The 144,179-nt window shown below is 43.2% G+C and overlaps 4 protein-coding genes across 5 annotated transcripts in view; 3 read left to right on the top strand and 1 right to left on the bottom strand.

The window, feature by feature from the left end:
* Positions 1-15,224, top strand: part of MAML2 (mastermind like transcriptional coactivator 2) — a 215,452-nt gene extending 200,228 nt beyond the window's left edge. Inside the window, exons 3-5 of the mRNA XM_087721120.1 lie at positions 5,785-5,961; positions 7,824-7,935; positions 13,982-15,224. Coding sequence (XP_087577246.1) covers positions 5,785-5,961; positions 7,824-7,935; positions 13,982-14,952 — 1,260 coding nt within the window. The 3' untranslated portion in view covers positions 14,953-15,224. The remainder of the gene's footprint in view (positions 1-5,784; positions 5,962-7,823; positions 7,936-13,981) is intronic.
* Positions 15,225-24,930: 9,706 nt separating this feature from the next.
* Positions 24,931-75,784, top strand: MTMR2 (myotubularin related protein 2). Its single transcript, XM_087721118.1, has 15 exons — positions 24,931-25,293; positions 36,729-36,834; positions 44,833-44,908; positions 47,779-47,873; positions 51,342-51,452; positions 52,499-52,600; positions 56,309-56,392; positions 57,184-57,333; positions 58,085-58,273; positions 61,428-61,613; positions 66,480-66,686; positions 68,481-68,573; positions 69,645-69,758; positions 73,067-73,243; positions 74,908-75,784. Exons 1-15 carry the CDS (start codon positions 25,208-25,210, stop codon positions 75,067-75,069), a joined length of 1,938 nt encoding a protein of 645 aa, XP_087577244.1. The 5' UTR covers positions 24,931-25,207; the 3' UTR covers positions 75,070-75,784.
* Positions 75,785-82,561: 6,777 nt separating this feature from the next.
* Positions 82,562-112,345, bottom strand: CEP57 (centrosomal protein 57). 2 transcript variants are annotated; one of them, XM_087721119.1, is made up of 11 exons: positions 112,256-112,345; positions 106,344-106,500; positions 103,323-103,502; positions 100,811-100,932; positions 100,211-100,327; positions 98,194-98,271; positions 95,921-96,037; positions 94,852-94,932; positions 91,951-92,177; positions 89,277-89,421; positions 82,562-83,784 (listed from the first exon to the last, which is right to left on the bottom strand). In XM_087721119.1, exons 1-11 carry the CDS (start codon positions 112,283-112,285, stop codon positions 83,587-83,589), a joined length of 1,452 nt encoding a protein of 483 aa, XP_087577245.1. In that variant the 5' UTR covers positions 112,286-112,345; the 3' UTR covers positions 82,562-83,586. The 2 variants fall into 2 exon arrangements, 1 of the variants encoding a protein (XP_087577245.1); XR_015697455.1 differs by having other exon boundaries at positions 83,643-83,784; positions 91,992-92,177.
* A 681-nt stretch (positions 112,346-113,026) lies between these two features.
* FAM76B (family with sequence similarity 76 member B) lies at positions 113,027-132,472 on the top strand. The gene is made up of 10 exons (XM_087721117.1): positions 113,027-113,379; positions 116,591-116,655; positions 117,799-117,853; positions 118,402-118,557; positions 120,789-121,000; positions 122,900-122,947; positions 123,960-124,040; positions 126,123-126,258; positions 127,985-128,086; positions 129,030-132,472. Exons 1-10 carry the CDS (start codon positions 113,242-113,244, stop codon positions 129,117-129,119), a joined length of 1,083 nt encoding a protein of 360 aa, XP_087577243.1. The 5' UTR covers positions 113,027-113,241; the 3' UTR covers positions 129,120-132,472.
* The last annotated feature ends 11,707 nt before the right edge of the window (positions 132,473-144,179 follow it).

Genomic DNA, 144,179 nt, shown 5'->3' with positions numbered 1-144,179 from the left:
TTACAAATAATATTAATCATCTGGTTGTTTAATCACATTCCAAAAGTTTACCAATCTGAGAGCTGACTACTATACTTTAGTTTCGTGATGGCGAACCTATGGCATGCGTGCCACAGGTGGCACGCGGAGCCATTTGTTAGGGCATGCGAGGCGTTGCCCTGTCAGCTCCAACGCGCATGCGTGCGCTCGCCAGCTGACTTCGGCCTTCGTTTTCAGCCGTTTTTCACCCTCCGGAGGCTTCCTTAAAGACTCCGGAGGGCAAAAAACAACCCAATGCGCAAACCAGTAGAATTGCCTGTAGAATTGTTTTTTGTCCTCCGAAGCCTTCCGGAACCTTCCCTGAAAGCTCCAGAGACTTTCTAGGCAAAAAACAATAGCAATAGCAATAGCAGTTAGACTTATATACCGCTTCATAGGGCTTTCAGCCCTCTCTAAGCGGTTTACAGAGTCAGCATATCGCCCCCAACAACAATCCGGGTCCTCATTTTACCCACCTCGGAAGGATGGAAGGCTGAGTCAACCCTGAGCCGGTGAGATTTGAACCGCTGAACTGCAGATCACAGTCAGCTGAAGTGGCCTGCAGTACTGCACTCTACCCACTGCCCCACCTCGGCTCTATCAGGTCCATCATGCACCAAAAGCAGACGGAGAGCGTGGGACACATGCACATGTGCAGGGAGTGTGTGTCGCATGTGCTTGCATCTGGGGCTTGCATCTGGGGGGGGGGGTGTTGCACGCATAGTATTATGGGTGTGGGCACACCCGTGCATGCCCCCCCCTGCTGCGCTCCCTCTGCTTTTGGCATGTAATGGGAAAAAGGTTAGCCACAACTGCTTTAGCTATTAGTCGGCCAAGATAACTGCCGGAACAGACAGGATTGTGAACATCACATAATGCTGCCTTCTAGGGATCACTTCACAATGAGGGTTAGGGTTAGAATTAGGTTGGCCTGTCGATCTGCTATAGACCGAAAGTGGTGTTAATGTCACTGGGGAAGACGGATGGATGGGTTAGAGTTAGGATGATATCTTCCTTTCACTTTATGGTCTCTTCCTTTCACTTTACATGCTCTGTCTTCAGGTGAGATAAATAATAAATGCAGACTTTCTTAACTATAATGGTGTGAATGTCCACCTAGTCCATATTTTGACATTGTTTAAGCCATGGGTGTCAAACCCGCCATATTGCCGTCACATGACGTATCACAACGTTTTCTCCCTTCACAGAGACGGGGTGGGCGTACCCTACATGTGACACATCCGGCCTGTGGGCCGCCAATTTGACACCCCTGGTTTAAGCAAACAGAGAAGATTGTTTTGAGTTTGGCTGATGTTAAAAAAGCTAAACAGGATTGTAAGTAGTTAGTATTTGATTAGAAATCCAACTAGGAAATCCCAGCACAATATACTAGACTGAAAAGTTTGGGGGGGGGGGATCCCAGGAGGTAGTGTCAAGCCATTTGTGTATTGTTGCCAAGAAAACTATGGTTAGTCCAGTGGTGCGATGCTGCTGGTTTAAGAACCAGTTACACGCACCTAAAGTGCTTACAGGCAGCGCTGAAAATGGAGCATTTAGAAGCTCAGCTGCTTACTTTCGAAGTCAGCAATGGTAAGTAGAACAGCAAGGGGGGGGAATCAGATGTGCCACACAATTGAGATGAGCTAGAAAGCAAGAAATAAAGGACAGGATAGGGCGGGGGTGAGTGGGCGTGGCCAGCTAATCATCAGACCTACCGGTTCACCCAAACCAGTCCGAGCTGTCTGAATACCACCTATGGTTATGTCCATGTAGTTGTCAAAGGTCAGGTTTGACTCAGAGGAGATGTCTGTGACAGTAGTGGGATTCTTTTCTTTTTTTACTACTGGTTCTGTGGGTGTGGCTTGGTGGGCATGGCAGGAGAAGAATACTGTAAAATCTCCATTCCCTCCCCTCTCCAGGGGAAGGATATTGCAAAATCTCCATTCCCTCCCCAATCAAGGGGAAGGATACTGTAAAATCCCCATTCCCTCCCTAATCCAGGGGAAGGATACTGCAAATCTCCATTCCCTCCCCTCTCCAGGGGAAGGATACTGTAAAATCTCCATTCCCTCCCCTCTCCAGGAGAAGGATACTGTAAAATCCCTATTCCCTCCCCTCTCCAGGGGAAGGATACTGTAAAATCCCTATTCCCTCCCCTCTCCAGGGGAAGGATACTGTAAAATCCCCATTCCCTCCCCTCTCCAGGGGAAGGATACTGTAAAATCCCCATTCCCACCCCACTCCAGTGGAAGGATACTGTAAAATCCTCATTCCCACCCCATTCCAGGGGAAGGATACTGCAAACCCCCATTCCCACCCCACTCCAGGGGAAGGATACTGCAAACCCCCATTCCCACCCCACTCCAGGGGAAGGATATTGCAAAATCCCCATTCCAGGGGAAGGATACTGCAAACCCCCATTCCCACCCCACTCCAGGGGAAGGATATTGCAAAATCCCCATTCCTTCCCCTCTCCAAGGGAAGGATACTGCAAAATCCCTATTTCCTCCCAATCAGCTGGGACACGGGAGGCAAAGAATAGATGGGGGCGAAGCCAGTCAGAGGTGGTATTTACCGCTTCTCTGAACTACTCAAAATTTCCGCTACCGGTTCTCCAGAACTGGTCAAAAGCTGCTGAATACCACCTCTGGTCTGTGGAGATTTTCAGTCGTCACAGTTGTCTTAAAGGTGCTTTTTTCAAAAGGCAACTGGACTTTCTTAGTGTTTTCTTTGAAAGTGAAAGAGACCGCCTCCTGCCGATTACCTCCCTCCGACCAATTAGATCGCACAGATTGGGCCTCCTCCGAATTCCATCCGCCAGTCAATGCCGACTGGCGACTACGCGGAGGAGAGCCTTTTCAGTAGCAGCTCCGACCCTGTGGAACGACCTCCCCGTTGAGATTCGCACCCTCACCACCGTCCAGACCTTCCGCACAGCCCTTAAGACCTGGCTATCCCGTCAGGCCTGGGGATAAGTTTCTAATTCACCCCGCCCGAGTGTTGAGTGTTGAGTGAAAGTTGTGATTTTACTGTTTATTTTATTCACATATTGTTTATGTCTTTATATTGCACCCTCCCTTTTCCTATGAATGTAAGCCGCCCTGAGTCCCCTCAGGGAAAAGGGCGGCCTATAAATCCCAAATAAATGAACAAAGGAAATGAAATGAAAGTCTTGTTGCCTTTTGGGGAAAAAACGAGCACTTTTGAGATTCAGAGGAGTCTTCACCTTACCTTCTTCAACTGCTCTTTGTGAAAAGGTTTTAAGCCCTCCGCTGCACTGTTTTATTGGTGATTTGTTCCCAGATTATATTGCTTTGTTTTACATTCTCATAAACTGCCCTAATGAGCCTTTTGACAGAAGAACTGAGCAATAATACTTACCCACACATAAAATAAATCATGAGTGACCGGAATTCAGAAAGAGCAATGGGCAGGAACTAAATTATAACTTCCTGGGTGAGCAGCTAGTTTAATCTGAAGCTCTGGTTTTGGCAGTTGCCTAGAATGTGATGGGAACATGAACATTCTTAGTCCTTAACCGGTTTACATCAGGTTAAAATACATCATTCAGTCCATGGTTTTGTTTCTTGGCCACAATAGTGTGTAGAAAGAAAAAAAAAGCCAACCATTCTGATTTCACACAGAGAGAGCCATATGTGCTTACAATTTCTGATCCTTTGTTCCAACTTTTATTATGCAAAGAAATAGAACCAAAGAGAAGACAGTGCACTGTGGGGGTAAGACATGCCTAACACAGTATGGTGTGTGTTCTGTTACAATACAGCCTGTTGTTCCTTAAAATGGCTTCTACTCTACTGTCGTTAAAAGGGCTTCTACTGTACAACGCAGTGGGGTTGCCATGGTAACGGCTTCACAGTACTCCACATGGGGGATCCCTCTGGTAAGGGGGAAAATCCAACATTAGAAATTACATTTGGTCTGGACATTTTACACATATAAATAAATACCCGGACAACGCTAGTACTCGATATAAAACAAAATTTGAAGAAGACATTGTATATCAGAGATGCACTGGCTCCCTTAACCTTCTTTTTTTACCTCTGTAAAATAAGAGATGGGCCATGAATTAGATTAAATGATTTATTGACAGGCCAGCTGACCGACCGACTGATTAGAGTTTTTTTTCTTCAACTTGAGCTTTTCAAAGCAGTATTTAATATAACAAAATGCAGCCGCGCGAGCGATCGTGGGTGCACCTCGATTCACCCACGTAACACCTATCCTCCGCGAGCTGCACTGGCTGCCTGTTGATCTCTGGGTGCACTTCAAGGTGCTACTTGTCACCTACAAAGCCCTTCATGGTATTGGATCTGGGTACTTGAGAGACCGCCTACTGCCAATTACCTCCACTCGACCGATAAGATCGCATAGATTAGGCCTCCTCCGAGTTCCATCAGCCAGCCAGTGTAGACTGGCAACTACCCGGAGGAGAGCCTTCTCGATGGCTGCTCCGACCCTCTGGAACGAACTCCCCGTGGAGATCCGGACCCTCACCACCCTCCAGACCTTCCGCGCCGCACTTAAAATCTGGCTATCCCGGCTGGCCTGGGGTTAAAGACTCTAACCCCTACTCGAATTGTATGACTGTTGAGTTCGTAAATGATGTAGTGCTTTTATGTTGTAAATTGTTTGTCCTTCCCCCCCCCCCTTTGAACTGTGAGCCCCCAGGGAAAAGGGCGGCATACAAATAAAGTGAAACTGTAAAAAAAACACTGTAAAATGTGTGATCAACAAACCTGCATGTGGGATAAAATATGTCCTGAGATCAAATAAGAAAGATATCTACCCTCTGATGGCATTGGCCATTAGACTCAGTTGCCTTCATATCCAAGATCAGATCTACTGTTTTGCTTGTTCCATCACCGTATAAAAATGTGGTAAATGTTTGTGGAGAGACAAAATATGGTGACCTATAGTGAGAGCAATAGCAATAGACTTATATACTGCTTCATAGTGCTTTTACGCTCTCTCTAAGCTGTTTAGAGTCAGTCTAATGCCCTCAACAATCTGGGTCCTCATTTTACCGACCTCGGAAGGATAGAAGGCTGAGTCAACCTTGAGCCTGGTGAGATTTGAACTGCTGAACTGCAGCTAGCAGTCAGCTGAAGTAGCCGGCAATACTGCTCTCTAACCACTGCGCCAACTCGGTTCTATCAAGTGAAAATGGGGTTAACTGATAGAAAAATAGTATGTCCCTCCCAGCCCAAAACAGTAGGATAAAGGGATAAAATATAACTGCATAATTATATCTGCAGATGTAGTTGGTATTCCGTGATCGTACTACTAGCTACTATGACCATGTAGTTCCTCATAGTTCCCAGGACAATTCAGTCGACTGCCAGCAGTTCGATCCTGACCATCTCAAGGTTGACTCAACCTTTCATCCCTCCGAGGTTGGTAAAATGAGGACGACCCCCCCCCTTTGTTGGTGGCAATAGGGTGACTCTGCAAACCACTTAGAGAGGGCTGTAAAGCAGTATGAAGCAATATATAAGTTTAAATGCTATTGCCATTTCTTTGAGCGTCAAGATTTTCATTTCACATGCAAAGGTAGCCACAATTTTATTTTCCAAACTATGCATTGGTCAAGTTCTCCCCGTAGTCACCACAGCTTATAACAGAAGGGTTTTTGTTCTCATCACCTTCCAAGAAGATAGGGAAGGTGATTCTCCCTTTTCCATTCTTGCTTGTCTGCACTTTTGTATCTCTTTTGACTCATCCCATCTTTCCTCCCCCCCACTCCAGAATCAACATACCGTCTTGAATCAAAGTGGAGGCACCAACCCGGGATCTTCCTCATGCCCTAATGCAAACACTGGAACTAACTACATCAACCCATCACCGCAAGCGTTGCTGAACCAGCAGCTGAAACAACAGTTCCTCCTGCAGCAGCAGCAGCAGCACCAAATACTAACAGAAGCAGTAAATATCCCAGTTTTCTTATTTTAATTCTATATACCCGTGGTGGGTTGCTGTGGGTACGGCCTGGAACGGCCATACCGGTAGTAGCTGGGAGCAGCTGAGAGTGTACCACTACAGGGGCTTGTTTGGCTCACCCGCCTGCCCGCTCTCTATAGGCTGTTTTTATGCCAAAAGGCACACTGCACACACGCGCCCAGCCGGCTGTGCCTGCGCGAGCCCCGACAAGCAGCTGGGTGTCACAGGGGCGGTGGATTGCGCAAATCACGTGCATGCACAGCGCATGTCAGCCTTGTGTATCGACAGGCTGCGATCAACTTACCGGTAGCAACGGTAAGAGCAACCCACCACTGCTGTATACCCATGTTTCTCCAAAAATAAGACCTGGTCATATTTTCTTTTGGGCCCCATATAAGCACCAGGTCTTATGGAGTACCTGGGTACCTGAGAGACCGCCTCCTGCCGATTACCTCCCAGAGACTGGTTAGATCTCACAGGTTAGGTCTCCTCCGGATTCCATCTGCCAGCCAATGCCGGCTGGCGACTCCCCGGGGGAGAGCCTTCTCTGTTGCAGCTCCAGCCCTCTGGAATGACCTCCCCGTGGAGATCCGGACCCTTACTACCCTCCCGGCCTTCCGCAAAGCCACCAAGTCCTGGCTGCTCCAGCAGGCCGGGGGGCTTGTGAAACATCCAGCCCCACGGAAATTGTGAATGTTGCGTCTTTTTTTTTTTAAATGTTGTCTTTGTCTATTTATCCCCCTTCCTTTGTCTGTTGTGAGCCGCCCGGAGTCCTCCGGGAGTGGGCGGCATACAAGACAAATAAAATGAAATGAAATGAAAATTTCTGAGGGTGTCTTACCCCGCTTCCCTTAGGATACTGCAGCCAGGCCTCTCACGCCCCAAAAAACCTGGGGCACTACTGCCCCATTTCTTCTGTGGCTCCTTGCGGCCAGACACCGCATAGTGCACCATGTCAGTGTGGTTGCTTGTGGCAGGATGCCACGTGGCGTGTTGTGCCATGGCGTGCGCAAGTAGCAGCACCGATGTGATGCACCACAAGTGGCGGCACCGGTAAGCAGGTGCAGGGCAGGTGGGGGAGCTCACTCTCCCTAGCTTGATTTTTATGCATGTGCCTCACCCCACCTCGTACAATCAGACAGTGGGACGAGTGGGCAAGTTCTCAACTAGGGCTTATATCAGGGATGGGGCTTATATTAGGCGCATGAAAAAAATCAAGCTAGGGCTTATTTTCAGGATATGTGTAATTTCCTCCAGGAAATAAGACCAATTTGCTTTCTGACCAGCTGTCTGCAAGGATTATAAATCCTTCCATTCCTCACATCCAGTCAGAGCTGAAGAAGCTCCTTGGATGAGAAGTGAAACAGCTTCAAAGTAAAACCAGTTGCCTTTTGAAAAAGCACCTTTTGGACAACCATGACCTGGATGTCTGAGAACCTCCCTAGATGCCAGATATGTCCCAGCAACAGTTCCTCTTAATATTGGTTCTCGTCTCAAACAATAGACAGGCATTTCATTGGATCTATGATGTCCCTATATTTCAAAATCTGAAATTACGGTTATTTCTACCAGCTTCCCCCAGCCTGTTGTCCTCCACTGTTGAGAATTTAATTTCCAAAATTAATTCCCACCTCTCTGAGGAACATCAAGCTGGAGACGTTTGTTCTAACAAATATCCCACAGCTTCCCCCCGCCCCCCACTCCTCCTCTGTGGCATCAATCGAGTAGGATTATCCTTTGAGAACGCATCTTTCTATGTATGCATTCGATGTCAGGTGATTCCGTTCAAATCTTCAGAATAATAAATAAATAGACAATGCTTTTTTTTCCCTCTCTTCCTCCTGCAGGAGAAAGCAACCCCTCAAGATCAACTGAATAGACACCTTACAAGACCACCACCAGATTATAAAGACCAAAGAAGGGGACAGGTCAACGTGCAGCAAACACACCAATATCCCGGTAAGCATGCCACATAAAATCAAACAAGCCACCTTCAGACAAAGATTTGACACATTTGCGTGTGGGACATGCTCCTCCTGAGCAGTGCGTTAGCTCTCCCTTCTCTCTAAGTTTGATGTGAGAGTTTCTCCTGTTTTCTTCCTATTTTCTCGTCCCCCTGGTCTCTCAAACTTCCTTCCTCCTAAACTTTCCTTTGCTTTCATCCATTCGGCACACAAAAGTCTCCTTGTCCCTTACTTCTTTCCCCGAGGCCTTCTCCCTACCCCAAACAAACCAGCATTCAGTTTCCTTCACAGAAGCTACATTGATTTTCGGGAGCCCTCCACTGACCTTTCCCCTCCACTGTTGCGGTGTCCGTGATCATTGTACGGCATTGGTGCAGTTGCACCAACAGCTTAAAAGTCAATTCACGATTCTGAGCCCACCACGTCTGCTATCTGTTTAATCGGAGGACGTCTAAAGATGCCTATCTAACTCTGTTGGAATTTGCCTGGTGGCTGGATAAATCAAGGGCTTCGGCTTCCCCCCCCCCAAAAAAAATGAAGAGCAGTTCTAACATGTGATGAGTTGTCTGATGATTCAAACATTCTTCATGCATCCTCAACTTTCAAACATTTAAATTTTACTTGGTGAAGATCTAAAGTGAGTCTCATGTTTCTTGGGTCTCTGAATAGGTTAAAGAAGGCTGAATTGGCTAACAGAGCCTGACTGTCTCATGTTCTATTTTCAGGCATTGCATTTTAGGCATAAGCCTTGATGCAAGCATAAATGAATCAGAAGCATCTTCATAAACTCAAATTCATTGGTGTCTATCCACCTAGAAGAAAGGACACCTAAAACAGATAGATAGACTTTGTGTTAGGGTTCCACATAGCATCCAAAAGTAAATTGGAGTCCAAGGCAAAGTACTGTTCAAAGTTCCAATTTATTAAGAGAGCCATGTTGACACATCTGGGAAAACCCGAATCTGAAAGCTTCCCGGTTTTCCCCACCTAGTTGAAAGTTCAAGATCTTGCCCCCACATCCACCAGTCCATCACATTGTCCAATCTTCCACTCCCATACTGACAGTTCCACCCATCAAATTCCGGTCAGGTGCAGAGGTGCAAAAACAAAGGATGACCATGGCTTTCTAGGAAGAATTTTGTTGTGGCTACATCGCATCTAATGCTGTACAATCACCCCCTCCCATTTTCCCACAATAGAAAATGCATAGTAGAATAATAGAAAGTGTGGCAGACCAAAAATCCAAAAGAAAAGATGGCTGCATTTTCTTCATGAAAGAGAATTACCCAACTGGTCAAAATTGACTTTCAGAGAGCAGACACCTCTCTCTTCATGATGGACTGTCAGTCCTGGCCATTAATCAAAATTGATACAACCCTGGCCGTTAATCATAAATTGACACAATCCTGGCTGTTAATTAGAAATTGACACAACCCTGGCCGTTAATCAGAAATTGACACAACCCTGGCCATTAATCAGAAATTGACACAACCCTGGCCGTTAATCAGAAATTGACACAACCCTGGCCGTTAATCAGAAATTGACACAACCCTGGCCATTAATCAGAAATTGACATAACCCTGGCCATTAATCAGAAATTGACATAACCCTGGCCATTAATCAGAAATTGACATAACCCTGGTCATTAATCAGAAATTGACATAACCCTGGCCATTAATCAGAAATTGACATAACCCTGGCCATTAATCAGAAATTGACATAACCCTGGCCATTAATCAGAAATTGACATAACCCTGGCCATTAATCAGAAACTGACACAACCCTGGCCATTAATCAAAAATTGACACAACCCTGGCCATTAATCAGAAATTGACATAACCCTGGCCATTAATCAGAAATTGACATAATCCTGGCCATTAATCAGAAACTGACACAACCCTGGGCATTAATCAGAAATTGACACAACCCTGGGCATTAATCAGAAATTGGCAGCACCACTCAGGGTTTTTTTTGGTATCTGAGGTCTGGTTATGTTCTCCATTGAACACTAATTGGAATGAAATTTCTGTCCATCTGGTATAAATTAGACCAGCACAAAAAGAAAGAAGGAGGGGAGAGAATGAAGAAGCTAAAAATAGTGAGCACTTCAGAGAAAAAGGGAAACTTTGTCTTGGGACTAAGAGAGAGAACCATTGTCCCCAACCACTGCACCCTCTGAAGCAATTTCGGCTGTTACAAAAGAATATAGTATATTGGCCATCTGTGTCTGAATCAACATGGTTCATCTTGGCTAATCTAGAAAATGCCTCAGTTGCCTTGAGTCTTTTTGTTGCAACAGATAAATGTTGTGTGTCCTGAACATCTGCTTCGTTTCAATGATCTTTGGTGTACAAATTCAGCACCGGTTGCATGACTTAATTGCTAATGACATGTGTAATCCAGGCGATAAGAAACTCCATAGTTTCTTTCACATTGTCCCAAAGGTGCTTTTTCAGGAGGCAACTGGACTTTCTTTTTTTTTAAAGTGTTTTTTTTTTATTTGACATTTTCTAAACATTAAAATCACAATTATACTTTTACAGCTTTCTATTATTGGTATTTCTTTTTTCTCATTTTGGGTTTTCCATTTTCCATTCTATTATCTTACACATATTCCTATTTGTTTCATGCTTTCTCATTTTTACAATATATACATCTACATACATTTCCCTCTCTATTGCTTTCTAAGTATATGCCATCTCTTTTCATTGTGTTTACTATGTGTTCCTTATGCATTGATTTTGCATCTCTTTTCGAGCTAGTTATACCAACTGTTCCATATCTTATAGTACTCTGTTTCCTCTCTATCTCTTAGATCCACCGTTAGTTTGTTAATTTCCTGGCATTCTAGCACCTTTTTTACGATTTCTGCATTTGAGGGAATGCTTCCCCCCCCCCCCAGCTTTGGGCAAATGAGATTCTGGCAGCAGTAATTATATGAAGCATTATATATTGGATATCAACTGGACTTTCTTGTTCGCTTCTCATCCAAGAAGCTTCTTCAGCTCTGACTGGATGGTGGGGAACGGAAGCATTTATATTCCTTGCAGGCAGCTGGTCATTTGCATCCTTTTTAGAGGGTCCTTGAAGCACTTGGAGGTTTATCTGTGTCCTCAGGGCCACCTGAGTGATGCTCCTGGTTCCTGCAGTCTGCCATTTTTTCTCTGGAAATCCATTCCTACACCATTCAAAGGGAATTCATCCCAATCTGTATAGCTAAAAATCTGTAGAGATTCTCAGTCATCCTCAGTCATCATCCATGATAGGTCACTTTATCAAAATTCAGACACTTGGCATTTCGCATGCATTTATGTCAGTTGCAGTGTCCTGGGGTCATGTGACCCCCTTTTGCGACCTTCTGACAAGCAAAGTCAATGGGGATGCCAGATTCACTTAACAACCGGGTTACTAACTTAACAACTGCAGTGATTCACCTAACAACTCAGGAAAGAAAGCTTGTAAAATGGGGCAAAATCCATTTAACAACTGTCTCACTTAGCCACAGAGGTGTTGGGCTCAAATGTGGTTGTAAGTCAAAGACTACCTGTAGAATGACTGTGGTCAAAGTAAGGACAGAGGGTACCAATAATGAAGGGCGCCTTGGGTGCAATCCCAAAACATCTGGAGTGCCATTTAATAGCATTGCGCCTTTAACAGCTGGACCAAACTGGCTCCAGCAGGAAAGGATGAGGACTTAGCAGTTCAAAAGAGGGAGGCTGTGTCACTTTTCTGCAAAAGTCATAAAAGTACAACTCACTTAACAACTGTCTCACTTAGCAAAATAAATTTGGAGTTAAGTGGTGGGTGTAAGTCAAGGACAGCCATAAATCCCAACTCTTCAGATGTTGTGGCCCTGGCCCTGGCAGCAGATTCGGACAGTGAGGAGGTTGGGGAGGAACATGGGGAAGGTTCTGATGAGGGCTCTGTGTCAGAGGCAGAGAGGGGGCCAGAGCCGTATGCCAGTTATCAGCTGCCTTCAGAGTCAGACATTAGTGAGGCAGAAGAACAGCTGGAGCCTGTTCCCACTGTACACATGCGCAGAGTTGCCAGACAAAGGGAACAGCTAAAGAACAGGGGTCGACTTGGGAGTAAGACCAAAGGTGGACGATGAATGGCCCCTCCCAGAGGAAATAAAAGAGGAGCAAAAGGGGAGTGGAGTTTACAGGAGACAATTAGTTCGCTTAATTGGTTCGTGACTCTCCGAGGCTCCTTGCCAAGTTTTGCAGATATCGGCCTGTCAGCTCTCCAAGCCAGATAAGATCTGTGACTGTAAATCCTTCCTTGAAAGATTTTGCTGGATATGAATGAGCAGAATTCACAGTAAATTAATAAAAGGAGTTTTTATTGGGACAAGGAGTTTGTTTCATGCTCTTGGGAAGCCTCAGTCAGAACACCAGATATCTAATCCCATAAATGAGAACTTGTTAATGACTAAAAGTCACAGTCATATCATAAATAAGTTGCTCTATGACAAACAAGCCAGAAGCCAGCTTTATGCAGCTTGGCTTACTGTAGAATGCAGAGATCATAATTCCTCCTACATATCAGAGTCAAAGGAAATGCTTATTTACTTACAGGTTGTGTTTAACCAAAGAACAACTGTTTCCTCTTCTTGCTCATTTTCACCTTTCACATAAGGCTGGCTGCCAGTCATTGTCCAAAATAGCAAGCTCTATGAACTAATTATCTTTCAATCATAATATTGTATCACATTCAGAGTGCCGTCCCTTTAAAATTCAACACATTAGAATATAGAAGTAGACTATAGAATAACAGAGTTGGAAGGGACCTTGGGGGTCTTCTAGTCCAACCCTCTCCTTAGGCAGGAAACCCTACACCACTTCAGACAAATGGTTATCCAACCTCTTCTTAGAAACTTCCAGTGTTGGAGAATTCACAACTTCTGGAGGCAAGTTGTTCCACTGATTAATTGTTCTAACTGTCAGGAAATTTCTCTTCGGTTCTAGGTTGCTTCTCTCCTGGATTAGTTTCCACCCATTGCTTCTTGTTCTACCCTCAGGTGTTTCGGAGAATAGTTTGACTCCCTCTTCTTTGTGGCAACCCCTGAGATATTGGAACACTGCTATCATGTCTCCCCAATCCTTCTTTTCATTAAACTAGACATACCCAGTTCCAGCAACTGTTCTTTATGTTTTAGTTAAACATATAAACAATTAAAATGTGTGCCTCCATAAATCAACCAGGAGAAGTTTAACAGTTTGGCCACTTAACTAAGACTGGATTGTAATCAAGCTTGGTGTCAGTTTACTAAGGGTCAGGGAACAATAGAAGATTCACTGTCATTTCTTTGACTCATCAGCCTGATTCATTTGCTGCACTCCTTCCTAAATATAAGTTAATAAATGTTGACATAATATGCTATTCCGCAGTAAACCAAATCATGGTTTAATATAATGGCTGAGTTCATACAACCTGCTGGGTTTTCAAAAATTCTGAAACATAAACTATCCAACCCCACTTTAACTTAGTCTATCGGACTAAGGGACGCAGGGTAGCTCTCGAGGCTCAGTGGCTAAGACGCTGAGCTTGTCCATCAGAAAGGTCAGCAGTTCAGCAGTTCGAATCCCTAGCGCTGCATAATGGAGTGAGCTCCTGTTACTTGTCCCAGCTTCTGCCAACCTAGCAGTTCGAAAGCATGTAAAAATGCAAGTAGAAAAATAGGGACCACCTTTGGTGGGAAGGTAACAGCACTCCTTGTGCCTTTGGCATTTAGTCATGGGGGCCACATGACCACAGAGACGTTTTCAGATAGTGTTGGCTCTTCGGCTTTGACACAGAAATGAGCACTGCCTCCTAGAGTCGGGAACGACTAGCACATACAGTATGTGGGCGGGCCCACCTGAAGATCGGAATGAACCGGTTTGCTCTCAGCTGATCTTCGGAGCTACCGGTTCCCCCAAACCGGGCTGAACTGGTAGAATCCCACCCCTGTAACTGATCCGATTGGGTACTTTGGTTTCAGAGTCTTGTTTAGGCCTGCAGATGGATGATGGGTTTTTATATCTTTGTTCTTCTCCTAGGTGGATCACCAGCTGTGAGCATCAACTCCAACCTTTGTTTCTCCAGTCCCATTTCCACGCCTAACATTTTGCCGCAGCAACCCAATCTCTTGTCCACGACTCATGGAACCAGAATGTCTTCTCTCCCAGCAGGCCACCATGTCAGCTGCTACATTCCCTGCAGCCAAGCAAACGCTTATAATGTGGCCCCGTCAGGAGTAAGCCAGGTTGCCCAGCATAGAAATCTAAACCCAATTGTTACCGGTCAAAACAATCCCGCGGCGTCTCGGCCAGCACCACCTGGGCAAGGCAACAACATGACAACCTTTGACAATGGCTTGGGAGTTAACTCCCAGCAAGGGAAGCTCAGCTTAAACCAGGGGACTTCGACACAAAGGCCTTCAAACGTGATGGTCAGTTCAAACGCTGCAGCTCAGAACTGGGTTTCTTCAGAAGCAGGATCGAAGCAACAGGAAACACAGAGGGCTTCGGGGTCCCCATTCTCCACCGGAAGCTCCTACACCAACCAGCCGCTACAGCGCACCACTGCCCTTCAGCAGTTCCCTCAACGGGCCATGGTGCCACCTAACCAGCTGGGCGCCCTCCAGATGAGAACCCCCACGAGCCAAATGAACCCAAGTCTAAATGGACAAGGGGGTGGGCCACCCAAACCCCAGAGCGCAATGCCTACTCAGTTGCAGGCGGAGGTTGTGGCCCACTTAAATCCACCCAGGGTGGGGATGACACAACCCCACCCTTTGTCATCCAACCAGTTCTCATCGAGCGCTACCCAAATGCCCACCAGGGCTTTTCAAGGGACAGATCACTCCAGCGACCTGGCGTTTGATTTTCTGAACCAGCAAGCGGATAACATTGGGCCCGCGCTCAACAGCGACCCGGACTTCATTGATTCTTTGTTGAAAACAGAGCCTAATAATGATGATTGGATGAAAGACATCAACCTTGATGAGATATTAGGAGGCCATTCCTGAGCCAGCTAGCAGTGATGAACTCCCGGTGTTTGTTTTAAGACTGAAAAGTCAGGATATCAGTCTTCGGTTTGTAGAAGACAAAAGTTAGGGGAGGGGGAGCAAAACAGTGGGCTGCTGGATCCAACCTTAAAAATATATATTAATGCAACCATGCTTAAACATAGCTTGCCCCATTTATCAAGTATGCTAAAAATGGTTAAGTATGGATCTGTAGCTTCCAAACACAATGGTTCTGATTGAGAAGGGAAGTCGGAGAAATGGCTGCTCATCATCTAGACCAGTGTTTCCCAACCTTGTCAACTTGAAGATGTCCGGACTTCAACTCCCAGAATTCCCCAGCCAGCGAATGCTGGCTGGGGAATTCTGGGAGTTGAAGTCCAGACATCTTCAAGTTGACAAGGTTGGGAAACACTGATCTAGACAAATCCTAAATATGTAAGCTAATATTTGCATCTATTACACAAAGGAGCGAACCAGGAATATGCACTGCATCGAAAATATACCGCTGGCATCCACTAATGATTTCTCATGTGTATCCGTGTGTATGTGTGTACAAATAGAAATCTGGCTGGGAAAAATAAACAGTAAACAAAAAACGACAACAACAACACCCAACTCATCTTAGCAAAAGTCTTCCCTAATCTTGGAGGTTCTAGTAGCTTTGATTAGAATCCCTATCGCTTTCATTCAGTGGCAATGAAACATTGCATCGTGAGAACTGTCAGTCAGGACATCCGGAGTACATCAAAATTATGGATGCAGATGAACACTTTGTAGAGGGAATCCGTGTGGCAAGAAATATAAGTTTATTGATAGAACCCATATATGCGTATCAAACATCCCAGGTTCCACCTTGTTTCCCTGAAAATAAGGCCTCCCCATATAATAAGTCCAATCGGGCTTTTGAGCGCATGTGCTAAAATAAGCCCTCCCCGAAAATATTGCAACACAGCAGCAGGCGTGAGGTGGCCACGCTCGCCGCCTCCTGCACCTCAAAAATAATAAGACCTCCCTGAAAATAAGGCCAAGTATTTATATCAAGGATCTAAAGAAAATAAGACCCCGAGGTGGCGCAGTGGTTAGGGTGCAGTACTGCAGGCCACTTCAGCTGACTGTTATCTGCAGTTCAGCGGCTCAAATCTCACCAGCTCAAGGTTGACTCAGCCTTCCATCCTTCCGAGGTGGGTGAAATGAGGACCCAGACTGTGGGGGCGATATGCTGACTCTGTAAACCGCTTAGAGAGGGCTGAAAGCCCTATGAAGCGGTATATAAGTCTAACTTCTATTGCTAACTGCTATGTCTTATTTTCAGGGAAACACAGCATTTAGTGTGGGATGAAAAAGAGTGATCCCACAATCTGAAAGTCCTTGGCACACATGGCAGCTTCCTAAATCTCTAGAGTTCCTAGTACTTCTTAAAATGGCGGCTTTCTGTCCATTTTCTTGGAAATAAATCTATAGAATTAGGTGGAATAAACAAGGCAGTATGCAGATAGTTTGCCCCATAAGTGGCTTCCTACCCACTTTCTTCCTAATATCCCTCCTTATGGGAGAATCTACAGAATATGGAGTACCAAACTCAAGAAAAGTAGAAACTTTCAATTCAGGATCTGTTTTGAATAGAAATAACCAGCATGTCCAGCCTCTTACAATTTCATAAGCTTCCTTCTCCTCTCTATAGCTTTCAGTTCTGCTACCCTGTTTCTCTGAAAATAAGACCTCCCTGGATAAGAAGCCCGATCAGGCTTTTGAGCGCATGTGCTAAAATAAGCCCTCCCCCAGAAATAAGCCCCGTGCCCAGAATGCAGATTATAGCATTCAAAACAATGTAAAAACAATCCAGTTTTATTTTACGCATCAGTAACATATTATGAATAAGGATGAGGATCCATGAGGCAGGGACCTCTGCAGAAATTACCTACATAGGCTCAAAGGATATCTAACGGTAGATCCATCAAATATGGTGGTTTAATTATTTGAGCACACACTACAATCAGCCAATCACCGCTTTTAAGATAGCTATTTAAACAGTTCATTGTTCAAATTCAAGGTTTGTTTTTGTTTTTTTTAAATAGCTATTACTTTTCATTTATAAACAGCACAATATTAAGTGAGATCTAAGCTCTTCCCCTGACAATGGCAAGCAGGGATTGTACATTCTGGAATACTTTGTCATCTTGGATTCTCTACGTTACCCTGCTCAGGATACTCTTGAGAATCTACAGGCATCCTGATCTTATACTCTCCAGGTGGATTGAGTCTACGACACTTTCTAGCCAGCATATTTGCAATGACAATTTTGCAAATTTCAGTCCTAATACATCTGAAGCATACCACTGTGGGGAAACTGAAATCACGAGCAGCTTGCAGTTCTGATGAGGTTGGTCATCTAAGGATTTCAGATGCTGTTCCTGGTCATTAGAATATAGAAGTAGACTACAGAATAACAGAGTTGGAAGGGACCTTGGAGGTCTTCTAGTCCAACCCCCTGCTTAGGCAGAACACCCTATACCATTTCAGACAAAATGGTTATCCAGTCTCTTCTTAAAAACTTCCAGTGTTGAAGCGTTTATAACTTCTGGAGGCAAGCTGTTCCGCTGATTAATTGTTCTGTCAGGAAATTTCTCCTTAGTTCTAAGTTGCTGCTCTCGTCGATTAGTTTCCACCCATTATTGGATTTATAAAATCTTACAATTCCCGATCCGCAGTTCCATAAACCAAAGTTGTAAAAGAGACCAATCGTTGTACAACCTCTGTTTATTTTAAAATCCCATGCCTTTGAACAGTTAACTCTAGGTTGCACCTTTGTGACCCAACGCTGGAGAAAAAAAGCTGGGAATATTTTGATTTTAAAACAAGAAGAAGAAAAAAATAAACCCTGCATCTTGTTATAACCATGTATCTTCTTTTTACCATTACAGTTAAATGTACTACGCTTATCTTTTCAATTATTGGATCAGGAGTTCCTTTCAATATTGGGCTGTAAATATAGAGAAAAGTTTTTTGTAAACTTTTGTACAAAAAAAATGTAATATTTTGGTAGGAATACTAAAATCATATTCTTTGGGTTATATTTATACACATGTGGAATAAAAATGTATTGTCCAAACTTTGTATTTTATACTGCAAAGGAGATTTTAAAAAAAATTCCTTTCGTATTTGAATATACAATGTATGGGGCGAGGGGAATTGTACGATACGATTTACATTTTTCCATCCCGAGATATATGCAGAAGCTTATATAAGGAGACAGGAAGAGAAGTTTAAATAAAAGAATTGAGGACCCTACATGTATGGCTTTGTCCTAAAATCTCAAATCTGATTTCATATAATTCATTACGTCATGTTAACTAAGGATATTGCTGAATTCCATCTCCAGGTTGAAGACAGCTTTTTAGAAGAAACATCAGCTCTCTTAAATCTAAAAAAGGCATCGTTCCAAATGCGTTTTGCACCAGTGGTGGGATTCAATTTTTTTTACTACCACTTTTGTGGGTGTGGCTTGGTGGGCATAGCAGGGGAAGGATACTGTAAAATCTCCATTCCCTCCCCACTCCAGGGGAAGGTTACTGCAAAATCCCCATTTCCTCCCGATCAGCTGGGACTCGGGAGGCAGAGAATAGATGGGGATGGGGCCAGTCAGAGGTGGTATTTACCTGTTCTCTGAACTACTCAAAATTTCCGCTACCGGTTCTTTAGAACTGGTCAGAACAGCCAGTTATTCATTACAGATGATGTCAACCACAATAGCAATAGTACTTAGACTTACATGCCGCTTTACAGTGCTTTACAGCCTTCTCTAAGCGGTTTACAGAGTCCTCATGTTGCCCCCAACAATCTGGGTCCTCACTTTACCCATCTCGGAAGGATGGAAGGCTGAGTTAACCTTGAGCCTGGTGAGATTTGAACTGCCAAATTGCAGGCAGTCAGCAGAAAGAGCCTGCAGTACTGCACTCTAACCACTGCGCCACTGTGGTGATGATGATAATGATCCACGTTACTATATTTTATTGCTAGAAAATCAGAAAAGATAAGATGTTCAGGAGAATTTGTATTACAGTACTCCAAACTTTAGTCTACATAGCAAGAATAGCACTTATATAGACTGCTAAATAGACTGGCAGCTAAAGTTGGACTTGGTTAGCACTTGGATAGAAAACTGCTAAGCAACCACAGGACTGTAAATAATATCAAGAAATCGAAAAATTATCCCAGAAAAAAGCAAGGGAAAATCGTTTCTGTATTTTTGCCAAGAAGCCCCACATCTTTACGAAGGAGTTAGCTAAGCCTGGCTAAAAGGAGATACTACTTTATTTAGAATAATTTGTCCACCCTGACTTTGACAGGACTGATTTTCTATCTCTGGCAGCAAAATGTCTTGATACCAAACAGGGAGAAAGAAGGCTGGAGTGCACAATTCTTGTTGAGATGAACACCCCAATCTGACATCTAAGAAAGCTTCCTATTTAATAATCTGGCCAATAAAGAGAAGATTGCTGATTTGATTTGTAATCGATATAGGTCAACGCTTTTGTTGGAGTCTAAAAATTTTAGAAAACATTTGTATTCTAATTTGGATGAATGGATACATTTTTTTCTTCTGTACAATTGTGTTCGATTCTTGGAGATTGCCTAGACAAGTCCTTGCATTTTTCTTGGCAAGATTTTTAGAAGTGGTTTGCCGTTGCCCCTTTCCTACAGTTGAGAGACAGTGAATGGACAAGGCAGTGGTGAAATTCAATTTTTTTTACTACCAGTTCTGTGGGCGTGGCGTGGTGGGCGTGGCAAGGGAAGGATACTGCAAAATCTCCATTCCTACCCCACTGTGGGGCCAGCCAGAGGTGGCATTTGCCAGTTCTCCAAACTACACAAAATTTCCGCTACCGGTTCTCCAGAACCTGCTGGATTTCACCCCTGGTCCAAGGTCACTCAGCTGGCTTTGTACCCAAGACCAGACTAAAACTCATGTTCTCTCAGTTTCTGGCTTGATGCCTTCCTTCAGCACTGCATAAATTCTGGCTTCAGCATACTCTCTTCGACTTTGATGTGAAATCTATATCCCTCTAAATCTGGCTATTTCCACATCCCTAGAATAGATCCACTTACATAGTATTTTTTTTCCTGGTGAGAATAAGAAAGAGAACAATAAAAGCTATTGCACAGTGGATCAAAGCCAGGGATGGTATTCACTTACTTTCCCTACTGGTTTGCAAATGTGAGCGCGCACATCCACACATGCTCTCTGCCTTCCATGCATGCGCTTTGATCACACGTACAGCTTGCATCCATGCGCGGCTTGAAAACGTCCGTAAATAGGATGGCATAGAGCCGGGATGGGTTGGCAGGCTCACCCGTAATGTCCACTACCAGTTGGGGTGAACTGGTCCAAACCGGCTGAATACCACCTTTGATCAAGGTCCATGATTCTGACATGAAATATTTCTTTCCCCCAAAAAATATTTGGAAAATGGAAGGAACCAGGAAACAGAAAGAGGTGGAGGGCGAACAGCAAGGGCACCTTGATTCTGACCTTCTATTAAAATGCTCCATAAAATATTTCCGATGAAGAAAGATGAGCAGCTACAGGAGGAAATCCAGAGGTGGGTTGCTACCGATTCAGACTGATTCAACCGAACCGGTTGTAACTTGGCGGTCTGGATCGCTAGAACTGGCAGCGACCCAGGCCTGCCACGCCCTCGAACCAGTTCTCCCCGAGTGGCACCATCTTGATTTTCGGTTCTGCGTATGCGCAGAACACTTTTCACTGCAGAAATGTATTTTTTCCCCTTTTCTAACATTTTGCACATGCACAAATCTTTTTAGATGCAAATGCGCATGTGAACAAGTGAAGCATGCCTGCAGGCGCAAAATGTTTTGCATGCTGAAACGGCATTATTGCCGGCAGCAACCCACTCATGAGGAAATGGATATTGTGCTGCCTGTAAATACACAGCAGCAAAGGTTTGTATTATATCTATATAATGTTCGGTTCGTTCCCAAAGATTCCATAAACAGTGGAATGATCTATGTTGTCTCCAAAAGTCACATTGTTTGCCCCTAATTGTAGGCCGTGAAGGAGGCCTGGATTCCACAATTTCTTCCAGTATGCTCCATCTTCCTTTTATGTTCTCCAATTTCAAAGAGCCCACATTAGGGAATTATCCCAGAACAGATTTTATTTATTAATTCATTTGCATCCTGTTTTTATTAATTTTATAAATACTCAGGTCAACCAATATATATACCTTCCTCCTCCTTCTCCCCCCCCCTCCCACAATAACAATCGTGTGAGGTGGGTTGGTTTTGTAGGAGGTTACCACTCGCCCCTCTCCTAGAAGAATTAAATATTAAAAAGGCAGTATATTTCCCCTAAAAAGAGAAGTAGAAACTCAAGAGAGGCAGAAACTCAGCTGCCCCCACCTTTGTCAATGGGGGCCATTGGGGGCTTGGGCTGGTCTACTCTACATAACAAAGGTGGGATTCGCCTTCCACCCATCTGACCACAGAGGTCTTGGGAAGAAGCGATGCTCAATCAAACTTGGACTCAAAGAACAGCCTACAGAGCTGCTCCTGCATGGCCCCATGGGAGTCTGACAATCAATCAGAATTCAAGATCAAGATCAAAGGCCAGACAGGGCATAAAACCAGGAACTCTCAGCACCTCAGCCCTTTTTTCCCTCACGCAACATCTGGAAGCATGTGATCACCTTTTTTTCTCAGGACCTCAAGCCACGTGGTCCTGTCCACCATTAAACCATCTTTCCAAGGAGCCTCCATGTTTCCAGTGTCTTTTCCCCCACTTGGAACTGAACCCAGAAGGACATTCCTTCCAACGGTTTCAGAGGGAGTGACTGGCCCTAGCTGGTTTCATGACTAAATTGGGACTTGAACTCAGAGCCTCCCACTTTCTAGCCCTGGTGCCTTAACCACTCTAAGCCTAACAGCTTCTGTAAATAAATGAAACATTACTTTTCTAGTTTTGTTCATAATGGTACATGTTTTAATGGTTGTTTTTTTCCCGGTGTTGCTTTTAAAAAAAATAAACTTGGGGGAAAGTGGGATTCAAAAACAAACCCCAGCATTTTCAAGGCTATGATCAATTTAGAATTTCTTGTCCTATAAGATCCTCTTTTTCCTGTTCCACAATACAGAGGATTCTGCCGATTACCTCATGGCCGCGCGCTGCGCGCATGCACAGTGCAATAAAAATTGCTCTGCACATGTGCGGAAGCAAAAAAACAAGATGGCGGTGTTTGTGGCGCTGTCCAGAATACCAGTTCGGCAGCGTGGTAGGCATGGGTCCCTGCCGGTTCCAGTGACCCAGGCCGCCAAACCACTACTGGTTCGGCCAAATCAGTCCGAACCAATAGGAACCCACCACTGCAGCGGATTAATACCAGGAAACAGGAAACTCTCTCTGATTGGTCACATGAACAGCATTCTCAAAATTACCTTGAGTTAGATAACAGCTTTCCAAGGCCTAGCCATGTTAATAATCAGTTCTGGCAAAATTGCATCCATTTTTTTCTCTTTTTTTTGCATCACAATTTTACCATCTTCTACTTGATTAGTAAAATTCACTTTATCAGTTGCATTAAAAAAAAAATCCAGAACAAAATGTGTTTGTTCTTAAGGAGCTGTCAACCTTCGTTATTAGAATATTGTGGCAACATGTGAATAATTTATTGATTTATTGATTTGATTTCTAACAAAACCCATCTCGGAAAAATGGCCCTGCGATTAATAATTGAACAATTGAAATTGTTTCGGCTGCAAGAGTGGTTACAACTCTGCAGGTTCGCATTCTGATACAGACATTTTCCAAACTTAGCAAGGAGAAGCGAAAAGCAATACAATCGTGCTATTGTAATTTATGTGAAGATTTGTTGGAAGAAATGTCCATCTGAGTTCAGCTCCAAGTGGGGGAAAAGACATTGGAAAAAAAGATGGCTGCTTGGGAAAATGGTTTAAAGATGGACAGGATCACATGGCTTGAGTTCCTGAACAGAAAAGGGGGAATCACATCAGTGGTGGGTTGCAGGTGGTACGCCCCGCTACGGACGTACCAGTGCCTGCCTGGAGCACCGGGTACTATTTTCATTAGGTTTTCATAAAATCACCATTACTGTGGAACCGGTGGGCGGTTAGAAAATTTTATTACTAACAGAGATACAAAAGTGGACGGTAGGTATAAAAAGGTTGACTACCCCTGATCTAGTCTAAGCCTTGTCTGCTTTAAAAAAAACAAATCTGGAGAAGATTCTATGCATTCATATAAGATTTTGCCAATTTGAAATTTTATATATACTGTATTTTTCGGAGTATAAGACGCACTGGAGTATAAGACGCACCAAAGTTTTGAAGAAGGAAATTTTTTTTAAAAAAAGTTTTTGCACTATGCAGACCTCCCCAAAACAACCTGTTTTTCGCAAAAACGGGCCCTTCCCCCCCCCCAAAAGGGCATGAATAGCCTTTAGGAGGCTTGGAGAGTGCTCCTGGGGGGGGGGTGGGAGAGCCCAAAAATGAGCAAAAAACAGCCCATTTTTTGCAAAAACGGGCCTGTTTTTTTTAAACAATGGCATGCATAGTCTTTAAGAGGCTTATAGAATGCTCCTGGGGGCTAGTGGAGCAAAATTGAGCAAAAAAGGGCCTATTTTTGCTCATTTCTGCTCTTCCCAGCTGCCAAGGACACTGTGAAAGCCTCCTAGAGGTTATGCACAGCCATTTTGGTGAAGGGGGCAGGGTTTCGGGAGGCCAAAAATGCTGTTTTCAGTGTATAAGACGCACCCAGATTTTCAGCCTCTTTTTTGAGGGGAAAAGGTGCGTCTTATACTCTGAAAAATACAATAATTAAAATTTGTCATTCTCTTTTTCAGATAGATGTAGAGATAGATAGATAGATAGATAGATAGATAGATAGATAGATAGATAGATAGATAGATAGATAGATAGATAGATAGACAGACAGACAAATAGATAGTCAGACAGACGAGAGAGAGGAGAGAGAGAGACGGTAGATAGCTATAGATACAGATGACACAGAGATAGATAGATAAAGAGATAGAAGGTAGGTAGGTAGGTAGGTAGGTAGGTAGGTAGGTAGGTAGGTACGTAGGTACGTAGATAGATGATTGATAGATAGATAGATAGATAGATAGATAGATAGATAGATAGATAGATATGATAGATAGATAGATGATAGATAGATAGATAGATAGATAGATAGATAGATAGATAGATAGATAGATAGATAGATAGATTAGATAGATAGATAGATAGATAGATAGATAGATAGATAGATAGATAGATAGATAGAGATGATAGATAGATAGATAGATGATAGATAGATAGATAGATAGATAGATAGATAGATAGATAGATAGATAGATATGATAGATAGATGAGAGAGAGAGAGAGAGAGAGAGAGAGAGAGAGAGAGGATAGGATAGGATAGATAGGATAGATAGAGATACACAGAGAGAAATACAGTAGATAGATATAGATACAGATGACACACAGAAAGAGAGAGAGTAGGTAGGTAGGTAGGTAGGTAGGTAGGTAGGTAGGTAGGTAGGTAGGTAGGTAGGTAGATGATAGATAGATAGATAGATAGATAGATAGATAGATAGATAGATAGATAGATAGATAGATAGATAGATAGATAGATAGATAGATAGATAGATAGATAGATAGATAGATAGACAGGCCAAGACAGAGATATAGATTGATAGATGATAGTTAGTATATATTCTACCTACCTGCCTATTACCGCTCTCAATCTCTAGCTCTATAAATATTGATCAGTTGATGCTAGGACAGGGCAAAGGGAATCCAACACGACCGACCCATTCCCAGCCCCTCGCCCAGCCCCCCGCCCGTCCGAGGCGTGTCGCGCGCAGCCCGGCAGCTCCTTAAGAGCGAGAAGAAGCGGAGAGGCGGGCGCGCGCGCTCCCAAGCCCTCCAGGCGGCGCGCTCCCGACGAGCATCCCGCCGCAGCCTCCGGCGCTTGGCCTTCTCCCGGCGATCTGGTGGTGGAGATGCGGTGGCGGGCAGCCGCCTCCCGAAGGCTTGGAGGAGGGACCGTCGGGCGCGTCGCTGCCTCCCGTCCCTGCGCGCTGCACTGTGGGCGAAAGATGGCAGCTTCCTCAGCCCCTGTCGGCTCCCCGGCGCTGTGACAGGCGGGCGCCCTTGCTTGCTTCCTCTGGCCGCCCGGTGGGAGCCCTCCGCCGGCCCCGCTGCTCCGAAGCCGCCCGAGATGGAGAAGTGCTCCAGCTGCGAGAGCCTCTCCTCCAAGCCGGCGCCGCCGGCTACCCGCCAGCCCAGCTCGGATTCCCTCTCCAGGTACCGCATCTCTGCCGGGGCAAAGAGCAGAGGAGGCGGGATGGGCGGCGCGGATGGGGAGAAGCAGGGATTGTGCTAGACCAAGATTCGTGGTTTGATCTTGGGGAAGGAGAGATAAGGCAGATGGGGTGGGGTCTAATCCGGGTTTTGTTGGAGGCCCTGAAAGGCTGGATGTTCTCCCAGCTGCAGGGAGCAACTGATGGGGAAGCTGGAAAGGTTGGGCGGATGCTTTCATTCCCTTTCTGTCAGCCTCTCTCGTTGTGGACTGCAATCTTGCTGGTCCTCGACTTAGGACCACAACGGAGCCCAGCGTTTAGGTCGCTGAGTGAGAAATGGGTGAAGTGCGTTTTGCCACTTTTCCTACCATAGTGGGTTAAGCGAATGGCTGCAGGGGTTAAAATGAGTAACACGGGTTTGTTAAGGGAATCTGGCTTCCCCCCTCCCCCTTTGACTTTACTTGTCCAAAGGTCACAAAACGGGATCAACATGAAACATACACACACACACACACACACACCCTATGAACCAGTGGTGAAATTCAAAATTCTTTATTGCCGGTTCTGTGGGTGTGGCTTGGGAAGGAGACTGCAAAATCCCCATTCCCTCCTCACTCCGGTGGTGGGTTTCCAATTTTTTACTGCCGGTTCACTCGTTCATGTGTGCAGGTGTGATGCTCTTGCGCATGCGCAGAAGTGTCTGGGTCGGTGGGCAGAGCCTCCCGCCGCCGCTACTGCCAGTTCGCCCGATCTGGGCCAAACCGGGAGCAACCCACCTTTGCCCCACTCCTGGGGGAAGGATACTGCAAAAACTCCATTCCCTCCCCACTCTAGGGCCAGCCTGAGGTGGTAATTGCCAGTTCTCCAAACTACTCAAAATTTCCACTACCGGTTCTCCAGAATCGGTCAGAACCTGTTGAATTTCACCCCTGGTTTGATTCCCTTTCTTTTGCAATCTTGTTCCAGGCTGCAATCTTGCTTAGACAGGTAGTCCTCGACTTATGACTCAGTCGTTTCTTCCCCAAACCCCCACAACTTTAACCTTAGACGGTATACTGTGGACCTCATCCCATTCCTAAGAGGTCTGTAAGGGGGCCTGCATAAGCGCATCAGCGTGCCTACCGTCCCTGTCCTAACAACCCCATTTATTCATATCCATTTCATGTATTCATAATCTTGTACAGTATATACTTATATTTATTATCTTCCACGCACTTGACAAAGCAAATAAATAAAATAAATAAATAAAAGAAACGGAGCCCAGCATTTAGGTGGCTATGTGAGAAATGGGTTAAGTGTGTTTTCCCACTTTTCCTGCCATGTGAATGGCTGCAGTGGTTAAAATGAGTAACACGGGTTGGTTAAGGGAATCTGGCTTCCCTGTTGACTTTGCTTGTCCAAAGGTCACAAAAGGGGATCAACACGACACCACCACCACCACCACCACACACGGGGCATTCATAAATATAAACCAGTTGTCAATAATCCAGCCATGTGCAACAGCTGTCAAAAAAGCCAACACAGTTCTAGGCTGCATAAACAGAGGGATTGAATCAAAATCACGTTAGGTGTTAATTCCACTTTATAAAGCCTTGGTAAGGCCACACTTGGAATATGACATCCACTTCTGGATGTAAAAAAGATGTGGAGACTCTAGAAAGAGTGCAGAGAAGAGCAACAAAGAGGATTAGGGGACTGGAGACTAAAACATATAAAGAACGGTTGCAGGAACTGGGTATGTCTAGTTTAATGAAAAGAAGGACTAGGAGAGACATGATAGCAGAGTTCCAATATCTCAGAGGCTGCCACAAAGAAGATGGAGTCAAGCTATTCTCCAAGGCACCTGAGGGTAGAACAAGGAGCAATGGGTGGAAACTAATCCAGGAGAGAAGCAACTTAGAACTGAGGAGAAATTTCCTGACAGTTAGAACAATTAATCCGTGGAACAGCTTGCCTCCAGAAGTTGTGAATGCCCCAACACTGGAAGTCTTTAAGAAGATGTTGGATAGCCGTTTGTCTGAAATGGTGTAGGGTTTCCTGCCTAGGAAGGGGTTGGACTAGAAGACCTCCAAGGTCCCTTCCAACTCTTGCTATTGTATTGTATCCCTGACTATGGGGATACTGCAATGGTCATAAGTGTGAAAAATAGCAATAGCACTTAGACTTATATACCGCTTCACAGGGCTTTTACAGCCCTCTCTAAGCGGTTTAGAGAGTCAGCCTATTGCCCCCAACAATCTGGGTCCTCGTTTTACCCACCTCGGAAGGATAGAAGCCTGAGTCAACCTTGAGCCTGGTGAGATTCGAACTGCTGAATTGCAGCCAGCAGTTAGCTGAAGTAGCCAGCAGTGTTGTACTCTAACCAATGCACCCTCTCGGCTCTAAAACTGGTCGTACGTCCTTTTTTTTCAGTGCCAATGTAACTTCAATTGGTCACTAAGTGAACTGTTGAACGGACTACCTGTATTCCAGTTTGAGGACCAGGGCCAATCTCAGGATTAGGATTTCTTGCAGCCGGATCTTCTGGATGTTTTCATCCTAGTAGGTTTAAGCAGCATTATTCCGGAAGAATTGGGGGGCGGTGGGGGGGCATGCTTTGCACACTTACTTGAGAGCAATTAAATATAAAGCCCTAGTAAGACCACACCTAGAGTACTGCATCCGGTTTTGGTCACCACACTACAAAAAAGATGTTGAGACTCTAGAAAGAGTGCAGAGAAGAGCAACGAAGATGATTAGGGGACTGGAGACTAAAACATATGAAGAACAGTTACAGGAACTGGGCATGGCTAGCCTAGTGAAGAGAAGGACTAAGGAAGACATGATAACTGTGTTCCAATATCAGGGGCTGCTACAGAGAGGAGCGGGTCAAGCTATTTTCCAAGGCACCTGAAGGCCAGACAAGGAATAATGGATGGAAACTGAGCAAGGAGAGATTCAACCTAGAAATCATGAGAAATTTTCTGACAGTGAGAACAATCAACTAATGGAACAGAAGTTGCCTTCGGAAGTTGTGGGAGCTTCATCACTGGAAGCTTGGACTGCCATTTGTCAGAAATGGTGTAGGGTCTCCTGCTTGAGCAGGGGGTTGGACTAGATGACCTATAAGGTCCCTTCCAACTCTGTTGATCTGTAAGGTTATTTACTTCTGAACAACTTCCACCAACCTGACCATTAATGTTCTCTGTAACCCATTGCCCAAGGAAGGTATAAAATCCAATGAAAGGGATTTGGCTTTGATTAAACTTAACCTGTAGCTTCACTGTCCCAAAGGTGCTTTTTCTGAAAGGCAACTGGTTTTTTTTCTTGAAGACCTTTCGCTTCTCCTCCAAAAAGCTTCTTCAGTTCTTCAGTTTCGCTTCTTTGATGAGAAGCGAAACCTCTTCAAGGGGGGGAAAAAATGAAGTCCCGTTGCCTTTTTGGAAAAAGCACCTTTGGGACAACTGTGACCTGGGTGGCCGAGCATCTCCATAGACTGTAGCTTCACGGTTATAAAAGAGGTTGAAAGATTAGCATGCTTTCCAAAATTTGTGTTCTCCAGATGCGTTGCTGTGTATTGTGGGAGCTTTTCCCCAACATATCTACAAGGGAGTTTGTTGGTAAAAGGTCCTTGACTTGGTTGCTAAATTTATTTTCTGTTTTCTCACGATTCACCAAACATTCTTATCATCACATGGTTGGGATCTAACCAAAAGCAATAGGATATGTGAATGCATCTGCTTTACAGGTAAATTCTCAAATGAATGCCCACAATCTGGGACCAGAATTTCTGTTACTAAGCAAGATGGTAGCTAAGTCAGCTGAATTGCCTCATGCTGGCCCAAATTGTTTTCCCCTCCCAACCTACCATGCCAGGTCACTTAACCTTGTGAAGATCTGGAAAGCAGGCTCCTCTCCAGCCTTGTGCACTCCATTCAGCCCTCCGTGGGCCTCTCCTGGCCCATTGCAGGCCAAACTGGACCCTCTAGAGGCTGGATCCGACCCTTCGAGGCTCTGTTTGGCCTTCCACGAGCCTCCATGGGCCTTTTGCAGGCTGAAAGGGAGCTTCCAGGGGATGGAACTGTAAGTTTAAATCAAGGACTATCTGTATCTATGGCTAGACCTACATCCTATATCTGCATATCTGTATATGCCTGTCTGTCTGCCTGTCTATCTATTATTTCTATTATTTATCTATTCTATGTATGCATATTATCTACCTACCTACCTATCTACCTACCTACCTACCTATCATCTATCTATCTATCTATCTATCTATCTATCTATCTATCTATCTATCTATCTATCTTATCTATCTATCTATCATTTCTATTATTTATCTATTATCTATGTATGTATTTTATCTATCTATCCATCTATCTATTATTTCTATTATTTATTATCTATGTATGTATATTATCTATTCATCTATCTATCTATCTATGTATTCTATCTATCTATCTATCTATCTATCTATCTATCTATCTATCTATCTATCTATCTATCTATCTATCTATTATTTCTATTATTTATCCATTATCTATCTATGCATATTATCTATTTACCTACCTACCTACCTATCATCCATCTATCTATCTATCTATCTATCTATCTATCTATCTATCTATCTATCTATCTATCTATCATTTCTATTATTTATCTATTATCTATGTATGTATTTTATCTATCTTTATCTATCTATTATTTCTATTATTTATCTATTATCTATGTATGTATATTATCTATTCATCTATCTATCTATCTATCTATCTATCTATCTATTATTTCTATTATCTATGTATGTATTCATTCTATCTATCTATCTATCTATCTATCTATCTATCTATCTATCTATCTATTTATCTATTATTTCTATTATTTATCCATTATCTATCTATGCATATTATCTATTTACCTACCTACCTACCTACCTACCTACCTACCTACCTACCTACCTACCTACCTACCTACCTATGTATTTATCTATTATTTCTATTATTTATTTATTATCTATGTATGTATATTATCTATCTATCTATCTTTCTATCCATCCATCCTCTGTCTATTCTGTATCTATTATTTATCCTGTCTTGTCCTGTCTGTCTGTCTGTCTATCTATCCATTTATCTATCTATCATCTATCTCTATTATTTATCTATGTATGTTATATTATCTATCTATCATCTATCTATTTCTATGTATCTATTATCTATATATGTATATTATTTGTACATGTATATTATTTGTCTGTCTTGTCTGTCTGTCTATCTGTCTGTCATCTTGCTTAGCATAGAAAATACATTAAGGAAGAAACAATGGAATACGTCTTTATTATATATCTGTTTGAGCTCTTGCCTTTTCAATTCAAACAAGCTGATCAAGGCAGCTAATAATCCAAAGAAACCCATAACCAGATCAGGCGAAACTAATCATTGCAATATAGAAACGCAACTTTGCACCATTGAAAAACCATCTCTGATGGTTAAAAAGTTGAGGTTTTAACAAAGAAAGTGAGGGACCGATGCTACCCTTTAGAGAATGCCAACTGAAAAGCCCTCTCCTTCAATCTCTTCTTATTCCTTCCCCAAAGAGAGACAGGCATTCAAGTCACCAGAAATTAAAAGCTTAGACCAGCACTTTAAAAATCTGTATGATCGCTGCTCCCCAGGTGGTAGCACTAAGAACTAATAATTGGAAATGTCTTCAGAAAAATTGGGGGAAAAAACCACTAAGTGATTTTTCATGATATAAAACCAGCCAAAAGTTAAAAAAAAAAATAACCACAATGAAGAGATAGTGAGGAGGAGATATTCTAAAAATTCAGGTCAAGCAAGTAGGCAATTTTACCCATTCAGTTAGCAACAAAAAAGATTAAATATCTTTTCTCTCCTCTGCCCTGCCAAAATCTCTGCCTTTTCACTTTAAAGGCTAAGGTAAAGGTTCCCCTTGCGCATATGTGCTAGTTGTTCCTGACTCTAGGGGGCGGTGCTCATCTCCGTTTCAAAGCCGAAGAGCCAGCACTGGCCGAAGATGTCTCCGTGGTCATGTAGCTGGCATGACTAAACACCAAAGGCACACGGAACGCTGTTACCTTCCCACCAAAGGCGGTTCCTATTTTTTTACTTGCATTTTTACATGCTTTCGAACTGCTAAGTTGGCAGAATTTGGGACAAGTAACAGAAGCTCACTTCGTTACGTGGCGCTAGGGATTTGAACTGCCAAACTGCCGGCCTTTCTGATCGACAAGCTCAGCATCTTAGCCACTGAGCATCCCTGTTTTCATTTTAAAAGGAGGGGAGGAAAGTACCAGATCCACTTAAGGAGTTTAGTCTTATGCTCCCACCTATAAATTCAAGCATATTGTCAATTCCATACAGTCTGGAAAGAAACGGGCTTCCTTTGTTTTTTTGAAAAGACAAAAATTAATGCTCAATATAACATTAATCAAAGATCGATCACACTAGCTAAGTGCATTGTTACGGCCTAAAAGGCATATAAAACTTGGAACATAAAGCCAAAATATCTCTTGCGTTGCTATTTATAAATGCTAAAAAAAAAAAAGAAGAAGAAAAGAGGAAAAACAAGTTAAAATAGAGGGGGGAAAAATAACTATTAAAAATAGCATAGATAAATATCTGGTTTCTGACTTCCCCCCTTCATTGTAATCCAACTGATTTATAGTGTTTATGTACACAAAATTTAGAAAGCTTGCCCTTTCTCTTGCTGCATGGGTTAGAATATGCAGGGAAAGCATTTCTTGCTTAAATCTAGTTAAAACTTCCATTATGTGTGTATACTTCTTCAAGTTAAAGTTTTAATCAGATTTTGTTAGTAAAGTGTCTCCCCGTCCTCCCCCCAGTGTTATAAGCAAAGGAGGCTTTTTAAGGAGAAGATAATTCTACAGCTAGTACCAAGGAACTGGGTTTAAGCCGTTTTGACTCATGAATGGCATGATTCAACAGCAACCAAAGGTTATTTCATAGGAAACATGTGTTGAATTTCAATGACCGGTTAGTTTTCTGTAATGGGAGGTTAACAATCGGAGCTTTGTTTACCAAGCAGACTGACTTTTAACTTGGGCGCTTCTTCCCAGCCACGAATATTAAAAACAACAAGAACAGCCAATCCTATATGAGCAGTGCTTGGAATACTGTACACTATTGTACGACAGAAGGGATGCGGCGGCTCAGTGGCTAAGACGCTGAGCTTATCGATCAGAAAGGTTGGCAGTTCGCTGGTTCGAATCCCTCGCGCCGCGTAACGGAGTGAGCTCCCGTTAACTTTGGAAGTTAGTTTGGAGAAGATTGTTCTAGTGGGGTAATCAAATAAAAACAATTCCCGCGTAAGTGTGTCTGGGCCAGATTAATCTAAATCATAGCATATCATATGGTTATCCAGGAAAAACTGCAGCAATAATACTGCATCTGGAGAATGACTAGCACTGCAGAGGATGTGAAACATTTTTGTGGATCAAAAAACATTTAAAAGCCACCTTGTATATTTACAAAGCGATCTGCTGTCTTTATAGCAGAAGGTGATTTCCCCCCCCCCGCCCCCTGTTGCTAATTAAAAATCTAGACGTAAAACTGGTAAAAAGAGAAATCTGCTCTGAAATGGATTGTATTTGTCCAATATCTAAAGGGACGCAGTGGCTCAGTGGCTAAGACGCTGAACTGGTTGATCAGAAAGATTGGCAGTTCGACGGTTCGAATCCATAGCGCCGCGTAATGGAGTGAACTCCCGTTACTTGTCCCAGCTTCTGCCAACCTTAGCAGTTCGAAAGCATGTAAAAATGCAAGTAGAAAAATAGGAACCACCTTTGGTGGGAAGGTAACAGCATTCCATGTGCCTTTGGTGTTTAGTCATGCCGGCCACATGACCACAGAGATGTCTTCAGACATCACTGGCTCTTCGGCTTTGAAACAGAGATGAGCACCGCCCCCTAGAGTTGAGGGGAACCTTTACCTTATTATACGACAATGGCCAGCATAAAATGAAAATTTTGATTTTTCGTATAATAAAAAAATAGTAAAAAGAACGAAAAAGAAAACCTAAAACCCCGCCCTAAAGTTAAGTATTATAAATGACTTCTGACATCCCCTCTCCCACAACAGCTCATTACACTCTTATTGTCCCTTATGCCTTGTAAATGTTTTGCACATCCCCTCGCCCCGTCCTTTAATCCTCGTCCTTCTAAATCTTCCAAGCCAGAATTCAATTCAGTTTTCTCTTATTTCAGCAAAAAGCCTGTAAAAGGTTTTCACTTTTCTTTTTTTTAAAAAAATGTGGCTGTTTTTAGAAAAAGCTCACTCAATGGCAAATAAAGGTAGTTCCTGACTTACAACCATTCTTTTACTGATCATTTAATGGCACTGAAAAAAAATGAGATTGATGGTTTTTTACACTTATATGACTGTGGCAGCACTCCCATGGTAGGAATAAGGAGGGAAATTACTAACTGTAGTTCAGCAATATCTGAAGGTTCACTTTCTCGTCTCATAAGGAAAGATATGATCTAGATCAAGGGTAGTCAACCTTTTTATACCTACCGCCCACTTTTGTATCTCTATTAGTAGTAAAATTTTCAAACTGACCACCGGTTCCACAGTAATGGTGATTTATAAAGTAGGGAAGTAACTTTACTTTATAAAATTTATAAAGCAGAATTCCAGCAAACCCCTACCGCCCACCATTAAAGCTGGAACGCCCACTAGTGGGCGGTAGGGACCAGGTTGACTACCACTGATCTAGATCATGGGTGTCAAATTCAAGGCCCGTGGACTAGATCCAGCCCACAGGGTGCTTAGATATGGCCTGTGGGGCCACACTGGAAATAACAAAGGACCAGCCCGTGGTGCCTCTGCTAGCAAAAACGGAGGTTGGGAGGGCCACGCACTGCACCCTGGGCCCCATTTTCAGCCACAACAGCCTCCTGCAGCCCTCTGCCAAGAAAAAAACGGAGCTCTGGAGGACCTCCGTTTTCACTGTCAAAGGGCTGCAGGAGGCTGTTGCAGCTGAAAACGGGGCAGCGGGGAGTGCATGGCCCTCCCGGGCTCCGTTTTCACTGGCAGAGGGCTAGAAAAACAAACTAAAAACAAAACAAAGGAGAAATTTGAGCATGCAAGAAAGGAGGAAGGGAAAGAAGAAAGAAAATGAAGGACAGATGAGAAGAGAGCAAGGAAGGAAAAATAAGGAAAGAGGGGAAGGAAGAAAGAAAGAGAATGAAGAGGAGAGGAAAAAGAAGAGGAGGAGGGCGGGAAGAATGAAGGAGATTGTAATGAGAGGGAGGGAGGGTCTGATGGAAGTCCTGTCTTAGCATTTGGCCATCACATTTGGCCCCCTACATGAGTGACATCGAGCTGGCCATGCCCACCCTGGCCCCACCTACCCCAGCATTCCAAGGTCAACCCTGATGTGGCCCTTAATGAAATCGAGTTTGACACCCCTGATCTAGATAGGTCAAGAAAGGACCTCAAAGACCATCAACTAATTCATTCTGATACGGCTACACGAAGTTCACGACAGGTTGGGCTGTTCTTATAAGAGACTAATTTAATGTGCTTGAATAGGATAGTTCAGTTGAGGTTCTTTGTCCAATGAGTGCATCCGGGACCCAGATTATTGGGGGAAATGTGCAAATGATGTCTATGGAGATTCTCAGTCATCCAGGTCGTGGTTGCCCCAAAGGTGCTTTTTTTCAAGAGGCAACTGGATTTTCTTGGTTTTTCTTTGAAGACCTTCCGCTTCTCATCCAAGAAGCTTCTTCAGCTCTGATTTTTCATTGAGAAGTTGGAGCTCTGCTCTCTGCAGGATGTTTTCCACCCTGTGTCCTTTCACTGTTGAGCACAGGTGCAGGCTGATGGGGATGACTCTGTGTTGACCGCATCTCAAACTGAACTGCAAATGGTTCCTGTACTGTGCAATTTTTCTGGAAATCCATTCATACCCCTACACCATTTGAAAGGTGTTCATCCCAAAGTGCATAGCTAACTGTCTATGGAGACCAGTGACGTGCAGTGAGGTTTATGGCTGGTGAGGCAAAAAGAAAGAAAGCGGTTTTTGCCCTCCCTGCCTCTCCTACCACCTTTCTTCTGAGTGAAGAAACAAACACACATGCACACACACAAATTACTTACAATTACTTACAAATTGCATTAATTTTGAATTCCTCCCCCTCCCTCCAACCCACATACCTTTTCCAGCTGTTTCACAATCACAGAGGATTTCAACTCTGCTCTTGCCTGCCATCATGAAAATGTAAAAATATAAAAGGAAAAAGGCAAGAGCTGCTGAGGTCAGGCTGGGTTAGCTGCTGCCAGAGTCCTCAATGGATGACTCTGCTTAACTGTTTAAAAAAGCCTCTAAAAAAAAACGCCCTCTATAGGAGGAGGCAAGAAAAACCACGTGCCTCATCTACATAAGGAATTATTCAGCTTTTAACCCTTGCTTAACTCTGCTCGAGTGATCATAAAGATAGACTAAATGAGGAACGTGGTTCTCCCGCCTCCTCCTGTAGAGGGCACTTTTTAGAGGCTTTTTTTAAACAGTTAAGCACCAAGCAGAGTCATCCACTGTGATTCTGGCAGCAACTACCTCAGCCTTTTTCCTTTTATATTTTTTTTTTCATGATGACAGTAGTGAGGCTCTGACTCTCCTGACTGCATGTCACTGATGGAGACTCCATTATCCAGGTCATGGCTGCCCCAAAGGTGCTTTTTCAAGATGCAACTGGACTTTCTGGGGTTTTTGGTTTTGTTTTTTTTTGAAGATGTTTCTCTTCTTGGATGAGAAGCGAAACATCTTCAAAGAAAAAAAATGGAAAGTCCAGTTGCCTCTTGAAAAAGCACCGTTGGGATATGCAAATAATGCTTCTACACTGTAAACTGTCCAGGAAGTGCTGTAAATCTCTATGTGCAGCTGTGGTGGGCTGCTGCCAGTTTAACAACCGGTTCGGTGAGCATGCATTTAACTTGTATGTGTGCTTTGCATGCGCGTGCAGCGCTGAAAATGGAGCATTTAGAAACTCAGCTGCTTACCTTTCAAGTCAGCAACTCTAAGTAAAACAGCTGGGGGGGGGAATCGGCTGTGCTGGGTGCTTGAGATGAGCTAGAAAGCAGGAAATAAAGGACAGGATAGAACAGGGGCGGATGGGTGGTGCCAGCTGATTGTGGGAGCTACCAGTTCACCTGAACCTGTCCGAGCCGGCTGAATACTACCTCTGATATGCAGAATATAAGCCTAAATGTTACTGCTATTGCTATCCAATGTATGTCATTTCAAGGAGAATTTCTCCCTGTTCTGAAAGCTGACAGCTTGAAGGTGAATGCTGGGTCTGTAAGATAAGCCGATAAAGGAGTTTTTGTTGTTGTTGTTGTTGTTGTTGTTTTGGTCTACACAACTCTACAAAATCAAAAGGTTGTTTCTAGATTTTTCTTCTTTTTCTCATCCTTGTTCCTCTAGTGCTTCTACGTCTCATTCGGATCATTCAGCGCACACCAAATCAGCTTCGGTCATTTCGTCAGATTCTATCTCCACTTCTACCGAAAACTTTTCTCCTGATTTGAGGGTAAGCACTGGAGTTGACCAATGCCTTAGCAGAGGCCTGGGGTGAATAAGGTGTACTATGTACAATTAAATTTAGCCATCAGTAGACACATAGACATTAAGAACATCTATAGATCATGCAGGAAGGGAAGTGGCTCAGTGGCCAAGACACTTGTCGATCAGAAAGGTCAGCAGTTGGGCGGTTCGAATCCCTAGTGCCGCGTAACGGAGTGGGCTCCCGTTACTTGTCCCAGCTTCTGCCAACCTAAGCAGTTCGAAAGCATGCAAAAAAAATGCAAGTAGAAAAATAGGGACCACCTTTGGTGGGAAGGTAACTATGTTCCATGCGCCTTCAGCTTTTAGTCATGCCAGCCAAATGACCACGGAGACGTCTTCAGACAGCGCTGGCTCTTCGGCTTTGAAACTGAGATGAGCACTGCCCCCTAGAGTCAGGAACGACTAGCATGCATGTGCGAGGGGAACCTTTACCTTTACCTTTATAGACTATGCAAAAGATACTATCAACCAGCCCAAAAGAGAAAAAGACTTCAGCACTTCTCCACCAGTAATCCCATCACCCAGATCAGCATAGATTTAACACCATCTGATTAACTTCAATCAAGTAAACAATACCCCTTCAACAACCTGCCAAAGAGCCATCAGTAAACAGCCCAATCATAGAATCTCTAAGACTGCCCCCCATCGCCCACAGAGGCAGGCAAAAGTCACTAGAATATAAACTGACAGCAAACAGCACTCCTTACTAGCAGTGATGATGTTACTTAGTTAGAGTAATGAAATGTCTGAAAGAAATCTTAGAGATCCTCAAGGACCCCTCAAATGTGTACATATAAAGTACACACTAAATGAAAGGTACCGTATATACTCAAGTATAAGCTGAGTTTTTCAGCCCACTTTTTGGGCTGAAAAAAGCCGCCTCGGCTTATACTCGAGTCAGTGAAAAATTTGCCCGAAATGGAGGAGAAAAAGGGGCGGGGCCATGCCGCTGGGTGACGCTCGTGAATGGCCCGGCGCCCCTGTGAGTTTCCCCTCCCTCTGTGTCAGTTTGCTGCGCAGAGCGCACCGCACCATCCCCCCTCCTCACGTTCTAATGTAATGCAGGGCTGTCTTACGATTCCCCTTCCTCCCCCTCCTGCCGCTCTGCAACGATGTCCCACCTCCTCCTTGTTATGACAAGCAGCCACATAGCGATGTCCCACCTCCTCTGGTACAGTGATCCAATGATAGGAATCACTGTGCCGTGTGTCATAGGAGGCGGGACATCGCTCCCGTGGCTGCACGGGACATCATTACCAGTAGCTGTGCTGCATTTCCCACCCTAGGCTTATACTCGAGTCAATAACTTTTCCAGTTTTTTGTGGTAAAATTAGGTGCCTCGGCTTATATTCGGGTCAGCCTATACTCGAGTATATACGGTATTCATTCAACCTAAATTCAGAAAAGTCCTCTTCTAATAGCATTTTTAATGTGGGAGGAATGTTTCTATTTCACTTTGGGTTTTTTTGGTGGTCAAATACACGTTGAGGTCAGCCTGTATTCGTCCATCATAGAATCTATAGGAGGGTTCCCATTGCCTTTTGTTTTCTTGGAACGATCTTATTTTTCAAATTCATGGTTTAGCCCAGTGGTGGTCAACCTGGTCCCTACCGCCCACTAGTGGGCGTTCCAGCTTTCATGGTGGGCGGTAGGGGTTTGCTGTAACTCTGCTTTATAAATTTTATAAAGTTACTTCCCTACTTTATAAATCACCATTACTGTGGAACCGGTGGGCGGTTAGAAAATTTTAATACTACCAGAAATGCAAGAGCCGAGGTGGCGCAGTGGTTAGGGTGCAGTACTGCAGGCCACTTTCAGCTGACTGTTATCTGCAGTTCAGCGGTTCTAATCTCGCCGGCTCAAGGTTGACTCAGCCTTCCATCCTTCCGAGGTGGGTGAAATGAGGACCCAGACTGTGGGGGCGATGTGCTGACTCTGTAAACCGCTTAGAGAGGGCTGAAAGCCCTATGAAGCGGTATATAAGTCTAACTGCTATTGCTATTGCTATTGCTATAAATACAAAAGTGGGCGGAAGGTATAAAAAGGTTGACTACCCCTGGTTTAGCCTTTCCTCTGGGATGCAACTTTTCTAGTAGTTTTCCACCCAGGTACCAACATGGTCCAATCCTGCTTGTCTTTAGGGAGATTTGCCAAATTCACCAGATGCTGCCCTATGCTATCACTGATACTATTATGTGTGCTCACATCCTCAGTGCTCCTTGGCCCAGGAGGAAAATATAACTGCTTTTCCATGAACGCTTCCTGTTATGTTTTGACCTGGCACTTAGGAATAGGAAACGAATGCCACATTAGTTGAACTCACAGCTGATCCTTTTGTTAGCTTTGGACTTTGGGTGTGTTACATGTTGAGACCATGTGATGTAGCTTTCATGCAAAACCCGTTTATATTATATGGCCTATGATTAAATGTAAAAGCAAGCAAGCTACTATAGTGGAAACAAATATTTATTTACAATACAAGATATTCTTAACTGAAAATTATTCTGTTGCTTATAACTAGCAATTGATGTGGTTCAGACTACGTATGAGTTATTTCCACAAATAAGTAAAATTTGCCATTCTCTTTTTCAGATAGATATAGATTAATGATGGATGGATGGATGGATGGATGGTGTTCAGACCTAGGCTTCCCAAGAGCATGAAGCAAACTCCTTGTCCCAACAAAAACTCCTTTTATTAATTTACTGTGAATTCTGGTCATTCATATCCAGCAAAGTCTTTCAAGGGAGGATTTACAGTCACAGACCTTATCTGGCTTGGAGAGCTGCCAGGCCGATATCTGCAAAACTTGGCAAGGAGTCTCAGAGAGTCACGAACCAATTAAGCAAACTAATTGTCTTCTGCAAACTCCACTCCCCTTTTGCTCCTCTTTTATTTCCTCTGGGAGGGGCCATTCATCGTCCACCTGTGGCCTTACTCCCAAGTCAACTCCTGTTCTTTAGCTGTTTCCTTCGTCTGACAACCCTGTGCATGCGTACACTGGGAACAGGCTCCAGCTGTTCATCTGCTTCACTGATGTCTGATCTGAAGGCAGCTGGTAACTAGCATATGGCTCTGGCCCCCTGTCTGCCTCCGACACAAAGCCCTTCTCAGAGCCTTCCCCAGACTCCAGGACTGGCTCATGTTCCTCCCCAACCTCCTCACTGTCCGAATCTGCTGCCAGCTCTGCTGGTGGGCCACAACAGATGGATGAATGGGTGGGTGGGTGGGTGGGTGGATGGACGGACAGATGGACAGAGGGGAGGGAGAGAGAGAGGGAGAGAAATGATTACATTATCACCTACTACCTTAAAATGCTATAATAAGTTGCTTTGGAATTTTCCATCCAGCTGTATTACTTTGGGGTAAAAAAAAAACTAAGCTACAAGAGAAGACAGTTCAGATTTCATGTCAATGTCTGAATCCAATTTGTTGAGCTTTGTTCCAAAGCTTTTTCTAGACAAAACCAATAAGGGTCCTAAATAATGAACTTGGGTGGAACAAAGCTCAAAGTGAGAAAGACAAAATAAATCCATTTGTACCCATCTACCTACTTAAACCTACTTTTCTGCATTCTAATGTAGAAGAAAGCCAGTTTGGAGAAGGGGCTGAAGGGCTGGACTAGAAACCAGTAGACCATGAATTCTAGGCTTGGTGATGGTGAGGCTGGGCTTTAAATGTTGACTTTTATATTGCTTCTTGAGGGTTCTTCAGAAGATCCTGACCTTGTAGAGGTAGAAACCTGTGAGCAATGGCTCCTTCTAGAGTTCCAGAAATCAATTAGGAAGTTGTTGCTACTTATAGTAAGAATCTCATGGATCTGCTCTAAAATTAGAGCAGGTTCTCTCTCTGATTCCAGGGTAAGTAGTCAAGTGATAGATTCAAAGGGAGGAAAAAGAAGTGGCCATTTGAGCGAACTCATTTTTTAATAAAAAAAAACTTTTGATGACCAGTTGCTGATTGATGAATGTGGTTTGCCCTCAATTTGTTGGCATGGTTCATCTAACTTTGACCAAACTTGCTGCCAACTAGTGGCCATCTCGGTTTTTTGAATTCTAGATTTTTAACTTTGTTTCTGATGAGGAGATGCTCTTTCATCCCAAGCAGGGACAACTACATGCTTATGACACCTCACATTGCACATGGCCATTGATTAAAGATAAAGGTAGAGGTTCCCCTCGCTCATATGTACTAGTTGTTCCCAACTCTTGGGGGCAGTGCTCATCTCCATTTCAAAGCCGAAGAGCCAGCGCTGTCCTAAGACATCTCCATGGTCATGTGGACTGCATGACTAAACGCCGAAGGCACACCGAACACTGTTATCTTCCCACCAAAGGTGGTCCCTATTTTTCTACTTGCATTTTTGCGTGCTTTCGAACTGCTAGGTTGGCAGAAGCTGGGACAAGTAACGGGAGCTCACTCCGTTACGCAGCGCTCGGGATTCGAACCGCCGAACTGCCGACCTTTCTTATCGACAAGCTCGGCATCTTAGCCACTGAGCCATCACGTCCCTTGATTACCTAAAGAATATTGGCCATTGATTACTTAAAGAATAGTGTGATTTTCTTTTTCATTTTACCTTGACTAGGTTTTAGAATGTGTGTGTATGGGTTTTTTTTTTAAAAAATTACATTGAATGTGTTTTAATGACTGCATGAAAAATGATAGCATGAGTTTTTGCAAAAAATAAATGTTGTAAAAATAGCACAGCAAAAACCTGCACCAGAAATTGCAGGAGTTTCTCTCTCTCTTTTTTTTTTAATATATATTATGGTCCCTGAAACCGTGAAGGGCATGCAGGAATTTCTACTTGCATCAGCACCCCTGAAACTGGCAAGCAGATTTCATACATCCAGCCTTCTTTTCCCTTTATTTTATTTTATTTTAAAAAAGACATCGAAGCTCATAAACCCTCCGGTTCCTTTTCCCCCTCCTCGCTGTTCACCAATTGCCTCCCGATGCAAAAGAATTTAGCTTATTTAGCAAGATCCTCTTTTAGTTTTGTCCTTCCTCTGTCTTCTTTTTATAGCTCTCTCTCGTCATAGACTTGTCAAAGACCAGGTTACAGTCTATTGATTTAGTGTAAATTAGATCAGGGAAAAATTTAAATTTAGCGCACATTAGATCGGGGAAAAGCCAGCCTCGCTCAATCTTTTGTCTCTGAGACAAGGAAAATAGAAGTGTCTAGAATGGGTTGGTATTTCAAAAGGCAGGCATAGAAAAAAAAAGTTATCTCAGAATTAGTCAAGGTCCTTGAGTATTTGCATAGGTGCCCATCTTGGAGCAAGAATGCTCTCCTCCAATTATCTTTGGTTGTCATTTGAGAAGAACCCGATTTGAAGAGTACAAGCTGGTGGCCTTGGAGTGACCTTCTGAGGAGGAATCCATTATTTCCTCTTTGAGGCTGCTGTGTTCATTCTTATTGTGACTTAATTCTCAGTCTTCCTTTTGCAAAGTGCGTGTGGGCAAGGGATTGTGTTCTTCTATCATCACACGACAAATCTAGCTTTTTGCCAAAAGCCTGCAGTTTGTCTTGGGGTCCGTACAAAAATGTATTCCTCTTTCCTCGCTTGGATTTTTCAGAGATGCAAGGGATAACTACTCACCCCTAATTTAATGTAACCCTAATTCATTAACCCCCATAGATTCATCTGTAAAAACAATCGTCACTAAATAATCAGCAAGTGTTTCCAGATTGCAGCTGAAGTCTTTTTTTTTTTAAAAAAAGAAAAAAATGTTGAAAGAGTAAAGTTTGCAATGATTTTTCTCAACGGTCTTGCTAATTTGTAGGAATTAAACACAGTAACGTCTACTTCACTGCACCAGAAATTCGGTCTCTCTTCTTTTTCTTTTCTTTTTTTCTTTTTGCATTTTTTTTCTTTTTTTCAATATAAACTTACATATTTTATGCACAGTGCATTGACTGGGTGCAAGTCTTTTTTAAACAATAGTAATACAAATAAATATGCATAATTCTAAACTTCCAACTTCAACAATATTAGTCTCTTTTCATAATCCTTTATCATTTTCCCATTAATTCATTTAAACATGAATAATATTTCTATGCACTCTGTATTTATTATCCCTACTAAATACTATCATTTAATATTTTAAGAATTACTCATTATTCCACCATAATTTCAATATTCCAAATGTGTAGTATTACTAATAATGCCAAATATTAACAATATTTAATCAATCCCAGGAGTGTGACTCAAAATCCCCATAATTTCTAGTCCTTACTATTTTAAATTCACAATATACTTTTTAATACATTATTAATATTATTAATACAATTACATTGCCTAATTCTAAATTCCCACCTACTAATCTTAACTTATTCGAGTTGTAGTAAGTACATACTGTCTATTAGTGAATATACTACTATTTTGTGTATATATTTTTGCCTATATATTTTTCCATTTTATTAATTATCCATCATCTCTTAACCTCTTTAAAACTCTATTGTTTATTAACTTTTGACAGTCTCTCTTCTTGATGTGATGCATTTTTCTAACTGGTAAAGTGGAGTGAGTGCAAATTATGATTTGAATTTTAAAAAGAAGAAAAGTTTTTTTTTTTAATTAAAGCTGATTCCTGAAGGTGATTTTTTTGTCCAAAGGAGAAGTTGAGCAAATTGGAAATAGCAAGGGGAAAGATGATACAAAGTTGGTTCATGAGAATTACTGGACAATTGATGCTGTCTAGCAAATCTTTATTTTATATCTCTACATGCTGTTCTTACACAAAGAGCAAGGTGATCGCACTCAACATACTTACCAAAACATCATATCCTCTACACCAGTGGTTCCCAAACTTGGCAACTTTAAGACTTGTGGACTTCAGTCCACAAGTCTTAAAGTTGCCAAATTTGGGAACCACTGCTCTACACATAGTCCTCAATTTACGATCACAATTGGGAGCAGAATTTATGTTGCTAAGCAAGGCGGTTGTTAAGTAAGTTGCGTCAATTTTATGACCTTTTCTTGCCGCAGTTCTTAAGCAAATCACTGCAGTTGTTAAGTGGATCCCATAGTTGTTAAGTGAATCCAGATTTCTCTATGTCCAAAACTGGCTGGGAAAGTTGCAAATGGCAATCACCTACCCCAGGATGCTGCAGCCATCATAAATACCCACCCGTTGCCAAGTATCTTAATTTTGATTACATTACCACGGGGATGTTGTGATGGTCGTAAGGGTGAGAACCAATCAAAAGTCATTTTTTTCAGTGCCACCATAACTTTCAACGTGGCTAAGTAAATGTTTTCATAAGTCAAGGACAACCTGTATTTGATTCCAGCCTATTGTACTATATTGTATAAAACATAGGAATTTTGCTTCATAAAATGTGTTGTATGGCTTACTGTGTTGCGCAAACTGGACTATCATAGCTTATTCAGCAAACTACGGTTAAACAAACTATGTTGGGGGGGGGGAATCACCAAAACTCAAAAAAAAAAACCAACCCTCAAGAGTATCCAAATTTTTTTCTCTTTTTTTCTGTTGCCAACAGTTGTCTGATCCTCCTCATGAAGCCTTTCCTTACTTCTGTAAGGAAGATTTATTTAAGATTTATTTAAAAATATAGTTAATTGATTAATTTCAGTATCCAAATATAATATAGGATTTTATTTCATTCGTTCATTCGATCGTATTTTTTAACCAGTCGATCTGGGCTACTTACATTCTCCACAGTATACATAATGTACACAAAAGGTTTGGTGAAGAAGACAAGTAATTTCATCATTTGGGCCTTACCTCAGAAAAACAAAATGGGAGACCCCCTTGTAGATTTTCCTAGAAGCTGCGAATCAGGTCGGTTGAAGTGCAAGAGACACATTTTAGTGCCAGGCATTGTTAGTTGGGCTTAGGTTATTCTTCACAGATGGGGCGAGAAAGTTTCAGACTCTTGAACTTTTAAGGATTGAAGCTGAGTGCACCTGATGTTGTGTTTCTGTTTTAGATACTCAGAGAATCTAATAAATTAGCTGAAATGGAAGAGCCCCCTTTACTACCAGGAGAAACTATTAAGGACATGGGTAAGTGCAGCTATTTGCATTTTCCTCACCAAAGTAAACTGCAAGAGCCGTGGAAAGTAGTCCTCAAAGTACGACCACAATTGAGCCCCAAATTTCCATTGCTAAGCAAGACAGTTGTTAAGTGAGTTTGGCCCCATCGTACAGGCTTCTTGGCTATAGTTGTTAAGTGAATCATTCCAGTTTGGGTACTCGGTCCTGAAAAGGTTTGCCATCACTGAGATAGATAGATACATAGATACATAGATACATAGATAGATAGATAGACAGACAGACAGACAGACAGACAGACAGACACATATACACACACACGGTACGTAGGTAGGCAGACAGACAGACAGAACCAATACTTACAAATTAGCATCCGCTATCAGTATATATCAGTGGAAGGAACCTGATTAAGACTTTCAACCAAAGCACCTCTATGCTAGCACACAGAAGCCCAAATGTCAATGATGCGTCAACGTGTACCTCACTTGGCCAGCCCTCCATCCACACAGTTACTTCTGTTTTATTCAGGCACACTCATATTCCTGAAAAATCAATCCTCTTCCAATTACAGGGAGATCACTTGACTTACGAGCACAATAGAGCCCAAAATTTTTGTTGCCCCATTTTATGACCTTTCTTGCATTGGTGTTAAGTGAATCACTGCAGTTCTTAAGTTAGTAACATGGTTGTTAAGTGAATCTGGCTTCCCCATTAGTTTTGCTTGTCAGAAGGTCGCCCCCGCCACCCCCAAAAGTGAACACATGGCCCTTGGACACTGCAGCTGTCTTAAATACATGGGTCTGATTTTGATTACATGTTGACCAGTGGTGGGATTCTAAAATTTTTACTAGTGGTTCTGTGGATGTGGTGTGACTTGGTGGGCATGGCTTGATGGGCCTGGCAGGGGAAGGATACTGTAAAATCTCCATTCCCTCCCCACTCCAGGGGAAGGTTACTACAAAATCCCCATTCCCACTCCTCTCCAAGTGAAGGATAATGTAAAATCCACATTCCCTCCCTACTCCAGGGGAAGGATACTGCAAAAACTCCATTCCCTCCCTACTTCAGGAGAAGGATATTGTAAAATCTCCATTCCCTTCCTACTCCAGGAGAAGGATACTGTAAAACAGTGATGGCGAACCTATGACACGCGTGTCAGTGCTGACACGCGTAGCCATTTGGGGTGACACGCATAGGATTTCATGCAATTCATCCTCGGCTCCTGCACGGCCGCCGAGGATGAAAGAATCTGTGCTGGAGGAACGGGGGTGGGTGGGACGTGTGATCTCCCCCGCCCACACTCACTTACTGTATCGCCGCCGCCCCTTTCTGAGCACAGGGGCTGCTGGTAAGGCGTGCGTGCCGTGCGCACACACGTCATCAGCGCGGCGAGGGAGGACCCGCAGGAGAGGAGCGCGGGAACAGTGCGCACCTCTCTCCAGTCAGGCCGGCACAGAGAGTCTACTCCTGGGACTGTCGGTTACGACCGCACCACAGCAGGGAACAGCGGAGTGCCAACGGGAACTGTGAGCGCCATTTTTGTAGTTTAAACTATAAATTGCGCAAAATTATGTTTTTGTCGAAGTGACACACAACGCGAGTTATGCTCGATTTTTTGCCAATTTTTGACACACCACGCCAAAAAGGTTGCCCATCACTGCTGTAAAATCTCCATTCCCTTCCTACTCCAGGAGAAGGATACTGTAAAATCTCCATTCCCTTCCTACTCCAGGAGAAGGATACTGTAAAATCCCCATTCCCTCCCTACTTCAGGAGAAGGATATTGTAAAATCCCCATTCCCTCCCTACTTCAGGAGAAGGATACTGTAAAATCTCCATTCCCTTCCTATTCGAGGGCAAGGATACTGCAAAATCCCCATTCCCTCCCCTCTCCAGGAGAAGGATACTGTAAAATCCCCATTCCCTCCCCACTCCAGGGGAAGGATTCTGTAAAATCCCCATTCCCTCCCCACTCCAGGAGAAGGATACTGTAAAATTCCCATTCCCTCCCCACTCCAGGGGAAGGATACTGTAAAATCTCTATTCCCACTCCTCTCCAGAGGAAGGATACTGCAAAAACTCCATTCCCTCCCTACTCCAGGGCAAGGATACTACAAAATCCCCATTCCCTCCCTACTCCAGGAGAAGGATACTGCAAAATCCCCATTCCCTCCCCTCTCCAGGAGAAGGATACTGTAAAATCCCCATTCCCTCCCTACTCCAGGGGAAGGATACTGCAAAGTCCCCCTTCCAGTGCATTCAGTGGTATTTACCAGTTCTCTGAACTACTCAAAATTTCCGCTATCGGTTCTCCAGAACTGGTCAGAACCTGCTGAATACCACCTCTGGTCTTGACCTAAGGAGTGTAGGATTGATAGGCTAGAACTAGAAAACTGGCAAAACAAATGAAACGGGGTAACTGGGCCGGTGTGTGTCAGACGAATTCCTGCTAGAAATACTTGGCTTCAAGTCTTTGTTTATATGAATCCAGCTTCTAGCTGCGCATGGGGCTCATTAAAATAACTTTGCGGGAAAGTTTAAAGGTTAAGCATTTTGTCAGAGATTCCAGGGGAAATAATGTCAAACTGTGTGTCTCTCTCATTCTCAAATCTGTCCATAAAATAATCACGTCAGGCCATATTTATTTGTTCCTGCCACAAAGTTTGAAATCCTTTGTCCTTCTCCCACATATTTCTCCATGTACAAGACTGCAGAAGTAGTGAGAAGGAATTCTTTTTGTTTTCTTGTCCAGAAGGCATAAATCCAGAATTACTCTTTCACCTTAAAAAAAACAGGAGGTGGGGGGGGGGAGGAGATATTTTAAACCTTACGGCAATGGTTCCCTGTGGAAATATTTATAATACTTCTAATTTCTTTCCTAGCAAAAGATGTTACTCATATCTGCCCATTTACTGGAGGTATTCGAGGAACTTTGACAGTTACAAATTACAGACTGTATTTTAAAAGCATGGAAAGGGTAAGGCTTAATAAATTGCTTTTTTAAAAAACTTTTTTCTTGTTTTTGATGGATACTCTATTTGAAGGGGGGGCACAGCTCAGTATGTACTTTGTGAGCCATGATGGAATCGTCTGCCTTTCGAAGTGGAGTTGAAAAATCTCACATGCTTATATATCAAGTGATTACACAATAATAGCCTTCAACATGAAATAATCAGAACTGAATTTTTTATTGCACAACAAATACTTAGATGCAGCATTTCTTTTTATCTAACGCTAGCTGATAACCTGGCGTTGCCCAGGTATTTATATGTCCTAATCCTGTATTAAATAGGAAAATCCCTGATTTTGTTGAAAATGTCTGGACCAAACATAATTTCTAATGTTGGGTTTTCTCCCTTATCAGTGGGAGCCCTCTTGTGGAGCACTGAACCATTATCATGGCAACTCCACTGTGCTTTACAGTAGAAGCCATTTTAAGGCACAACAGGCTGTATCTTAACAGAACACTCCCCCCCCCAAAAGGGTGTTAGGGGTGCCTTTTCCCCACAGTATTTGTTTCTAGAGTCTAAGTCATCTGTGTACCAAGTTTGGTTGAAATTGCTTGACCTGTTCCAGAGTTATGCTGGAACACACACACACACACATTATACTGAATTTTGGATGAAAAAGTCAAGCTATTTAATGCTTGTATTATCAACATTCTATATTTTAATTAATCTTGATAGAATATTTCTTCCTCTTTATTTCCAATACTATAACTCAATGTTTCTCAACCTTGGTAATTTAAAAATTGGTGGACTTCAAATCCCAGAATTCCCCAGCCAGCTATTCTGGCTAGGAAATTCTGGGACTAGAAATCCACCCATCTTCAAATTACTAAGGTTGAGAAATACTGAATCCCTTTCTATTTTTAAAAATTATCAAGAGCTTTTGTTTGTATGGGTTATATTTATCAATATTTACCATATTAAAAATTAAAATCAATGCATTCTCTGTCTCTACGTGTCTATGGAGATTTTCAGTATCTGGATTTATGGCTGTCCCAAAGATGCTTTTTCCGAAAAGCAATCAGGCTTTCTTGATTTTTTTTTCTTTGAAAACATTTTGCTTCTCATCCAAGAAGCTTCTTCAGAACTGAAGTGTTCTGACCCAGGCTTCCTTAAAAAGCATGAAGCAGAGTCTGGGTCCCGGCAAAACCTCTTTTATTTACAGGACTGTAAACTCCTTTCATACACAGTCAGCAAGGCTTTGCAAACAGTCTGTCAGAGGAATATTTATCAACACGAACCTTATCTCACTTGGAGAGCTGCCAGATAACTAGTTTCCAAACGCAGGACAAGGCAAAATTTGGCACAGAGTCTCTTATAGTCACAAACAGAACTTTCCACTCTTGAAATGACCAAAGGAAAGAATTGTTTCCTGAAAAAGCCCATTCCCCGTTTTGTTTCCTATGGGAGAGTCCAATCACCTCCAAGGCGTGACTTTACTCCCAAGTCAACCCCACTTTCTTAGTTGTTCTTGTCTTCTGGCAGCTCTGCACATGCACACACTGAGAACAGGCTCCAGCTGTTCCTCTGCCTCACTGCTGTCTAGCTCCCTTCTCTGCCTCCGATGCAGAGCCGTCGTCTGAGCTTTCGTCAGCCTCCAGGACTGGCCCATGTTCCTCCCCAACCTCCTCACTGTCTGACTCTGCTGCTAGCTTTGTTGGCCGCCGGCAGGCCACAACGTGAAGAAGGAAAAAAACAAGAAAGTCCAGTTGCTTTTTGAGAAAAGCACTTTGGGAATCTCTTTGCCTCTACCTTTTATCCTGGTTGTTTGATGGGATTTTAATATTGGGTTATTTTTCAAGCTAGGTTGGCAAATAATTTTGATTTTGAGGACTGCAGCGGGAGCCTTGGGGATCCCAGGACCATACTTTAAGAAACACTGCCCTAGGTTAGCTAAATAATAGAATGTCAATGATTTTTAATTGATATTGCATAAATATTATTCTTCTGAAACAATATAATGTGTCAGCATTTACAACTACATAATGAAAAGGAGGGAGAGAAAAACTCACCTGTGAAAACACTGGAGCGACATTGCCAGCAACGTAGATAAATGTAGGCTAAATGAACCAGGACTTTTACGGATATTCATCAACTTCAAATATTCATTAGGACTATAAAGCACTTTAGATTCAGTCTCCAGAGAGCAAGTCTGTTATTTCTTGCACAGTAGTGGCAAAATTTATGATTGCCATAAGAAGGAGCAAAGCAAAGCTGTAATATTCACATTTCCATACCATGCATAGAACAAAAAGCCACTTTAAAATTTACATTTTCTCATAGCTTGTATTTTTATAGACAATGGCAGTGGGTGGGATTCAAATAATTTAACAACCGGTTCTGGATAGGCGTGGCTCAGTGGTCATATGACTTGGTGGGCGCGGCCAACTCAGCATCACTCATGTCGATGGGCGCTTCGCCTTAGCTGTTACAATGTAGTAAGGGTTAACCGGAGAGGCGGTTTCAGTAAGCAGTGCAATAAAGATTAGGCTAGAAACAACACCAGAATGTTTCCTTCCTGCCTTCCTTACAGGATTAGCCCTGTAAAGTGGAAAAAAAGAAAAGGAAGCTTCTTCCAACAAGCAGTTCTCCAAACTGCTTAGAAAGTTAACAACCGGTTCTCTCGAATAGGTGCGGACTGGCTGAATCCAACCACTGGACAATGGTCATGTGTTGACATGTAACAAAGGGAAATATATTTTGTGCTGAATAGTCATTTAGGTGTTGGATTAAGCTTGGGGAGATCCAATTTTATCCACTCTTAGTTGTGGAAATTTTCTGAGTGATTTTGGCCAGTTTTTCTCTCTCAGACCACCATATTTCACAGAGAGCTTGTTTTGGTGGCAAAATGAAAACAGATTCAATGTGTAATACGCTATATATAATAAGGATATATATATATATATATATATATATATATATATATATATATATATATATATATATATATATATATATATATATTAACTAATGCAGGGGTATCAAACAGGGTGCTTAGATCTGGCCCAGGGGGCCACTCTGAAAACAGAAAGGGACTAGCCCGCAGTGCCTCTGCCAGCGAAAATGGAGCTCCATTTTCACTGGCAGAGGGTTGCAGGAGACTGTCACAGCTGAAAACGGAGCTCGGGAGCCCATTTTCTCTGGCAGAGCGCTCAGGCCGCCACAGACACCCCAACACGAGTGATGGTGAGCAGGCCACGCCCATCCTGGCCACGCCCCACGCCCTCCTGGAAGTCAAACACAACCCTCAATGAAATTGAGTTTGATACTCCTGATCTAATGCATTAATCCTAACAGTATCCTCAGCTTTCTGAATGTGTTCGTGAGTTTATTGCATAGCTATGTATCAAAAAATCAAATCCTTAGCTCTGTTAGCTCTGTCTAAAAACAATTCAGTAGTTTGGATGCTTTATTAATAAATTTCCATTTTTTTCCAGAACCCTCCATTTGTTCTAGATGGCCCTCTTGGAGTGATTAACAGAGTAGAGAAAATTGGAGGAGCTTCCAGTCGTGGTGAAAATTCATATGGCCTAGAAATTGTGTGCAAGGTAAACTGGTTTATCAAGAATGAGAAGATACTGAGTTCACGATCCATATAGCATGTAATGGGTATGGCTTATAACGTTCTTAATGGACCTCCAGTAAAGCATGTTGTCAGAAAATTCATATAATCATAAAATGTAAGGGTTGTGAATGACTCTGAAGATCATTTAATCCAACCTCCTGTCCAGTTGAAGAGTGGACTGCTCTGGTTTTATGTTTTAAGGTATAATAATTTTAGATGAGGTTCATTGAAGTTAAACATTTTTTGAGTCTGGAGACCACTCTCGCCTACATTCATGATTGAATGAAAAGCTAAATTTAAATTAGAGATTAGTGGGGAATAAAAGTCATGTCATTTTTCCCATCCAAGTTTGTGGCTTCCTTGAAAACTACCGTATTTTTCGGAGTATAATTCGCACCAAGATTTTGAAGAGGTAAAGAAGGTTCTGCACTCTGCAGACCTCCCAAACTTTCTGCACGCCTCATTTTTTGTGAAAAACGGGGCATGCTGAGAGTTTGAGAGCAAATAATGGCCCATTTTTTGCAAAAACGGCCCCCTTTTTTGCCAAAAAAAAGGGCATGGATAGCCTTTAGGAGGCTTGTAGAGTGCTCTGGAGGAGGGGCAAAAATGAGCAAAAAAAGGGCCCATTTTTCGCTTGTTTTTGCCCTCCCCAGCCCCCAGGAGCACTTTGTAGGCCTCTCAGACTCTGCACATTCATTTTTGTGAAGGGGGCGGGGTTTCGGGAGGCCAAAAATGGTGTATTCAGTGTATAAAACGCATCTAGATTTTCACCCTCTTTTTTGGGGGGGAAAGGTGCATCTTATACTCCAAAAAAATATGGTACTTCACGGACACCAGATTAAAAATCACAGTTCAAAGTGACTTGTGGTTTTTACCGCTTACAAAATAATTTTCCTCCTCTCCACAATATGACATAGGAGGAATTTGGCAACAATTGATAAAGTAATTTCTCAGAAAATGAATTAGTATGGGGGGGGGGGGGGCTAATGGGCTTCTGGTACAATCTCATGTTTTCCCTACATTTTGTAGGATATCCGAAATCTTCGGTTCGCTCATAGGCCTGAAGGTCGCACGAGAAGAGCCATATTTGAGAACTTGACAAAGTATGCATTTCCAATGTCCAATCACTTGGTGAGTATTTGTTGCTAAATCTGACAAACGTCTTCTTTTCCAAGGTATCCAGGTAGTCCTCGAATTACAACCCCAATGGAGCACAAATTTCCATTACTAAGTAATACAGTTGTTAAGGGAGGGGTCCTTGGGGATCTCTGAGCTTGCTTGTTTTCTTGCAGATGTTGCATTACCCTAACTAGGTAACATCATCAGTGCAATTGTTAAGTGGGTTTTCCCCGTTTTACCTTTCTTTCCACGGTTGTTAAGCGAATCACTGAATCACTTTAAGTTAGTAACGCAGTTTTTTTTAATGTGAATCTGGTTTCCTCATTGTCAGGAGTTCACAGAAGGTGATCACATGATCCCGGGATTCTGCAATTATAATAAATGCATGCCAGTTGCCATGGGTCCAAATTTTAATCACATGACCATGAGAATACTGCAACAATTGTAGGTGTGAAAAACAGTCATAAGTCACCTTTTTCAGTGCCATTGTAACTTCAAATGGTTACTGAACGAACAACTGTATGTTGAGGACTACCTGTACACCGTGATTATAAGCAGGGGTGGGCTTCAATTTTTTTTTTTAGCAAATTTAGTTTTATTTAGTTCTCTGCCTGGTTATATATTGGGCATGGCCTAGTTAGCCTCCTGTTCCACGGCGGGGTGTGTGTGTGTATTTATTGCCTTCCCCGGGCTCCGGAGACTTCCCTCAAGCCTCTAGGAAGGCGAAAACGGCCTCCCCAGGCTCTAGAAGCGGGTTCCACCACAAAACCGTGTTCGACTAAAGGGCGCTCGACAAAACCGCGTAGCTGACGTCATCACAGCGCGGAGAAAAAAACACGCTGTAAAAGCTAAACCTAAACCTAACCCCCCTAAACCTAATCCTAAACCTAACCCTAAACCTAACCCTTAACCTAATCCTAAACCTAACCCTAAACCTAACGCTAAACCTAATCCTAACCCTAAACCTAACCCTAAACCTAACCCTAACCCTAAACCTAACCCTAAACCTAACCCTTACCTTAAGTTGAATCGGCTTGCTTTCAAAGCGCTATTTAAAGTGCCCTTCTTTCTCCGCGCTCGCTGTTGTCGCCCTGCTGATGACGTCAGCGACGTGGTTTAATCAGGCGCGCTTTAGTCGAGCACGGTTTTGTCGTGCCACGCTAGAAGCCCTCTGGAGGCCAGAAACGGGCCCATTTCTGGCCTTCTCAAACTTCCAGTAGGCCTGTTTTTCACCGTCTCTGAGCCTCCGTGCACGCCCTCCACTTACCTGCATCCATAATGGGCCGCGTGGGGACTCCTGGGACGGGTGGGGTGAGCAGGGCCAGCCAGGAGTGGGGTTTGGGGGTTCCCTGAACTGCACAGAATCTTAGCTAGCGCTTCTCCCGAACCCCTGTGAACCCCCAGCAGGCCACCGCTGATTATAAGATAAAAATGCAGGAAAGTGAAGGTATGTGGAGCCAAGGTGGCGCAGTGGTTCAATGCAGCACTGCAGGCTACTTCAGCTGACTGCAGTTCTGCAGTTCGGCTGTTCAAATCTCACCGGCTCAGGGTTGACTCAGCCTTCCATCCTTCCGAGGTGGGTAAAATGAGAACCCAGATTGTTGTTGGGGGCAATATGCTGACTCTGTAAACTGCTTAGAGAGGGCTGAAAGCCCTATGAAGCGGTATATAAGTCTAACTGCTATTGCTATTGCTATGTTGATCTTGGTGGGGGTTATTGGCTTCTTGAAGCCAGTCTAAAAGCAAGGCTGTAATCCTTTCATGTTGCAAAAGAGGGAGACTTAGGGATGAATCAGAATGTTCAAATATTTTTTATTTCCCCATAAATCCTGGGATTAGTCACTTTTCCCCTAATTGATGGGGGGTGGGTGGGATATGTGTGCCAAACATTCCTTTCTTTTAAAAACAGTCTGAAAGGGTAAAGAAACCTTTGGATTGAGTTCAACTCCTTGGTGACCTGAGGGAAATATCCATGAGGTCTTCTCGGGCAACAATACTGAAGTTTTGCCACTATCTTCTTCCAGGATGTTTTTTGCAACTTCCCTTTCTAGCCTACAGCTCTTAAGATTTCCTACTGATCTCCGGTCAAAATACAAATTTGATTCTGCTTGTCTTTTTAAGATCAGTCAAGGTTGGGTGTGCACTACTACGATAAGAACAATGTCTCAAGGGTGCTTTTTCAAAAGGCAACTGGGCTGTTTTTTCCCTTGAAGAAAATGTTCTCATCCAAGAAACCTCATCAGTGATATAGCTTCAGTGTACCCCTTGAAAGTGCAAATCAAACTGGAGTTAAAGAGAGTTCAAAATTTCTCCACATACCGTATTTTTTGCTCCATAAGACGCACCCGACCATAAGATGCACTCCTGTTTTTGGCCTTAGTGTGCCCCGTTTTTGGCCGTTGCGCACCCCGTTTTTGATCCATGTGCCCTGTTTTCAGCTTCCACAAGCCCCATTTTTGGCCTCTGCGTGCCCCATTTTTGGCCTCCACACGGCCCTTTTTTAGCCTCTGCGCACCCCATTTTTAATCCCATATGCCCTGTTTTCAGCCTCCACACACCCCGTTTTTGGCCTCCACATGCCCCGTTTTTTGCCTCTACGTGGCCCGTTTTTGGCTTCCGCGTGTCCCATTTTCAGCCTCTGTGTGTCCTGTTTTCAGCCTTCTTCGCAGAGGCCAAAAACAGGATGCACAGAAGCCGAAAATTGGATGTGCAGAGGCTGATTTTCAGCCTTCCATGCATTCACTTTGACTTGAAACTGTGCCTAAATAGGGTGGCATAGAGTCAGGGTGGGCCAACCTGTGATTTTCACTACCGGTTTGAGTGAATCAGTCTGAACTGGCTGAATACCACCTCTGGTTGGGACCTGTGATACTCTTTAATTCGTGAGTTTTTATGGTCAAGAATATTCTTTGCCGAATCCTCCTCCTGATGAAGCAAAAGAGAAAGTGGACAGTGAAGATTTATGTGCCATGGCATGCATTAAAACTTTGGGAGGGGTTGTGCCTTATTCATCACTGCGCACTAATCTAAATGGGAACAGTTGATTGTTCCCTAGCTATAGATCCCACAATTAGCATTAAGTTCCATGTCACTCTAAACAAACAAAACGCCATCTGGAGACCATCACTTACAGAGACTGGCAATCCTGTGCAACTCTAAGAAAGCGAAATGCAGTCCTATAATGCTGCTTTGAAAAACAGTTCTTATTAAGTTTCACCTTAAGAACCATTTATTTCTTCCCTACCAGTTTCTTGGCACTTTCATAGATCAGAAAATAAAGGAATGTGGAGAAACATATATTGATCTGCTTACTATAACAGATGTACGTTCTGGGGCTCTCTGCCTTTCTTTTGTGCTTTTATTAAGGTACACAAACAAAAAAATGCTTCACGGGAATACCCTGTTTCCCTGAAAATAAAACCTCCTTGGATAATAAGCCCAAACGGGCTTTTGAGCACATGTGCTAAAATAAGCCCTCCCCTGAAAATAAGCCCTCTCCAAAAATATTGCAACACAGCCGCAAGCCGTGGGGTGACCACACTCGCCGCTTCCTGCACCTCAAAAATGATAAGAGCTCCCCAAAAATAAAGCCAAGTGCTTATTTCGAGGGGTTCAAAAGAAAATAAGACCCTGTCTTATTTTCAGGAAAACACAGTAGCTATTTGAAATTACATATAAAAATGGAACATGCATTGCTAAAGAATCTCTCCATTTTTTAAGCCTCTGTTCGCATTTGAGTATAAAGAAGTTTTCCCCGAAAATGGCTGGAACGTTTATGATCCGATTTTGGAGTACAGAAGACAGGTGAGTCTCACTCTTCCGCCTCTGATTTTCAGGTTTTGCTGAAAATCAGCCAAACTTATCTTATTACAAACTTACTGGCTGGAAGAACTTCTAATGCAGGGCTTGAGAATTCTGGGAGTTGAAGTTCACACATCTTAAAGCAGCTAAGGTTGGGAAACGTTGGTCTAGTGGGGTAATCAAATGAAAACGATTCCCACGTAATAAGTGTGTCTGGGCCAGATTAAACTAAATCATAGCATATCACGTGGTTATCCAGGAAAAAACTGCAGCAACAATGCTGCGTTTGCAGAATGACTAGCACTGCAGAGGACGTGAAACATTTTTGTGGATCAAAAAAAAAAATGAAATAAAAGGCCACCTTGTATATTTACAAAGCAATCTGCTGTCTTTATAAGCACAAGGTGATTCCCCCCCCCCCCCCGCTGTTGCTTATTAAAAATCTGGGAAATAAAACTGGTAGAAAGACAAATCTGCTCTGTGAAGCGGACAGTGAAATGGATTTGTTTTGTCCACGTTCGGTAAATATCTAATTTTTAGAGATTGGTATCCAGAGAGAGGTTCTCCTCTCCCCTCCTCTCCCTTCTCCTCTCTCCTCTCATTTCCCCCTTCGTCTCCCTTCTCCCCGCCCTTCTCTCTCCTCTCATTTCTCTCTTCCCCTCCCTTCTCCTCTCTCCTCTCACTTCTTCTCTCCTCCCTTCTCCCCTTTCTCCTCTCATCTCTCCCTTCTCCTCTCATTGCTCCCTTCCCTTCCCCTATTAACACCTCCTGAACAGCTTCTCTTTCCTATGAAGGGCATTCCTAATGAAAGTTGGAGAATGACTAGCCTCAATGAACAATACGAGCTTTGTGATACCTATCCTGCCCTTCTGGTAGTTCCAGCCAATATTCCAGATGAGGAGTTGAAGAAAGTGGCTGCGTTCCGGTCAAGGGGCCGTATACCTGTAAGTCTGGCACTAGCGGGATGTCTTCTTCTGGTGTCTCCCAATGGGTTGGGCTGCATCCTTCACCAAGTGGATTTTGGGGTTGTGTGTGTGTCTGTGTGAAGATCGGTAAGAATCCTTTTACAATTTATGGGCATCATCCATCCTAGCAGCAGGAATGCTTCGTACTGCAGTTGCTGAGATTTGATGCAGAATAGTTAAATGCAGAGCCAGGATATTCAGTTACCTTCTTTTTTATATATATAATTTTTTTTATTAGTTTTATTACAGAAAAAACACAAAAAGAAAAGCATCATCTTTCATTACATCTTGTAGAAAGCGTATCCATTGGTCACAAGTACATTTCGTGCGTTCTGTCCACAATCACATATATTCCATTCAGTTTAAAATGTATATGTTAAAAATTTATATATTTTACTATCACACCCCACCACAATTTTCATTTAGTTAAGATTTCAAAAACACAGCCACCTGCTGGCATTTTTTTCCCCTTCCCCCAGTTCCAGTCAATCTGCCATATCTTTATATCTTTATAACATATTCTAAGAAGAAAAAAAGTCAATTAGTAGGACATCTAACATTTCCTCTCTCTAACATATCTTTATTATTATTATTATAGTTAACTAGAGTTAACTAGGGTTTATTACATTTTTATCTCCTCTTCTCTCCACAGACGCAAAAAGCAAGGATATTCAGTTATCTTCTTGATCCACTCTTGGTTTCCCCTCCTCCCTTTCTTGTCTTCTACCAGGTTCTATCATGGATTCATCCAGAGAGCCAAGCCACCATCACTCGCTGCAGCCAGCCAATGGTTGGCGTCAGTGGCAAGAGGAGCAAAGAAGATGAAAAGTATCTTCAGGCGATCATGGATTCCAATGCCCAGTCCCACAAAATACTCATCTTTGATGCCAGGCCAAGTGTCAACGCAGTCGCCAACAAGGTTGGGCGGTCATACCTTTTGCAACGCTCATTTCAGCCCTAGCAGTTTCTAGTGCTGATAAGTCCTTGACTTAACAACCGCAGTTGAGGCCAACGTTTCTGTCACTAAGTGAGATATTTGCTAAGTAAATTTTGCTCCGCTTTATGACCTTTCTTGCCACCCTTGTCAAGTGAATCACTGCAATTGTTAAATTAGTAGCAGTGTTGTCCCAAAGGTGCTTTTTCAAGAGGCAACTGGACTTTCTGGTTTTTCTTTGAAGGCGTTTCGCTTCTCATCCAAGAAGCTTCTTCGGCTCTGGCAGGATGGTAGGGAAATGGAAGGATGTATATTCCTTTCAGACAGCTGGTCATTTGCATCCTTCTTGCCAGTTGTTAAGGTCACCTGGGGGTTTATCTGTGTCATCAAGTTCACCTGAGTGGTACAAATGGGTGAGGAGCCTTGTGTAGTCTGGACATAGATGATGTTGTATCCTCCTCTATTTGAGAGAGAGGGCTGTCCAATTTTGACATAGATTTGATTTGATTTGATTTATTGCATTTCTATGCCACCCTATTCCCAGAGGGACTCAGGGCGGGTCACAAACCAAAGTAAGGGAGGGGGATACAAACAGGAGGAAAACAACGGACAAACAACTACAACAATTTAAAAACAATCAACAAGCACACAATTCGAGCGGGGACGGGAACTCGTCAGCCCCAGGCCTGTCGGAACAGCCAGGTTTTAAGGGCTTTGTGGAAAGCCTGAAGGGTGGTGAGGGTCCGAATCTCCACGGGGAGCTCGTTCCAGAGGGTCGGAGCAACCACAGAGAAGGCCCTCCTCCGGGTGGTAGTCAATCAGCATTGGCCGGTAGATGGAATTCGGAGGAAGCCTAGTCTGTGGGATCTGATAGGTCTATTGGAGGTAATTGGCAGCAGGCGGTCTCTCAAGTACCCAGGTCCAATACCATGAAGGGCTTTATAAGTAACGACTAGCACCTTGAAGCGTATCCGAAGACCACTAGGCAGCCAGTGCAGCTCGCGGAGGATAGGTGTGACGTGGGTGTACCGGGGTGCACCCACAATTGCTCGCGCGGCTGCATTCTGGACAAGCTGAAGTCTCCGAATGCTTTTCAAGGGCTGCCCCATGTAGAGCGCATTGCAGTAGTCCAGTCCACATAGATGGCCTCTTTGATCCCTCTTTCAAAACAGCGGTTCCTCTCTCTCCAAAATGTAGACTTTGCTGTCTTCCAAAGAACGGCTTTTGTCTTTTAAATGCAGATGGACTGCTGAATCTAGTCCTGATAGGTTTGTGCTCCTATGTTGTGCCATGCGTTTATGAAATGGTTGTTTTGTTTCCCCTAATGACTTGGATGTCTTGAGAATATCCATACACAGCAGGGTTCTTTCATGCATGGTTCTTAAATGGACCTGGCTTCCTCCATTGACTTTGCTTGTCAGAAGGTCGTCGAAAGGTAATCACATGACCCAATGACACTGCAACTGACTTAAACACGTGCTGGTTGCCAAACATCCGAATTGTGATCTTGTGACCATGGGATGCTGCAACAGTCGTAAGTGTGAAAAGCAGTCATAAGTCACTCTTCAGTGCTGTTGTAGCTTCAAATGGCCACTAAATGAATGGTGGTAAGTTGAGGACTATCTCTACACTGCTTCTCCCCAACTTGAAGTAACCCTTTCAACTAGGCAGGACTCAAAGAATAGGCTCTTGTTTCAGTCTTCGCAACTGTGGCAGGAGGCGGCGTGTGGCTGTGCAGCCAATGATGTAGAGTTTGCAGTTCTGAAACTGCTCAGGGGTGTCATTGAGGGCCGCATGAGGGTTGTGTTTGACCTCGGGGGGGGGCGGTGGGGGGGGGCCTGTTCGACATCACTCAAGTCGGGGGCGTCTGTGATAGCCCAAGTACTCTGCCAGCGAAAACAGGCTCCCGAGCTCCGTTTTTTGCCTGCGACGGCCTTCTGCAACACTCTGCCAGGAAAAAAAGAGCTTGAGAGAGTCACGATTTGTCAGCGTTCGTTGCAGAAAAATCAAATCCAGAAAGCACAGACAGATAACTGGTTCAGCTGGATTCATTAACTTCTTTATATGAATAAGAATAGATGAATAAATGTACAATACCAACAGGTGGTTCTTCCAAGTAAACACAAGGCAGGAGAGTCACAGGCAAACCCAAGCAGTTAGTTTCATATCAGCAGACGAGCCCAGCTAGGCTGCTAGGTTATTTCTCAGAGCAGCAGACTGAATTGAATTGAATTTGAATTTATTGACATTTGTATGCCGCCCACTCCTTTGGGACTCTGGGCGGCTTACAGGCAAGACAAAAAACATATATTAAAAAAATTAAAAATAAGAATACAATGGATAAAATTTCACACCATGCATACTGTTAGAGTGGGGCTGGATACTAATCAACAGCCCCAGGCCTGCCGGAACAGCCAGGTCTTAGCAGCTTTACGGAAGGCCGGAAGAGTAGTAAGGGTCCGGATCTCTACAGGAAGATCGTTCCATAGGGCCGGAGCAGCTACAGAGAAGGCCGTCCCCCAGGGGGCCGTCAACCGACATTGACCGGCCGACGGCACCAGGAAGAGGCCCAATCTGTGTGATCTTATTGGTCATTGGGAGGTAAATGGCAGGAGGCGGTCTCTCAGGTAGCCAGGTCCTAAACCATGTAGGGCTTTAAAAGTAACGACTAGCACCTTGAAGCGCTTCCAGAGACCAATGGGGAGCCAGTGCAGCTCGCGGAGGATAGGTGTAACATGGTATATCTAGGTACACCCAATATCGCTCGCGCGGCTGCATTCTGGACCAACTGCAGTCTTCAAAAACTCTTCAGGGGCAGCTTTACAGACAAAGAGAACCTATTCTATATAGGGCAGTTAAGCTAAGTCTAAGCCACGGCCAGGCTCCAAGCTGTCTAGCATGGCTCTCAGTCACCAAATAGTTCTCATTGGCTGACCTTGTTCCCATGTCTCTGCCAGTCATGAATATTCTAACACAGTTGGTCCTCCTGAACTCTGTTTTTGCTAGCAGAGGGAATGTGGGCCAGTCCTTCCCTGCTTCCAGGGTAGCTACACGGGCCAGATCCAGCCACTGGGGCCTTGAGTTTGGCACCCCTGTCTTAGCCGAGCCCCAAACAGCCCCATATTCACTGTCTTTGCAGGCTAAAGGAGGAGGCTATGAAAGCGAGGACGCCTATCAGAATGCGGAATTGGTTTTCCTGGACATCCATAATATCCACGTCATGAGAGAATCACTGAGGAAACTGAAAGAGATTATATATCCTAACATAGAAGAGACACACTGGCTGTCGAATTTGGAATCCACTCATTGGCTGGAGCACATCAAGGTCAGTTGATGGGTATTCTGTGTCTGTCTGTATTAGGCTGCAGGGACCATTGGGAATGGGTGCCCTAGAAACGCCATAAAATAGATAAAATGCATTGTGATTGTGTGTCATCAGCATGGATCCATAGCAGCCGTTCCTACTGGTAAATAACTTCTACTATCCAGGAGCAGAGTCTGCATTTCATGCTTGTGGGCTGCAGTGATAGAGAATTTTCCCATTGGAAACTTTCCCTTGTCCCAAAGGTGTTTTTTTTTTTTTTCAAGAGGCAACTTGAGTTTCGGCTAGAAAGCCTAGTTGCCTCTTGGCGGGGTGGGAAGCACCTTTGGGACACCCTTTGGATGACTTAGAATCTCCATGGACATTTAAACTTGGAGGTTGAGCGCCAAAAAATGGAGGCCTTTGAACTATGGTGCTGGAGAAGAGTCCCGGGAGCCCCTTGGACCGCAAGGCGATCAAACCGGTCAGTCCTAGAGGAGATCAACCTTGACTGCTCTTTAGAAGGCCAGATCCTGAAGCTCAAGTGCTTTCGCCACCTACTTTTATTCATTCATTTATCAGATTAAACAGACGCCCATCTCACAGATATGTGGTACCTTGCTCAATAGTAGTAACTGTGAGAGGGATCTTGGAGTCCTACTGGACAACCATTTAAATATGAGCCAGCCGTGTACAGCAGCTGCCAAAAAAGCCAACACAGTTCTAGGCTGCATGAACAGAGGGATAGAATCAAGATCACATGAAGTGTTAATACCACTTTATAAGGCCTTGGTGAGGCCACACTTGGAATACGGCATCCAGTTTTGGTCGCCACGATATAAAAAAGACATTGAGACTTTAGAAAGAGTGCAGAGAAGAGCAACAAACATAATTAAGGGACCTATTCTGTTCTATTCTAATCTAATCTATTCTATATGACTCTGGGCAGTGTACAGTAAAACAAAAATAAATCTATTAAACACTAATACAAAGAAAAACAAGGGGAAATGGACCAGCATCCTACACACAATCTGTTAAAACAAAGCTGCACTATAGATAGTATGTACCATGTTTCCTAGAATCGGGCTTTACAGCGGTTGACTTGTTACAATTTCTGGTAACTTGATTTGCATATTTGCGTTGGAAGACTTTGAAATTCCCATGAACCTGAGAAGTGCCCATAGGTGGAAAATGGTGACCACCAAATGTTCTTGAACTACAATTGCCAGGCAGGATCCCTGTTGGTGAAGCATCTTTAGCCAGGGGTGTCAAACTTGCATTGTCATGGCGGTGTCATGTGATGTATTGGGACTCCCCCCCCTTCGCTAAACCGGGCGTAGCCAGCACATAATGCATCCAGCCTGAGGGCCGCGAGTTTGACAGTCCTGATCCTGAGGATGGCTTTACTACATCTCCAACTTTTTAAAGACTTTCGTAGATGTTCTGTTTTAGTGTCTTAAGACGCCTTAAGCTTTTTATATATGAATCTGATTGAGCATACCCGTGTTTCCCCAAAAATAAGACAGGGTCTTATTTTCTTTTGACAACCTTTCCCCCCCCCCAAAAAAAATAAGCGCTTGGCCTTATTTTTGGGGAAGTCTTATTATTTTGAGGTGCAGGAGGCAGCGAGCGTGGTCACCTCATGGCTGCTGCTGTGTTGCAATATTTTGGGGGAGGTTTTATTTTTGGGGAGGGCTTATTTTAGCGCATGTGCTCAAAAGCCTGATTAGGCTTAGTGTTGTGGCCCAGCAGGAGCCGTTGGAGCTGCCGCCAGACTCCGACAGTGAGGGGGTCTTATGAGTCGGCCTTGGAGGAGGTGGAAGACCCTGGACAGGGTGTCGACTCCGAGCAGGGCGAGGAGAGATTGGTTGGCCACCAGGTGGCGGCAGAGCACTGGATCAAAGGAAATGTTCCGGAAAACATTTGGGAGTTGTATCAGGATGCATGCAGGCGCAGGGCTACTCGGCGTAAAGAACAAGGGAGTAACTACAGGAGGTGATTACGAACAGCTGACGCTGATCAAGAGCCCCTCCTGTTGATAAAAGAGACTACTGGTGCCACGCCCCGGTTGCAGAAGTCAATGTTCTCATTCTTGTTCTCGTTCGCGTTCACAAACCAAGAGAAGCCAACTTGGATAAGTGGCTTGATAAGAGAAGCTGGTTTGCAGTGTTGTGTGAGTAATAGGACTTTCTGCCAGAGCTATTATCTTTGATAATTTGGGCTTGCAGCCAACAAGAGCTTGGACTGATTAAAACATTCTTTTGTACGTCTATTTGGCTTTCGTTCCTGGGCGGAGAAGGTGGGGTCAGAACAGCTTATTATCCAGGAAGGTCTTATTTTAGGGGAAACAGGTTATTATATTTGTTAAATTGCATTATCCAATTAAAATGCACCAACAAGAAAAAGAAAGTTTTCTTTATTAGAAGCTTCTTTAACAGCAATCATTGGAGCTGTTTGACACGGCAATGTTTATTTTTTTACTGTGTTTATTTATTAAACTTGTATGTTTTCTTTCTCACCAGAGGTCATTCAGGGCAGCTTACAGTCATTGAGTAAAATGCCGTATAAAACATCAGAACAATAAACCCAGATCTTAACTTTAAAAATTAAATTAAAAATTCAATTGTTTCAGTATAGCCAATAAATGACTGAGGGTTGGAGCTAAAATGTTTTACAGCTGCAGCTTCTGTCAACCTCGCAAAGGCAATGTGACCTGAGATGATTAGCAGGAAGAGAGTTTTATTAATGTTTACACAGGTTCCATCAAGCAAATGCATGATATTCGCTGATTGGCAAAGGTATTTGCATTACAAAAGAATGCAGGGAGCTAAAAAGCTACAAGTGAAAAGTTACAGATGAACTGATTTATCTTTCCTTTTCTTTGTCCTTTGTTTTCCACATGACTCATTTCTTTGTCCTTTACATCTACATGACCGGGTCTCCTTTCTAATAGAACTGATTTATATTCCTCTGCAAGAAATATACAGTTGGGACAATCTCATAAAATTGGGACGGATAAGTGACCTCATATCACACTGTCTTTGCTAGAAGAGGTTGACGGAAGCTACAGTTGTAAAACATTTTACAACTTGAGCCCTTAGTCGTTCATTGGCTACGTTCACACACAATGATTGAACTTAGATCTGACAATGCATTTTCACAATTTGCAAATCTTGGTTTTAACATGGTTGGTTCTCCTTTTTTTTAAAAAAAAAAGATGCGTATATTGTGCTGATTCTGTTTAGTACTTTAAGATTCAACATACCATGTAAAGCCAAAAGAGGGGGATAAACATAAGTAGGTTAAGTGTGTGATGTAAAGCCATTATCTTACATAATTTAACTTAGTTATGGTTTTGTTAGGGCTCTTCCAGGAATGCATAGTAATGGATAGATTCTTCTATCCAACTCCAATGGCATAAACTAGAAATTACGGTTCTACCACAAAACCGCGGACGACAAAATCGCGGTTGACGAAAGCGTGTATGTGACGTCATCACAGCGCGACGAAAAAGATCGAAAAAGATCGAAAAATGTAAAAATAAAGCTAAAACCTTCCCCTAACCCCCCCAAACCTAACTCTAACCCTAACCTAACCCTTAACCTAACCCTAAACCTAACCCTAAACCTAACCCTTAATGTAACGAAAAACCTAACGCTAACCCTTAACCTAACGCTAAACGTAACGCTAACGCTCTAACCCTAACCCTTAACCTAACCCTAACCCTAACCCTTAACCTAACCCTTACCTTTATGTGAATCGGCTTGCTGTAATTTAATTTTTATTTCAATTTTTCGATGTTTTTCGTCGCGTTGTGATGATGTCACATACCGCGCTTTTGTGGAACGCGCTTTTGACGGGTCACGAGAAATTACTACCAGTGAGACTAACAGCCTTGTATTTTAGCCGATATGATCCAAAATATCAAAGCGGCAAAGAAATACAGTACCTTTTCTGATTTATTTTATGATTATCTGACCCCCTCCTCCGTCCAGTAACGAATGCCGAGACAAGCTTAACTGCAATGTACTTTAATAGCAAGACACCAAAACCTCAGTGGCTGAAAGCCAAGCAGAACAAACAGATAAGGACCTTGGCAGCAACTCAGACAAACTCAGGCAGCAATAAACACAGTTAAGGCTTGGCAGCAATCCAGCCTGCCAAGCTTACAGTAATGTCCTCTGACATTCAAACCTGCGTTGACTTCTGCAAAGGGGTGTGTGTGCACCAGTAGCTTTTTATAGTCTGGAGAGAAGCCTAATGACCACCAGCTGAGTACAATCACCTCCTGTAATTGCGTAATTGTTCCTGACGCCTAGTAGCTCTTTGATGGCGTGCATCCAAGGAACAACTCACTCTCCGGCTCACTCTCCCTTGTCTCCTCCCCACTGGTCCAAGGCTCAGGTGCCTCCTGGTGGCCAACCAGCCTCTCTGCGCCCTGTTCAGAGTCGGAACCCTGTCCAGGGTCCTCCAGAGCCGACTCATAGGGCCCCTCGCTTTCGGAGTCTGGTGGCAGCTCCAACGGCTCCTGCTGGGCCACAACAATTAAGCATGAGCAAAATACAGTGTGGTGTGGGTTAAAATAACGTGTACCGGTATGTAAACCTTAGCAAATTAATTTGGATATATTCTATGGAATATATCAGAACTTTGGGAATAGAAAGTGGTTGCCTTCTTTCTGAATGCATGCATCAATATGAAGGTAGTGAAAAATATATTGAAATATCCCTTGCTGGGGTTTTTCCATGGTGCTTCCATCATGCAGAGATTTTTAGCTTGGGCCTTTTTAAGGTGGAGGTGATGGATGGAACCCAATTTTTCTCAAGTCTACTTCTATTGGGGATAAACAGCACAATCGCATAATTCTTTTATTATTATTATTTCACTCAGCTGATTCTCGCTGGAGCTCTTCGGATTGCTGACAAAGTGGAATCAGGGAAGACCTCAGTAATTGTACATTGCAGTGATGGTTGGGATCGTACTGCTCAGCTCACCTCTCTGGCCATGCTCATGTTAGACGGCTATTACCGGACAATACGAGGCTTCCAAGTACTGATAGAGAAAGAATGGCTAAGTTTCGGGCACAGATTCCAGCTGGTGAGTGTGATTATTTTTTTAGTAGAACATCAATGGATTTTGAAACTTAGTTCTTTACCAATAGTAACAGCAGAAAAAGAGGATAATATTTTTCTGTGTTAAATCAGTTTCCAGAAAATCTAGAATAAGGGATTTTTGGTGCACTGATTCAGAGTTAGCATTTTGTTGAATTCTTGTGCTGGACATAGGCTGTTTTCTCGGTTCAGAATGCAGTAATTTTTTTCCTTAGCTATTTCTTTGCGTTTGGCCCATTACCCAATCTTGTAAACAAACATATAAGTAGAATTCTGATCCTTAATTTAAGATTGTGCCTATGCACTCAGAAACAGGCTGAGGATTGCTGATCACCACTCAGTCATAATTGCAAGGGACTAGAAAAAATCCACAGCTTACTGCAGAAGAATAGAGTCCAATATTTTTCGTGCAATGATGCCGGGGTCTTTGAAAACCAAAAGTGATTATTTTTCAACCTAAACTTTTCCATAGCTGGAAAAAGCGAAGAAGAGCACAATCAAAATAAGCAAGGGCCTTGCATGCTTTTCCTACAAGGCAAGGCTAGGACAGTGATGGCTAAACTTTTTGTTGTTGTGTGCTGAAAGTGTCCGTGCGCGATAGTGCGTGCATGCCCACACCCATAATGCAATGCACGTGCAAGCCCCCCCATGCTCCATGCTCCTGTGCATGCATGTGCAATCCCCCTGCACTCCCTTCCCTCGCACACATGTATGTGTGACCACTCCTTCCCCTGTGCCCTGTTTTGGGCCTAGCAGGCGTCCCTAAAGCCTCCTGGGACCAAAAATGGGGCGGGGGAAGCACCGCACCTCCCCTTCCTCTCACGCATGCTAGAACGCCCCCATGCATGCAAGCACATCCCCTACGCATGTAAGAGCATCTTCTGCATGTGACCTGCACATGTGCAGCAGAGAGCCAAAAGTCAGCTGGCCAGTGGGAGGCATGTGTGCATGCGTGGTGGAGCTGTGCTAAGGCGACAGCTCGCATGCTCGCAGAGAGGGCTCCGCTTGCCATCTATGGCACACTTGCCATAGATTTGCCATCACAGGGCTGGGATGTTTGGAACCGTAATGCAGGGAAGAAAAATGAAGGATGTCAGGAAATTGTAGATAGCATGGAGAAAAAGCATAGCATGAAGTTTCCTCATTATGCAAAACTTTTAGACATTATCCAATGGAACTAAATAGAAGATTTAAAACAAAGCATTTTTTTCAAACAGTATGTAATTGTTGAATTCATTAATACTAGGTGTAATTAATGACATGGATAATTCTAAAAGGAGCTTGGATAAATTGGTTGGGATGGGCCCATCAAGAGCTATCTTGATAAGAGTCAACATTAACACACAATGTTGAAGATTCTTGTTACTTGAAGATGGGAGTCAGCATGCCAAAAATACCAATTGTGAAGAAACATGTGTTTTCCTTCTTATGGAAACTTCAGGAGGCTCTAGTCGGCCACTAAGAGAGACAAAATGCTGGATGCAGATGGTCCTTGACTAATTAAGGATACAGAGTGTCCTTAACTTCATGTTATTAGATGAGGATGAAGGGTGAAAATATTTGACTAAGAAATCCACAGTGAACTTTAAAAGGGCAGGGTGGAGAGAGAGAGAGATTTTTTTTTAAAAAAATGCTCTTTAATTGTTCAAAACAGGAATTGGGGCTCCACCTGCAGGCCTGTTAAATTGCTTGTTTTAGTTCTCTACGAAGAGAGTAATTATCCTAGTTCAGTGTCACCGTGTCTGTGTGTTTTTCTTTCTACTTTTTTTTCTTGTTTAAGAGAGTTGGCCATGGAGACAAAAATCACGCGGATGCTGACCGATCTCCTGTTTTCCTACAATTTGTGGACTGTGTCTGGCAGATGACGAGACAGGTATATTTTGGGGACAGCAAAGAACCTCAGAAATAATAATATTCCTCCGTTTTTGTTGTCGGGCCAATATAAAGCCAGTGTGTCACTGTTTCTGTGTAGTAGCAACTGCAAAGATTCACTTAACCAGCGTAGTAAGAAAGGTTGTAAAAAGGGGCAAACTTCATTTAACAACCGTTTCGCTTACAGCAGAAATTTCGGGTCAATTGTAGTCATAGGGACTACCTGTAACCTAAAGGCTGCAAAGAAGATGCCAAATGAAGGCTACAATTAGCCCACTTGTAGTCTTCACTCGTTAGCAGCAAGTCTTTGGGGTTTTAATTGCAATTTTCTGCCAGTTGTTCCTACAGACATTCTCTGCTCTGTCAAAAGCTGCCTATAGGTCTGAAGACAGTCTTCCTTTCATTTTTGGTTGTTATTCCACATTTCTGGATAGCATATACAAAGCAGGTATTTCTAATTTTTTTGGAGATAGTTATATTTCCTAAAGGAAAGGGATGCAGATAGTAACACTGTTTCCCCTCCCTATCAAGTCTTGGAAGTGAGATAATCTCTTCTATCTTATCACCATGCACATACACATCAGAGGTGGGTTGCTGCTGGTTTGTGCGAACTGGTAGTATCGGCTGTGGGAGGCTCCGTCCACCCATCTGGATGCTTCGGGGAAACATGAGCAAACCTGTAGGGAAAAAAAAATCAGAAACCCACCACTGATACACATATACATCCCAAAGGTGCTTTTTTCAAAAGGCAACTGGACTTTCCTTGTTTTTCCTTGAAAAGGTTTCACTTCTCATCCAAGGAGCTTCTTCAGTTCTCATTCTCCACCATTCAATCAGAACGGAAGAAGCTTCTCGGAGAAGAAGCGGAACCTCTTCAAGGAAAAAAAAAAAAGGAAAGTCCAGTAGCCTTTTGAAAAAGCACCTCTGGGACAACCATGACCTGGATGAGACACACATATACACTTCTCTCCAATATAATTTTTCCGGCAGGAAAATTATTCCTTCAATTGTCATGTGAGAAATATCCAGTGTAAACCTACTGTGATGTTTTTTTTCATTTCTTCCCTTCAAGTTTCCGACAGCTTTTGAATTCAATGAGTTCTTGCTCATCACTATCCTTGACCATCTCTACAGCTGCCTCTTTGGGACCTTCCTGTGTAACAGTGAGCAGCAGAGAGTGAAAGAGGTAAACCATTACAATGGTTCTTTTTAAAAGAATAATAATAATTGTCCCTACTTGTTTATGTATGTATGTAAGTATGTATGTATATATGTATGTATGTATGTATATGTGTGTGTGTGTGTATATGTGTGTGTGTGTGTGTGTGTGTGTGTGTGTGTGTGTGTGTGTGTGTATTTGTATATATATATAAAAACTCCATTTTTCAATTAAGTTATAAAGCATTATATACAGGCTGGCTAAGACGCTGAGCTTGTCGGCGCTTTGAATACCTAAAGCATAACGGAGTGAGCTCCCATTACTTGTCCCAGCTTCTGCCAACCTAGTAGTTTGAAAGCACGTAGAAATATGCAAGTAGGAAAATATAGACCACCTTTGTTGGGAAGGTAGCAGCGTTCCGTGCGCCTACAGCATTTATTCATGCCAGCCACATGACCATGGAGATGTCTTCAGACAGTGCTGGGCCTGGCTCTTCGGCTTTGAAACGGAGATGAGCACTGGCCCCTAGAGTCGGGAACGACTAACACATATGTGCGAGCGGAACCTTTACCTTTACGTACCGTATTTTTCGGAGTATAAGGCGTACCGGAGTATAAGATGCACCAAGGTTTTGAAGAGGCAAATTTAAAGAAAAAAAGTTTTTGCACTCTGCAAACCTCCCAAAAACGGACTGTTTTTCGCAAAAACGGCCCCCAGTTTGTTTGTTTTTTTTAAAAAGGGCATGAATAGCCCTTAGGAGGCTTGTAGTGTGTTCCAGGGGGCAAAAAAAGCGAAAAAAAGCCTGTTTTTTGCAAAAACAGGCCTGTTTTGTGTCCAAAAAAGGGCATTAGAAAGCTTATAGAGTGCTCCTGGGGACTGGGAGTAGACAAAATTGAGCAAAAAACGGCCCATTTTTTCCTCATTTCTGCCCTCCCCAGCCCCGAGGAGCTCTCTGAAAGCCTCCTACAGGCTCTACACAGCCATTTTGGTGAAAGGGGCGGGGTTTCAGGAGGCGAAAAAAATGCTGTATTCAGTATACAAGACGCACCCAGATTTTCAGCCTCTTTTTTGAGGGAAAAAGGTGCGTCATACTCCGAAAAATACAGTCTAAAGTATTATAAAATACAAAAGTAAATAAAAGAGCAGTGAGGGGGAAGGAGAGAAGGAAAGACAGGGAAAAGAAAAAGAAGCATTGACTTCTGATTCGCTCTGTTGCAGTAGAATAAGGCATTCACATCAAATCGCAGCTTTTTGTTTTTCTATACTAATATGAACAAGTGATTTCTATAAAAATCTATCAATCTAATCTATAAAACCCAAAGTCAGAGAGCTATGTTCTTTTCCACATCAAGCATGGATTTCAGAAGCGGTCCTCATGTGGAAACAAAACTACTTATGTTCTTCTCTTTAATCAGAGTAGTCAGTTTTGCCATTTTAGCCAACTCCATCAACTTCTGCTTCTCTTCTTCCATGGTAGTATCAAAGTGTCTTTCCATATTTGTGCATACAATTACTCTTGGCTGCTGTCAACATGTATTGTAAAAAAAAAAAGTTCCATTTTTTCCCCCAGTTCTTTTACCATTAGTCCCAAAAGGAAAAATTCTGGTTTCATTTCTATCTTCATTTTCAGAATTTTCTGTATTAGGGTAAGAATCATACTCCACATTTTTATTTTTATTTTGCTTTATCACATGTCCACGCCATAGATCAGCAGTCACCAAACTGGTGGTCCGTGGACCACTGGTGGTCCGTGAGAAAATTTTGGTGGCCCGCAGAAAAATTATTTGCATTTTTTATATTGCATTAAATCAGGGGTCTTTTAACTAGGACCCCTGGGCCAGATACATGCAATGGGTTCCACCACAAAAGCGCGTAGGACAAAATCGCGCTCGACAAAAGCACGCTGTGACGTCATCACAGCGCGACGAAAAAGATCGAAAAATTGTAAAAATAAAGCGAAAACCTTACCCTAAGCCCCCCAAACCTAACCCTAAACCTAACCCTAAACCTAACTCTTAACCTAACCCTAAACCTAACCCAAAACCTAACCGTTAAAGTAACGAAAAACCTAACGCTAACCCTTATCCTAACCCTAACGCTAACGCTAACGCTCTAAAGCTAACCCTAACCCTTAACCTAACCCTAACCCTAACCCTAACCCTAACCCTTACCTTTATGTGAATCGGCTTGCTTTAATTTAATTTTTATTAATTTTTATTTGAATTTTTCGATCTTTTTCATCGCGCTGTGATGACGTCAAAGGCGCGATTTTGTCGATCGCGCTTTTGCCGTCCGCGCTTTTGACGGGTCACGCATGCAATGAATGTTTGTGTTGCTACAGAGTGTCTCCCCTTTCGGGGTCTCTTTGTGCAGATTAGAGGGGGACAGAAATTTTGACTTGGAGTCTGCTTCAGCCGGGCTTTGGGCAAAGGGTGGAGGGTTAGGTTAGGTTAGGTTGGATTTATATGCTGCCCTTCTCCCAAGGACTCAGAGCGGAGTACAACATAAAAGAAAACACATATTACAAAAATTAAAAGGGACATTAAATAAAGTATCCCAAAAAAACCCTACTGATATTTACAATAAAAATTTAAAAATTAAATTAAAATTGACAACCAAATTAATCCTATATTTTATTCCATTCAAGCCAGGCCGGCTTGCTGGAAAAGCCAACTTTTTAGAGGGAAGCGCAGCTGGTGGCAAAGAGCCTCGTTCCAGTGGGACTGCATCATGGCCTGGAACTGGCTGACTATCTTAGCCCACTGAGCCTCCAGGCGTCGGTAACTGGCCTTGCACTCCCGCAAGTCTTCCCTCTGCTTGGAAAAGATCCAATTTGAACTGAACCAGCTGTTTTGCCAAGCTGCTTAGCGTCAATCATTGCTTCCTGTTGGGGTCCCAAGGAGCCCAGGCAGGCAGGCAAGGAGTGGCTGGAAGGTGTGAGTAGAGGCCAGCGAGGCGCCCCTCGACGTGAGTGACATTGAGTTGGCCACGGCCACCCAGTCACATGACCACCTAGCCACACCCGCCTAACCCATCACTAAGCAGATCATATTAGTGGGCCACAGGATTTAAAATTATGAATTTAGTGGTCCCTGAGGTCCAAAAGATTGGTGACCCCTTGTATAAGATGATAAATGTCCCTCCTTTATTTTTACACTTCCAATATTGATTCAACATGCCTTTATACATCTTAGGTAGTTTAGGTATTAAGTACCAACGATACATCATCTTATAAAAATTCTCTTTCAAATGATAATTTAATGCAAATGTTAAAGCCTTCGCCCACATCGTTTATGTATACTTCCGAAATGGAACAACGTCCTTGCTCCTTACAGGGCCTTTCGGAAAAGACCGTATCACTGTGGTCCTATATCAACAGTCAGCTGGAAGACTTCAGCAACCCTCTGTATGCCAGCTACACCAATCATGTGTTGTATCCGGTGGCCAGCATGCGTCACTTAGAGCTTTGGGTAGGATATTACATCCGGTGGAATCCTCGAATGAAACCACAGGTAAGCCACAGATTCATGGCAACGAGAAAGGAGTCTTGGGTCAAAATCAGATGTTCCTTAGGATTGCAATTACATGGACTTTCTTTTTTCGCCATACCAGCAGTCCTCGACTTACAGCAGTTCATTTATTGAGCCACGGTGGCGCAGTGGTTAGAGTGCAGTACTGCAGGCTACTTCTGCTGGCTGCCTGCCATTTGGCAGTTCGAATCTCACCCAGGCTCAAGGTTGATTCAGCCTTCCGTCCGAAGTCGGTAAAACGAGGACCTAGATCAGGGGTAGTCAACCTTTTTATACCTACCGCCCACTTTAGTTAGTAGTAAAATTTTCTAACCGCCCACCGGTTCCACAGTAATGGTGATTTATAAAGTAGGGAAGCAACTTTACTTTATAAAATTTATAAGGCAGAGTTACAGCAAACCCCTACCGCCCACCATAAAAACTGGAATGCCCACTAGTGGGCGGTAGGGACCAGGTTGACTACCACTGACCTAGATTGTTGGGGGCAACAGGCTGATTCTGTAAACCACTTAGACAGGTTTACAGAATCAGCGTAAAGCGCTGTAAAGCACTGTGAAGTGGTATATATGTACCTCTTAAGTGCTATTGCTATTCTGGAACTCTGCTAGGTCATGAAAAAAGTCTTCTAGATTTTTATAAAGTGCTTTTTTTGTTTTAAAGAGGCTACCGGACTTTCTGATTTTTTTCTGAGCCGAGGTGGCACAGTGGTTAGGGTGCAGTACTGCAGGCCACTTCAGCTGACTGTTATCTGCAGTTCAGCAGTTCTAATCTCACCAGCTCAAGGTTGACTCAGCCTTCCATCCTTCCGAGGTGGCTGAAATGAGGACCCGGACTGTGGGGGCGATATGATAACTCTGTAAACCGCTTAGAGAGGGCTGAAAGCCCTATGAAGTGGTATATAAATCTAACTGCTATTGCTATTGCTATTCTTTGAAGACGTTTCGCTTCTGAAGAAGCTTCTTGGAGGAGAAGCGAAACGTCTTCAAAGAAAAAAAACCAAAAAGCCCAGTTGCCTCTTTTTTAAAAAGTACCTTTGGGACAGTGGTGGGTTTCAAAAATTGTTCGAATCTACTCTGTGGGTGTGGCCTCCTTTGTGGGAGTGGCTTGCCGCCCATGTGACCGGTTGGGAGTGGCTTGCTGCCCATGTGACCGGATATGAAGATGCCAACGACACTTGTCAGAACCACCTTAAATTACCTCGTACACAGCACTGGCATGCATAAGAATATGATGTATACTTGTTTTTTTTAAAGGCATCTTTGGTTTGCGTTAAAACAACTTCAACACACGCAATCTTCTGATGGCACCACAAACGCAGCAGTCATCCTTACCTTTCACAGAGGCCCTGAGTTTTATAAATATGAGCACGATAGTGTAGAATAATCATATCCAAGGACCAGTGGTGGGTTTAAAAAATTTTTGGAACCTCTTCTGTAGGTGTGGCCTGCTTTCCGGGTCCACTGGTGGAACCTCTTCTAACCGGTTCGGTAGATTTGATGAACCGGTTCTACCAAATAGGTGCGAACTGTTAGGAACCCACCTCTGCTTTGGGACAACCATGACTTGGATGACTTAAAATCTCCATAGACTTCCTGTCTCAAGAGTGAGCAAGGCGTGGTTCTTTTTTTGTTTTGTTTTGCCATTAGGAACCCGTCCACAATCGCTACAAAGAACTCCTGGCCAAACGAGCGGAACTCCAGAAAAAAGTGGAAGAGCTCCAGCGAGAAATCACCAACCGCTCCACTTCCTCCTCGGAGAGGGCCGGTTCCCCTGCGCAGTGCGTTACGCCGGTCCAGACGATTGTATGACATCGCGCTCTCCCGACTTCCAAAACCTGACACTCTTCCTCAACGCCTTGACCGCGTCCCCTGGCTGGCCTCGAGGGGAGCTGTAACCCAACACAGTGGGAAAGCGACAGATCGAGGAGAAGCCCCTGGGAAAGGACTCCCTGTTGGTGGCCCCCTTTTTCTAAGAAAGAAGCTGTCTTAAGTCTAGAGACACTGTATTTATTATGGTCTACTTCTCCAGGGTATTTTATTACAGCGGTAACACTACAAGAGGTGGAATCTTTTCTTCCGTTTAAAAACATCTTATATAATTACTTTTCTTGTGGACTAATTAAGAGGAAAAGTAGCTGCATGGCATCTCAAGACCCAACTATAGGAGGCTTATTAAGGAGTTCAAAATCTTTAGCATTGACTTTTGTGGGGGAGTGATGCACTTATACAGGGTCCTACTTATTTCAAACCTCAGCTGCCTGAATGCAAAGAGCCTCATAGGGACTACCGATACATACATACGGTGGGCTTGGCTGATTTTACCTTGCCCACTTTCAAACGGCTCCACAAAACACAAAAGGATTTGCAAGTGGAGTGCAAGTCATCGTGCATTGCATTTTAGGAAAGAAGAATATTCATTGCAATCGGGCATATGAAAGTCATGCATTATTGGCTTCTGATGCTTATCACTCGTAAGACTATTTTGTGCCTCATTCTTACAGAAATGTGACCTCCAAAGGGTGGGGGGGGGAAGCAAGAATTCAAAACTTCTGAGGTTAATTGCTTTACACAGGGATGGGGAAACATGTATGTCGTCCACCTACGTTTCTAAGTGGCATTCGTGTAAAGAGGAAAACCTTGAGGCCCTTCAGATGTGAGAACTCCTGAAAATCCCAGTAATTCAATAGCTGCAGGATATTCAGGTGAGAAAAGGCCATTGGTGAAGATGCTGGAGATGGTTCCATCACAAAACCGCGCCCGACTAAACCGCGTCGCTGATGTCATCAACAGCGCGGAGACAGAAGCACGCTGTAAACCCTAAACCTAAAATTAACCCCTAAACCTAACCCTAACCCCCCTAAACCTAATCCTAAACCTAACCCTTAACCTAACCCTAAACCTAACCCTAACCCTAACCCTAACCCTTAACTTAACCCTTAACCTAACCCTTAACCTAACCCTTAACCTAACCCTAACCCTTAACCTAACCCTAACCCTTAACCTAACCCTAACCCTTAACCTAACCCTAACCCTTAACCTAACCCTAAACCTAACCCTTACCTTAAGTTGAATCGGCTTGCTTTCAAAGCGCTATTTAAAGCGCCCTTCTTTCTCCATGCTGGCTATTGTCACCCTGTTGATGACGTCAGTGACGCGGTTTAATCGGGCGCGGCTTAGTCGAGCACGGTTTTGATGGGTCATGGCTGGAGATTGAAGCCATACATCTAGCCAACACCTAGGTTGGGGGAAAGTAACTTAGACCCATCTATGGGAGTAGGCCAAATGTTGTCATTTAATGACCCCATAATCCCTTGCAGGGTGGGGGTCAGGGCAACTGAATGAAACTGAGTGTTTACTGGCTGGATGCCTTTCTTGTCGCCAATGCGGAGTTTTGTCCTGCAGATATATTCTCAGTGTGCCCAGAGGGAGAAATATCAGCCTCTGCCTAGGATTGAACTATTGATTGTGAGGGGAGCACTCCACCTCTAGGCCACCGCACCACTCATTATGAGAGTAGGCCAAATGTATCCATCTAGTCTCTCTCTGGGTGCTGTGATTTGTGGATCAGGCAATTAAACCATACTCCATGGTAAAACAAATGAGAGTCTTGTTCATGCAGTGCTGTCAAAAAGGATCCAAATATAAATGATATTGTTTATCACTTTTGATTTGGCTGCTTAGGTCAACCAGGACCAGAGGTTTAGTCTTCCAAGCTTTTCAACGTGTGCTAAAGTCCATCCTCCAGAGAACTTCTCTCTACCAGAATACCCATTCTGGCAGAGACGTTCTGGTAGGGAGGAGTTCCCTGAGGATAAGGCTTCTGAGCTAGGCTTCCCAAGATCACGAAGCCGACTCCTCGCCCCGATAAAACCCCTTTTATTTAGGTTAAAGGCAATTCTTCTCCAGCAAAGTCCCAACAATCAGTCTTTCACGAGATTTCACAACTACAGACCAGGGGTGGGTTCCTCGCCCCGTTCCAACCGGTTCAGTTGGAACGGGGCCGGCGGCGTCCTCGTGCACGCGTGCAGTGCACGCATGCGTACTAGCGCCTGTGCAATGCTCCAGCTGCTCCTGGAGGATTGCGCAGGCGCTGTATGCGTTCTGCGCATGCGTGGAAGCGCAGAACTCGACAAAACCGGGTAAGAAATGTGGGCGGGAGGATCCTTCGGCGTTCCCGGAAGTTACTTACTTCCGGGTTCGCCGACCAACCGGTTCCGCCTGAAACCCACCCCTGCTACAGACCTTTATCAGGCTTAAGAGAGCTGCCAGGCCGATATCTTCCAAACGCCACGCTGTAGCAGCAATTACTTGGCAAGAAGCCAGGAACAGATCTTCACCCTAATGAAGTGAATTAATTGTCTCTTGCAAACTCCCATTCCCCTTTGCTCCTCTTTATTCCCTATGGGAGGGGCCATTCACCATCTGTGCTTTTACTCCCAAGTCGGCCCTTGTTCCTTAGCTGTTCCCTTCTCCTGGCAGGTCTGCGCAGGCGCACATCCGGAACATGCTCCAGCTGCTCTTCTGCCCCACTGATCTCCGGCTCCAAAGGCAGCTGATAACTGTCAGACGGCCCTGGCCAGAAACCAGAAGTTCATTGGTGCGCATATGACCACTTGGCAGCTTCTCTTCCAGGGTTCGTCCCCGATGAGCACGCGTGCACGCATACTCCACATTCGGTGCCAGAAAGATTCGCCATCACTGGTCTTGAGCAGAGGGCTGGACTAGAAGACCTCCAAGGTCCCTTCCAGCTCTATTCTGATTCAAAGCCAGCAAATGGTGATCAATGAATCCAGGACACTGTAACAGTTTCTTATACATGGCTGGTTTTCAACTGCCCCCATTTCTGATCACGTGACTGTAGGGATACGGCAACGCTTATAAATGTGAAGACTGGGTTTATTTTTCTCAGTGCTGTTTAGCGTCTTTGAATAGTCACTAAACAAATAGTTGTAAGTCAAGGACTACCTATATTAGGCTAATTTTCACAGAGGGTGGAGAAAGGCTGCAGCAGCCTTCCCTAGATGTGTCAAAATGCAATGCCCAGAATTCTCAAGCAGGAGGCTCAAAGGGAATGCTGGGAATTATAGCCCTAATAATGCATAGGGTGGGAGCTACACAAGGCGAGACTAATTTATAGTTCCCACATCATCCTTGCCTACAATCTAATTTTGACTGTTTAGGGCAGTGATGGCTAAGCTTTTTGTCAAGGCGTGCCAAAAGCGAGGGGAGCGCGCACGTATGCCTACACCCATAATGCAATGCCCTCCCCCCCCATGCATACCGCCACAACTCACACACACACACACCACGAATGCACGCAGGCCTCACTGAAGCCTCCAGACTTCCAGGAGGCCCGTTGGGCTGTTCTTTGCCCTCCGTAGGCTTCAGGAAAGCCTCTGGAGGGAGAAAAACAGCCGAACGGTCAACCCAGAACTTCATTCCCGAATTTCCGTTGGGCCCCGTTGGGCCGTTTTTCGCCCTACCCAGGCTTCAGAGAAGCCTCCGGAAGCCTGGGGAGGGCGAAAAACAGCCCAACACTGAAACCGGAAGTTTGGTAACAGACTTCCAGGTTGCCCATTGGGCGGTTCGTCTCCCTCCGAGGGCTCAGGAAGCCTCCGGAGGGTGAAAAACTGCCAAAAATCAAGGCCAAAAATCAACTGGCCAGCAGGCGCATGCAACGCTGGAGCTGATATGGAAACGTCTCGCGTGCCCTCAGAAATGGCTCCGTGTGCCACCTGTAGCATGTGTGCCATGGATTTGCCATCACGGATTTAGGGTGTGTGTGTGGATTATTTTTTTTTGCTAAGATCGATGGTATCTCCATTACAACTCCCAGCAGTCTCGTCCAGCATTGCCAACAGCCAGGATTAGCATCCTGTATGCTTTCCAGCTACTTTGTAAAGCTTTTTGTATATTAAACTGGACTTTTTAATAGCAGCTCTTTTGAGAGGCAGGAACTAGCAGGCAATTACAAGGAAATGTGCCAAACTTACAAAGTACAATATAACTTTCCTCCTTTTTGTCAAAGTGCATAGTTCGTGTGTGTGTGTGTGTGTGTGTGTGTGTGTGTGTGTGTGTGAGAGAGAGAGAGAGAGAGAGAGAGAGAGAGAGAGAGAGAGAGAGAGAAGTCATGAGGTAGGACAGGACTGAGCTGTTTCTTCTGGTGGACATGGAATAATAGTATGGGATGATAACAGCAGACTCTGGATCTTTAGGCTTCAGAGAGGCTGCACTGCTTCTATAAGGACAAATATATCTAATATTCCAGGAAATTCAATCAGAATCCTCACCAGTCGATGACATACAATCTGTTCCAGCATTTCCACCAAGGTAGAGCCAAGCCTTTCTCTACAAGCCCTTAACTGCGTTAACTTGGGGATAGCTTTCCTATATTTGTCTTAAACATGATTATTCGTCGTGCATTGCCTTGAGGAAAAAGACGTTATGAACCAAACAGTAAAATGCCACTTACTTGTTTGATGGCTACTATATTTCACTCCCCCCCACCGCCACTACGCCCAAGATTGCGGAAGGCTGGAAGAGATTGTCCCTTAACAAGATTTGACAAAGACGTTCTGATGCCATTTTAAACCATTTATCCTATAATGCATAAAAAAAAAAGATTTCCTCTATATAAACAAGCCAGTGCAGCACGCAAAACAAGCTGTTCCATTTCTGAAGAGGAATGCAAAATTATTCTTGACGTGTTACAGATAGAAGTTGCACTTCTGGTTGAGATTGTTGGCATCTGTTATCAAACAACTTGCGGCCCATTTATAAAGGGAGCTACCGAACAGTTAAGATATATGAGACAGACCTAGTAATGTCCAGCTTATTAGTAGCGCGCGTAGCATTTTTCAGCAGATAAGATTTAAAACGAAAGCATAACTTCAGATTCAGAGTCTTGCAAAATAGCTTTGTCAGGATTGGCCTACAGGCTTGCTTTGCAATTGAGAACGTATGGCAATGCGTCAGCCTCTTACTCAAAGTATGCTAAGGGGAGAGAAGTCGGTTCCACCAGAAAACCGCAGACGACAAAATCGCGGTCGATGAAAGCGCGTACGTGACGTCATCACAGCGCGACGAAAACATCGCGCTGTGATCGATAAATGTAAAAATAAAGCGAAAACCTTACCCTAACCCCCCCAAACCTAACCCTAAACCTAACCCTTAACCTAACCCTAAATGTAACCCTAAACCTAACCCTTAACGCTAAACCTAACGCTAACCCTTAACCTAACGCTAAACGTAACCCTAACGCTCTAAACCTAACCCTAACCCTTAACCTAACCCTAACCCTTACCTTTATGTGAATCGGCTTGCTTTAATTTTATTTTTATTTCAATTTTTAATTTTTTTCATCGCGCTGTGATGACGTCAAATGCGCGCTTTCGTCGACCGCGGTTTTGACGGGTCACGGAGAAGTCAGCGCAAAAGGCTTCCCCAATTTTGGGTGCTCTAAAACCAACTACAATTCTCCCATTAGCATGACCGATGGGGAATGGGATTTGTAGTCCAAGACATCTAAAACAATAATTGCATAAGTGACCCATCCTTACGACCACGGTGTACTCCACTCATGGATTAGAGGCAGAGCAATCGTTTTTATGATCCTATTTGTGTATTTGGAACAGAAGCTTAAAAGTCCATTATTAAAAGTTTGTGTGAGCACTCTGCTCTCACACAAATGATCTCCCTGACATAGAAGTGTTTCTTTTTCCAACTGCTGCCTTTCAGGCCACAACAGACCACAAAAATTGTGTGTGTCCATTGTTACCAGATTCCTTCTTTCAAATAATGTATATTTATGCACTTAGGTGTGAGTGGCTCAGTGTCTTAGACACTGTCGATCAGAAAGGTCGAATCCCTAGCGCCATGTAACGGAGTGAGCTCCCGTTACTTGTCCCAGCTTCTGCCAACCTAGCAGTTCGAAAGCACGTAAAAATGCAAGTAGAAAAATAGGGACCACCTTTGGTGGGAAGGTAACAGCGTTCCGTCTGCCTTTGATATTGAGTCATGCCGGCCACATGACCACAGAGACGTCTTTGGACAGCGCTGGCTCTTCAGCTTTGAAACGGAGTTGAGCACCGCCCCCTGTAGTCGGGAACGACTAGAACATATGTGTGAGGGAAATCTTTACCTTACTTAGGTATGTGTTTGGACTAGCATTGTCTAGCAAAAGGAAGACCCAAATCGTTGGGGCCAATATGCTGACTCTATAAACCACTTTATAGGGCTTTCAAGTATTGTGAAGGGGTATATAGGTCTAGCTGCTATTGCTATATTCTTCTCTCTTTTCTCTTGCTTTTTTCTTGCATGGAAGCCCACTGAGGCAGTGTTTCTGTTTCTTCCCATCTGCTTGTTTGAAAGAAAGTGATTCAATCTTGACCCCGCTTTCAACATAGTATAACAGAGTTTGAAGGGACCCTACACCATTTCAGACAAATGGTTGTCCAATCTCTTCTTAAAAACGTCCAGCGTTGGAGCATTCACAACTTCTGGAGGCAAGTTGTTCCACTGATTAATTGTTCTAACTGTTAAGAATTTTCTCCTAGATTGCTTCTTTCCTTGATTAGTTTCCACCCATTGCTTCTTGTCCTACCCTCAGATGGTTTGGAGAATAGCAGCCCCCGAGTTATTGGAAGCCCCCGAGTTATTGGAACGCTGCCATCATGTCACCCCTAGTCCCTCTTTTCATCAAACTAGACGGTTCCTGCAGCTGTTCTTCATGTTTTATCTTTTAAAGCTTTAATGCAGGGAGCCCCAAAGTTGACAACTTTAAGACTTGTGGACTTCAACTCCCAGAATTCTCCAGCCAGCGCGCTGGCTGGAGAATTCTGGGAGTTGAAGTCCACAAGTCTTAAAGTTGCCAACTTTGGGGAGCCCTGCTTTAAAGCATCCCCAGTTCTAACCCTGGCCACTTAAACTTCTTTTATTTGCAACCCAAAAGTCACCGCCCATCCTCCAATCGGCCCGTTTTCAATCCTGACGCGTTAATATTTTGCTCCGAGCCCAAGCAAAAGATAGTTCCTTCTATCTGGTCTCTATTTGCAAAAAGAAACGGAGAGATTAGATTGCATTGAGCAGGAGTGCTCCTTTCTCTGCTTCAGCAGGAGATGGAAATAGGCTGCGCCCACCAACTACTTTGCCAGTTGTCCCTTCTCATTTCAGCCAGCAATGGGCCATCTGTCAGCAAGGCAAAATGTCAACTAATGATGCTACCTGCTTTGTGCGTGGATTACACACATCAGTTCCTTGAGCCCAGCAGTTTATAGAAAGCGGGAGATCAAAGAGCCAACTGGTTTTCACAACTAATTTATTGTATTTGCCTTTATTGCAGTCCAATCAAACCTCGAAAAAGTACAGGCCATTTCGAGTTACTACTACAGTCCAATCTCCGGAAAAGCCTTTATATTATTAATATAATAAATAATATTGTTCCATGTACATTTAAAACTGCCTAGTACCAGAACCACCAAGCAGATCTTCTAGTCTAGGGAATATTAGTTTTTAAAAAGCTGCCTGCCAGTATTAAACAGCATGATCGAAGGCACCATTTAATTTTGGGAAAAATAAAATACGTGTATTAAACCTGCTTTTCAGCAGAACAGTAGAAATGAGATTAAAATTAACTTGGCAATTCAGTTTCACTCTGAAACCGCATCCTTTCAATCCCATGGCTTAAAATGGATATAATTTTTTTTTTAATGGTGTTTAATTGAATGCCAAAGAAAATCTTCTCACCTCTGTGCATAATTTCCGTATTTCTAAACAGGAGCATCTTGCTCAAACATCGAGACATGAGTGGAGTTCTCCATTCTGAGAAGAAAAAAAGCTTGTTTCTTTTTAAAGAAAAAGCTACTTATAAGTCCTTGAAAAGGGACACAAGGCTTCGTACCACCCTTGCTTCATTCAAAGGCACCATGTCTTTATAAAGCAAAGTCAAAACTCTGCCAAAAATAATAATTCTGATGCCTTTCCCAGTTCATTTTCAATGCTCCAAATGAATTTTAAAAAGAAAAAGAAACCCACACGTAGAAGGACGTCATCGCAAGCAATGAGTTCCATGGTCAGAAGCAGAATTGTAGGGTAAAAATAACCTTTCGTAGAAAAATATTCCATTAGTGGTGGTGCCAATGTGGGGCTTTAGCAATGAAATAATAAGAGGCCAGCCTATCTTTGCTTCCTTTCTACCCATCCCCAGTTCCTCTCCACGATGATAACACAATCAGGCATACAGGTAGAATATGAGAAGCCTTTGTTTACAAGGTGCCACACACACCCAAACACCCACACACACACACACACACACGAGGGGAAGACAATTCAGCAGTCCCAACTGATGTCATCTTTCTGAAGGGAGGTCTGTATGCTTTGCATGTCTCTCAGCAGCTGGAGGTTCTTCTTGCCCTGCCCAACGGGCTTTCTCTTCAAGCTGGCCTCTTTCACCTTCTTCTCTTCGCCCGCTTTACAGCAATCCCGAGCGCCGTGCTGCTTGGTCTTGCTGACCTTGAGCTTCTCCAGCTGCACACAACCCACAGAAAAAGAAATAAGAATCGGGCGTTTTAAAACTACCATATTTTTCAGAGTATAAGACGCACCTTTTTCCCTCAAAAGAGAGGCTGAAAATCTGGGTGAGTCTTATACACTGAATACAGCATTTTTGGACTCCTGAAACTCCGCCCCTTCACCAAAATGGCCATGCATAGCCTTAGGAGGCTTCCAGAGTGCTCCTGGGGGCTGGGGGGGGGGCGAAATGAGCGAGAAACGGGCCGCTTTTTGCTTGTTTTTGCTCCCAGCCCCCAGGAGCACTCTATAAGCCTCCTAAAGGCTATGCATGCCCTTTTTGTGGAAAAAAAATAGGCCCATTTTTTGCGAAAAACGGGCCATTTTTGGGAGATCTGCAGAGTGCAAAAACTTTTTGTTTTTAATTTGCCTCTTCAAAATCTTGGTGCGTCTTATACTCTGAAAAATATGGTAACTTCGTTTTTAACTTCCACTCATTCCGAAAGTGCCACACTCCGATAATTTCTTTCATCTATTTTAGAGATCTGTTCTTGTTCATTATTACAAATGGTCTTTGTCTCTTTTCTATTTTCAGCCACTCACAGATCACTTAATTTTTTTTCTCCTCACTCCTTGCACGTTAGATGCCAGAAGAACATTCTACAACATCCAGATCTTTAATTATATTTAAAGGTATGTGAGTCTCCACAAGAAACAAACATATATTATATACCAGGGGTCGGCAACCTTAAACACTTAAAGAGTCACAAAGGTGCTAACTGGAAGCCCCCCGTTAAATTCTGGAGCCAATCGGAAATCTGGCTCCCCGCACCATAGAGTCTCCTCCTAGCCTGGCATCCTTTCTCCTCTACCTGTCCTAACCGAAAGCCCTATCAATTGTGGAGCCGACTGGTGACAGGGAGCCGCAGCAGAGGGATGTAAGAGCCACACGCGGCTCCAGAGCCACAGGTTGCTGACCCCTGTTCTACACAACCTTTTGGGCACAACTACATTGTTTCAGAGGCAAGCCTACTTCCACCAATTGTAATTTTGCTTGGTGGGCATCTTCTAATGAATGCAGCACACTATCTCCTTGTTTAAAACCTGATGCAATTCTTATGTGGACTCAGGGTTTTGATTGTGCTTATATTGATGGCTGTTGATCCAGCGTCACAGCAGCTGTTTCTGCCTAGCAATTAATCCTGCAATTAACCCATAACCTTTTAAAACTACCTTCTCCCCAGGTAGTCCTCAACTTATGCTCATAATTGAGCCCGGAATTATGGTCGTAGGTCATGCTGGTCATTAACTAGGTCACCACATGCCCTCGGCCAATTGTATAACCTTTTTTGTCATGGTCATTAAGGGAATCACTGTGATTGTTAAATCAATGTGACAGTCATTAAACATTTCCCACAGTGGGTGCTTTTTTGCTGGACACTAGAAGTAAAAAAAAAACTGGTTTCTGACAACAATTTAAAAAAACCACGTCATGTGACTGTGTAATGTTGCAAACGGTCCCTAAATGCAGGCTAAAATGTGACCATGGGAGAACCCGTTCGTCAGAATTTTGACTCTGTGTTGCAAGTAGTCCTAGGGAGGTCTTTTGTAACTTCAAACAGTTGTCAACCCTAACGTGAACCTGGCTGAGGCCATCGGTGAGCCGCAGTGGTGCAGTGGTTAGAGTGCAGTACTGCAGGCTACTTCTGCTGATCACCGGCTGCCAACAGTTTGGCAGTTCAAATCTCACCAGGCTCAAGGTTGACTCAGCCTTCCATCCTTCCAAGGTTGGTAAAATGAGGACCCAGATTGTTGGGGGTGATAGGCTGACACTGTAAACTGCTTAGAGAGAGGGCTGTAAAGCACTACGAAGCGGTATATGTCTAAATGCTATTGCTAAGTGCTATTGCTTCCTTGGAGGCTTCAGGGTTGCCACACAGCAGTGGGAGGGGGGAAATAGTTAGATGGGGTTTGTAGCCAAAACAATAAAGTATTCCTGTGGGAACCAAGGACGTGCTCACAGGTGACTGGCCAGAGGAGCAGTGAAGTAACCCAGCAACCGGCCAGCAGCTGGATTGGACAGCGTGACCAATGACTTGGGGGAAAGTTTTACTTTTTAAATTAGGTGAAAGCCAAGGGAATTTTCAGAGTCGGCTTTCACCAGTTGTGCCAATATGATGTATCCAATAAATTGTCCTTTGAGGAATTTGCCTGCCTCGGAGTTCTGTTTTCTATGGGTGCATCACTTAGAATGCTGATAACGGTTGCTAAGCGATCTGTCATAAGTCGACAACTAGCTGAACTCACATTAATTGTTATGTCTGTAGCCCCACCAAAAAGGAGCAGAAATATAGTTTAAAAATATGTGTAGCTGCAAGGCTATCTGCATGGGCAATAAAAGGTAGCGCTGGCAGAAAGGATCGACCGCTCCTCCTCTGCTTGAGAAAAAAAGGGAGATGGAGGGAAAACAATACTAATCCTACAGCTTTAAAAATTGCTCTTGTAACAATAGTTCCCAATGCCAACCAATCGGAGCTTACTGAACCTTCAAAACCAATGATAAGAGTAGGTTTAACATGACAAAGGAGGGGAAAAAATGGAAGAAACAAGAACAAGCTAAGGAATGGATCATATGGTTCGCGAGCAAATCAAACATCATAATAAGGCTGCAAGAAATGGAAATGCAGACCGGTCTCTAGTTTAAGGGGAAATATTCAAAGCTCCACCCTATAGATATAGTTAGCAATTTCTCAGTTTAGTGGGGAGGGGGGGGCAATTTATAGTACTGACTAAATTAAATCTATTGTATATTTAGCTTCCGTATCCCAGAAATACTTGTGTGGCGCAGTGGTTAGAGTGCAGTACTGCAGGTTACTTCTACTGACTGCCGGCTGCCTGCAATTTGGCAGTTCGAATCCCACCAGGCTTAAGGCTGACTCAACCTTCCATCCTTCCGAAGTGGATAAAATGAGGACCCAGATGGTTGGGGAAAATATGCTGACTCTGTAAAAACCGCTGAAGGACGACAGTAAAGCACGGCAAGGTGGTATATAAGTGCTATTGCTTTGCAGAGAAGCTGCTGAAGACAGCAGAACAGCTTCTTTGAACAGTGTCCTCCAACTGTTCAGAATAACCCCCATCATCTTCTAGTCCAATACATCTAGAATAGGGGTGTCAAACTCAAGGCCCGCAGGCCGGATTCAGTTCACATGGTGCTTAAATCCGGCCCGTGGGGCTGGCCTGGAAATATCAAAGGAGCAGCCCGCAGTGCCTCTGGCTCCTACAATGGGCTGTGTGTTGGCCCCTCACCTTGTTTTCACTTCCAGGGCCTCCTACAGCACTCTGCCAGCTGAAAATAGGCCGAAAACAGGCCCGAAAATGGCTGGCAGTGCACTATAGGTGGCAATGGAGGATGAAAACGAGGTGTAGAGAAGCCATGCGCAGACCCCCTGCGCCCCGTTTTTGCTGGCAGGGTGGTGCAGCATCTGTCTGCGCCCACCATCACCCTTGCTGGCCCGTGGAGACCTACAATGCTGATCCAGCTCTCGAAGAAATCCAGTTTGACACCCCTAATCGAGAAGATGCCAGAAAGGAAGTCTAGCCAAAAAACTGTGGATCAGTTGTCCTTCTGTGTTTGTCCTCGTGCTTCTAACAGTGGCCACAGAATTATCATCTACGGCTTCATGCATGCAGCTAAGCCCTGATGGAGTCTTCTGTTTCAGCAATTCCTACCACCGGCAGGCCGATGTATATATCCAAGATTCGGGATTCCAGAAGGCTGCATAGCCTTCCATTCTTCATGTTTTACCAAAGCTAGACAGTGTTTTGCAGCAAATAGTGGCATTTGATTTGCAGAGAAATAATAAATAGGTGCTTCCCTTGCTTTCAGAAGAGGAACCTACAATAGGTAAAGTTTATGAGCCAGCTAAGTGGTTTAGCAGTTTATTCGACTTGTATGCCGCCCTATTCCCAAAGGGACTCAGGAGCTTCTTCAGTTCTCATTCTCCACCATTCAGTCAGACGCAGCTTCTTGGATGAGAAGCGAAATGTCTTCAAAGAAAATGCAGAAAGTCCACTTGCCTCTATGAAAAAGCATCTTTGGGACAACCATCACTTGGATGGCTATCCATAGACATTTGTATCAGTGTTTCTCAACTTTAGCGAGTGTAAGACAGGTGGACTTCAACTTCCAGAATTCCCCAGAAAGAATGGCCGACTGGAGGATTCTGGGAGTTGAAGTCCACCTATCTTAAACTTGCCATGGTTGAGAAACACAGTTTATTGCTGCAAAAATCGTCTATAATAAAGGTCGTTAATGTATATTTTAACATGCTATCTTGAATGTTATGTCTTATTTCTTTAGACAGACTATAAGGATGATGTCACTTTTAAAGCTGCAAATTTGGCCTCAGAGCTTACGACAACATAAATCAAGATAGTGAAACCAGGCAATTATAACTCAACTTGACCAGATGGAATAATAATTAACAATGTCACTTGGCAACTCTATCTAAATTTTTATATCATTTTATACTAGCCTATTTTATAACTATGTTTTCCTTTATGCCTTTAACAAGGCAGTTTTGTAGTGCAATATTTATCCTTTTAGCACTTTCATTTCGTTTCGTTTTTCAATTTCTACTTCATTTTACCTTATCTTCATCCTAACCTAATTGGAAATTGTTACAGAAATCCAACTGAGCTCTGTAATTCACAGTATGTTATATAACTGTATGCCTCTCCGGCTAGTTTTGTAACAAAGACATTCTGTGCAATGATCTCATTGTTGTTGTTGTTGTCTGTGGGTGGGTAGGTAGTGGGGAGGGTGATTTCAAATAAATCTTGACTCCTGGCAACTACCTGGATTAATTCCTGAAGTTCTCTTGGCAAAATTTAGGAAGTTGCTTGCCGTTGCTTCTTTCTTCCTAAGGCTGAGAGAGGGACAGGCCCAAGGTGATCCAGCTGGCTTCATGCCTAAGGCAGGACTAGAACTCACAGTCGCCTGGTGATTGGCTGAACATTACCCAGCTGGCTTCATGTTTAAGGCAGGACTAGAACTCACAGTCACCTGATGATTGGCCCAAGGTCACAAAGCTGGTTTCAGGTGGCGCAGTGGTTAAATGCAGCACTGCAGGCTACTGCTAGATCAGCAGGTCAGTGGTTCAAATCTCACCGGCTCAGGGTTGACTCAGCCTTCCATCCTTCCGAGGTGGGTAAAATGAGGACCCAGATTGTTGGGGGCAATATGCTGACTCTCTGTAAACCGCTTAGAGAGGTCTGAAAGGCCTATGAAGCGGTATATGTCTACTGCTATTGCTATTGCTATTATTCATGTCTAAGGCAGAACTAGAACTCAGTCGCCTGGTGATTGGCCCAAGATCACCCAGTTGGCTTCATGCCTAAGGCAGGACTAGAACTCACAGTCTTCCAGTTTCTAGCCCAATCCCTATACCAAGCTGACTCTCCAATGATTTCATGGGGGACTGGAAGCAGTCATCAGGATAACTCACCCGTGCCCGATGCCTCTGGATTTTATTGATTTGTTCAGCCTTGGCTTCCATCTTTTTCACCAGCACATCCAAATCCTTCTCCAAGTCTCTCCTTAAGGCCATTGTTGCAGCTTCATGGATGAGTTTTGCTAAGTGCTGGTGTTGGCTTTTATGCAAAACAAAGAAACCAATAAAACAAGGTAAAAAAGACATAGATGATAATGAATTTCTTTAATACATATATTTCAGACCGTTTCGCTAATAGAAACAATACATTTTTTTCACACAGCAGTAGCAATAGATTTATATACCGCTTTTACAGCTCTCTCTAAGCAGTTTACCGAGCCAGCCTTATTTCCCCCAACAATCCTTATTTTACCGACCTCAGAAGAATGGAAGGTTGAGTCAACCTTGAGCCGGTCAGATTTGAACTGCCAAATTGCAGGCCGCAGGCAGGCAGCAGAGGTAGCCTGCAGTACTGCACTCCATCCACTGCGCCACCTCGGCTCAATCCTACTATTGCCTTGGAACACTCCAATGTAAGAAGAGTCCAGCATTTTGTAAGAGATTAGCAAATAAGGAATAGGATTGACTGCTTCTTTTCCCAACTAATTCAACACCACCTTGTATAGTATTTCCCAACACTAAAAAACTCCAGAGAAGTCCCTGGAGGCTGGCATAAAGGGAGATTTGGCCTGGGTTTCTCCTTCCAGAATTAATGTGCCTACTCTGGATTTAAAAGCAAGGAAACAGAACAATCCCTGAGAAGCTGTGCCAATTCCAGGAATCTCACGACATCATCAACTATATGCCTTGCAGCCGCCAGGCAAAACGCAAGGACAAAGCACAGCCGCCAAGCCGAAGAAAAAAAACTTGGTCAGCCAAGATTATTTTAAATCATCGGAATTAAATCAGATAACGCTTGTACCATTGTTCAAAGCAGAGATTTAACATAACGTAGCTACCAAATATTATAGCAAGAAGGAAATCCCTTTGAATTCAGAGATAGTGCTTGCCCCGTGTTGACTGAATTCAAAAGTTTACAGAGTCAGGTTAGTACTTAAGGCAATCTCCAGGAAACACTAGAACTGCATGATAGACTGGAAGTAAAAAAAAAAAAAATCTGGAGGGGAAATTGAATGAATGATCATAATCAAAGACCAGCAACAATAAAATAAATCGTGTTAAAAATGAAGAGAGTTCTAAGTAGCGCTACAAGGTCAAGATCGAAATCAACCTGATTTGACTTTGCAACCAGATTCACTGATTTTGGTTGTCCAAACCAGGAGTCTCCATTCCCCGTGCCATGGACTGGTAATGGACCATTGCTTCTAAGGGCCAGGCTACACAGCTGGAGGAGTGGCTAGCTAGCAAGGGAAGCTTCATCTGTATTTGCAGCTGTTTCCCAGCCCTAAAATCACCATCTCAGCTCCACCTCAGATCATCAGGCATTAGATTCCCATGGCAGCAAAATCCCAACTGTAAAAGTCTGTAGAGATTCTCAGTCATCCAAGTCACGGTTGTCCCAAAAGTGCTTCTTCAGGAGGCAACCGGACCTCCTTGATTTTCTTTCGAAGACGTTTTGCTTCTCATCCAAGAAGCTTCTTCAGCCCAAATATCTAGTCAGAGCTGAAGAAGCTTCTTGGATGAGAAGCGAAATGTCTTCGGGGAAAAAAAAAAGCCCAGTTGCCTCCTGAAAAAGCACCTTTGGGACGACCCTGCTGTGAACTGTGCATGGGGGGGACCTCGGCTGTGTGTGCCTCCTTCACCCCCCCGGTTCGTGGAAAAACGGTCTTCCACAAAACCAATGCCAAAAAGGTTTGGGGACCACTGATCTAAATGTTATGGTTCAATTTGATCACATGGGTCCTTCTTCACATATGCCTGTAAAACCTGCCCATTGGTCGAAAGGGCCTATCAGGTTCCAAGTGCTGCTGAACTAATAAATACAAATACAATAGCAGAGTTGGAAGGGACCTTGGAGGTCTTCTAGTCCAACCCCCTGCCTAGGCAGGAAACCCTATACCATTTCAGACAGATGGCTATCCAACATCTTCTTAAAGACTTCTAGTGTTGGGGCATTCACAACTTCTGGAGGCAAGCTGTTCCACTGATTAATTGTTCTAACTGTCAGAAGATTTCTCCTCAGTTCTAAGTTACTTCTCTCCTTGATTAGTTTCCACCCATTGCTTCTTTTTCTGCCCTCAGGTGCCTTGGAGAATAGCTTGACCCCCTCTTCTTTGTGGCATCCCCTGAGATATTGGAAGACTGCTATCATGTCTCCCCTAGTCCTTCTTTTCATTAAACTAGACATACCCAGTTCCTGCAACCGTTCTTCATATTTTTAGTCTCCAGTCCCCTAATCATCTTTGTCGCTCTTCTCTGCACTCTTTCTAGAGTCTACTTGGAATCCATCCATGAAACTAGTCAAATAAGGTTTCCCAAGGCAGATTATGCTATGTCCGTTAAGTTGAGGGCTACCTATATGCCAGCATCCCATGCTTGTCTTTTAGGGTGGAAAGCATGGCCAGATGCCTTTCCAACTCCACCCACCCCAACCACCTCCATAAATAGGATTGCAAAAAAAAATTTGAAGTGGTTGTCGTGCCTGGCGGACCACCGTCTAATAAAACAAGGGTAATGGTCAGAAAAAAAGGGTCACAAGGTGAACATTTCCACAAGAGTTTTGACTCACAAACTCATTTGCCCGAGCTCATCTTGTAATGTCAGAAGCACCTCGGAAAGATCTCCTTGGGAGGTGGAAGAAAGGGAAGACGTAGATGCTCTCCTGCCCCTACTCGACGGCTTACTCATCGGGGCTTCGCTGACCACGCGGCTGTTGCAGAGGGCTTTCGAATGCTGCTTCATGAGGTGGAGCACATGCTGCACGTTGGCCGTGACTGAGTGGCTTGGGCTGGTAGACTGAGGCGACAGCACAAAGGAAGCGCACCAAGGTTAAGCATAGAGTGGAGCAAACACCGTGATAAAAGTCTGTGGAGAGTCTCAGTCCTCCAGGTCATGGTTGTCCCAAAGGTGCTTTCGCAAGAGGCAACTGGGCTCTCTGGTTTTTCTTCGAAGACGGTTTAGTTTCTCATCCAAGAAGCATCTGACTGGATGATGGGGAATGGGAGGAAATATACTCCTTGCAGACAGCTTGTCATTTGCATTCTTTTTAGAGAGTCGTTGAGCCCACTTGGAGGTTAATTTGTGTTCTCAGGGTCCCCTGATTAGTGCAAATGGATGTGGAGCCTGCTTGAACTTCACAGTCCCGTCAGCACGTCCAAGAAGGTCCCACACCCATTTGCACTACTCAGTTGACCCTGAGGACTGAGATAAACCTCCAAGTGGCCTCAACGACTTTCTAAAAGGATGCAAATGGCCAGCTGTCTACAAGCAGTATAAATCCTTCCATTCCCCACCATCCAGTCAGAGCTGAAGAAGCTTCTAGGATGGGAAGCGAAACATCTTCAAGGAAAAAACCTGAAAGTCCAGTTGCCTCTTGAAGAAAAGCACCTTTGGGACAAAAAACAGCAATACATTTTAACAATGTTAACTTTAGAAGAGGATATTTGTATAGGATTCTATGTATTAGTAGCACTGATGATGCTACCTAGTTGGGTAAGACAGCTTCTGCAAGAAAACAACGAAAGCTCAGAGAACACCAAGGATGTTCACTTTACTCCATAATAAAATCTCAAATGGGTGAAGTTCTCACATATTTGGACCCTATTTTTACGGTAATTTCTTCAAAATGGCAATGCTTTAAAGAGAAATAAATGACATTGCCTTTGCACCAGGATAAGGTGACCATCATTTTTGAGGATGGAATTTCGCCAATACTAACAAATCCTCCAAAAAAGAGGAAATATTAAAAAGGCGCCACTTAGCTTGGACTGCAGTAAAAGCTCTGTGCAGCCCTGAGTTCAATACCCTGCCTTAGCCACCATTTTCACAAATTTTTGAATTCTATAAAAACTGAATCATGTCCTTTCTGGTCTGTTTTAGGAACAGTTCTGCCTTATGCTCAGTTTTGTGCCTGATGGCACCATGGACAGGAGGAATAGAATCATTAAAATCAGAGAGAACCTATTTAAGGTTGGATTAGGGATGTGGTGGCTTCAGTGGCTAAGACGCTGAGCTTGTCACTCAGAAAGGTCGGCAGTTGGGCAGGTTCAAATCCCTAGTGCTGGGTAACAGAGTGAGCTCCCGTTACTTGTCCCAGCTTCTGCTAACCTAGCAATTCGAAAGCACGTAAAAAATGCAAGTAGAAAAATAGGGATCACCTTTGGTGGGAAGTTAACAGCGTTCCGTGCGCCTTTGGCATTTTAGTCATGCCGGGCACACCACCACAGAGACGTCTTCGGACAGCGCTGGCTCTTTCGCTTTGAAACGGAGATGAGCACTGCCCTCTAGAGACGGGAACGACTAGCACATATGTGCGAGGGGAACCTTTACCTTTAGGACTCCTTGGTGCTCTCTGAAATGGTTGTTTTCTTGCAGATGTTTCATTGCCCAAACTAGATAATATCATCAGTGCTCAGAGAGCATCAAGGGCAACACCCACCCACCCCAAATATCCCATCCTGAGCTACAAATATTCTCCTTTATTTATAAGTTGTGAAAGTTCCAACACTGGAAGTTTTAAAAAGATTGGACAACCATTTGTCTGAAATGGTATAGGAGGGCGTGATGGCGAACTTATGGCATGCGTGCCAGAGGAGGCATGCAGAGCCCTCTCTGCTGGCACGCGCACCACTGCCCCAAGTCAGGCGTTTCTTTTGTGAGCTTCTGTTTCCCTGCAAACGACGAAACAGAAGCTCATGAAAGAAAAAGATCTTACCCCTTGCCACGCTGCCAGTGTTGGGATGCCCTACCTCCCACCAGCTAGCTGGTCTTTGGAACTCTGCTGCGCATATATGCATGCCAACACATGCGCGTACAAGTTAGCGTGCAAGTGCGCACAGCTTTCAGTTTGGACATGCGCACATATGCAGTTTGGGCACTCGGGTGTCAAAAAAGGTTTGCCATCATTGGTATAGAGTTTCCTGCCTGAGCAGGGGGTTGGACTAGAAGACCTCCAAGTTCTCTTTCAATGCCATTATTCTGTTATCCTTCAAGTAATCTGTGGAGGACTGCAGGCTAGCTGTCTGATGACTCTATCCGTTCTCACTTTTAAGCCCCTTTTTTCAATCTCTTCCTCTTTTATAATCTCCTCTTTTTCTCCCCATTGTTTTCTGGATCTTCTGTCTATAGCCAGAAGCCTTGAAACCAATCATGGCCAACAAGGAACCCCACAAATTATACAGCTCAGCAACTTCTGGAAAACTTCTAGTCTCCCAACCAACAAAAAGCCTATTGAAATCTCTCATTTGTGTGCAATTGAGGTTTTTGCATCCATGTCCAGCAGGAGCAGCATTCTTAATTCAGAACTAAGCTCAGAACAGAGACCCGTTTCATTCTACCTTCTCTTCCAAGAATAGCTACTACGATACTTCTGGGATGCGTACGGGAATTTAAATGAAACCAGCTCCGCTTTTTCCACTGTTTGCGATGACAGCACCAAGTGACCGAGGCCCTGAAAATAATCCTTCTTTACCTTCCCAGCAACAAACGGCACATCGCCCAGCCGTAGCCTGTAGTGGGGCTGGGAGTGGAAGTGGGTCATTCCCGAGTCATTCTAAGGGAGAGAGGAGAAAGCTTTTTCAAGAGAAGGAATTGTGCCAGGTTCAATTTTTGTTTAAAGGAAATCCGTACAGCTGGTCATTAAATGAGACCATTCAGATCTCTCGTACATGTATTAAAGGCTTGAGAGCAAACCAGTAACGTAGCAGAAACCACTGCTGCTTCGTAAAAACTTTGTGAAACAAGAGATTTCTTAACAGAACACACCCCAAGGGGTGTTTAGGGGTGTCTTACCCCCACAGTATTTATTTCCAGAGACTAAGTCATCTGTGTACCAAGTTTGATTGAAATTGCTCAAGGCGTTTCAGAGTTATGCTAGAACACACACACACATAGACCCATTTTTAGATAGATAGATAGACAGACAGACCGACCGTATTTTTCGGAGCATAAGACGCACCTTTTTCCCCTCAAAAAAGAGAGTGAAAATCTGGGTGCGTCTTATACACTGAATACAGCATTTTTTGGTTTCCCGAAACCCCGCCCCTTCACAAAAATGGCCGTGTGTAGCTTTTAGGAGGCTTCCAGAGTGTTGCTGAGAGCTGTGGAGGGCAAAAAATGTTTCCCCCCCCCCAGCCCCCAGGAGCACTCTATAAGCCTCCTAAAGGCTATACATGCCCTTTTTTTTTTTTTGACAAAAAACGGGCCCGTTTTCGTAAAAAACAGGTGCAGAGTGCAAAAACTGTTTTTTTTTATTTGCCTCTTCAGAATCTTGGTGCATCTTATATTCTGAAAAATATGGTAGATAGATAGATAGATAGATAGATAGATAGATAGATAGATAGATAGATAGATAGATAGATAGATAGATAGATAGATAGATAGATTAGATAGATTAGATAGATAGATAAATGCCCAAACAGTAATAGTCCTATTTCATGAATCTAATGCTGAATAATGTTACTAAGAAGTCAATCCTACTCGCTTCCTTAAGATTCCTGAGAAACTATTTATACGATCGCAAACAGGTAGCCTCTACCTACCTTCTCCAGCTGCTTTGATTTTTTTTTCATCTTTTTGGGTTTCGAAGGCATCAAGACTGGTGTTGGCAGCGTCTGGGCCTGAAGCAACCTTCTATTTGTCTCCAGTCCTGTCTGAAGCTGCCAAGGTAAACTGGGAATTATTTTATTTTACCACAGTAACAGAACCTGACACTTGGTGATGAACCAATCCAGAAATGAGCCCTTCGTTGGCTTGCCAATTTGGATTCCCCAAAAGTGGGATTCTACAGAAATTGAATTCCAGAATGATTTTTCTCCCAATCAAGCATTGGGACCTCAGCTGAGGAAGAGGGAGAGAGGAAAGAGAAAGGATGACACTTTTCTGTTGCTTTTTAGGTCATTGGAGAGTTGGATTTTCTCTAGTTTATTATCATTTAGTCTTGATTTTCCCAAATGGTAGCAGAAATTTGGGAGCAATGGGATTGGTTAGATGTCTGAAAACAACATTATACTATGTTTCTAGACACTAGGCTTGTTGGTTGAAAAGTCGGCAGCCCAGGTTCGAGACCCAAGCATCACGCAACAGGGTGAGCTCCCTTCCCCGCACCAGCTCCTGCCAGACTAGCAGTTCAAAAGCATGCAGATGCAAGTAGATACATCGGTACCACTTTGGTGGGAAAGCAACAGTGCTCCATGACGTCATGCTAAGCCATATGATCACGGAAATGTCTTTGGACAGCTTAATGGCTTTGAAATGGAGATGAGCATCATCCCCTATCGTCGGTAATGATTAGTGGAGTAAAATCTGCAGGAACTCCTTTTTCTAGCTTAACATGTTGTTATGATCCCAATTTTTGTAGTTTGTGGTTAAGCACAACAATTAATTCATCTAGAACAGTGATGGCGAACCTTTTCGGCACCAAGTGCCCAAACCAGAATGCGCATGCATGCACGGGTGTCAGAGCACCGCAAACCCGAAGACCAGCTGGCTGGCACGCACATGCCTATTTTTGGGGCTGGTTTTTTGGCTGGTTTTCAGGACGTTTTCAGGATGGGGGTTTTTTTTGGATCTTTTTGGTCTGTAGACCAGCTGCCCTGAGCGCATGTGCACGCCGGAAACCAGAAGAGCAGCTGGCAACGGTGCATGTGCCCACAGAGGGCTCTGGGTGCCACCTCTGGCACGCAGCTATAGGTTCCCCATCACGGACCTAGAATGTAACAATTGAACTGTTTTATGACCCAATGTGAAGGAATCGTAGCATTAAATGTCTCTGCCTTTTAACTTTGCAATTGTTCCTATGACTCTAGGCTTGCTGTTTTTCCAAACAAAGCATCCGATCCTACTTGCTGGCCTGGTAGTTCAGACACTTAAATCTTGTGTAAAGTGGATAATTTAGTGATAGTTCCTGAAACAATTCACAACCTTCCCACTACCCCATGATCCCTTCCTCAACAAAGGATATAACACGGTTTTGTTATTGGACACATACTGGTTGATAGATGGAAGAGTATAATTTAAAACTAGCTAAACTTAGCGAAATTTAGTGATAATAGATATAGTTAAATAAATAATTGATAATGATAATAATGTATACAATGCGTAGTGTTATGATAAATAATAACTGGATATGAATATTGAATGTCACCTATGAAAGGAAGATTAGGACCTCTTTTGGATTATATATAAAGGTTAATAATAATAATAAAAAAAGAATTAAGTTACTTAGCTAAGTCTTGATTACTAGGGGGGAAATGATATGATGCAGGATATAGTCAAATAAAGGAGGGATAATGATAATAACGTATATATATATGTATGGGTACAATATATGGAAATGAGATGTAAATTGTAAACAATGATTTGGAAAGAAGGATAGAAAACTTTATTATTAAATATTCTGGATGTTTAGCTAGAATAGGACATAAGGATTTAGTGTCTGGAAGATTTTAGAAATAGTAAATGAAATGCCAGTATGTGGTTATGTATTAAATCCTGGTATATTTTATGATGAAGGACATTTAAACAACTATAGTCAAATGAAAATGGAGGTATGATAATGGTAACATGTATAAATATCTGAGTTAAAATACTTGAGTTAATATGAATTATGCTTGATGACTGTGGAAGAGATGCACGAAAGTCTTTTGTAACCAACTGATACACTTTCTACAGTATGTAAAAAAGGAAGATTTTATGTCTTGTGTTTGTTTTGAAAAATAAAAATTAAAAAAACTTTAATTAAAAAAAACAAAGGAAGGAGGTATCTCTCACTGACAGACAAGAGCCCCGGGGGGGGGGGGGGGAGAGGATTTACCTCAGCAGCTTTTTCCTGCACCAGCTTCCGAGCACGTTCTTCCTCCTGGAGCTTCTCTTCCAACTCTTCCATTTTCTTCTGTTTAAAAACATTTAAAGCAGGATAATCTCAGGCAAAATGTTACGGTGCCGCCCTGGATGGGGGGTGCCATGTGGCCGATGCAAATCATAATTTGACTGACTTCCCTTTAAGAAAAGTAGAACACGTGGTCCTTGACAAGTCACACAAGTGTAATGGAACTATGACTTGGTCACCAGTCATGACGGTCATTAAGCGAGGCAACCACATGATTGGTTCTTTTAATGACCCCCCCTCTATCCCTACTCTCCCCAATGCAGTTAAGCAAGTTATGGTGCTTGTCAAGTGGAGGATAGGGTGCCTCAGAGATGGGGGAGGCCTAGCACAGGCCCAGACCTGCCTGCTCTGGCCTTCTCAACACCTCACCTCTGGGACGCCCCGTGCTCTGCTTCTCCACACCTCTCAGGGACCCTGCAAGCCTTGGAGCTATTCCCCACTACCCAACCAGGTTCTTTAGTTAATAATTTGTTTGTAGATAAGAGATAAGATATGGGAAGAAAAAGTATTTTGTTAAAATGTCAGAGGTGATGATAGTTGCTGACGTGGTTTGTACTTGTCTTGATGAAGAGGAAAGTTATTTCTTTATATACTGTATTTTTCATATAAGACATACTCCCCACCCCAAAAGAGGGTGCGTCTTATATGCCGAATGTAGCACTGCCCACTCATCAGCCCTCACCCTTCGGCCTCCGTGCGTCAGTGGTGGGTTTCAAATTTTTTTAGAACCTACTCTGTGGGTGTGGTCTCCTTTGTGGGAGTGGCTTGCCGGCCATGTGACCTGGTGGGAGTGGCTTGCCGGCCATGTGTTTCCTTTCTTTCTTTTTCTTTCTTTCTTTCTCTCTCTCTTTTTCCTTCCTTTTGTCTCTCTGTCCCTTTTTTCTTTCATCTCTTTCTCATTTTCTTTTTTCTCTATTTCTTTCTTCCTTTCTTCCTCTTTCTCTCTCTTTGTGAGTCTGTGTGTGTGTGTGTGTGTGTGTGTGTGTGTGTGTGTGTGTGTTAGTGGTGGGTTTCAAAAAAATTTTGAACCTCTTCTGTAGGTGTGGCCTGCTTTCCGGGTCCACTGGTGGAACCTCTTCTAACCGGTTCGGTAGATTTGATGAACCGGTTCTACCGAACTGGTGCGAACTGGTAGGAACCCACCTCTGCCGTGCGTCCTCTCCAACGGAGCTTTCGGAGGGTGAAAAAGCAAAGCGCAGGGGCCAAAATGGCAACCCGGAACAGCTGCTGCCTTCTCGGACCAGTTCTGCGCTTCACCTGCTGCACTCATTGGAGCGCCCTGCGATGATCAGTGGCATATTTGAAGCTGCATATCTGCACCAATGAGGCGCATGCGAGAATAGTGAGTGCACGCGCACATGTGCTCGCAATCAGCAAACCTGTTGCTAAAGTTCACCTCTGGGAACAGCTGATTGGGGGCATTCCGGGAGGCCGATCCACCCGCCAATCAGCTGCTCATGCTGAATCAGGCTAATGTGCTGAAGCTGACCAGGCTGGTTGCTAAGGACGCTAGCCAGATGAATACCAATGGCTGCTGGTAGGCAGAGGAAGAATTTTTTTTTTCTTATTTTCCTCCCCCAAAACTAAGGTGCGTCTTATACTCCAGAGCGTCTTATACTCTGAAAAATACGATATCGTTATGTTTTATTTTTCTCTGCACTTGTCCACTTTATGTGTTTCTTAGCTTGTATTAGTTTTTTTATATCTTTGTTTTAAAGTCTACAGAACTGTCGTGATATATATAGTTGTAAACTCCCACAATTCTCCGCATTGAATTTGCTAAATGGAGAATTCTAAGTTATTCAGTGCATCTTGTGGGTGCCTAGGTTGAGAAGGCCAATATACCGAATCCTATTACCAAAACTGAACATTTGATAAAAGGCAGAGGATTACATTAGCACTGATCTTGCGATTCACAATGAACATAACCCCGGGATCTCACCTCTGCATGAGACTGCATTGAAGTCAGCCGCATGTATTCTTTCTCAAGCAGATCCAACCTCTCCAACTTGGACTTCACATGGGAATGATCAACGATCTTCTCCTTTTCCAAGGTGGCCTGGGAAAAAAAAAGAGGAGGAAAACTAAACACTTCTGTGTGTTGTGGAGAAGAAAGAGGGGGCCCCGTTAAATTGCATCATGCCACTTGATGTCACAAAAGGGGGGGCACATACGCCGCCTCGCGCTCCCCGCGCATGCGCGTAACTCTCCCGCACCCCGTTTTGGGCCTAGCAGGCTTCCCTGAAGCCTCCTGAAACCAAAAAATGGGGCACGGGGAGGGGGGGGCACACCTCACCCCCTGCCTGTGCATGACGCCCACCCACCCAGATGTATTCACACATGACCTGCCCACCTGCTATGCATGTGCACGGGTGTCCCTCATATGCAGCAGAGACTTGAAAAGCAGCTGTCTTGCAGGAGGCATGCACGCATGCGCAGGGGAGCTCAGCTGGGTGACTGCTCGCGTGCCCGCAGAGAGCTCGCCCTCATGGTACTAGACCAAATACAAACTCTATCCCTAGAACTAAAAAAGCCCAGGTACCTGTTTCTCCAGGACGGTCGTCTTTTCAAGTTCTGCCTGCGCTATCATTTCCTTCATGTATTCCAGCTGTTTCTCCAGAAGTACACAGCGAGTCTCGGCTGCTGTCAGTTGTGCTGCCAACTCTGGAGGCAGTGCAGCAAAAGAAAACAGAGAAGAAAACTAACATGAACCAGATCAATTGGTTGCTGCAAATCTTCCCTTTAAAAGTTACTGTTTTCAAACAAAGGGACGAGGAGGTCCAGAACCAACGCTGAATGGGCCTCAACAAGACTATTCCAATGGCTGCATTTTAGAATTGGCTCTTTGAAGCCAGTACGTGAAAAGAGCAGGAGGAATATACAACTCGAACATCCAATCATCATCATTTAACGACCCCATAATCCCTTGTGGGGTGGAGTCTGGGTGACAAAAAGGAGCTAGCAATAGCAATAGCAGTTAGACTTATATACCGCTTCATAGGGCTTTCAGCCCTCTCTAAGCGGTTTACAGAGTCAGCATATCGCCCCCACTGTCTGGGTCCTCATTTCACCCACCTCGGAAGGATGGAAGGCTGAGTCAACCTTGAGCCGGTGAGATTAGAACCGCTGAACTGCAGATAACAGTCAGCTGAAGTGGCCTGCAGTACTGCACCCTAACCACTGCGCCACCTCGGCTCTTGGGCCGAGCAGAGTGTTTTAATGGCCGGATGCCCTTCCTGTCGCCAATGCAGAGCTTTGTTCACCAGATATATTCTCGCTGTGCCCAGAGAGAGAAATATCTGCCTCTACCTAGGATTGAACTCAAAGCCTCCCGACTGTGAGGCGAGAGCTCCACCTCCAGGCCACCGCACTGCACCACTCTCAACTCAAACATCCAATGATGTGTCAAAAATAAGAAGTATGCATCCAGGGATATCCAGCAGATACTTTACATCTACTATCCAAGGTGCTCAGACTAGTCAGACTCTGGGTGGAACAGAAGAGTAGAGATCACAGAAGAGTAGAGATCGCTGCCGAATCTGATCACATATTTGCCTTGGCAAAAGGCTGATTAATGGCAACCTGATGGGGAGGCCTGCCAGTTCTTCAGCAACCCTGGCACAACTGGGCATCATGGTAGCTAGGCTGCTTTTGGAACTGGACTACACAATCTAGTTCCAGAAGGTGCTGTGGCTATACAATCAGAGAACAGTCAATTCTAGCTGCAGCTTTCCTGAACAGTATATTTTCATCGTAGTAATTCTCAATGTTTTCCCAGGGGTCCTTAGAAATTTGTCAGTTTAAAAAAAAAGTATTAGTAGAGTTGCCGAAAGATAATTGGCCCCTTTCTGTGGAATTTCCTTTGTAAATGCAGTTGGTAGGAATCAGATACTTCCCAAGATATTTAGGGCCAAAATGTTTAATGCTTTTTCTAAAGTTTTAAGAGCAAAATAGGTATTGTGCCTTACATCACTTAAGCCCCCAGCTGCTCTCAAATTAGAGTTACTGATCCTATTTTGGGGTGAGTGTTAGGTTTCTGTGCAATTTAAAGCAACGTTCACCTTTAAACAATTTCTCTTTTAATGCTGCTTCCCCCTCCTACTTTTAAGACAGGGATCGATTAATGTCATGTAACAATCGGACCCCACTGTGCCATCCTGATAAATATGAACATATCTTTATATGTTATGGCTAAAAGAACCAACCAGCCATACATCTTCGTATTCTTATTGTTTACCTGCATCAGATGCCATCAGAGATCACTTGACTATAGGTTGCAAATATTGCACTGAGCTATTGCACAAGTATTCTTCACGATGCAATATTACTCACAGTATAAACTTTTTTTACCTACTGTATTTTTCGGAGTAAAAGGTGCACCAAGATTTTGAAGAAGCAAGTAAAAAAAAAGGTTTTGCACTCTGCAGACCTCCCAAAAACAGCCCGCTTTTTGTGAAAATGGACCCGTTTTTTGTCAAAAAAAGGGCATGCATAGCCTTTAGGAGGCTTATAGAGTGCGCCTGGGGGCTGGGAAGGCAAAAATAAGCAAAACAAAAAGCCCATTTTTGCTCATTTCTTCCCTCCCCAGCCCACAGGAACACTCTGGAAGCCTCCTAAAGGCTATGCACGGCCATTTTTGCAAAGGGGGGCAGGGCTTCGGGCAGCCAAAAATGCTTTTCAAATAGAGAAGCTTATGAAAACACACACACTGCCTTTCAAACTTCAGGAAGGCCATGGCTCCATATCCATCAGCCATTCATTTGTACATGCAAGCCACAGGTTCAAGCAATGTGCAAAGGATGCTTGTGTACAGCACATGCACACAGAACATCTTCCTATCCTGTCCCACGCAGGGATCCTACTTGGCTACAGTGCCTGCATGTATTCAACCTAGCAACAGCAGCATAACAGGGTTGTTATGCATGCCAATTGCAACCAAAATTGGGAGAGGTGCAGCAAATGACTTCTGGAAATGCCCGTGCCTCGGTCAATACCTGTCCTTGTACATGTAACCATTCTAAATGTGGACAAGAAAAGAAGATGTGTCTGTTTACCGTCATTTTTCTTGAACACTTGCAACTTCGATTGTTCTTTTTCCAGCAACTGCTCACTTAGAACTTTCTTGTAATCTGAGGTCTCCCTGGTCAGGTTTTTCACATTCTCTTCCGCTTGGACTCTTTCTAGTTCCAGCCGCCGTATTTTCTCCTGCAGGTTCTTCAGAGCTGAGAATATAGCTGGTAGATAAATTAAATTACTGTATTTTTCTGAGTATAAGATGTTCCCAAGTCACCTAGCTTTTGTGGAGGACCCACCTAGCTTTTGTGGAGGAAAACCAGGGGGGCGGATCTGACTCTGCTTCCCAGCAATTTGCCTCCTTGCAGCAAACAGCACATTTCAGTTTCAATTTCAGTTTCAACAGGCCTCCCAATGATCAGCTGTTTCAGGCGGGAATAGGTGGCAATAGGCAATGGCAATCCCTGCAGCCTGAACAGCTGATGGTCAGGATGGCTGACCATCAGCTGATGGCTGAAACTGGTCGTTCGCTGTTTGCTGTAAGAAGGCAAATTGCTGGGAGGCAGATGCCAAAGGATTGGGGCCAGCGGGTGGGGCTACATTTGGTGTATAAGATGCACCCAAATTTTCACTCTCTTTTAGGGAGGGAAGTGTGTCTTATACTCCAAGCAATACGGTAAATCCATCAGTTAGCAAGTGGGTAGGATACAGGTGATGACGATAAGAGCAAAAACTAAAAGTCAAGGACAGTATTAAACTATCAAAAATACAGGCTGGGGAATTCTGGGATTTGAAATCCCCACATCTAGAGTTGCCAGGTTTGAGTGAAAAACACTGGCCTGGATAAAACACATTTTTCACATTTGTCTCACTTATTTCACAAGGCCAGTTCAAAAAAATGATTTAAAACCATTCAATTTTTATAGTACGAACAAATTATTAAAAACATGGAGGGATATAATTACAGTAATTCATCAGTTTAATGTAATTCGGCATACTAAATTTTTCTCTATTTCAGCTTTTCTCCAGCCTTTTTTGCCCACTTTTAGGAGTTCCATCTCTCAGGCTAAAAAAAAAAAAAAAAAGTTGCATGCTTTCTAATATAACAAAGTTAATACCAAACAAAAGATTGCCAGAGCAGCCACTGAGCCTCTGCAATTAAAGAGGAACAGAGAGAGCTGTAAACAAAGTATGACTTCAGCTCTTCATACTGGCAGTGCTGCAAGGAAGTAATTGTCAGTGATAATTAGCAGGAGCATTTTTTTTTCCTCTACAGCCTCCAACAGAGAGAACCTTACTTGCATAATCCTGTTTTAATTGGGTTTATCAACAGCCACTCCAAAAGGAAAAGCAATTAATGTCCTGGGGTATACTTGTAGCTCAAAGATTCCCAAGTGCTTCCAGGTAAGGAACCTATAATTTCAAAGGCTACTCTCCCTTCACAGCAGATCAAATGGGTAAAGGATGAAAAAATCCATGCTGCTTCCTGGAACTCGGGGCCCTCAAGGGACGCACTTGAAATAGAGAAAGGCGGAAATCTGATCCTCCCACTAGATTCCAGCGCAAATGATAACTGGTAGAACATTTGCATTGCTTCCTTAGGGACCAGGAAACTCATCTAAATGGCGACTTGCAAACCGTCAAAGCAAGTTGAAGAGGAGAAATAAATTATAGGCTTTATGACAAAAGGGGAAGTTAAGGCATATAATACCAGTCAAGACTTTTAAGGGAAGAGAAAACAGCAGCATTTCTTTCTTTCGACTGAATGAATCAAAAACAACCTCCCCCTTATGCCTGAAAAGTTTTCAATCAGTGTGCGCTACCTGCTCTAACATATGCCGCTGAAACACGGACACGAACCTCACAATCGATACAAAAGCGAAGAGTGGCGCAAAGAGCCACGGGAAGATACATGCTTGGCATCTCAGGACAAGATAGAAGGACCCGCAAGTGGATTAGAGAACTGTTGTGGCCTGCCAGCGGACAGCAGAGCAAGCAGCAGATTCGGACAGTGAGGAGGTTGGGGAGGAACATGGGCCAGTCCTGGAGTCTGGGGAAGGCTCTGATTAGGGCTCTGATTTGGAGGCAGAGAGGGGCCCAGAGCCTTATGCCAGTTATCAGCTGCCTTCAGAGTCAGACATCAGTTAGGCAGACGAACAGCTGGAGCCTGTTCCCAGTGTGCGCATGTGCAGAGTGGCCAGGCGAAGGGAACAGCTAGAGTACAGGAATCGACTTGGGAGTAAGACCACAGGTGGACGGCGAATGGCCCCTTCCAGAGGAAATAAAAGGGGAGCGAAAGGGGAGTGGAGTTTGCAGGAGACAATTAATTTGATTAATTGGTTCGTGACTCTCCGAGATTCCTTGCCAAGTTTTGCAGATATCGGCCTGGCAGCTCTCCAAGCTGGAAAAGGTCTGTGACTGTTATTCCTCCCTTGAAAGACTTTGCTGGATGTGAATGAGCAGAATTCACAGTAAATTAATAAAAGGGGTCAGGAACGACTAGCACATATGTACGAGGGGAACCTTTACCTTAAGAGTGAGGTGACCAGTAATATCAGATGCTTAAGCCATGAAGTCTGTCATACAAAGACATTCCTAAGAGAGAGGTTGCAGGCTGAATGAAGAGACAGTGTTAACTCTTTGTAACTTCTAATTACACCCAGGATTCAAAGGCTCAGAAATTATGCAGTTACTCGGACTTGGGAAGGAGATATCGAGAAAGCAAATTTGAGACCAGGAGGGCACTCACAAGAGGGGACCCGTCAAGGTCTATTGTGTTTTTCTGGTGGATAAACACAACTAAGCTGCCATTCTGCGCCTGTGAAATTTATTGAATGCATTTCCTAAACGCCCACAATTATTTATTAGTTTGCGTCACAAGGCAACACACAGCTTTCTTCAAATTTCATACAGCCCTTTTTCAGAAGGGAAGTGCACGTCAAAGCCTAGAAAGATAATACCATTTTCAAGATGATATATTGTTTGGAACCGGGATTACATATGAAGTTTAAAAAAAAAAAAGCTATTCCCGACAGCCCATTTCCTCTGGGGAGAAATATTACCTTTGCTGTTACTCTCTGGATAGGCAATTACTGGCTTGGCGGGGGATCGGCATAGGTCAGCATTAATGAATGGTTTGTGCCTGGGGTACTTGGAGAAGGAAACTGCTGAAAACCCATCTGTGTAGGATGTCGACGTGTGACTCGCATGAAGAATGCCCTGAAAGCAAGTTAAAACTCCTTGAGCTCCTTGAAAAAAATATGGAGATATTATCCCACACTCATTCATAACAGAAAGGTGAATCTTTAGAAGGCTGTAATGGTTTGAGTAGAAAAACCACTGTTGAGTTGATAAGGATCATCAATCCCTAAAACAGCAACTGTCACACTCCAGCAGGCCAGAGACAGAATGTCGGAAATTAGCACCCGCCCCTCTCCTAGGAAAATGAGATATTTTAGGAAATATTAAAAGGGCAGAATATTTCCCCTAAAAGGGAGGCAGAAACTCAGCCCCCATCCACCTTCGTCAATGGGCCATTAAGGCCTGAGCCAGTTTGCCCGTTGGGCCATTTTTCTCCCTCTGGGGGGTTCAGGAGGCTTTCCTGAAGCCTTCGGAGGGTGAAAAACGGGCAAAAATCAAGGCCGAAAATCAGTTGGAGCTGGCAAGGCAACACCTCACGTGCCCTCAGAAATGGCTGTGTGCCACCTGTGGCACAGGTGCCATTGGTTCACCATCACAGCCATATGCCAAGGATAAAATGGGGCAAAAATTAAAAATAAAGTAAAAATTTCAACTAGCAGATATTCACTGCAGTTGAAAGCAAGGTTATGAACAGATACTATCATGAAATATCCAAACCTCATGAAATATCCAATTGTAGTATCTAATAATATTTATCTACTCCACTAGCTAAACTGTCTATGGAGATTCTCAATCATCCAGAGCATGGTTGTCCCAAAGGTGCTTTTTCAAGAGACGACTAGACTTTCTTCCTTTTTCCTTGAAGATGTGTCACTTCTCATCCAAGAAGCTGAACTGAGGAGCTGAAGAAGCTTCTTGGACGAGAAGCAAAATGTCTTCAAGGAAAAACATAGAAAGTCCAGTCATCTCTTGAAAAAGCATCTTTGGGTGTTCCACTAGCTGCAGTAATCAGTGGAAAATCAGAATGCAGGTTTAATACAGCTAAAAAAAAGGTACTAGTAGAGAGAATGCCTGCCATTTTTTAAATGAATCAGCTCATCGCTGGCAGGTCAGCTGGCCACAAAGAATGTTCTTCTAAGAAGGCAAAAGTAGATGACTCACAAAGAGCAAACTGAACTGTGGTCCAGAAATTAAATCCTTATTCAGCATGAAGCTTATTACTATATTTTTCAGAGTGTAAGACACACCTTTTTCCCTCAAAAAAGAAAATCTGGGTGCGACTTATACACTGAATACAGCATTTTTGGCCTCCCGAAACCCCGCCCCTTTTGCAAAAATGTCCATGCATAGCCTTTAGGAGGCTGAGTGCTCCTGGGGGCTGGGGAGGGCAAAAATGAGCAAAAAACGGCCCGTTTTTTGGTCATTTTTGCCCTCCCAACCCCCAGGAGCACTCTATAAGCCTCCTAAAGGCTATTCATGCCTTTTTTTAAAAAAATGGACCCATTTTTGCAAAAAACGGGCTGTTTTTTGCTCATTTTTCCACCCCACCAGCCCCCAGGACCACTCTACAAGTCTCCTAAAAGCTATGCATGCCCTTGGATAAAAAATGGGCCCATTTTCGCAAAAAAAACGGGCCATTTTTGGGAAGTCTGCTGAGTGCAAAAACTTTTTTTTTAATTTGCCTCTTCGAAAACTTGGTGCGTCTTATACTCCGAAAAATACAGTAAGTGAGCTCAGTTCTGATACTGTTCTCGAGCAGTTCAATATACTCTTGAGCATTTACTGAAGAGGAATGAAGGAGGGAGTAACATTTCAGCCAGTTTGGTATAGTGGTTAAAGCTCCAGGCTAGAAATTGTGAGATCTAGTCCCATTTTGGCATGCAAACAAGCAGGGTGATTTTGCGCCACTCCCTCTCTGTCAGCCCATCCCACTCCACAGGGTTGTTGTGGATAAAATAGGAGGAAGAAGGACTATTTAGGTATGTTCCTCACCTTATTTATAAAAAATAAAGGTGAGATAATACAATAAATAAGCAAAGCAAGCAATCACTGGGCTCCTTGAATGACACATGGCATAAAATATTTATAATGTAAAATCATATTATCCACCTTTCTGCTTCGAAATAACCAACAACTTTGGTTTACTTCCACAAAAGGAGGCTATAAGCATGACTAAAATGGATTCAGTCCAGCCAAGGGAGGTTCTGGTTATGCAGCTTTCATTATCATTTCTTCTTCTCTCTTCTGCCTCCTACACATCCTACTGGAATGGTTTAGTCCACGGGACATGGGATGGGATATGAATATTTTGTGGCTTACTGTATTGCACACCGAGAACAACTTGGGTCCAGATTAAGTGACAAATGTTTATTTGAAATACCTGTCTCAGCTGGTTCCTATGCAACATTGTGATTAAGTTACTCTTTTGGAGCACTCGGGGCTGTTCTAAACTGGAAAAGTATAATATATCAAGTAAACTGGAGATACTCATAAAAATTATGTATTCAACAAAAGCACTCAAGTTCTGAAAAGTTTAGAGACAATGCAAAGAAAATAATGAGATACAATTGTCAGTTCAATGCCCCAAGCGCACAAATTTTAATATAAGTCAGTAAGAATTTAATTTAATTTGAAAGAAGTATCTCTTTGACTTCTAGGGCCACCCAATTCCTAAGCAACTCAACACAACTCTAAATATATTTTAAAATTTGTCCCTGAATATATAAATCATATAGAATTATTTGAGAAACACCATCTATGGAATTTCCAAAAAATGTTTAAATACGGTTTTAGTAAAGTAGCAACTGAAGAATTATTCTGTCTCTCCAAAGAGTATGCTCTGTATTTAAAAGCTCCCAAGATGCTTCTTTAAAACATTATAAAAATGCTGCAATGTCTAAATTTCTATTTTTTACATGTTTTAAATTGTAAGCTCCTGCAAAAATACCGTGGAAGAGAGGAAACCAGTATTTCCTTCCATAGAGATTCAAAACACTCAAAAGAGTGTATAGGAAACATTCTGCCAAGATCTGAAACTATCTGAAGGCCAGTGGTAATGCTATATTTACATATTACGGTACTATACTCTAATCCATAATATGCTTTGTTTATTTTCGGCTTTGCATGTTGAGATAACCCAGCCACTACATTTTATAAACCATTACAAACATTTACATTTTTAAACCACTCTTCTCCAGACAGACTACAAATGTTGTAAAAACATTACACGTTTCTAAAACCATTTAAAAAGAGGAAATGCAATGCAATGCAATGCAATGCAATGAACAGATAAAAGAGAAAAACTATTGTGGACTAAAGAAATCTGGATAACAAACAGAAAGAAAATTTTGTAATCTTCCAATCACAAGAATATTTGCACTCTGGATATGGCAATTCTAAGGAAATAAAACAATACTACGTAGGCTGGTTAATTTAAATTGAACAGAAGATAAAATGGTAAAAATATCTGGAACAAAATTAATTTTACTGCCTGATGCCAAAAAGACTTTATGTCTTTTGAGGGTGGATAGACAATCCAAAGCCTTGAGTAGGTACATAATGGAAGAGGTGAAATTCTCTGAGAAATGTTGTTCCCAATAATAACAAAACCGGCCTAAGTCAATCTTATAGGAGTTAATATAACAGGCAGCTGTTAAAATTCCTAGAATTATAGTAAATATACACATATCATGAAAAAGTTGGGGCTGGATGAATTACAAATTGGAATTAAGAGTGCCGGGAGAAATATAAAAAACCTCAGATATGCAGATGATACCACTCTAATGGCAGAAAGTAAAGAGGAACTAAAGAGCCTCTTGATGCGGGTGAAGGAGGAGAGGGCAAAAGTTGGCTTGAAACTCAACATTAAGAAAACTTAAGACCCAGCCCTCTCAATTCCTTGCAAACAGATGGAGAAGAAATGGAGGTTGTGACAGATTTTATTTTCCTGGGCTCCAAGATCACAGCAGATGGGGGCTACAGCCAAGAAATTAAAAGACACTTGCTCCTGGGGAGGAAAGCTATGGCAAAACTAGACCACATTCTAAAAAGCAGAGACATCGACCTGCTAACAAAAGTGTGTATAGTCAAGGCTACGGTTTTCCCAGTTGTAATGTATGGAAGTGAAAGTTGGACTATAAGGAAGGCTGAGTGCCAAAGAATTGAGGCCTTTGAACTATGGTACTGTCCTGTGGGTTCCTTGGACTGCAAGGCGATCAAACTGGTCAGTCTGAGAAGAGATCAACCCTGACTGCTCTTGAGAAGGCCAGATCCTGAAGAGGAAACTCAAATTCTTTGGCCACCTAATGAGAAGGAAGGACTCCCTGGAGAAGAGCCTCATGCTGGGAACGATTGAGGGCAAAAGAAGGGAACGACAGAGAAGGAGGTGGCTGGATGGAGTCACCGAAGCAATAGGTGTGAGCTTAAATGGACTCCAGAGGATGATAGAGGACAGGAAGGCCTGAAGGAACGTTGTCCATGGGGTCATGATGGGTTGGACACAACTTCACAACAACAATTCACATATAGTAAACTTCTATAAAGAATCTCGGTTATCCAGGTCACGGTTGTCCTAAAGGAACTTTTTCAAAAGGCAACCGGACTTTTGTTGGTTTTCCTTGAAAACATTTCACTTCTCATCCAAGAAACTTCTTCAGTTCAGCTTCAGAACTGAGGAAGCTTCTTGGATGAGAAGCGAAACGTCTTAAAGCAAAACAAAGAAAGTCAACTTGTCTTTTTTTTTTTTTTTTTTTTTTGAAAAAGTGGCTTTGGGACATACTATAAATGTGCAACTCTTCATGTCAAGAAAAGAAATTGTTACCTTTTCAGGAAATATAAATAAATCCAATAGATAGATAGATAGATAGATAGATAGATAGATAGATAGATAGATAGATAGATAGATAGATAGATAGATAGATGATAGACAGACAAATAGACAGACAGATCGATCATGGATTTTTAATTAATCCTATACATACATACAAACATACAAACATACAAACACACACACACACACACACTAAATACAGATAGATCGATATAAATCCATGCAGGGAAGGTAGATAGATAAAGAAGATAATTTGATTTGGGGCCTTCTCAGCAACAGGCAAAGGGTGTGTGTAATGGATTTATATTTGCTTTATACACACACACACACACACACACACACACACACACACACACACACACACACAGACAATCCTTGCCTGTTGCTGACAAGGCCCCAAACGAAATTCTCTTCTTTCTTTCGCTATCTATCTTCCCTGCAGCCCAAGATGACTCTGAAAAGAGCCAGGGTCAACCCAAACTGCAGAGACCTTGAAAGGAAATGCTCAAGGTTGTTGGCTAGAAGCAGCACCCCAAAGAAGCCAATTTTTTCCTTAGAAACTGAGCTCAATTTTATTTAAATGGTTTTATGCTCATATCTAAATTGAGGCCACTAATAGCTTCCCCCCCCACACACAAATATGGTATCTCAAGCATGAGCAATCAAATAAACTACATTTTAACTATAGTTATTATAGTTATTATAAAGTTATTATATAGTTATATATAAAGGCGCATTTTAACTATACCCCCCCTTCAGCCACCTGTCCATGCTACATGGCGAGGGAGAGAAAATACAGGTTAAACTCCCGAAGTTAGGGAATATAGATAGCAGCCTAACGGAAAAACGCGCCTCTGGACATGTACAGAGCGCATTATTGTCCCCCTCCCCGAGGAGGTACACTCGGGCCTCCACAGAGGGACGGGCGGCCTGCGAGTGCTCCCCCATACACTGAAGATAAGGTTCCTAGCAGGGCCGCCGCGGCTTCGCCTCCCTCCGGCTCACCGTGTGCTCAGGGGCCTCGGCTACCGCCATGTCGTAAAAAAGCGGCCGTGCCGGGTGTATGTCCCTTTAAGGCCAGCAGCCTCGCTCCCGCCTCCTCCCTCCGCCCTTCCAGCTGTCAACAAGGTAGCTCTATTGAGTGACATAGCAACCGGCCAACCACGACGCGACTCCTTCTCTTCTTCTTCTTCTCCTCCTCCTCCTCCTCCCCCCTCCCAACGCATCCGGCTCGTTGCCTCTTACGGCACGCTTGCGTCACACAGTGGAGGCAGCGATTGACGCGACAAACAGCCAATAGGAGTAGGCGATGGGACTGAGAGGCGGTACTTCTTAAACCCAACCTGGATTTTCGGAGTTATATTTCCTGGGAACGTATCAGTAGCGAGACCAATCGTACAGCCAGTACGGCGTGGGTTAAGAATGTTTTTTTGGGGTTGTTGGCAGAGAAGCGAGAGGAAGAGAAGGCAGGAAGCGTTCCCCGCTCTCTTCTGCGCAAGCGCAGCCATGGGACGGTGGAAACCTCCAAACTTCAGAAGAGCGCCTCGGAGGACCAATGAGAGAGAGCGCGCACTCCGGAGCCCGTTCGGTTTCCTGATTGGTGGGGGTCGGTCGCGACGTCACGCCGCGAGGCGGACGGGCGGCAGCGGCGACGACGCGCGTCCTTCCGCCCCGTCCCCTCATTGGATAGCGAGGTTTGAAAGGAAGTCTTGCCGCGCGGCTCGGATTGGTCGAGGAAGCGGGCCCGCCTCTCGGAGGCGTTCATTCGCTCTTTCGCTCGCGCTCTCCCTGTGTTTGTGTGAGGAGGAGGAGAGAGAGAGAAAAAAACGGGTTCGGTCCCCCGCGGCTGACACAAGAAAGAGGCGCGGCCTATTCGACGCCGGGGAAGCGAGGAGGACCGGAGCGCGGTTTGTCTTGTCTTGGATCTCCTCTCGGGCGGGCGGGCTGGCGGCCGGCCGGCCGTGGCTCCCTTTAGGCCGAGAGGAAGGCGGATGGCGGCAACATCCGGGGCTTCTGGGGCGGCGACGGCGGGCGCGGGATCCGGCGCGGCCCCGGCTCTCTACGCCTGCACCAAGTGCAACCAGCGCTATCCTTTCGAGGAGCTCTCCCAGGGACAGCAGCTCTGCAAGGTGCCGCTTCCTCGGGGCCGAGGGTGGAGGCGGCCGGGAAGGAAGGGAGGGAGGGAGGGACGGTTGCGTGGGCGGCTGCGATCGGCCAGGCGGCTCTTGGATTGGAGGCTTTGGAAGAAAGGCGCTCGCCCGGCCGGAGCAAATCCTTGGCCTTTTATTTATAGGGTTGTTTTTTTCCTTAGGAGGCCTTGCAGATAAAAACGATACACATCGCTCGTACATTTGGCACACACTCACATTCACACACTCACGTATACTTAACACGCAGCCACATAGGAGTAAAAATAACTCTATTATTAAGCGTCAGAAGCAAGATAGTTACTTAAAGTTAAAACTTGACAGCGTGAAGTATAAAAATGTCACCAGAAGGCGAATGCAATTAATATTAATAATAAAATTAGGGCAACATTCTCGTACATTGGCACACACTCATATTCACACCCTCACCCTCATGTATACTTTACACACAGCCACGTAGGAGTGAAAATAACTCAATTATTAAGCGGTGGAACCAAGATGGTTACTTAAACTCTGACACCATGAAGTATAAAGTCATCAGAAGGAGAATAAAATTAGTAATATTAGGGCAACACTCGTACATTCGCGCACACACACAAACCCTTATATACGTCCACACGTATTCATGGGTTCACACACAGACACAACCACATAGGAGTGAAAATAACCCCAGTTCCTTTATTCCATCAATTATTCAGCGGCAGAAGGAAAAAGGTTACTTAAAGTAAACTCTTGACACCAGGAAGTATAAAAAAAGACATCAGAAGGGAAATGCAATTATTTTTATTAATAATAATAGGACAATACTTTCAAACATTTGCACATACACATACTTTCACACACTTGTTTGTTCATGTGTACACACACACACACCACATAGGAGTGAAAATAACTCCAGTTCTTTTTTCCCATTAATTCTTCAGCAGCAGAATCAAGAGGGTTGCTTAAACTCTGATACCATGAAGTATAAAAAAGTCATCAGAAGGAAAATACAATTAGGAATAATATTAGGGCAACACTCGTGCATACACACACAGTCACTCACTTTCACACACGTTTGTGTGTTTATGGATACACACACAGCCACGTAGTGAAAATAATCCAAAAAATGTTTTCACAAATTATTCAGCAGCAGAACTAAGATGGTTACTTAAAGTAAACTCCATTAAATATATTTAAAAAATCATCAGAAGGAAAATACAATTAGTAATAATATTAGTAATAATATTAGTAATAATGTGTTCGCTGCCTTGAGTTATATAGGCAGAATGTAAATAAATAAGGACAACTATATAACATGTACCACTATTTGGAATGTCAAACTAATTTTAAATGATTTGACACCATTACTGTTGGGGCTCTTGACTGAAAGATTTTTTTAAAAATTTCATCCAGGTTTTTTTTCCTTCCTTTGAATTCATTTCTTATGGAATGAGATATATGGGAAAATTTCCATGGATGGAAAAATGCGCAATGTTTCTGTTACTAGATTGTGGGAGTAGGAGGGCAAGAGCTACTGCTATCTCTTGTTTACATAGGTTGTACTTTCACCCTGGCATTTAAAACATAAATTCACTGCTACTTAGATATTTGAAATGGGAAGAATCAGTTGTATGCATAGAAAGCACCAAATGTTGATCTGATGTTAGCAAGGAGACATCTGTTTTCTCTTAAAAAGAAAAGCTGTGGTGTTTTATGATATAAATGTTCCTAGGCAGTTTCAAAATATCCCAGAACTGTTAGATGGATCCAGTAGCTGACACATCCCAAGTCATTTAATTTCAGGAATTCATAATATTAAAACAAAGCAATTATTTTTTTAAATGGAAAATTTCAAAAATGGTTGTGGGTTTCTGTCTTCCGTATTGTCTGTGCTTTCTTATGTAACAGCCTACTGAGGGTAGACAGTATTCATTGAAGCATCGTGTAGTTTGAGACAGTATGTTAGGTGTTAAAGAAGTGAACATTGGGTTCAGCAGCATCAGTATTTTTTAAATGATAATTGCTGCATACAGTCATTCAATTAAATTGAAATAGAGGCACTTGCAAGAAAAATAAATAAAATAATCTCCACTGCAGAGCAAACTACATTTAAACTGTGTGTGAGATTATTGTTCTTTGTGAATGATTTTTATTGAAATATTTATGTTTCAACTTCCAAAAGTTGTTGAGACATATGGCATGTGGGTAATTCTTGATTTACAACTGCACTTGGAAGCCAGAATTCCCAAGTTGGTTCTTAGGTGGGTAATAGCCAATTTTATAATAAGTGAATCGCTACAGTTGTTAAAGAGAATCTGGTCCCCCCACCCCATTGACTTTGCTTGTGGAGGCTGGCTGGGAAGGTTGCAAATGGCAACTACATGACCCCAGGACACTGCAACTGTCATAAATACAATACTTCCCGGTTGCCTAGCCCAACTTTTGATCACATGATCTTTTTTCAGTACCGCTGTAACTTTGAATGGTCACTAAGCAAATTTAAGTTGACGTTTACCTGTACATCTTTATTTGGAAAAATTAACCAAGTTAATTTTGTACAATAGTCTGCCAAAGGAACTGTTCTGTTCTAATAAAATTATATTGTTGGTCCAATAATCAAGAATAGTGTCCTATTTTACCACCTCAGCTGAGGAATGTTTAGAAGCAGTAAGACTTTATTGTGTCTCCTCAAGACCACTAGCTGATTTTAGGAAGAAGCTTGGCAAGTGAGATTTTGTCTCGTCTGCCTGGCGACACAACCATCATTAAGTGTCTATCACAGCACAGTATTCACTACTACTGCCTTATATAATAATTTATTTAAATTAAAATACAGGTATCTTACTTTAATTTTAATACTTTAAAGATTGGGAACATTCTTGCATTGTACATTAAAAGCATTAAACTAATGCAATTAAATAAATCAAATTACTAATTACACATAAAGAACCAAGGTGATTTGCAAAAGCCGAAAGTTAAATTGGGCGTGTGTTCACCAAGATTTAGAAGCTGTATAATAATTTTGCTTTGTCGGTACTTGTGATTGATATAGGGACGTAACTTTCCATTTTGATACACTAAATTTGGTGATCTGCTTGCTCTAATTGGCAAAACTATTTGTCATTGGCAGAAATTCTGTTTTGTAAGGTAAAATCTAATGCACCTAATATTAATTTTTGCACTTCAATAAAATATTGATTATCTCTTCTAGGAATGCCGTATTGCGCATCCTATTGTAAAATGTACTTACTGCCGATCAGAGTTTCAGCAAGAGAGGTAAGTGAAATAAATATATTAAAAGAATTGTTGAAGAAAATTAACTGTTGGTGGCTCTCGAAATGCCATGCATGGAGCTTAAATTCATATCTAGTTCTGCTTGCTGGGAATTCCTGGAATTGTAGCCTCTGTACCTCAGGAAAATAACCACATTAGTAAACGCTGCCCTACTCCATTTTTTCCTAATATACATATAAGAATTTCCTTAGGATTGCATTGTATTTTTTCTTTCTCATTTAGTGGCATGTCTAATATTTTTTGAAATGGTAGCCTCAAAAAGATGATCTTTATTCACTGGATCAGGGGTGTCAAACTCAAGGCCCGCGGGCTGGATGCAGCCTGCCAGGTGCTTAGATGTGGCTCAAGGGGCCACCCTGGAATCAGTGAAGACCTGGTCCGTGGTACTTCAGCCAGTCTAGGCTGACCAGGCGCTGATCTACAACCTGGTGGTGTCTGGCAGCGTCAGCGTGCTGCCTGCCCCCCTCCGGAGCTCCGTTTTTGGCTGCAATGGCCTCTCCCAGCACGCTCCTCCACAGGCGCTCCTGACATGAGTGACATCGAGCTGGCCATGCCCACTCTGCTCCCCCAACCCCCTCAAGATTAAACACATCCCTTATGAGGCCCTCAATGAAAGTTCGACACCCCTGCACTAAAAAGTCAGAGTGCTAGCAACTCTCCACACTTAATCATTTAAGCCTTATATGGCATAATAGGATGTGACTTTGGTTCACCGTTTTTAAACTTTTTACTAATGCAGCAGTTTATTATTCTCAGTGAAGAAATTATGTAGTTTTCTTGCAATAATATATTCAATTAAGACTGAGTCCTCAATAATTCAAAAATTAGGATTTAAAATGACACACTGAGTAGAAACTACTAAATAGTGGTGTCTGAGATTTAAAATTACTTAAGGTTATAATAGTTCATTTGCTGATTTTGATATAAAATTCCTGTAGAACTAATACACCTAGACTAATCTTGTTTGTTTCTGAATGGAAAATTTGTTCTCTCTTAATTTATGTGGCAGCAACATATTTGAGAACATTAGCAATGTTTTAATTCACAAATTTCTCCTTTTCAACAATAATAGGTAGGTGTTTGATAACGAAGTAGCTAAAATTTGAAATTTTGCTTTTCTTTTAGCAAAACTAATACAATATGCAAGAAGTGTGCCCAAAATGTGAAACAATTTGGAACGGTAAGTTAACATCTTTAGTCATATTTATGATTGGATTGCTAAACTATAATTGTCTAGATTCCTACACAAATTGTAGACATTTTGTCCTTGTTTGTTTGATATAATAGAGCAATTTTCTGAGATAGCAATTACAATTTTCCTTGGTTATGTGACATGAAGAGAGAAATGATCCATGCATACTGAAAATTTATTAATAAACAAAACACTGAGTGGATTGTTTGTTTTGAGGTTTTTGGTATCAGATAAGGAATTTATGTTTGATATAATTCATCCAGATGAATGCAATTCCAATTTTATGAAGCAGTTCCAGACACTGATTGGAATTATATAAATGGAACAACTGAAACTATGTTTTCGAAGGGATTATGAACCATTATCTCTTGTTCCAGTTATAAAACATAATGCTCTTTTAGCTTGCAAGTACTGTATTTGATGGCAATCTGTCTTCAGACCGCTGTATAATTATTTGATTTCCCCCCCCCCAATTGATTTTCAGTTCTCAACAACAAATTAATATATTTTTAAGAGTTTCTAACCATTTTTTCCAGCCAAAACCTTGTCAGTACTGCAACATCATTGCTGCTTTTATTGGTACAAAATGCCAGCGCTGTACAAACTCGGAAAAAAAATATGGACCACCTCAGACATGTGAACAGTGTAAGCAGCAATGTGCTTTTGACCGCAAAGAAGAAGGAAGGAGAAAGGTAGGCTTTGGTGATTTAAAATCAAAGTTTGTGGTGTAAAATTGACAGTGTAATTGATCTCAAAGCAACTGAGTAAAATCCAGCTTACATTCCATTCTCCCAAGTCAGACCTGAATGGCTAGTTATGCTACTTAGTCTTACATTGATGAATATCCATAGCAATGATCAAATCTTTGTGTCTCTATATAAAAGGGGTGTATGGTACATAAGACATACTTATGTCTTATATAACTAGATTAGCTGCATTATTGATCTGATGTAAAACTGTCTTTTATACTACATTAAAATGACTACCCTGTTTCCCTGAAAATAAGACCTCCACCGATAATAACCCCAATCGGGCTTTTGAGCGCATGCGCTAAAATAAACCCTTCCTGAAAATATTGTAATACAGCAGCAGCCATGAGGTGACCATGCTCACTTCAGAAATCATACAACCTCCCCGAAAACAAGACCAAGTGCTTATTTTGGGGGTCAAAAGAAAATAAAACCCTGTCTTATTTTCGGGGAAATACGGTACTTCCAAGTATTTATAGAGAAATAATTTGCATGTAAGGAATCTCTCTCTTCATATGTTTCTGGGTCAGGGTTTCTATATGTTTATGTAACTTCTGATAGTAAGATAAATTAATTTGATTTTGCAAAAGAGTGGACAACAAAAATAATCACATGATAATATGTTAAGAGGTTCAAATAATGTCAATGTCAAAGATTGGTCTATAATTTACCCAGTTACTATTTATGTGATATAAGCTATTGCAGTAAGCATTTATATTAATTCTTCAGAGAATTTAAGATACTATAGTACTAGAGCCTTAGAAATTCATCACGTATAGGATATACATGGAAGAGCCAGTTTATCTAGTGGTTAAGGCACCAGCTAGAAAGCAGGAAATAAAAGTTCGTGGCCTTAGACATGAAAGCCTGGATCCACAGCTGACTTTTGACCACCGTCTGACGGCTGTGACCAGGGGGGCATTTGCCCAGGTTCGCCTGGTGCGCCAGTTGCGACCCTACCTGAACCGGGAGGCCCTCACAACAGTCACTCGGGCCCTTGTGACCTCTAGGCTGGAATACTGCAATGTGCTCTACATGGGGCTGCCCTTGAAGAGCATCCGGCGACTTCAGCTAGTCCAGAACGCAGCCGCGCGAGTGATTGTGGGTGCACCTCGGTTCACCCACATAACACCTATCCTCCGCGAGCTGCGCTGGCTACCTGTTGATCTCCAGATGCGCTTCAAGGTGCTACTTGTCACTCATAAAGCCCTTCATGGTAGTGGGTCTGCGTACTTGAGAGACCGCCTCCTGCCAATTACCTCCCTGCGACCAATTAGATCACATAGATTAGGCCTCCTCCGAGTTCCATCTGCCAGTCAGTGCCGACTGGCAACTACACGGAGGAGAGCCTTTTCAGTAGTAGCTCCGACCCTTTGGAACGATCTCCCCGTGGAGATTCGTACCCTCACTACCGTCCAGACCTTCCGCGCAGCCCTTAAGACCTGGCTAGCCCGTTAGGCCTGGGGACAAAGATAACTGTCCCCACCCGAATGATGAATGAATGTTGCTTACTATTTTACTTCTATGTATTGTTTGTGTCTATTGTCTGTATACCCCGCCTCCTTCATTTTATGTAAGCCGCCCTGAGTCCCCTCAGGGAAAAGGGCGGCCTATAAGTATTAATAAATACTGAAATACTGAAAGCCAGCTGGGTGACTTTGGGCCAAGTCCTTCTCAACCAAACCCACCTCACAGGATTGTTGTAGGGAAAATAGGAGAAAGATATATTGTATATGTTTTCCATCTTGAATTATTTGTAAAAATAAAGTCTGGATGCAAGTTTTTAAAAATGTTAATATGTTAACTCAACATATTTTTCAAAACACAAGAGCCTGAGCAGCCCTTTGTCCCGTACAATACATTATTTTGTTATATAAACAAATTAGTAGTAACAGAAGCTAGAGAAGACCATTTATTAGTACCACGATTAAGAATTATGATGCAGGGTATGTTATGAAGTATAACAATCTCTTTGCCTAACCCAGGGACAGTCCTTGGGAAGGCAAACAGATTGAAGTCGAGTTAGATCACACACGTATTCGTATTCTTGTTTATATTAAGATCTGTGTGCAAGAATAACAGCGGTAGTATTTGATAATTTTATTCTGGCTGTTGTGTGTCTTTTTAGCACTCAGTACGTGTAACATAACTTGCTGCGAATGATTTCCCAAAAGGTTGATGGGAAGCTGTTGTGTTGGCTTTGTACTCTGTCCTACAAGCGAGTGCTGCAGAAGACCAAGGAGCAGCGGAAGAGCTTAGGGCCCTCCCATTCTAACTCTTCTACGTCTATTACCGAAAAAGACCAGCATCATTTGAAACACCACCATCACCACCACCACCGTCACCCCCACCATCGCCACCATCATCACAGCGGCGCCCATCACAAGTAAGTGCGATGGGAAACTCCGAAATGAAGCGGCCTCCAGGGGACGTGCTCCCGTGGAATTGGGGTAGATTTAAAAAAAAACAATAATGACACGTAGCTTCTCGGCGAACACAACAAAATTCCTTCGGTAAGACTCAATTTTCAGAAATCAGATTGTGACGTGGCCAAGGCACACCCTGGTTTGGAAAACGTTGCAGTTGTCATTGGACAACTTGGATCATATAGCAGAGGTCTTTGGTCGTGGGGGGAGGGAGTAGGAGGAACGGTCCGGTACGAGTGGTGGGTGACTGCACACACACGCGAAGCTCCGTTTGTGCAAGCAGCGGGCACCCGCAGCTTCTGCAAATAGAGCTGCATGTGCTTGCCTGCTGCTCATTCAAATAAAGCTGCATGCGTGCTCCCACCCGCCGCTTCTGCGGCCCAGTTCCAAACAGGCTGTGACCCAGTTATGTTGTGGGATTGGGGATCCCTATCATATAGAATCTTGTTGCAACTGTTTAGAGACTGTATTGGCCAGGGATATGTTTGCATTGAACATGCACACCTCAACCCATCCCAAGTGTCTTGACCCAGCTCCCCAAACACGACAAACCCTCTGACGTTAACTCGGAGATTCCTTTCATTCGGATTGCCAGTAGTCCCAGCAAAAAGTTTCTCAACGCAGGTTAACAAGTCCGGTTGGAAGATGAATATTTGTCACATTCTATTCATCTCTGCCCCCTGCCTTTTATCCCCACAGCTACAATGGGGCTTCACTAGCAGCAGTGGCTCTTCCTTTCCAAGGATCCCCACAGATTTCTCCTGTTCTCCTCTGCCTTCTGCGCATCCGCGCATCAGGCACTGGACTTAGCTGTTCCTCCTCTTCCTCATCAGCCACTTCCAGACCTGGGGGCTTTTGACTCCATCTGACGGATGGCCCAGGCTCGCTCTCTCTCTCTCTCTCTCTCTCTCTCTCTCTCTCTCTCTCTCTCTCTCTCTCTCTCTCTCTCTCTCTCTCCCTCCCCCTCCCCCTCCCCCTCCCCCTCCCCCTCCCTCCCTTCCTCCTTCCCTCTCTCTCCCTCCCTCCCTCTCCTCCTCCTCCTCCTCTCTCTCTCCCTCTCCCTCTCCCCCTCCCTCCCTTCCTCCTTCCCTCTCTCTCCCTCCCTCCCTCTCCTCCTCCTCCTCCTCTCTCTCTCCCTCTCCCTCTCCCCCTCCCTCCCTTCCTCCTTCCCTCTCTCTCTCTCTCTCTCTCCCTCCCTCTCTCCCTCTCTCTCTCTCTCTCTGTGCCTGCCAGTTCCACTCCCTCTTCCCCCATGGAACTCTCAGGTTGCCTTGATGCCTGACTCCCAGGCCTCCTCCTCTGATTTACTGCTGGAGGGGCTGGCGGCCAACAGGCCACAACACCAAATCTTGTCTGTGTCAGGGAAGGTTCTAATCAAACTAATTAAGGTCTCAGAACTGAAGCGTGTTAACTTGGTGTTAGCATTTTTTTTTAGGGATCACTGGGATGGATCCAAAAGCAGCTCAGAAAGAGATAGTTCATTTAGGCAACCTCTGTTTTGGGGGTGGGGGAATAGATCAAGCATAGGGCAAATGTATAGTGACTAACGGTGAACATGTCAGAGAGAAAGAGAGATGCTGCAGTGGTCATAGATGTGGCCATCATCGGTCACTGAGTTACTTTTCATTACTTTGTAATCACATACAGTCATTGTCCAAGGTAGTTGCTAAGTGAGAGTTATCTGTAATGGTATGCATGACCACAAAATTTGTTCAATTCCTTATTAAACAAAAGACCCATATTTGCTTTTTTCTTTCTCCATCCTTTCAAACCGTTGCATTTTTGAAGTTACTGACTGAAACCCATTGTTGGAATTCCACTGATAAGCTGGTTCAACAGTCTGCATTTTTGTATTTTAGAATTGGCAGTCTGAGTCCAGAAGATGATCAGGGGTTGTGGAAGCAGAGGTAAGTAGTATTGAAAAGATAACACTTGTTTTGTGTCTGGTGTCAGGGTTCCAAGTAATAGACCCGTAGCAAGCAAATTTCTGAGGCGGGTGAACTCCTCAAAGAATATCTTTATTGGAAGTGTATTGGCACAGATCTGTTGAAAACCGACTCTAAAGACTCCCACGGTTTTCAACTAATTAAAAGTAAAAGTTTTTCTCTTTCTCAAAACAATAAATCACATAATCTAATCACGGTACAGTCTGACAGCCGGGGAGCATCACTCCGCCTTCCTCCGACCAGATGTGAGAATGTCCTTGGTTCCCAAGAGAAAGTATTTTGTTTTGGCTACAGAATCCCAACTGTCTCAAATCCCCCCCCCCCCCCACTCCCTGTCTCTCAGCTCCGGTGTGGCAACACTTCACTGAAGCAGTAAAATGGCTTCGGTCAGTTCAGCTTCCAGGGTTGGCATCTGGATTGGAAACTATTTGTCATTTCTTTCCCCTTATGAAGGGTTAGAAGCCAGCAAATGAAAAATGTGGTTATTAGAAGTGGTGAGGACAAAATTGCCTCGTTATCACCCTTAAAATTAATGAGCTGATTGAGAGCATAGCACTCAAGAAGAGAAAGTTAAACTTTTGTCACCTGTATTAACTTTTTAAAAGATTTCACTGATAGCATTGGAGGCTTTTTGAAAATCCTAATTGCTGTGTAAAAGGCTGGGGATCTTTTTTTTTTTTTAAAGGGTGGGCACAAATAGCATTGCATTAAACAGTAGGATATGCTTCAAATGTTCCTTGAGTGACAGTTCAACGTTAAAAAGAAATTAGGGATGATGGAAATTTGTTTTTAACTTGAGAGAAAAGCTGAGGGGACAGATTGGTCCTGATGCAGGGGCATCCTTGCCTCAGCTTTACATTTATAATATGTATAGATATATAATGAATTTATATTATGTAATACTGCTTGCTATTTGGAATAAATGTGGCTACATAATCATATGTCACACAATATTCTTAATGTTTCTTTGCAGCCATAAATCCTCTTCAGCTATTCAGAATGAAACTCCAAAGAAAAAGCCCAAAATGGAAACCAAGCCATCTAACGGAGATAGGTAAAAATACAGATCAAAATATATATATTTTCTCTTCTGTTGAATAAAACAATGTACAAATAAGTGGAGTTCATACTTTCCCCGTGTGTTTTTGTGAATCCATTTTATTCTAAATACGTCTAGTCTTTGACTTACGACTCTAATTGAACCCAAATTTAGTCATTAAATGACTGATCACATGGCTATGCCCAATTTTTATGACTTTTTGTGCAGTCATTAACCAAACCATAGTTTGCTAAGGGACCAGTGATCGGTGGGTTTCTGGCAAAAACATAATTCATGGTCGTGTGACTGAGGGATGCTGCAAGTATGATTTGCCAAGTGTGCAAAATAGGGTCATGTGACTATGCCAGAACTTCCAATACTGGTCATAAATACTTTTTACGGGGTTTGTCATAACTTTGAAGGTCTGTAGAGCTTCTTAATCATCCAGGTCATGGTTGTCCCAAAGGTGCTTTTTCAGGAGGCAACTGGACTTTCTTGTTTTTTCTTTTGAAGACGTTTTGCTCCCCCACCATTCAAAGGGTCTTCATATGGTTTTTCTATACAATTTGGGATGAAAATTCTTTGAATGGTGTGGGAGTAGGGATGGATTTCCAGAGGAAAAATGGCAGACTACAGGAACCAGGAGCATCACTCGGGTGACCCTGAGGACACAGATAAACCTCCAGGTGCTTCAAATACCCCCTGAAAGGATGCAAATGGCTAGCTGTCTGCAAGGAATATAAATCCTTCCATTCCCCACCATCCAGCAAGAGTTGAAGGAGCTTCTTGGATGAGAAGGGAAACATCTTCAAAACAAAACAAAAAAGTCCAGTTGCCTCTTGAAAAAGCAACTTTGGGAAATAACTTTGAAGAGTTGCTACATGACCGGTTATAAGTTATCTGTACATAATATGTGAAAAATGAATCTCTTAGTTAACTGTTGTTCGTATATATAAAAAAAATGACTGCTTCACTAAGCAAGTTTCTGATCCTTTGGAAGTCGATGCTCAAATATAGGTGGTTGTTTTTGAAACCTGTCAATTACCAGAAACAAAGGATGGATAAAAATCTGCTTGCAAGGGAAGAGATTGCATGCAATGTGTGTGTGTGTGTCACAGATAGTGCTCAACCTCTGATCACCGTGGCATGACATAACCGCGAACGTCAAAAGCGCGCCGACAACACCGTGGCGCTAAAACCACGATGTCAAAAGCGCGCCGACAACAGCGCGCCAACAAAAGCGCGATTTAACTTAAGGTAAGGTTTAGGGTTAGGTTTAGGGTTATGTTACAGCGCGCTTCTGTCGCCGCGCTGTTGTCGCCGCGGTTTTGACGGTGCGGTTTTGACGGTGCGGTTTTGTCACCGCGCTTTAGTCTACCGCGGTTTTGTGGTTGAACCTCTGATCACAATTGAGGTCAAAATTTGCTGCTGAGTAAGGCAGGTGTTAAGGGAGTCATGCCCCATTTTACGACTCTTTGGCCAAGGTTATTAAGCAAATCACTATAGTTGTTAAGTGAATCATGTCCTTGTTAAGCGAATCTGGCTTTTCTCCTTTGACTTTGTCAGAAGCTCCCTAGAAAGGTTGCAGAGGACAATCCAAGCACCCCTGGACATTGCAACCATTGTAAATACATGACAGTTGCCAATCACCCACAATTTGATCAGGTAACTCTGGGGAATAGCAATAGCAGTTAGACTTATATACCGCTTCATAGGGCTTTCAGCCCTCTCTAAGCGGTTTACAGAGTCAGCATATCACCCCCACAGTCTGGGTCCTCATTTCACCCACCTCGGAAGGATGGAAGGCTGAGTCAACCTTGAGCCGGTGAGATTAGAACCGCTGAACTGCAGATAACAGTCAGCTGAAGTGGCCTGCAGTACTGCACCCTAACCACTGCGCCACCTCGGCTGCAGCAACGGTCATCAGTATGTGAACAGGTTATAAGTGACTTTTTTCAGGGCCATCGTAACTTTGAATGACCATTAAACGGATGGTTGTAAGTCAAGGATCACCTGTATCAAGCAGATAAACATACATAACTTGGGAGGCAATTTATACCTGCTTTTAGTTACATTTGATGCTCTTTATTTTTACAGTAGCTCTATAAATCAGTCAGCAGACAGTGGAGGCACCGACAACTTTGTTCTAATAAGTCAGTTGAAAGAAGAAGTGATGTCTCTGAAACGTCTCTTGCAACAAAGAGACCAGACTATACTGGAGAAGGATAAAAAGGTGAATGGTTTCGTCATTTCAGTTGCTACTTTAGAAGGGTTTCTTTTGTATCTAAGAGTCGTGTTTGTCAAATATTTAAAAATGCAGCTAAACCTCCAGACCCTCCCTCGGTGGGCTTCCAAAACAACAGATAATAGTTGCGTGTGGACATGACCAGAGGTGCTATTCAGCAGGTTCTGACCAGTTCTGGAGAACCAGTAGCGGAAATTTTGAGTAGTTCAGAGAACCGGTAAATGCCACCTCTGACTGGCCCCACCCCATCTATCCTCTGCCTCCCAAGTCCCAGCTGATCAGGAGGAAATGGGGATTTTGTAGTAACCTTCCCCTGGAATGGAGTGGGAATGGAGATTTTACAGTATTCTTCCCCTGCCATGCCCACCAAGCCATATCACCCCCACCAAGCCACCCCCATCGAACCCATAGTAAAAAAAAATTGAATCCCACTACTGGACATGACCTCACAAAACAGACTCTGTGGTATCCCAAGTAATTTAAGACAATTTATGTAAATTAATGTCATCTGAGTCCATTTATGTAATTACTCATACAATGTAAAATGATGCAAATAGTTTGAGTGCCTCCAAGGAAATCGATAAATAAGGCTGCACATTATAACATGGAGTGGTTTTGAAAGTTGTCCTGAAAATTACTTTAATATACACTTTCACTTTACCCCATTGTTACACTTGAGTTTGTTACACAGTCAGCTTCATTACATACATACTTAAGTGATGAGTTCTGTAATATATCCAGAGTAAGTATTGTATAACACTTCTAGCTTTTTCAAATTTAGAACAATCAAGGGGTAATATTCCTCAGGTTTCTGATTCCTCAATAATGTATTAAAATAGTTTTGAGTTAAAGCTGTTGCATAAATCAATAGGGCACAAGGTATTTCAGGAAAAAAATAAATCACTGCTGCAGCCAGCAATACTAGTTAAATCAAATATACAATATATGGCATGAGAAGCTTCTAATGCCAATAAAAACAGTTCACCAAACACTCTCAACAGGAAGTGAGGGGTAATTTCCTCTCTTCCATCCATCTTGGGAACCAAGAATCTTCTTTTTGGAAAGGAAATAGGATTTAGAGGGAAGATGCCCTAAATTAGTAATCAACTGTAAATGACAAATGTGCTGGATATATTCAGGAAAAATTTTGTATTCATCTTAAAAGGACAACGGTTTAGCTTGGAAGCACTGTAAAGCCTGAGATATATCAGAAATTAGTCCAAAGAGTCTCATTAGAAAGTTTAAGCAGTTAGGGTAATATTGGTTTTGTAATTTTATACTACTACTCTTTTTTTGTTTGTTTGTTCAAGAGTTTGAAATGTATACCTACCACTTGTGATAGCTCAGACTTTTATGACAAGGTTAAATTTTCAGGTTAAGTAGAAAAAGTCCTGAATTTTTTTTTTTTAAAAAACATTTTTTTGTTTCTAAAGCATTTTGAATGAAAGGATATTTTGGTTATAATTAAGAAAACATGGCCAAAATTCTAAATCACTGTATTGTAAAATACAATTTTACAAATAAACTCAACATCATAAATTGCTTAATGCTGCATGATGTTCTCTTTTCTGGCCCTTAAAGCAGTTGAAGAAAATTGAGTTCTTTATCTTTAAACATTTATCCAGTAGAGTCAGGAGATGCATGTTTGCGAGTGAGAGCATTGAAATAACCATGGACAGTATTTTTAAAGAGATAATTCAATTCTTTTTCCCAGCTGACTGAGCTGAAGGCAGACTTTCAATACCAAGAGTCGAATCTAAGAACCAAGATGAACAGTATGGAAAGAGCTCATAAGGAAACTGTAGAACAATTACAGGTAAATGGTATTAATTTTGCAGGCAATCAATAACACCTCAGAACATTAGTGAATGAGATTCAAAAGGCCTAAATTTTGAACCTATTTCACTGTACTACCCAAAAATCTGATATTGATTAATAGTAATAGGTAAATAATGAAGTGTGTTAATCTGAAATGGTACTACTATAGCTAACGGGGGCAGGGGATACCAAGAATGACATGATAAGTTAGTAGTTTCTTTATTGCTGTTCTCCTTCAGAGAGAAATCTTACCAGACTAAAGCACACTCTGCATTACTATCATATAAATGCTGTGAAGATTTAGGGAAGATCTTTCCTGGGCCTCTTCCTGCATATCAATGACTCAGTGTTGATCTGTCTCCAGTGTAGTACCACAGCACTGGATGAACCGGCCTACTTGGTTGGGTTCTCCGTCTCTGATGTAGTGTATCTCTCTCCCCCCCCCCCCTTGAAATTAGGATTCATATAAACCAGGGGATCTGGCCCACGGGTCCACTCTGGAAAGGACCAGCCCATGGTGCCTCTGCCAGCAAAACTGAGTTCATGAGGGCTACATGCGGACCTCGAGAGCTCCATTTTCACTGGCAGAGGGTTGCAGGAGGCCGTCGCAGCCAAAAGCAGAGTTCAGGAGCCTTGGCTAACCAGAGGCGTCCCCAACACAAGTGACATCAAGCTGGCCACACACACACCCCACCCCCGAGGTCAAACACAACCCTGATGCAGCCCTCCATGATATGAACGGAGTATTTAATTGCACTGGTATTTGTGCAGCCTTTGTAATGGCGAGTGGGACCTCGCCGAAACGTTGCCAAGACAATCTCAATCCATACACACACACACATACATACATACATGAACATACCTCTTCTCATAGCAATGTAGAATAATGCAGATTGTACAAAATAACCAGGAGCACTGGCTGTTTTTGTGGTTTTTTGTAGGCAAAGAACAGAGAGCTCCTGAAACAAGTTGCTGCATTGTCAAAGGGCAAGAAGTTTGACAAAAGCGGGAATATGCTGACGTCACCATAAGAAGATGGCGGCAGTTTGCACAGCTATTAATCTTGGAAAGGTAAATCGTCTCCCGGGGAAAACTCCGTAGAAGCAAACCTTTTGGCGTGCAGACTTGGTGGCATAGTTCCTATATACTTTTTTCTAACTGAACAACGTTACGGAGGTTTCCTTTTCCTTCTCCCCCCCCCCCCCCCGGGCAAATAAAAATTATTTGGATTATTAAAGTACTTCAACAGGTTTGAAGAAGGCACGCATACCTATAAAATGCATAGGTGCAGCCATACAAAAGGAGGCAGATGGCCAGTCCCTGGTGATCAGTAAGCGTGCTGTCCCTGGTCATCACATCATGCAATAACACACACAAACACACACACACACACACACACTCACGCGCACATATAAAAGGCAGCCCTTCAAGACGGCAGCTCTCCGAAGTGCTCCTGTTGTGCAGACTGATTGCATTTGCTTGGACTTTAGCAGGTTCACCTGGACAAGAACAGAAACTTGTCTAGGGATGTGGACAAAGACACCTGAAGACAAATTCCAGTTGGATCTACATTCCAGCAGCAGCTAATTTGAAAACTGAGCAAAAGCACTGGAGATGACCCCTTCTTGGTCTTTCAATCCAAATAAGAATGCATTGAGTTTTAAAATCATGGTGCTTTTATTACAAGAAGCTTAAACCTTATAAATATATGTACAAGATTTTAACAGTTCTATTCTTAGTAATAACTGGTGTTTTGCATTTCCTGTTATAGAAAAACGAAAGAGATTTCTCTATTGTAAGTACCAGAACAAAATGTGTTTTGTTTTTTTTCTTTCTTTTTCCCTTTTCTGAAAATACGCTGTAGACTTCCTCCTGCAAGTGCCTTTTCTCCCCAACGGTTTATTTATAGGAATGTTGGTATTTGTATATACTTTTCTTTTTCTTTAAACCATGTTTCAGCGTTTCCCCTGTATGTATATATTTATATGTGTATATACAGAAGGATCAAATGCTAAGATCAAATGGTTAGAATGATAGGGAAGGTGCTAAGTCCTGGCAGGCAATGAATTTTGGCTTGTAGATACCGTAACAGATGTGTCTGTGTAGAGAGTATTTGTCTTAACTCTTGCTGTGCCTAACTTAATGGAGGGAGGGGCTTTTAAACTGTAGGGCTCCTATGAATAGATGAATTATTTTATCTCAGTGCTGATTTGCATTGTATTCTCAGTGACCTCGATTGAATGATGAGGAGGCAATATTTGAGCTAATGTTAATTCTCCAGGTGTTTCTTTTTAACGACATTGCATTGAAATTGAATGCCGTTTCTGAATAGTTTTGGAAACATGGCTCATTATTTCTACACAGTGAGAAAATAACAATTCTACCCTGCTAAGGGCATTGTCCCACAGGAGTTCTTTGGCCAATAATTGGGAGCCGAAAGAAATGAACTCTGGAGAAACCTGAATGCCTAACACTGAGAATTTTTAAAAAATAAATAAGTAACCAACAACAACCAGCCATGTCGTCATAGAACCATGCTGGCCCCATAACCATGGCTCAGTCTTTATAGTCACAGGACAGTAATGCAGGCTGAAGCACCATTTGCACTAGAGAGATAAAGTGAGATTGATCAGCAAAATTTCTTTTTCCAGCTAATAATTTAATCAGAGATGCCATAAATCAGGGACTCCCCAACTGCATTTTGTGGGGAGAGCCTGGGATTCTGTGGAGGTAGATCAGTAACCATAGAGGCCACCATTACTTAACGTCAGTTGTATACATATCCATAGGAGGGCACTCAATTTCTTCAGGGCAAAGATCCCCTCAGCCTTGCACAAACTAGTACAATGCACCTGGAATGTGTCTCCCAACCTTGCATAATGCACAGAGGTTTCTAGCACAGCGTTCTTCAAACATGGCGACTTTAAGAGGCGTAAACCAGCATGCTGTCTGGGAAATTCCCGGGCCTTTAAAGCCTACACATCTTAAAAGTCGCCGGATTTGAAAAAAAGACCATTCCAGTAGGTAAGCAAGAAGTGACTCTGAAATAAGTAAGTTGGAAATCATGATTTGGATGCGTAAAGCTTAAAAGCAGAAACCAATCATACTTCAATATTTTTAGGAGAATGAAGTGAGACAGCAAACACCCCCACACACATACAACTTTTTGGGTGCCAGGGACCGGTTCTGTGGAGGGCAGTTTTTCCTCAGACAGGGGCGGGGTGTGTGTGGATCCTGTGCATGCGCAGATGGGGCTTCGCTCATTTGCACGATCCGATTCTTGGCGGGCTATGAACCGGTGCAGGTCAACAGGCAGGGCTGAGAACCCTGGATGTAAGTCATTTGAAAAGTTCATCGCCATTCCAGAGAATAGTTTCATTAACCTAAAATTTATTAACCTAAAACTTTTTTCTATGAAATGGAAAAATCCAGTTGATAAAGGGGTGCCTCAATTTATTATCACAGGAATTGCACACTTCAGCTAGCCTTCGTGTTTTGGGGCCTCCAGCTACCGGTTTTGGGAGGGTTTGTTCCCAAGAGACTACTGAATAATTGTAATTTGAACAAAAAGAAGAAGAAAAAGCTGCTTTCTACAATATTGAGAATTTTTTTATTTTTTGTATACTACAGATGAACTTTGTAAATTTATAAATACTATTTGAGGAGATTACATGATTATATAGATAGGGTAGAATATTCTTTTTGCTATCCTGATGAATTGCTTTATCATTCAGACTTTTTTTTTAATTGCTGACTTCCATTTCAGAGTATTTTGATACTTTTTCTGATTGAATGACTACCTGTCATTGGTGGACTTGTTTAAAAAGAAACTGGTCAAAACTTTTCACAGGAAAACGTAATGACTTTCTGATCAAGGCATTGTCACTGAAACCTGTTTATGCTGCAATAGGAACATTATATATAGAGAGGAAGAAAACCAACAGTCTGGTTTTTAAATACCAGAGCTGTGGATTATCCCATTTCAAAACATTTACAAGAGTTTTACTATGTCTAAAGAGAAAATATTTATTTTTAATTGTAGTGTTTCAAAGGCTGAAGATTTGGGTGGCTTTCACAAGGAGCTTGATGTTACGTAGACTCGAGATGACACACTATGATTTTTTGCATTTAAATCAGTTCTTTTTTAAATAATTGGTATCAAGCAAGAAAAAAAAATCCCTTGGGCTTGAATTATTTATATACATTTAGCCTGTAAATAATTGCTTTTTTTTTTAGTTAGAATGTCTATCTCCATTTTGAAGTGAAGCTTTTCATCTTACTTACATTTGTATATTGTGTTGAAATTCTGTACTGGCACACATTTGACATTTTTTGTACTTTTTCTAAATCCAATATTTCACAATAAAAGCTTCTTAAAACAGCACTATGCTTGTCTATCAGTAACTGCCTATTGGGTTCCAGGATTGGGCAAAGGGATAATTAAAATCTGTGGGTTTGACCAGCCTTTTCCAAACTGATGCCTCTATAAACCTTATCCTTTCTAGCCAGCATCTTTACTGTTCTATAGTTTGTGTGTTTTACAGATTGCCTGTAATGAATAAACATTTAAAATAATAAATTGAGATTTGAAGTTATGATTTCAAGCTGTTCCTAGTTTCTGTTTAGTTCAGTGGTTTTCAACTTTAGGAACTTGAAGCTGTGGGGACTTCGATTCCCAGAATTCCCCAGTCAGCATGCTAGAGCATTCTGGGAACTGAAGTCCATACACCTTAACATTCTCAAGGTTGAAAACCACTGTTTTATCACATTCTGGAAGTCAACTGCAAAAAATTTTTGTACGTAGCTGGGATCACATAGATGGAAGGTACCACTTAGCCCTTACTTAGTCCTATGCTTAGGAATTTAATTTAAAGCCATTTACAACACATGGCTACCTAGTTTTTGTATGAACACATCCAAAGAAGAGGAACACTCATTGGGGTTATAGGTTCCACCACTACCCTGTTTCCCTGAAAATAAGACCTCCCCGGATAATAAGCCCAATCGGGCTTTTGAGCACATGCGCTAAAATAAGCCCTCCCTGAAAATATTGCAACACAGCAGCAGCAGCCATGAGGTGGCCACACTCGCCGCCCCCTGCACCTCAAAAATAATAAGAGATCCCCGAAAATAAGGCCAAGCACTTATTTTGGGGGGGGGTCAAAAGAAAATAAGACCCTGTCTTATTTTGGAGGAAACACGGTAATTGTTCTTACTGCTGGGACTTTTTTTATAATATTCAACCATTCAATCATTTTTCCTATATAACTTAAAATCCATTGTTCAATGTCTGGTCTTCTAGAGCAGGGGAGAGATAGGATGGATGCCTCCTGCAGGACCCTGCCAGCCAAAATGGGATGCAGAGTGGTGCAAGAGGCCGTCCAGGGCAAAAATGGGGCGTGGGGGAGCCGCGCACAGCCACTTGGTGCCCCATTTTGGCCAGCAGAATGATGCTGAAGGCTGAAAATGGGCTGTAGGGGAGGCCCCTGTAGCCCATTTTGGCCGGCAGAGGCACCGCGGGCTTGTCCTTAACTATTTCCAGGCCGGCACTGCTGGCCAGATATAAGTGCCCCACGGGTCACATCCAGCCCGCGGGCTTTGAGTTTGATACCCCTGCTCTAGAGCAATAGTATTTCCCCCCATAGCATCCTTTCCGATATTTGAAGAGTGCTATTATAATCATGCTTAACCAATTTTCTTAGGACTTAGAATTTAGTTTTCCAATTGTCCTGCCCCGCCCCTTTTCGTTTTACTTGATTTGAACATTTGAAAGTGAAACAAAGAAAAAAACCACCCAAAAAGTTTTACAGAGCTATATAAAATTGTATAAGAACATTCAAAATAGCACTAGATTTGTCTTGCATATAAAAATGTCCTTGCATCAAAGCAATAATTTAAAACTGATGTTAAAAATCAAATCAATATTCGATAATGATGAAAGGCAGCCGATATTATATAAATAATCAGAACATAAAATGCATAGGACTTATCTATTCTGAGAAAATCTATCCATACCACGAATCCAGACGATCTAATGTTATGTTAAGGCAAAAGTCAAAACTTCGGTTGCAGAACAAATTCATGGGCAAAGTTATAGACTATAAATTGCTTAGATATTCAGTATAGGACCTGGATTTAAAGATTCTTGACAGATGCATCATTGGTGTTGTTTCTGGTAAACTTTCTAGCAACTGTTGTCATGTTCAGAGCCAATTCTATTATGGAGTCCTTGATGCTCTCTGGGCCTAGTTGTTTGCTTTTAGATGTTTTATTACCTGACTTAGATACGATCAGTGCTAGTGGGTGTGGGTTTTCGTATTACAGTAGTTGCTTATATTACAGCAGCTTGCCCTGCCAGTTTGACGGGGCTGTGGTAATTCCTTGATTAAAATATTGTTTTCTGCTTGTTTGTCTGATGTTAATCCCTGCTTGTCTGAGAGTAGGCTGCACGGGAGAATGCATTCTGCTCTTTTTGTTTCCTCCTTCACCTTTTTTATTGTCTCTTGAACGGTATGTAAATGTGGTTTATCTCTGTGTGTACATTGATGACTGATGTGACTAAGTGATAAGCTTCGAGGAATTCTCTTGTCATTTTTGGATTTAGCTTGGTTCTAGGAACTAACAAGGAGCAAAACACACCCATTCGTACTGATGACGTTTCCTAGTTGGGTAATGAAACATCTGCATGCAAACAATCAAGCTCAGAGAGCACCAAAGACTACACAGTTGAACCCTGAGCTACAAATATTCTCTTCCGTTGGCAACTTCTATATACTTTATAGAAATAAAAGACTTAGAAAAGTTAGTATTTAAAATGTGTTTCTTTCTAGGATGAATCATCTTACAAAGTTGTTGAACTTAATGGCATTGGCGTTAAGCGTGAAAAAGATGCATTTCCACCCATTTTTTAAAAAATATGAATGACCTATTTTAACGATTAAAGCAAAAAATATATACGTGTACCATTTTTTTCTGTAGTAAATTTAACATTTGTCTTCCACTGGGATTCCCACTGTGGCCTATTGTTTGTTTTAAGTTCTGCACCCATTTAATTGTACATTCTTTGACCTTTTTTGCCTTGTGAATCATTTCGGGAACAAATTTATAAATGAGCTGTTGTAAGTATTCTGAATTTTGTGTTACAAGCTCTCCAAATTCAACCAGGTATCTTCATGTTTTCTTCCCCTATTTTTCCCCCCTAATTCCTTTTGAAGGATACTACTTATCAGAAGATAAAGAGCCAGTGAAGACCTTTTTTGATTCTGAAAAACCAGTAGATTTGATGTTCAAGAGCAGTTCAAATTCAATTTCATTGAGGGTCACCTCAGGGTTGTGTTTGAGCTTAGGGCACTGGGGTGGGCATGGCCAGGGTGGGCATGGCCAGCTCTACATCACTCATGTCAGGGGGTGTCTGTGGTGGCCCGAGCATCCTGCAGTGAAAACGGGATCCCAAGTTCTGTTTTTGGCTGCGATGACCTCCTGCAACCCTCTGCCAGGAAAAACGGAGTTTGGGAGGGCAAAAGAAGGGGGCGACAGTGAATGACGTGGCTAGATGGAGTCACCAAAGCAATAGGCATGAGCTTAAATGGACTCCAGAGGATGGTAGAGGACAGGAAGGCCTGGAGGAACGTTGTCCATGGGGTCGTGATGGGTCGGACACGACTTCACAACTAACAACAACAAAAATATCAGTCCTCTCTCTCTCTCTCTCTCCATCCATCTATCTATGGATCAATACCTATCAATCTGTCTTCCACGTTCTCCACATTTAAAAGCCAAAATATAGTTTTGCTTAATGTTGTTTGACAATCCTGAGAAATCCCCCAATATAGATGATGAAGTTTGAATAGGCGTCTTTATAAAAGAAACGCTACTCCAGGTTGATGCATTGTGCAAAACCTCAAAAGAAAACTTCTAATTACTTTGAGCAGATGGTCACATATTATTGCCTGATTCATACCGACACAGATTTTTCACCTTCTGTACCATTTTTCCATGGGGAGAGGGGGGGGAGGCAGTGACTCCTTTAAGTCAATCTGAACATCTCCATGAAGCTTTCTTGCCAGAAGACGGTGGCTTTTTGTTATTTTCTTCCCGAATTGCATTTCCTCTATTTTCTCCATCAACCTCTGGCCCTGAGTTTTCTTTGGTGGTTTTCTAGCCAAGTATTAACCATTTGCTGTGCCTCCAGCTCTTCCTTCCTAAATGAGTGCTTTAATACAAGTGGCCACCAGATGCTGCTTCAACCCTGTGCGAGGCATCAGGAATCATTCACTATGATAAATTCTAAGTGTGTGTGTGTCCAAGATTGCTTTCCATCCTTTTCGGTTTTTAGGGATTTAGAGCAGGGGTGAAATTCAGCAGGTTCTGACAGGTTCTGAAGAACTGGTAGCTGAAATTTTGAGTAGTTTGGAGAACCAGCAAATACCACATCTGGCTGGCCCCATCCCCATCTATTTAATGCCTCCCAAGTTCCAGCTGATCAGGAGGGAATGGAGATTTTGCAATATCCTTCCCCTGGAGTGGGGAGGGAATGGGGATTTTGCAGTATCTTTCCCTCAGGAGTGGAGTGGGGATGGGGATTTTACAGTATCCTTCCCCTGGAGTGCGGAGGGAATGGAGATTTTGCAATATCCTTCCCTCAGGAGTGGGGCAGGGATGGGGATTTTGCAGTATCCTTCCCCTGCCGTGCCCACCAAGCCATGCCCAGAGAACCGGTAGTAAAAAAATAAATAAATGAATTTCACCCCTGATTTAGAGTCACAAATTGAAGGGATGGGAGATCTCGTGGTGGTGGTGTGAGAGGGGGGCAGTCAGTGGTAGCTTAGAAATATGGAATCTTCGCCATCATTATATATTTTAACTCATTTATTGACTATGGTTACGTCATAGTCATCTCCTAGACATGGGTCTATCTAGGCAGCTGTTAAAATGTGATAAAAGGAACAAAAACAATGTTAGAAACAATATAAATGACATAAAATAGCTGAGAACATCCAGGTCATTACACCTTCATGACCAAAAAAAACCCCAGGTTTACTGATACTGTCAGGGTCCCTTGATCGTGATTTCCAATGCTCCTCCTTTTTCACCCCTTTTTCCTCCATAGCAACTGCCCATTGGCATACCCTGCAGCATTCACATGCACATCTATGCTCCAGGGAACTCTCCCCATCTATCAGGGGACAAAGGAGCATCACATCACTTCTCTGTTTCGACAGCTGTCCTGTGCTGTAGCTTGCCCCAAGAAATCCACACCAGACGTTCATCAGTATCTAGAGCACGGGTGTAAAAACTTGCCGCCTATGTTGCCGTCATGTGGCATTTCGTGATGTTTTCCCCATTTGTGGAGCTGAGGTGGGCCTGCCCCGCACAAGATGCACCCGGCCCGCGGGCCACCAGTTTGACACCCCTGTTCTAGAGCTAAAGGAATTTTTTGTTTAAAAATAGAACTGGAGAGTGGTTCGCCGACAAAAGGGCGAACGACAAAACCACGCCCGACTAAACTGTGGTGACAAAACCGCGAGTTCTAAAGTGCTCCGACGAATGAGCGCTGAATCACGCCGACAATAGCGCGGCAACAGAAGCGCACTGTAAAACTAAACCTAACCCTAAACCTAACCCTAAACGTAACGCTAACCCTAACCCTAAATGTAACACTAACCCTAAACCTAACCCTAAACCTAACCCTGAACCTAACCCTAAACCTAACCCTAACCCTAAACCTAAACCTTACCTTAACTTAAATCGGCTTTCTGTTGACGCGCTGCTGTAAAGCGCCCTTCTGTCGGCGCGCTGTTGTCGCCGCGCTGCTGTCGGCGTGTTGATGACGTCGTGGTTTTAGCGACACAGTTTTGTCGGCGCGCTTTTGTCGTACGCGCTTTTGTCGGGTCACGCTGGAGAGGTGGGGGGCAATTGACATGGTTTTAAATTGTTCCAGATAGGGAGGCACCCAAAGTCCACAGGATCGTTCCCTGAGGAAGAATGATTCACCGCTGACGGCAATGCAGCATTTGGCGATGGCTTTAATCCTTGCAGAGGACAATTTCTGTCCTGGGGAAAACCTCATCTGCTGTTTCAGCAGCAACATATTCTTAGCCATCTGCACTGCCTCCTACATACGCCCTTAATCAGCGTGCACGCATGTGGACCTTCTGCTGAATTTAGAAGCAGGTTCTTTTGTGCAATTCATTAGCTTCTCCAGCAACAAAGAGTCCTTCAAGGCTCCACTGGCAACAACAAAGGCCCAGCTAATCTGGATTTATCGCCAACAGGAGACTGAAGGAGACTGCTAGAACGGTGAGGCTGAAGTATTTATTTGCTCGTGGGATTTTGCAAGCTTTGAGGTAAGGGCTGGCTAAAAGCATCCCTCCCTTGGCAGGTTATCGGTTATGTAATGACCAAATATCTCATTATAATTCCGAAAGGCAGACTTGAACTTAAATCCATTCGGCCTTTGCAATTTCTCCACTTCAAATACCTTTCCACAAAAATAGTTGGATAATTCCGCTGATCTGTGAATGAATATTTTGGCGTTGGCCCAGGTCCTGTAGAAACGGTGTTTTTGGTTTTCAAGCAGATCAAATGGGATTCAGCGGAAAACAACATCCAGTCAGCATTTTGTGTTGACCAAAAATCTAAAGGAAAAAAGTCCCTGAAAGAAAACACACTTCATAAACACATAGCTTATGTATGTAAGCTTATATAAAGCTTATGTATTCGCCAGGCACCCTAAAAAAAAAGAATTCATAATTGGTGCGATTTGAGTTGAAACTGACATCCGAAAAATCAGGTGTCAAAGAACAAATACTGGGTGATTTGCATTGTTAAAAAAAAGTGTGCAATTTGTACACTAGCACGTGACTTACCAGATGATGCATCCCATATAGCTTCTAGCTTCGGTGTTGCAAACATATGCTACATTAAACATAATATATAAGCATAACACAATTTATAAGCATAATATGTAAGCATAAACTATATTGCAAATATAAGCAATTAATTTTGTCAGGCCCTTGGTGTTTTCTGAGCTTAGTTATTTGCTTGCAGACGTTTCATCACCTGGCTAGGTAACATTATCAGTGCTAATGTCAGCAACTACCAAGCTCAGAGAGCACCATGGGCTACATAGTGCAGCTCTTGAGCTGGAGACATTTTCTTCCATTGGAATTAATTTCATCTAGGTCCTTTTCTTACAAAAACCAGACCAGTGGTGGGTTGCAGGCAGTACGCCCCAGTACGGGCGTATCGGTGCCTGCCGGAAACACCAGGTACCGTTCCGGTACGGTGCTCCAGAGGGCCCACCCGTCCGCCCGCCATCCTTACCTGTATTTGAGCTCTTTGGCACTTCCGCTGAGCAGCTGGAGCGTCACGGAGGCATCGCAGAGTGTTGCAGGAGGTAAGGATGCATGTGCTGCGTGCATTCATGTAGTGGACGCCGGGCCCGTGGCACCATACTGGTTGCAACGGGATCCGGAACCCACCACTGTACCAGACCAATATATTTCCTTTGTAATGTGGAGAGTGAAACAAACAGGATTTTGGGTTATTGATTCAAGGTATGGTATCCACTTGCAGAGGATAGATTTTTAGGTAGCCTTTATGTTATCGCTTAATTTCTAGAGGAAAATACGAGCAAGCTTGGGAAAGCAGGTTGGGTGACCAAGTTGTGAGCAGGAGAGCTCTCTAGTGCTGTGATAGCGAGCCTATGGCAGGATTGACAGTGATGGCACGCAGAGCCCTCTCTGTGAGCACATGCGCCCTCACCAGCTGCTCTTTGCAGGCACCGAGAATCAGAAAATGGCCCCCAAAACACCCTGAAAACAGCCCGAAAAACGGCCTGAAAACGGTCCCCAAAACAGCCAGGAGCGGCCAAAAAAACTGGCATGTGCACGTCAGCCAGCTGGTCTTCGGGTTTCCAATGCTCCGGGGCGCGCACATGCACACGCATGCATGCACGTTCCGGTTTGGGCAGTCAGTGTTGAAAAGGTTTGCCATCCCTGCAACTCCATGCAACTCCAATTGTAACTTTATGACACTGCATTTGTCTCTTTTATTAATCATTGCTTTGAGCAATAAGCAAACAAGTCTAAATTAAAACAAAACCATGTAATTAACCTAATTATATGAGGTATTCTATTGTGCAATAAAAAAAACAATGATTCAAGGGACTGTTTGCAAAGAGCCAATCTGTAGGATATCTCTCCTTTGTATATCCATCTCCCCACATACATTGGAAGACTATTGGACATTTCTGGCCTACAAACTCCTCTCACTATATGCCACTTGTAGAATGGATAGAGTAAGCACAACGGTATTCATTTCATTACTTTTCAGGGTATTCCACATAGTGCTAGAACAAGGCTATACCACCAAAGTATCCCTTGATGATGCAGTCAAGGAACCATTACTAAAACTAACAACACAATCAAAATTATTCCTATTCACCATATTTTTTGGAGTATAAGACACACCTTTTTCCCTGAAAAAAAGAGACTGAAAATCTGGGTGCGTCTTATACACTGAATACAGCAATTTTTGCCTCCCCAAACCCCGCCCCCTTCACCAAAATGGCCGTGCAGAGCCTTTAGGAGGCCTGCAAAGTGCTCCTGAGGGCTGGGGAGGGCAGAAATTAGCTAAAAATGGGCCATTTGTTGTTCAATTTTGCCTCCCGCAGCCCCCAAGAGTATTTTATAAGCCTTCTAAAGACTATGCAAGCCCTTTTTTGACAAAAAAAATGAGTCCGTTTTTTGCTTGTTTTTGCCCCTCCACTCCCAGGAGCACTCTACAAGCCTCCTAAAGGCTATTCATGCCCCTTTTTTTGACAAAAAATGGGCCTATTTTTATGAAAAATGGGCCATATTTTGTGCATTTTTGCCCACTCCTCCCAGGAGCACTCTATAAACTTCCTAAAGGCTATTCATGTCCTTTTGGGGTGGGGGGAACAAGCCCATTTTCGCGAAAAAGGGCTGTTTTTGGGAGGTCCTCAGAGTGCAAAAACTTTTTTTTTTAATTTGCCTCTTCAAAATCTCGGTGCGTCTTATACTCTGGTGCATCTTATACTCTGAAAAATATGGTATTTATATTTATTTGGTGCCTTTAAGTCAAGATTGACCTGTGGTGACTGCCTGGATGTGTGCCTGCGGTCCTTGACTTGAAGGTATAAAAATATGAAAATGCGTATCTGTATCCTTGAGGTTTATCTGATTAGTTCTAGTCTGAACTTTTGGAGTAAAGGAGAATAAGTTTCAATCCTCCATGATGTAGCAGCCCTTCAGATCAGGGGTGAAATCAACTTACCTTCACTACTGGTTCACAAAGGTCTGGGAGTTTTCACCTCAACATATCTGAAGGACATCGGTGACAGGCGCTGTGCCATCAATCTCCAAAATGCCTGGAGGTTATGTCAGAGAAAACAGCTTGATGGTCATTCCCCCACACCATTTCCCCCCTAGTCTAATCCCATGCCAAGGAAAGATATCCAAGCAAAATAATTTCAAAGGAGATCTTTTCCAGAAGCTGGTTATGACATGGGTAACTCAAGGAAATAAGAGTTTATTTTTTTCTGTCCAAATGAGTTTAGCATTTATTTATTTATTTGAAAAAGATAAGCAGGGTTTTGGTATAAACACTCGCTCCAGAAATACGTATCTGCTGTTTGATAAAGGGAGAAATCCATCTTTTGTTTAAAAAGAGGGAAGCATACTTTATTTTTTGCATGCATTTTTATCTCGCCAACATGACTCCAAGAGAACTCCAGAGCGACGGTTACAGTAAGTGTTTTTAAGTGATCTTGCTATATTTGTGATACTGTTTTTAAATTTCGCTTGAATGCTTTTATAAACCTCTAGACTTACCTCACAGGGGGATGGATAGATGTCAATTGTATAAATAAAAAGATCGAATAGACAAAAAAGTTGCATTGATTTTCTTTCTTTTTTTCAAACTTTGGGATTTGAAGGTCACATAGCAATAGCACTTAGACTTATATATCGCTTCGCAGTGCTTCACAGCCCTCTCTAAGCGGTTTACAGAGTCAGCCTATTGCCCCCAACAATCTGGGTCCTCATTTTACCCACCTCGGAAGGATGGAAGGCTGAGTCAACCTTGAGCCTGGTGAGATTTGAATTGCCAAATTGCAGGCAGCCGGCAGTCAGCAGAAGTAACCTGCAGTACTGCACTCTCACCACTGCGCCACCACGGCTCATAATAATCATGACAAATTCATGATGTTGGGACCTGTTGTACTTATGATAGAAAACTTTCACAGTGGCTTCCACAGAGGGCGACCATTCTAATTCCCCCGATACCCCAGAGGTAAGCAGAGACCGGGGGGGTCCCCAAACTTTTCAACTCATTGGCTCCTTCATAAAATTTCAGATTGTACATCGACACCCACAAACATTTATTTTATGGAAATAATGTAATAAATACTACTTTAACTAATAAATACTATGGGTAGTCCTTGACTTATATGAGTTTGTTTACTGACCGTTTGAATTACAATGGCATTGAAAAAAAGTGACTTATGCCCAGAGCTGTGATGGCGCAGTGGTTAGAATGCAGTACTGCAGGCTAACTCACTGCTCATTCCAGAAGTTCGATTCTCACCAGCTCAAGGCTGACTCAGCCTTCCCTCCTTCTGAGGTGGGTAATATGAGGATCCAAATAATTGGGGGCAATAGGCTGACTCTAAACTTGTTAGAGAGGGCTGTAAAGCACTGTGAAGTGGTACATAAGTCTTAAGTGCTAGTGCTATTTTTCACACTTGTTTGATTGTTGCAGCATTCAGATGCTTGAAAACCGGTTCATAATTATGATGATTGCAATGTCCATGGGGACAAGCAAAGTCAGTGGGGAAGGCAGATACAATTAATAATCGTGTTACTAGTTTAGCAACCGTGGTGATTCACTGAACAAATGTGGCAAGAAAAATCGTACAATGTAGAGGTGGTTATTCATCAGGTTCTGGCCATTTCTGGAGAACCGGTAGAAGAAATTTTGAGTAGTTTGGAGAACCGGTAAATGCCACCTCTGGCTGGCCCCTCCCCATCTATTCTCTGTCTCCCGAGTCCCAGCTGATTGGGTGGGAATGGGGATTTTGTAGTATCCTTCCTCTGGAATGGGGAGGGAATGGCGATTTTACAGTATCCTTCCCCTGCCACGGCCACCAAGCTACGCCCACAGAACCGGTAGCAAAAAAAATTTGAATCCCACCACTGGTACAATGGGATAAAACTCACCTAACAAATTTCTCATTTAGCGACGCAAACACGGGGTGCAGCTGTCTTCGTAAGGACTAGTGTACATAAATACTGTATTTAACTAATGAATACTGTAAATAGAAGTAGATAAAGCAGAATAGAAGAGGAAGAAGTGAAAAAGTTAACCAAACATGAAGACCTGCAACTGGAAACAGGACGACTGTGGCAAAAGAAAGCCAAGGTAATACCGATATTAATAGGCACCCTTGGGTACAATCCCCAAACAATTGACGCACCACTTCAGCATTGATAAATTCACCATCAAGCAATTGCAAAAGGCAATTATAGTTATTATGGCTGTAAATTGAGGACTGCCAATATTTTCAACGCATGGAAGTCATGTGGCACCATTGTGCGTGTAGAAGCAATCTCTGGCCCTTTATCCATTGCTAGCCTCCACCTAATTTTAATCAATTAAGAATCTACTTTAGAACCCAAATCGCTTTCCCCACTCATAACACCTATTCTTTCTGTACAGCTAGTCCTCGACTTATAGCAGTTCCTTTAGTGACCGCTCAAAGCTACACCGGCCCTGAAAAAAACGTGACTTATGACTGTTTTTCAAAGCTACGGCCTTTACAGCATCCCCATGATCACGTGATCAAAATTCAGAGGGTTGGCGCCTGTTTCATATTTGTGACTGTTACTAGGTCGCAATGTCATGTGATCACCTTTTGTGACCTTCTGACAAGCAAAGTCAAAGGGGAAGCCGGTCTCACTTAGCGACCGGGTTGCTAGCTTATCAACAGCAGTGATTCACTTGACAACTGCGGCAAGAAAAATTGCAAAATGGGGCACCACTCACCGAGTAAATGCCTCACTTAACAA

This window comes from Thamnophis sirtalis, unplaced genomic scaffold (genome assembly GCF_051295495.1).
Source record: "Thamnophis sirtalis isolate CommonGarterSnake01/CBP01778 unplaced genomic scaffold, rThaSir2_p1.2 scaffold_8, whole genome shotgun sequence".
NCBI lineage: Eukaryota > Metazoa > Chordata > Lepidosauria > Squamata > Natricidae > Thamnophis > Thamnophis sirtalis.
This window is presented reverse-complemented; position numbering and strand designations above follow the sequence as displayed.

Bases quoted from the DNA above. Each gene is read 5' to 3' on its own strand.
- FAM76B (XM_087721117.1), top strand. From the start codon at position 113,242: ATGGCGGCAACATCCGGGGCTTCTGGGGCGGCGACGGCGGGCGCGGGA. The intron at 116,656-117,798 runs GTAAGTGAAATA...CTTTTCTTTTAG, and splicing joins TCAGAGTTTCAGCAAGAGAG to CAAAACTAATACAATATGCA. The intron at 118,558-120,788 runs GTAGGCTTTGGT...ATTTCCCAAAAG, and splicing joins AAGAAGAAGGAAGGAGAAAG to GTTGATGGGAAGCTGTTGTG.
- CEP57 (XM_087721119.1), bottom strand. From the start codon at position 112,285: ATGGCGGTAGCCGAGGCCCCTGAGCACACG. The intron at 100,328-100,810 runs GTACCTGGGCTT...TTTTTTTCCCAG, and splicing joins CGACCGTCCTGGAGAAACAG to GCCACCTTGGAAAAGGAGAA. The intron at 83,785-89,276 runs GTGAGTTATCCT...GGTTGTGTGCAG, and splicing joins TCCAGAGGCATCGGGCACGG to CTGGAGAAGCTCAAGGTCAG.
- MTMR2 (XM_087721118.1), top strand. From the start codon at position 25,208: ATGGAGAAGTGCTCCAGCTGCGAGAGCCTCTCCTCCAAGCCGGCGCCG. The intron at 44,909-47,778 runs GTAAGTGCAGCT...TTTCTTTCCTAG, and splicing joins AGAAACTATTAAGGACATGG to CAAAAGATGTTACTCATATC. The intron at 69,759-73,066 runs GTAAACCATTAC...TGCTCCTTACAG, and splicing joins AGCAGCAGAGAGTGAAAGAG to GGCCTTTCGGAAAAGACCGT.